The sequence below is a fragment of the Lithobates pipiens genome, unplaced genomic scaffold, assembly GCF_037356315.1.
Source record: "Lithobates pipiens isolate NorthernLeopardFrog02 unplaced genomic scaffold, aLitPip1_a1.2 Scaffold_8, whole genome shotgun sequence".
In the NCBI taxonomy this organism is placed as follows: domain Eukaryota; kingdom Metazoa; phylum Chordata; class Amphibia; order Anura; family Ranidae; genus Lithobates; species Lithobates pipiens.
In genome coordinates, this window is record NW_027507903.1 from 27,714,144 (window position 1) to 27,858,322 (window position 144,179).

Here is a 144,179-nt window from a genome sequence, read left to right on the forward strand (position 1 = left end):
TCTATTTAACTGAGGTTCCACATATATTAATATTTGTCATATTTATTTACTTTTTTAGTAAAAACATGCATCCCACCTCTGATGACTGGCAAGAAGCCAAGAAACGTGTTGGGTTCTCAAACTAAGGATGCCCAATTAAGCTTATTTTAATCCTTGATAATATAAATTTTTGTACTATAGAGTTTGTACTCATTAATGTGATTTTATGATTTTGATTGGTAATTTATGTATTTCTGATATGAACTGCATCCATGTATGTCCATTAATTTGTCTATACTCCAGATTTTCAGATTATTTATTATGAAAATATATTGACTGTATATCTATATTAATATTACTGTGATACCATTGTATGCATTCAGATCATGGACTACCCCTAGGGGTTATTGATTATAAATTAAATCTAAACCATTTCATCTACTCACATGTATTTATTATTTTTATTTTCAATTGACATGCTCCAGTTAAAGTCCCACTTGCCCCCCCCCCCCTTTTTTTTAGTACCGTATATACTCGAGTATAAGCCGAGATTTTCAGCCTCTTTTTTGAGGCTGAAAGTGCCCCCCTCGGCTTATACTCGAGTCACCGCCGTCTGCCTGCCCGATCAGCGTGTCGAGCAGACAGACGGCGGCCATTCTACTATTCAAAAGCCACGCCTCCCTGTCTGTGATAGGCGGAACACTCAATTTCCCAGCAGTCAGTGTTCCGCCTATCACGGACATCCGCTCATCCTCGTACTACGGACGAGGATGAGAGGATGTCCGTGATAGGCGGAACACTGACTGCTGGGAAATTGAGTGTTCCGCCTATCACAGACAGGGAGGCGCGGCTTTTGAACAGAGGAATGGCCGCCGTCTGTCTGACGAGGAGAGCATGGCACACAGAGCCTGCAGATTGGCACAGGTAGGCAGGGATGGACGGGACACAGCGACGGACGGGACACAGCGACGGACGGGACACAGCGACGGACGGGACACAGCGACGGACAGGACACAGCGACGGACGGGACACAGGGACGAACGGGACACAGGGACGGACGGGACACAGGGACGGACGGGACACAGGGATGAACGGGACACAGGGATGGACACAGGGATGGACAGGACACAGGAATGGACACAGGGATGGACACAGGGATGGACGGGACACAGGGATGTCTCACCCTCAGCTTATACGCGAGTCAATAAGTTTCCCAGTTTTTTTGTGGTAAATTGGGGGCCTCGGCTTATATTCGGATCGACCTATACTCGAGTATATACGGTAACTGCATAGTAGCTCAGCTGAGGTTAAGGAAGCACTCCACTTGTGCTGTGGGGCCAGGACGTGTGGCTGGTGAGAGCTCTCAGACTTACAGCAGGAACTCTCAGCGGAGCGCATAGAACTGCAGCAGCAGACAGCCAGACAGACACTGGTAAGCCAGGATCAGAGACAGAAGCATTAGACAGGGAAATCAACAGGCAGGCATTAGGATTAGCCAGGGTCATCAACAGGTGGGCAGAGAGGTACCAAATCAGGAACAGAGCCAAAGTCAGGAATGAGCCGGGTCAGGAACTGGAGACAAGACAGAAGCAGGATCCGAGATCAGGTCAGGGGTAAGCCTGGTCAGCAACCAAGGGAACACACTGGAGGTACACAGGACACAAGAAACAGCTGAAGACCAGTCAGTCTTAGAGCACAGGCAGAAGCATCCTTAAATAGTCCATCTGGCACCAACTACATCATGAGCATGCCCGTTCACATGTGCACATTCCTGATAGCCGTCCTGCAGAGATTCATGCACGCATGCACATTTCTATTAGCCAAACAGCTGGTTGGTATTCTCGGACAGCTGAGTATCTCCATCCACACCCTCCTATGTACAGTACTTGTATAAAGCTGACCATACACTATTCAATCTATTACTATTACTACTATTTTTATATAGGTAAGGGCGGGGCCACCTGGTGACATCACCTAGTGGCACTGCCTCCTTGTGGCGATGCCACCAGGTGACATTCCCAGGTGGCTTCGCCCCTTACCTAGATAAAATCTATCAAACAGCAGCATTTTATTTTTATTTTTTGGGTCTGGCGGTGGTGGCGGCGCCGTGATTGATGATAGACTTACATCGGGGGACACTGTTTTTTTATTTTTAATAAAGCAATTGTCAGTAACTGCCTCCTATTTCTACTAACTTTTTTGGTGAATAGGTAGGGGTACTATGTACCCCATACTCACTCAAATGGGGGGGGGGGGCACAATGGGGGGGGACCCCACGCTGTTTTTTTAATGTTTTTTTTTTTTTACGTTTTGGCATTAAAATCCATACCAGACCCCACATCGTTTTTTTTCCCGTTATTCACTGCACTCTGATTTTCCAGCCAAACTTTTGCTCAGCCCAAACTGTTCGCCCAACACTATTGAAGACTATTGGGGCCAAATGTGTGACTCGGGTACTTTTTCGAGTGGCAATCTTCAAGCGACACTACACTCAGGTGTAAATGGGCACCATTGACTTCAAACTGCTGATGTGTGAATGGAGCCTAAGTGGTCAAGTTGCAATGTCTGATTTTGCCAACAGGTACACTGGCATGCAAAATTTATCACCATGGCTCCTTGTCATGGTCAGCTCTATAATTAATGGTAGTAAGGCTCTTCTTGAGGTTTACAGCCTCTTTAATATACAAATATATTTAATATACATACAGTGTCTCTCCTCCCAAATTTTTGAGATGGGAACGAGGGACACCTATTAGCAAAAGTATGTTGACATAGGACACACCCCTGCCACGCCACCTTAAAGGGGAATTATACAAAACATTAAGGCTCCATGCACACTGGATGTTAAAATAATGTTATAAAAATGCCAGTAGCTTTTCAGTGAGTCTTTCAACGTTTTTTCAATAGCGTTTATTAGCATTTTTTTAATCGTTTTTCCGCGTTAACATTTTTTAGCATTTTTTTTTTTAATGGATTAAAAACTTTCAAAAACGCTGGTGAGCCACGTTTTTGAGCGTTTATCGATGTTTATGAGCGTTTGGCGTTTTTTGTGGTCAGAAAAACGACTCCTGAACGAGATTTTATGATGTTTAGAAACAGCCTATAAACTCCATTGCTGGTAAACATCCAAAAACGTCCATGTGTACATGGACACATAGGATAACATAGAAAGGGAATTTATGGACTGTTAAAAAAAACCTCCAAACTCCCAAAAACGGCCGTTTATGATCTTAATCAGTGTGCATGGAGCCTATTACTTAAAAGCACAAGTGCTTTTTTTTTACCACTACTATTCCTTTATATTGGCTTTTGAAATTTACAAATGCAACAAATTAGAAATTGGATGAAAGGTTTAGCGCTGGAAAAAAATGTTTTGACAGATTAAAATGTGCATTTGGTATACAACTATATAGATTAGACCAAATGAGCGACAAATGAGGAGGAAAGAGGGATAGAGGGACTTTGTTCTAGAAATCAGGGACAGTTGGGAGCTATTCAGTGTACATAATTACACTGAAAATGTGCAGCTAGAAGAAATTTTTTTTTTATTGTTTTAATTTCTTCATCCTTTTAAAATTTATGGATCTCAGAGGCGCTTTATAATAATATGCATATAAGCTGGCGGAAAGTCATATCTTTCTCTGTTGTAGCAAATCTTACTCTCATCCCAGCAATTCATAGAGCTTTTGGGTATTAGTTGTGCTTTGTACCTCCAAAAGCTCAGCAAGAGCTAATGTAATCTATCTTCAGGGGAGTGTGTCATGCAGAAAATTACGTTAGCACTACCTGTGTTCAGCTGTACATACCAACCACCTCTTAGCCCCTGTACACACGGTCGGAGATTTCCACAACCAAATCCGTCGGATTTTGCCCGTCAAATTTTGTCCGTCGGATCTTGTCCGAAACTGTTGCATACACACGGTCAGACAAAGTTGGCAAAAAATCCGATCTTTCAGAACGTGATGATGTAATTTCGTTACAATGGGACTACATTCAGGCTAGTAGCCAATAGCTTTGATGTAGGAATTTGATCTGAGCATGCGTGGCACTTGGTCCGATCAAAATGCTCTACACATGATCGGATTAGGTCCGACCGGCCCAGTTGGTCGGGAAATATTTCCAACATGTTGGAAAATTGGGTCCGACTGAGATTCGGATGGAATCAGTCCGATGCATACCACACACAGTCGGATTATCCGACGACACGGTCCGATAGGACACATTCCAACGGATTCTCCGACCGTGTGTACAAGGCTTTAAAGTGCTATTCAGCTGTCCACTGCTAAGAATTTTGTAGCACCATTACATTTAGCAAAGCATTCAAATCTATTCATAGGTGTGAGCAGCCTATTGCATTAGGATGTGCACCCCAAAGCTCAAACACGTGGGTGTGTATGTATGCATAATATATACACACACAACATGGACAGTGTTAGTAGGGCAGTTGATGTGTCAGTAGGGTAGAGGTTGGTGTCTGCGTTTTTTTTATTATTTTATTTTCATATTAGTTTTTACAGTTTTTTTTTGGAGCCCCATTGGGGGGCTTTGATGAAATATCAGCAGGGGGAATCTGCACTGCGTGGGGTGATTAGGGCGTGCCCAGGCACCTCCGCCACACCTCCTGCTCACGCATATGAATCTAATGTTGTCTAGCAGCTGAACTGTTAACATGAACATATAGTAGAAAACAAATAATAATAAGACAGCTCTCCAGGTGGATTGACTTGAAAAGTTGTTGCCTTTTATATTTCAGTTTTACACATTCAGCATATCCAAAAGGCTTTGGATACCTTCAAATGATTTTCTTATGTCACTGCAACCACCCCAGCATAAAACGTTTGGTTTGTGGCACTGAAAAAGATAACTATATATCTTTGTATACTGTATTTTCAACCTATGATGGTTTAAACTCACTAAGCGTAGGTGCAGACAGCTATTTGAAGGCCATCTGAGCCCCATCTGACTTGGGTTGTACTTTCCCGAGCCTAGTGTAAAGAATACTGGTGACACAAGTGGATGTTGGTTGGGCTCAAGCATTCCCCTTTATTATCTCCACTTGACCTTATAAGGGTACATGAATTGAGCTGTCCAACTCACTTCAGCTGGCCATATACCAGTAGAATTGAATTTGAGCGTTGGTATGAAAATTCTTGAAAATTATTTGATAGAGCATCTTATCTTGCCATCATTGAGTCAAGTTTATTCCAAAGACCTTAATATTTCATCCAGGCCTGCAACTTAAATGGAATCCCGAGCGTATTAAACAGGTTTCATGTGTGTCTAGCATATGCGCTGTCACGTACCTCTGCAGAGGGAGGCCTCTTGTGCAGCCCCGGCTTTGAGATCATTGATGTTGCAACAGTGGCCGTGAGAGCGTGGTGAGGTATGAGTGCCTGTAAGATGTCCATTAGCCACAGCAGTGGGTTGCAGGTGCGTCGCCATAGATGGGTCAGATCGCTGGAACAGCAGATGACAACAGAGTGTCAGGAACCATGAAAAAGACTGAGACAGAAGTACAATCAAATCACACTTGTTTAATAATAATAAAAATAAAAATGTAAATAGAAAAAGCGTAGACAAGCATAGCCAGAGTCCAGTAGCCAGATCGGGTAGTCAGCCATTCCAAAGTTCATAAACCAGATCTGGTAATCAGCCAGTCCAGAAGTCAGGGATCTAAGGAGAGCAACTGCAAGCCAGATAAGAAGCCAGAAGGGATGTCAGCAAGCCAGTCTTGAAACAACAGCAGGAAATGGTTCCTTGTGATGTGACCAAACGTGAAGGCAATGGAGAAATGAGCTGGAAGACTTTAAATAGGCAGGTCAGACGAGCATCACCGGGAACAGCTGGTAACTGTGGAGAGAGAAGAGAGCTGGCAATTAGCCAACAGCTGAGTGGCCAGCCCAGAGGAGGAAGGGCTAAGCCAGCCCTGACACAGAGACAGTAGACTCTGGGTTGGACAATCAGAAGGTGGCAGGAGCTTGACAGGTAACTGGCAGGTAGCATGTGCAGAAGAACTGGCAGCCCTCAGCAGGTGAAGGGCCAGCAGGGACCAGGTAGCATACAGAGAAGGATGGGTGGATAACAGATACAACATGGGTAATAGCTGTACTGTAGACCAGACAGCACTGGCTAATAGAACTTCTGTAGTTTAAACAGTCCCATTGGCACCAACATTAGGGGCGGACGCGCGCAGGAGCATATGCATCTGCACATGGTTATGCACAGAAAAATGGGCAACCGCACATCTGCTCCTGCGCACCTGTGTAGGTCTTGAGGCTTCATCTGTACTATGGCTAGTGCCTTTCTGACATGCACATTAAATTGTGCACAATCACGAAAATCACATTCACAGAATTTTGTTTGTTCTAAAAAATATTTCCCATTCAGCTCTTTTGAATTTTTTCAATACTGCAGTTTAAAACGAACCACAATTTGACCGCACTAACTCTGGATACCTTAAAAATGTTCTCTTGCATTGTGTGTGTGTTTGGGGAGGACTAGTCCTACAGTGCCTTCTACCCTATGTTCTAGGATTCTAAGGTATTGACATCAAGACCAATGCAGGGATGTGATGATGTCAAGAGACAATATTCCATCACAGTGTGGGGGAGCGCCTTCTCCAGGGGGAGTGGAAAATCAGGTAAGTTAAGGCGCTCCCCCTCTTCACTCGCCCAGCCTTTTACAACCAGGGTGCACAGGCACCATGGAGTGCCTTAAGGTTTCTTCAGGCGTGCCTTGACAAAAATAAATAAAAAAAGTATACAAGCCAGCAGGTTGATCAAGCCCGCCTTTTAGTAACACAAACCCACGGGTTTTTATTGTGCACTATTTCAACCTTCCACCCTTCCTAACACATAGCTCCCAACAGTCAGAGGGTCCCTCTTTCCTCCTCATTTGTCCCTCATTTCGGTCTGATCTATATAGTTGTATAAAAAGTGCACTATTTATCTATGAAAAAGTGTTTTACAGCGCTAAACCTTTCATCAAATTTCTAAATTGCTGCATTTATAAATTCCAAAAGCCAATATAATGGAAATTAGTAGAGGTAAAAAAAAGCCCTTGAGGGTTTAAACAATCAATTTCTTTTGTACAGTTCTCCTCTAGGGGGCGTGACAGGGGGTGTGCACTATACCTACGTACTTTTGCTAATAGGTGTCCCTCATTCCCATCTCAGAAAGTTGGGACATATGTAACAACTAGTGATGTCATCAGTGTTGATAAGAAGTGTGTTGATCACCTGCACGGCATCCTTGTTTGCCCCTCCCCTGCCCTTCTCCGTCAACACTGGGGTAACATTAGCTGAGTGATGGAAAGAAACTGGGGGTGAGGGGAAACACTGGAATACTACGTGGTACTAGTGTGCAAAAATGTATTTGCTTTAGAAGAATGAATCACCTCTAATATTGGGTGTCTTACTTGCGTCAATGCTGCTACATTTTAGAATGGGGAGCTTTGGGACTGTCCATAATTTTAAACGGTGCCTTGACTGACACACTGCTCTAGACTAATCCCAGCAGTTAAACCTTAGAGCCCCCCACTGCAAGTGATAACTTTTATATTTCCCAGAGTTGGGTTTTAAGTCACTTAATTCCGACACAGAACCCTACTGAGAGCTGGAAAACATTTGGCAACATTTATTTACAAGCTCACCTGTTCTTCTGCCAACCCCAACAACAGCCAACCCTCACTACAGGACACTACAGGACACCATAACATGGTGGCATGGGTGGTGGGACAAGTGAGTATTAGCCCCTGTACACACGGTCGGAGATTCCGACGGAATGTTTCCTATCGGACCGTTTTGTCGGATATTCCGACTGTGTGTGGTCTGCATCGGACTGTTTCAGTCGGAATATCCGACGGACCAAGTTTTCCAACTTGCCGGTAAAATTTTCAGACAAAATGCTCAGATTGGACATACTCCGATTATGTGTAGCCTACACCGACGGACAAAGTGCCACGCATGCTCAGATCAAATTCCTAGACCAAAGCTATTGGCTACTAGCCTGAACATAGTCCCGTCGTAACGAAATAACGTCATCACGTTATGTACAATCGGATTTTCCAACAACTTAGTCCGACCGTGTGTATGCAACATCACTTCCGGAATTAATCCGTCGGAATTACTCCGATGGATTTGGTTGTCGAAATCTCCGACCGTGTGTACAAGGGCTTAGTTGCTCTCTTTTCAGGGTTTTTTAAAGTATTTTAAGAGCTTCTCCAGAGTCTGTACTGCATGCTAGAAAGTTTCTAAATTGGCAAACAGATCACTCATAAGCACAGTGAGGATACTCTGTTATGCCCCGTACACACGATTGGACTTTCCACCAACAAAACCACGGATTTTTGTTCGAAAGGTTGTTGGCTCAAACTTGTCATATGACACACGGTCACACAAATGTTTGCCAACAATTACGAACATGACAACGTGGCGACTTACAAGACTTACGACGAGCCGAGAAAAATGAAGTTCAATAGCCAGTGCGGCTCTATCTGCTTTATTCCGAGCATGCGTGAACTATTGTGCAACGGACTTGTGTACAGACGATCGGACTTTCTGACAACAAAGTTTTGTTGGTGGAAAATTTGAGAACCCGCTAGCAAACATTTGTTGGCGGAAAGTCAGACACCAAATGTTTGATAGAGCATACACACAGTCGGACTTTCCGACAACAAGCTCACATCCAATATTTCCCATCGGAAAATCCGACCGTGTGTGAGCGGCATTAGAGTAAATGTCGCATTCAAGAATATTCAGTTTGGAGACCTAACAATATATTTATTTCTTTCAAAAAATTTTAATATATAAAACAATATAACTCTTCAGCACAACAACTTTTATTTAGTTTACCCATTTCCCGCCCCCGTATGCAGAATGACAGCCGCAGGGTGGTTGTATGAACCTTGACTGGGCATCATATGACATCCAGCTGGATACGCGGTGTGGGCGTGACGCACCGCATCTCCGATCTTGGTAAAGAGCCTATGATGTAGGCTCTTTACCATGTGATCAGCTGTGTCCAATCACAGCTGGTCACATTGTAACCAGGGAGTGCTGTTTATGGGCTTTTCCTCTATTCGCACTGACAAGGCGCGGGTAGAGGAGAGACGATCAGTGGCTCTCCTGACAGGTGGGGTCTGCGCTGATAATCAGCGCATTGGTTATCAGTGCTGACCTATCAAGAATGCCCATTAGAGACCACCAGGAATGCCCACTAAAGCCCACCAGGGATGCCAACCCATGCCCACCAGGGATGACAATCAGTGCCCATTAAAGAGGAAGTAAACTCTGATGGGTTTACTTCCTTTTTCATTCCCTGCAAAGGCAAAGCATAATGGACTACTATGCATCGCATCGTAGTCCATGATGTGTCACTTACCTGACACAGGAGCCAGCGAAGTCACCGCTGTCCCCTGTAGTCCGGCGCATCCATCCTCTCGGTGGGGTCTCGCAGCTCCGCCGCTGTCATTCGGCGAAGCCGCAATGACGTGACTCCCGCACATGCGCACGGGAGCCGACACGCACAGCATCTCCGTCGTTTACGGTGCCGCGCTCAGTGCGCCTGCGCGCCGCTGTCTATGGTGCATGCGCCGTAGACAGCGGTGCCTGTCTTCGGGCAAATAGCTCCTAAACCGTATAGGTTTAGGAGATATTTCTTGGACCTACAGGTAAGCCTTAATCTAGGCTTACCTGTAGGTCAAAGTGTGTTGTAAGGGTTTACAACCACTTTAAGGATGCCAATCAGTGCTCATTAGAGAGTAATGCCAATCAGTAATACCTGTCAGTGCCTTCTAATAAGCTTTTGATTCCTGGAACATCATACGATACAGATCGTTGAACCAGTTGTAGGGCTGCTGCGGTACTGGGGGCTCTCTTTTTTTACTTGCCATAATGGGGCTAACTTAATCATCTGCAGGCTACAAAACAAGTGCAGCAGATAGAGTATACAGATTCTGAACACCAGTGGTCTATGATGTTGATGGAACCCAGCATTTGGAACCAGCAAAAGTGATCTGTAAAGGCCTGTGAAACCAGCTGAGTCTGGTAAGAGCAACATCCAAAGGGGGATCCCTTCTCTTTCACATATCCCCTAGTGCGGCTTTTGTGTATACTTATGCACGTGTGGAGGTGTATTCCTGGTAGAAGGGCTATATAATTGATGAATATTGAAGTGGAACCACAAGTTGGATACATGTGCCGCTTTTATGAAATGAGTGCACACTAAGGACTTACACAGGACTATTATATATAAATATATATGTAGGATTTGATACAGAGGATTGCACCTTACCATTATTGCAAACGTAGTGATACGCACTGTTTTCTATTGGTGGATTGATTTATCGTTCGATATATTTATTCAATCTATAGATTGTTTTTGCCTTCTAATAAGCGCTGCCTATCAGTGCCATCTATCAGTGCCCATCAGTACTGCCTATCAGTGTCCAGTGCCGCCTATCAGTGCCACCTATAAGTTTCCATCAGTGTACCTATCAGTGCCACCTATGAGTGCCCATCAGTGCTGCATATCAGTGCTGTCTAGCAGTGCCAATCAGTGATGCATATTAGTGGCACCTCATCAGTGCCTATCAGGCCAGTAAGTGCAGCCTCATCAGTGCTCATCAGTGAAGGAGAAAACTTACTTATTTACAAAATTTTATAACAGAAACGAAGAAAAACTTTTTTTTTTCAAAATTAGTTTGGCAAAAAATAGAAAAAAAAAACAACCAGTGGTGATCAAATACCACAAAAAGCAAGCTCTATTTGTGGGGAAAAAATGATAAAAATATTGTTTGGTACAGTGTTGCATGACTGCGCATTTAGCATTCCAAATGCGACAGCACTGAAACCTGAAAATTGGCCTGGGCAGGAAAGGGGTGAAAGTGCCCTGTATTGAAGTGGTTAATACTAAAGTTCGTGTTGTGTTAATAGATCCACATTCATATATTTTCTGAACTATGAATAAATGGAACAATTTGGAAGAACAGCCTATAGCAACTTCCTACTAGCCGTTCCAACCTATGAGTTTGTGAACTTTTCCTGAACACCTTCCTGTTGCCAATATCCTGGCTACACCAGTCCCTTAATATGGGATAGATTAAAGCTGGAGGTAAGATCACAATGGGCCATAATCCACATGTGTGACCTCGCTGAACTCTCATGTCATGCCGTCATGTTTTTTACTGAACTAATATTTCATCAAGGAAGTGTGAAAGTTATATTACAAACTATCACCCATCAAGACTCCTCTGCATAAGAAATGCAAGGAAATTAACTGGCTTCTCTTAATGCTCCAGAATGGACTGCTAAATAACTTTCATCACTTATGCTCTCTACATGGCACAGGCTCGTTCATCTGGTTTCTCTTAAGGAACTGTGTACTGGTGGAAAAGGGTTTTCATCATTGTTCCAAATCACTTATTTTATTTCAAGGACATATTTTACGTTTGTGGTATAATTGTTCAAGATATTAAATTCATAAGGCAACGTTGTTTATAAGGCAGTGTTTCTTTCGCAAGATGAAGATAGTTTGTGATATTTGTTTAGTAAATTTTTTCACAAGAGAGTGAAAATTTACTGATCAAACCAGGGGGAGGGGATACATTGCCAGATTTTAGGACTTATACCCCGTACACACGATTGGATTGTCCGAAAACAAATGTTGGATGTGAGCTTGTTGGCGGAAAGTCTAACCGTGTGCATGCTTCATCGAACAGTTGATATCGGACTTTCTGCCAACAAATGTTGGCTAGCAGGTTCTCAAATTTTCCGCCAACAAATTTTGTTGTCGGACTTTCCGATCATGTGTACACAAGTTCGTCGCACAAAAGTCCTCGCATACTCAGAACCAGTGCTCACCAAACACAACATTAGCAGAAGGATACCAAAGGATGGCGCTTGACTATTGAACTTCCTTTTTATCGGCTCGCCATACATCTTGTACGTCACTACGTTCGTAATTGTTGACATTTCTGTGACCGTGTATATGCAAGACAAGTTTGAGCCAACAATCTTCGAACAAAAATCCACAGTTTTGTTGTCGGAAAGTCCGATCGTGTGTACAGGGAATAACAGGAGAAAACTGGCCCTCATTAAAGCGGAGTTCCACCCAAAAGTGGACGTTCTGCTTTAAGGCCTCCTCCCCGGCTCCTGTTTGTAAAACTGAACTTCTGGGGAGGTGGGGGGGAGCAGGTACCCGAATTTGACAGGTACCGGCTCCCATTTCCTTTCCGGTCGGAAGCAGAAGCTCTCCCTCCCAAAGTCTTCTGGGACTTATGACAGGTCCTAGAAGACTTTGGGGCCAGTCACAGACAGTGGACACCCCGCTGTGAAGCCTCAAGCTGTCACAGTTGGGTGCCTATAGCAGAGATGCCGGCGTTGCCGAGGAAGAACACAGGGAGAACACAGCTGTGTGGAGTACACCGCTGGACCATGGGACAAGTGAGTGGCTGTTTATTAAAAGTCAGCTGCTACACTATATAAAGTATCCAGCACTGTGTTGTGGCAGTGGGATGGGAGCTTTCTGCTGCTCTTCAGGGAAAACTGTATTCTATGAATGAATACAAAGCCTCCTCTTATAGGCTGAGGCGGAAAAGCAAGTGGATGACATCACAATCTCTACCCCAGCCAATCTCTTTTATTTTAGGCTGGTGGCAGTTTCATACAGCAGGACATCTGAGGGGCTTCTTAGTTAATGGAATGTTATGCCCCATACACACAGTCGGATTTGGGAGCTTTTTGACGGAAAATCCGACCGTGTGTAGGCTCCATGGGACATTTTCCATCAGAATCTTCCATCACACAAAATTTGAGATCTGGATCTCATATTTTCTGACAACACAATGCTCGGAATCAAGCAGAAGCTATAGAACTTAATTTTTCTCGGCTCGTCGTATGTGTTGTACGTCACCGTGTTCTTGACGTTTGCTATTTCTGACCAACTTTGTGTGACCGTGTGTATGCAGGACAAGTTTGAGCTAACATTTGTCTGAAAAAATCCCATGGATTTTGTTGTTGGAATGTCCAAGCAATGTCCGATCAATGTCCAATTGTGTGTACAAGGCATTAGCTTCACATGTTCTGCACATGCTGGCTGGCATTTAGAGCTGATCTGAAGTTGCTGGGAGTTGTGGGATTTTTTGAACATCTTAGCCCTTGTACACACGGACGAAAATGTCCGATCGGACTGTGTTGTCGGATAATCTGACTGTGTTTGGATTCCATCGGACTGTTTCCGTCGGAATATCCGACGGACAAAGTTTTAGAGCTGGGCTATAAAACTTTCCGACAACATGATCCGATCAGTCTTTGTCCGATTGTGTGTAGAGAATTCCAATTGGACAAAGTGCCACGCATGCTCACATCAAATTCCTAGACCAAAGATATTGGCTACTAGCCTGAACGTAGTCCCGTTGTAACGAAATAACGTCATCACGTTACGTACGATCGGAAGTTTCGGACAAAATCCGACGGATTTTGTTGTCGGAATGTCCGACCATGTGTACAAGGGCTTAGATCATCAACTACATGACAGGCCTCTGATGAGATACAGATGGATGTACAATTGGAGGATATATTGGAACCCATTTGATTTTATTCCCCTAAGGGGTCTTCGGGCAGAAGTTGTCTTGCCAGTATTATCATGCAATATCTTGAGCAACTCCAACTGTTGGAGAAAATATCCTATGTAAGACTGGAGTGAACGTGGTTTAGTGCTGTATCAGGCCCTCTCATGTTACCGTTGCGTTGTGTCTTTCCGCCGCCATTTTCTTCCACTTGGTACTCATCATTATATTCAAGAATACAAGGTCCTGACAAAGCAAGTATTATGAAACACGTCAACCCTCTGATTTCTTGCTGTAACTACAGACACTTTAGGAATTGACTAGCCATTGTTTGCCTTGATTTGTCGGTTTTAAAGGCCAGAATGTGGCACATTTCATTTTGAATATTTTTTTAAGTGTGCAATAAACATTTTGGTATGTTTATATTACCTATTTGTTATTCCTTTCTGTACCAGTCAAGTCCAAATTCCATTTTCTTTAGCTTTGTGAAGCGAGTTTTACTCAGCCAAGTCCTCCATCCAAGTCCCATACTGCCGTTATTTCCAGTAGGGAGAATCGCTCTTCCAGGCTGTGATGACCCCTAAGACCACCGGCCCCCTGTCTTTCCTCTGATGGCATTGTCCTCTTCTGGATCCTTCATCACAGCCTATCCAAAATGTCCACATCCAGGAGTAGGGTTTAAATCCATTCACGACAGGATGTGGGTGTCGCGTATACACCATATTGCCAAAAGTATTAGGACACCTGCCTTTACATGAACTTTAATGGCACCCCAGTCTTAGTCCGTAGGGTTCAATATTGAGTTGGCCCACCCTTTGCAGCTATAACAGCTTCAACACTTCTGGGAAGGCTGTCCACAAGGTTTAGGAGTGTGTCTATGGGAATGTTTGACCATTCTTCCAGAAGCACATTTGTGAGGTCAGGCAACGATGTTGAACGAGAGAAGGCCCGGCTCGCAGTCTCCACTCTAATTCATCACAAAGGTGTTCTTTGGAGTTGAGGTCAGGACTATGTGCAGATCAGTCAAGTTCCTCCACCCCAAATTTGTTCATCCATTCATGTCTTTAAGGCCCTTTCTTTGTGCCTTCGCCCTCACAATTTTCTGATTTCGAGCAATAAAAAAGCTGAGTGCTAGCAATGGCATACTGCATTTGGAACTGCCTTATTGAAGACGGCTGTATTTACAGGGTCTACCGTGCCAAAACAAGCCCGATGTCTTCTATTGCCTTTGCCACATAGCCTCTTTTCTTTTCTTTTTATTTTGTGCTGATGGTGGAGGGGGCGCAGCGGACTCAACACAGAAAAATTAGTAAGAAACTCATCAAAACCTTGTTGTGAGTGGAATTTCGGGAAACACTATATGAATCATGTCTTATAATAAAAACGCTCACTCATCCATGGCTACCCCTATTTAACCTGGCAGACTGCCACGCTTGTGATTTGTTCCAAATTTCCTGTATTACAGCCAACCTGGCTCTTGTGTGCCTCTCGGAAAGGGACTAGTGCAGCTCATATTAAGTCACTTGAAATATCACGGAGGAACCTGATTCAGCTCGGTATTAGCAGCATTAAAAAGACCCTTTCAGAAGGAAAAGAGCTTCAGTGTCCTTTTTTTTTTTTTCCCTAAATATTTAGAAGCAGGTCTCCGTGTTTTCACACACGTCTTAAAGAGAGACTGTGGTGTATTTTCTGTGACTACACATGTTGGGTTATTATTACATTTTTTATGTGAATGTAATATTTTATATGACCTTCTAGCAAGGCTGTATTTTTATATTGTACTTATACACAGCTGTACATTCTCCCTGCGATGTGTATTGGCCAGGTAGCTTCTTTGCTAAAGCAAGAATAAAGCCGTTCTAATATCAAAAGTAACAAATTTCTTTTTAGGATTTAGTTTTTTTCTTTATTTTCACCTGGTGATCTAGCCAGTAAGTCTGTTATTTTTAAACTTACTTTAACCACTTCAGCTCCCGGAAGGATTTACCCCCTTCCTGACCAGAGAACTTTTTTGCGATTCGGCACTGCGTCGATTTAACTGACAATTGCGCGGTCGTGCGACGTGGCTCCCAAGCAAAATTTACGTCCTTTTTTTCCCCACAAATAGAGTTTTCTTTTGGTGGTATTTGATCACCTCTGCGGTTTTTATTTTTTGCGCTATAAACAAAAAAATAGCCACAATTGTGAAAAAAAAACGCATTATTTTTTAATTTTTGCTCTAATAAATATCCCCAAAAATATATAAAAAAACATTTTTTTCCTCAGTTTAGGCCGATACGTATTCTTCTACATATTTTTGGTAAAAAAAAAATTGCAATAAGCGTAAATTGATTGGTTTGCACAAAAATTATAGCTTCTACAAAATATTATTATACACGATTATACATGATTACAGTTTACGCAGCGCTTTACAATGTATGGGGGGGAACACAATTACAGTACAAAAGTTAGAAAGATGTTATGACGTCACGCCCGGCCTCTGCATTCAAATTAACGGCTCCGTTTTGGCTGGGAAGCCAGGATCGTTTTCTTTTTTGTTTTTGTTTTTGATTTTAGGCTTCCCAATCTAGAGGTGAGATGTGGGGTCTTATTGACCCCATATCTCACTGTAAATATGTCCGATCATGCCATATTCCTATTACAAGGGATGTTTACATTCCTTGTAATAGAAATAAAAGTAATTTTTTTTTAAAGTGTCAAACTAAAAACTAAAAAATAAAATTAACAATAAAAAAAAAAATGTAAGCGCCTCTGTCCCCGTGAGCTCGTACGCAGAAGCGAATGCATACTTAATCCCGCCCACATATGAAAACGGTGTTCAAACCACACATGTGAGGAATCGCCGCGAACGTTAGAGCGAGAGCAATAATTCTAGCCCTAGACCTCCTCTGTAACCCAAAACTTGTAACCAGTAAAAAAAATTAAAAGTGTCGCCTATGGGGATTTTTAAATACCAACGTTTGGCGCCATTCCACGAGCGTGTGCAATTTTGAAGCGTGACAAGTTGGGTATCTATTTACTCTGCGTATCTTCCTCTTTCATATGCAAAAAAATTGGGCTAATTTTACAGTTTTTTTTTTTTTTTTTTTAAAGCATGAAACTGTTTTTTTTTCTGAAAAAAAAGCGTTCGAAAAATTTCTGCGCAAATACCATGCGAGATAAAAAGTTGCAACAACCGCCATTGTATTTTCTAGGGTCTTTGCTAAAAAAACATATATAATGTTTGGGGGTTCTATGTAATTTTCTAGCAAAAAAATTATGAATTTTACATGCAGGAGAGAAATGTCAGAATTGGCCTGGATGTGAAGTGGTTAATGAAATTTCGTATTTCGTATGAAATTCGTAAGCATAGAAATTCCCATAGGGTTCTCACCATCCCTGTGCTGACTTCAAGTGGTTTTAACTTTTAGGTTCGTTAACTTTTCGTAACAATTACAAATTTTTGTTATGAATTTGGATCCAAAATTCGTAAACGAAATTTTGTATTTTGTACGAAATTCGTATGCATAAAAATAAAATAATAATAAATTAAATAAATAAAATAATAAAATAAAATAATTTAAATAATAAAAATTCATATTTCAGATTTAGTTTCGTACGATACTAATCGCACATGTATAATCCAATCTGCAATCAAACTGTCTGATAGGGAAGGGTGTGGGGAAAGGAATGAAGGGGGGGGGGGGGAACTCAACAATAATAGTCTAATAACTTTTTAGTTATTTATCACTAAGCTGAATAGGGGTGTCAGAAATATTTTTGTTAATCATTTATAGCTCTCTTTGTCTCTGCGTTACATATATATGGGGCCCAATTCTCATACAGAAATTCTGTTGAGAAGGAGGTCCGTCGACGAAAGGTGAAGCCATAGGTACCATAATTGCCCCTGGTAGGATGGATAATGATGAATCCGGATATAGGAGATTTGTGTGTGAGTATGAAAGAGGCGTTCCATTGTTCAGGGGATATCTCCATGCCCAGGTCTCTAGACCATTTTTGCATGAAATTCAGTAGTGAGTCATATACATAGGACTGTATGTCTCTGTAAATCAGGGACAGTGGATATTTGGGGGTCTGAGAGAGACTTGGCATAGATTTAAAAGAAAAACATTGTAAATCACATTTCCTCTGTTCTCAGCTGCAAAAGAGCTGGGGGAGTAAAAGCAGCGGTGCACTGATCTTCCCAGGGAATGGCTGTGCAGCAGGGGCGTGTCAGGACAGGTCTAACCATTGGAGGAGAGCATACTGATTTCCTTGCATAGCTAGGGAACTGACCACGGTGTGCTCTCCTGCTTTGTGTGGTCAGTTTTTAATAGGAAAGCAGAGGGGCTGGAAGGAAGACCAGGGATTTCACACGAAGCAATACAAAGAGAACAGGATACTTTCTCATCAGTAGTGTATTTAGGTTTTGTGCTGCCCTAGGCCTAACTAAACTCATGCACCCCCTAATTTAAATATGACGCACCCCTTCCTGTGAAGGACCCACCCCTTGCTGTTTAAGACCCGCCATTACATTTTCATGTGGGGACACTAGTTCTGAGGGCCTGGGGGGGGGGGGGGGGCAATGGATTCCCTTAATTTGCATAGATTTCCTCTCACTTCCTATTTCGCTATGGGGTAGGAAGTGTTGCCTCTAGTATAGTATACTTTAAGCAGAAATTTTTGCTAATTTTATTGAGAGGACTAAGAAGTGATAACCATGCCAATGGTGCAGCAGAAAATGTAGCACAGTGAGGAAGGTTTGTGGTCCAGGATGAGAGAACAGTCAAAATTAGAAGCACTCCCCCCCCTCAGCCCAGTGCGCCCCATAAGACTGGCGCTACACTCTCACTAGGCCTAGCAGCTGGTAGGGTGTTAAGCAAAGTCTCTGCCACAGACTTGAGTGTAGAATATTTGAGAACGTCTCTAACACAGACTTAAGTGTTACTTAGCTTAGACTTAAGGGACATAGACAAATTAAAAGAGCTATCATATGGTACCAGTATCTCTCAGCCGATCCGGCGATACCGTATGAGTGTAGATCCATGTAGTGTCCTTCAACTAAGCCTCCAGGCTCCATCAGAGAAGCCAGCCTTGTGCACGGCCTTCTCCTGAAGAGTCCTCCCCTGGGGTTTCTCCAGTTGCTGGGCCTCTCCCTTAGATGAGACAGCACCAGACCACCTTTGGATCAATAGGCCCAGAAATCCATTCAGGCCTGTCCCTGCAGTTGCGCTGCCTCGGGTAGCCGGCCCCGAGACTCAGGATGCATGGCTCCGCACCCCAGGCCATGAGGGCTATGGGGCTGGTCAGGAGGACCAGAACCAAGCAGACAGAAAATAACCTCTCGAACCCCCGAGACACGTAATGTCAGTATCTTAAATATCACCTCCCAGAATGCACAGGAGGAGAACACTCCCATTGGGCTGGTTTCCAAAAGGACAGTGACATTCAATACACCCAGCTAGACTGCATTCTCACTCTTGCCGACAGTGACAGCGGCACCTGCGGTCAAGGAGAACCCAGTGCAACCCAGCTAGACTGGTACTGAAACCAGAAATCTAGAAAATTAGCCCCAAAACCCAACTCCGGTTTCGGGAAAATTAACTTTGAAAAAACCATAGCGCCTGCTCGTCAGGAGCCAGCACTACACCTCCATTCACTAGACCAGGGTTTCTCAACCATGGTTCCATGGAACCCTGGGGTTCCTCCAGAGAATGCTAGGGGTTCCTTGAGCAATTTCTGCCTCTCAGATAAGTTCATACTGACACCTTTGATCTTTTAAACTATCGGTAAGGGGTAATTCTTCCCAATGACCACAAGTGTAAGGAACATTCTTCCCAATGACCATCACACTTATGTATCAGGAGTTGTAGATATTGTAATTTTTAGCGGGGTTCCCCCAGACTGGAACGTTATTTTGAGGGTTCCTTTGTGATTAAAGGGTTGAGAAACCCTTCAGTAGATGATGGTGTGTCACTATACAGACAGAGCAGAGTTTGCAGAGGGAAATTGTTCCTTCAGAGACTCTGTAATAATCACAGAGGTTTCAGCTGTCTGATTGGACGATGCAACTTCTGATGACCTCTGAAGGCCATCTTTGAGTGGGAATCTATGAAATAGGGTGCCTGCGCTATTTGGGCACAAATGGAGTGTGTGGGAAAGGTGAGGGACAGAGACCTTGTTTGCCAGGGAGAGTAAACAGTGCAGGGAGAGATTCCTGATTGAGAAGGGTCACTGTAGGGGCGGTACATAGTAGATCACATTGGAATACTGGCGGCTTAAAAGCACAGTGCTATTATTCCCTGTAAGCCCTTGTACACACGGTCGGACATTCTGACAACCAAATCCATTGGATTTTGTCCGTCGGATTTTGTCCGAAACTGTTGCATACACACGGTCGGACAAAGTTGTCGGAAAATCCGATTGTACATAACGTGATGACGTTATTTCGTTACAACGGGACTATGTTCAGACTAGTAGCCAATAGCTTTGGTCTAGGAATTTGATCTGAGCATGCGTGGCACTTTGTCCGTCGGAGTAGGCTATACATGATCGGAGTATGTCCGATTGGAGCATTTTGTCGGAAAATTTTACGGACAAGTTGGAAAACTTGGTCTGTCAGATACTCCGACAGAAACAGTCTGATGGAGACCACACACAGCCGGATTATCCGACAAAACGGTCCGATAGGACACATTCTGTCGGAATCTCCGACCGTGTGTACAAGGGCTAAGTCAGCATGGCGGACACATACATAAAAACTTTTCAAATAGATAGTGAGAATTTAAATTGCTTTTGGACCGGTGTTCTTCTTTAATGAAATGCACATTTTACAGTCTGCGGATGAAGAAAGGTATGGAAATGATTTACATATATGACATGGATAAACTTTAAGCAAAGGTCATTCTTACTGTTTCAAAAAACACTGTTATGAGTCATACTAATATATTTTATTTTATATGGTTCTTTTGGCTGTTTTTACCTGAGCGGTATATGCTGCAGCTGAAACTAATTGTATTTTCATATTACATACTGAAACCCATAGAAGTTCAGCCAGCTGGATTTTTCTTTATACATTAGCTGTAGTTTCTATACATTGTCAATGCTATTAAATCGAATGTTATCCTTAAAGCCCTACTCTAGGAAAAAAATTCAAATAGCCCTCCCCTCCACCCTCCACCCGCCTTATAGTGTAATGCCGCATACACACGACCGGACTTCTCGACGGACTTTGTCCGGCAGACTTTGCAGCTGAAGTCCGCCGGACTTTCAAATGAACGGACTTGGCCACACGCGATCACTGCAAAAGTCTGACGGATTCGAACGTGATGACCTACGACTGGACTAGAATAAGGAAGTTCATAGCCAGTAGCCAATAGCTGCCCTAGCATGGGTTTTAGTCTGTCGGACTAGCACACGGACGACTGGATTTTTTGACCGGACACGACTCCGTCGGAAAGATTTGAAGCAAGTTTTATTTTTAGGTCCACCGGACTTTTGGGAAGAAAAAGCCTGCTGGAGCCCACACACGATCGAATTGTCCAACGGATTGAAGTCCACCGAAAAGTCCAGTCGTGTGTACGCAGCATTAGGCTTACTCCCTGCCTTACCATTATGAAGCGAGTTTTACTCAGCCAAGTCCTCCATCCAAGTCCCATACTGCCGTTATTTCCAGTAGGGAGAATTGCTGATCCAGGCTGTGATGCCCCCTAAGACCACTGGCCCCTTGCCTTTCCTCTGATGGCATTGTCCTCTTCTGTATCCTAAGAAGACTTCACCACAGCCTATCCAAAAGGAAGTGTCCACATCCAGAGTAGGGTTTAAATCCATTCATGACAAGAAGTGGGTGCCATGTATACACTATATTGCCAAAAGTATTGAGACACCTGCCTTTACAAGTACATGAACTTTAATGGCGTCCCAGTCTTAGTCCGTAGGGTTCAATATTGAGTTGGCCCATCCTTTGCATCTATAACAGCTTCAACTCTTCTGGGAAAGCTGTCCACAAGGTTTAGGAGTGTGTCTATAGACCCATACACACTATCAGTTTTTCTGCTGAGTTTTTCCTTCAGATTTACAAAACCACATAATATGAGGTCAAACCTTAGGAGTTTCAATTTGTATGCAATCAGGCAGGCCCTTGCACTACACGGTTTTGGTAAACCTGAAGGAAAAACTCAGCAGAAAAACTGATAGTGTGTATGGGGCATGTGGGAACGTTTGACCATTCTTCCAGAAGTGCATTTGTGAGGTCAGACACGGAAGTGGATGAGAAGATCTGGCTCATAGTTTACGCTCTAATTCATCCCAAGGGTGTTCTATCGGGTTGAGGTGCAGGCCAGTCAAGTTCCTCCACCCCAAACTCATCATCAATGTCTTTTTGGACCTTTCTTTGTGCACTGGTCCAAATCATTTGGTGGAGGGTGGATTATGGTGTGGGTTTGTTTTTAAGGGTTTGGGCTTGGCCCCTTAGTTCCAGTGAAGGGAACTCTTAAGGTGTCAGCATACCAAGACATTTTGGACGATTTCAACTTTGTGGGAACAGTTTGGGGATGGCCCCTTACTGATCCATCATGACTGCACACCAGTGCACAAAGCAAGGTCCATAAAGACATGGATGAGCGAGTTTGGAGTGGAGGAACTTGACTGGCCTGCACAGAGTCCTGACCTTTGGGATGAACACCTTTGGGATAAATTAGAGCGGAGAATGCGATCCAGGCCTGAATTTATTCAGGCCTGGATCGCACTGAATTTAGGAACTGAATTTAGAGGAGATTAAGGGAGGATATGATCACCATGTACAAATATGTAAGGGGTCCATATAGTGAACTTGGTGTTGAGTTATTCACTTTAAGGTCATCACAGAAGACAAGGGGGCACTATTTTTGTCTAGAGCAAAAGAGATTTCATCTCCAAATACGGAAAGGTTTCTTAACAGTAAGAGCTGTGAAAAGGTGGTTCTGGCCTGCTTTAAAAAAGGCCTGGATTCATTCCTAAATGTACATAATATAACCGAGTACTGACATTTATAGGTAAAGTTGATCCAGGGAAATTCTGATTGACTCTCGGGGGATCAGGAAGGATTTGTTCCCCTGCTGTAGCAAATTGGAGAATACTTTGCTGGGGTTTTTGCCTTTGCCTCTGGATCAACTGTGAGTAAAGGATTGTGTATATGGGGTTATTATTATTATTATTTTTTTTTATTTTTTTTGGTTGAACTAGATGGGTGTGTGTCTTTTTTCAACCTGACCAACTATGCAACTATGTAAGTGGTTAAATGAAATTGATTAAAAAAATAAAAATAAAAATAAATTGTGTCTAATGGGATACTTGAAACTGTACAGAATTGTACTAAAATAAAAAAATAAAAAGTTAACCTAAGGTGTCATTTAATATGTTTGTATATGCTTTTCTGTTATGCCGTGCCTCTATGGCTGCATTGTGCTACTTCAGATGTATATTCTAATATTCTAATTTTAATATTTTGTATCAATAAAATTATATTTTTATTTATATATATATATACACAACAAAACCTAATGTTTGACTATCATTAAGATATATATATATAGTCCTATTTCTAGAGGGTAATTGTTTGATATATTTCAGGGATGATGGCACCCTACAACTTCTAGTCAGATATACAGTATCTCACAAAAGGTAAGTGCACCCCTCACATTTTTGTAAATATTTTATTATATATTTTCATGTGACAACACTGAAGAAATGACACTTGTCTACAATGTAAAATAGTGAGTGTACAGCTTGTATAACAGTGTAAATTTGCTGTCCCTCTAAATAATGCAACACACAGGGGGTCCACGAGGGGTCCTCTAATTTTCACAACCCTATGTCCGCTTGGATGGTGGGGCTACCACCTACACTCACGGCGCAGGCGCCGTTCAGCTTCGGAGATTTTCCGAAGCTTCTTCTGCCCCATACTGCGCATGCGGACACTATATGATGGCAGGACACTATCTGCCAGAACACCGGTAGCACTCATGCAGCCCCAAACAATGACACTCCCACCACCATGCTTGACTGTAGGCAGGACACACTTATCTATGTACTCCTCACCTGGTTGCCGCCACACACGCTTAACACCATCTGAACCAAAAGTATATCTTGGTCTCATCAGAGCACAGGACATGGTTCCAGTAATCCATGTCCTTAGTCTGCTTGTCTCCAGCAAACTGTTGGCGGGCTTTCTTGTGCATCATCTTTAGAAGAGGCTTCCTTCTGGGATGAAAGCCATGCAGATTAATTTGATGCAGTGTGCGGCGTATGGTCTGAGCATTGACAGGCTGATCCCCCACCCTTTCAACCTTTGCAGCAATGCTGGCAGCACTCATACATCTATTTCCCAAAGACAACCTCTGGATATGACGCTGAGCACGTGCACTCAACTTCTTTGGTTGACCATGACGAGGCCTGTTCTCACTGGAACCTGTCCTGTTAAACCACTGTATGGTCTTGGCCACCATGCTGCAGCTCAGTTTCAGGGTCTTGGCAACCTTATTATAGCCTAGGCCATCTTTATGTAGAGCAACAATTCATTTTTTTTAGATCTTCAGAGAGTTCTTTGCCATGAGGTGACATGTTGAACTTCCAGTGACCAGTATGAGAGAGTGAGAGCGATAAAACCAAATTTAACACACCTGTGCCCCATTCACACCTGAGACCTTGTAACATTAACGAGTCACATGACACTGGGGAGGGAAAACAGCTAATTGGTCCCAATTTGGACATTTTCACTTAGGGGTGTACTCACTTTTGTTGCCAGCAGTTTACACATTAATGGCTCTGTACATTGTAGCAAAGTGTAATTTCTTTAGTGCTGTCACATGAAAAGATAGAATAAAATATTTACAAAAATGTTTGGGGTATACTCACTTTTGTGAGATACTGTACATTTATTGGTAGAGTTAGGCAGAGATAAACATATGATCCTAAGGATTTTTTTCAAATCTTGTATGGAGATATATGATGTCATTCAGCAGTCATTTATTATCAGAATCAATGGGGAGATTGAAGTAAAAAAATGTCCTGCTTATCTCCAAGGCATCCTAATATTCTGTCTTTGTCCACGTCAACATGCATGACTTTTCCTCCACCATGTGCCTGTATATAATTTCCATGTGTGAAAAAGGCTTTTCTCTTTTCATGCTCCTCGAGTGTGAATATGAACAAATTCCTGTGTCAAAACACATCTCACATTCATCATCTATAAGCCATTTTTTTTCCTGATGCAATCTTTATGATAAGGGCTTTCTGTTAACCCCTTATTATCTCTTGATATAACAATATTAATCAGTGAATTAAGTGCCGGAGTATGATGCCCTTGATTTAAAGAGGAACTGCAGTCTGCGCACATCATTTGTAATAAAAACATCTTTGACATTCTGAAGCTTCCCTCCAACCACTTTGCATATTATTTTATATATTCTGTGATTCTGTACTTGCCAAATATGTTACAGAAATCTCCCTTTACTAAGTCTGGCTTCATCCATTTTAACAATGGGCAACGGAAGCTTCCTGGATTTACACAGACACACAGCTCCATCTCTGCAGCTCTCATTGGCCCTCTTATGACTCACCCCCTCCTTCCTTCCTTCCTTCCTGGCAAACTCTCACAAGAGTGAGAGGGAGAGCTGTGCATGATGTCATAAGCCTAGGCTTTTTACCAGACAAGAAACAGGAAGTGGGCTGTATAAGGTATTTACTGGCAGAAAAAAAAATGTTTACTATCCAAAGTTAAAACAACAAGGGCAGAAGATTTAATAAATGGAAAGATGAAAAAATGACTGACGTTAGACTTAAAAAACAAAAAAAAAAAAAAACACTGGTTATAAATAAATATATAAAACAATAAATAAATAAACTGAGTTCAAATGGCTATAATTTTCAGGGAACAGTAGTGATCTGCTGTAATCTCTAGAAACCAATCAGTGAGCGGTAATAATATGCAGTAACCTCAAGCAACCAATCAGTGGGCAGTAAGGAGAGGCTGTAACCTCTGGCAACCAGGTTCAAGCGCTGCATGATCTGCTCAAGTAAACAGATTTTGAGTCTAATGTCCCATACACATGAGCCGAAATTCCGTCTGAAAAATCTTGGATGGTTTTTCCGACGGAGTTCCGCTCAAGCTTGGCTTGCATACACACGAAGTTCTCTGAACTTCCGACCGTCAAGAACGCGGTGACGTACAACACTACAATGAGCCGAGAAAATTAAGTTCAATGCTTCCGAGCATGCGTCAAATTGTTTCTGAACATGCATTGGAATTTTGCACGTCCAAATTGGTACAGACGATCGGAATTTCTGAACTTTTTCCGACCGAAAAATAGAGAACCTGCACTCAATCTTTTGCTGGTGGGAATTCCGCCAGCAAAAGTCCGATGGAGCATACACACGGTCGGAATTTCCGACCAAAAGCTCACATGGATTTTTGCTGGCAGAATTTCCACTCGTGTGTACCTGATATTTTTTTGTATGTCTCAGAATGGGGGAGGGCAAGAAAATGTTTGCCCAGGGCCCAATCAATATTAAAGACGGCTCTGAATGCAGGGTCCTGGGTTTAGTAACACTTTAACCATTTGCCGACCAGCCAGGATCATTATACGGAGGTACGTTCCCGCAAACCACCGTAGGTGTATGTCGGCTATATCAAGGATCCATAGCAGGTACGGTGGGGGACCCATTGCGTGTGGCCGAGGACCACGATGACTGCCGGCCACCCACGATCGTGGGAATTAGAGTCCAGAATGAGGATCTGTAAACAGACAGATCCCCGTTCTGACAGGGGAGTTAGAGACAGATCTGCTGTTCCTAGTGAAATATGTAGAAGAATACTGATGAAGACATTTTTTTTTTGTTGAAGACACAGATGAAGTTAAAAATATAGTTTTTTTTTTGTTTATAGCGCAAAAAATGAAAAAAACCCCAATAAGGACAACAATTTTGTTTTAGTACAATGTGCGCAAATTGTCAGTTATGCCCCATACACACGGTTGGACATTCCGACCGCAAAGGATTTTGGCCAAAACTTGTGTTGCATACACACAGTCTCACAAAGTTGTCGGAAAATCGTTCTGAACGAGGTGACGTCAAACACTTATGTCGGAACCATAAACGGGCCAGTAGCCAATAGCTTTTGTCTCTAATGCCGCGTACACACGATCAGACTATCCAGCGGACTTAGTCTGGCGGACAAACCGCCATAAAGTCGCGCACCCCCCCCACTCCAAAGTACCTTGTCACCCATGTCGATGAGGACAAGGGCCTCTTCCCGACAACCCACACAACGCACAAGGGTTACAAATAATTTATTGCACAGCTCCGGCGGTCTTCTTCCATCCTGGGGGTCTTCTCGCCGGAGTGGAGGAGCCCGGCCTTCTTCTTCGCCACCGCCCGGGGGTCTTCTTCCGACTTCGGGGGTCTTGTCCCCCTCTTTGGTTCTTCTTGTCGGGCCTCCGCTCCTTCTTCCAGCTCTTTTACTGGCGGTGGCCCGGTCTTCTGTCGCCGCTTTCTGGCCTTCTGTTCTTCTCTTCTTGAGATGTTGACTTGTCGCTGTCTCTGGCCGTAATGACAGGGACGTGTTGCGCGACGACTTATATAGGGACAATGGGCGGGGTCACCGGGTGATGTCCCCTTCCATTATGATGTCACAGTCCCAGCACCCTCTGGGACTGTGACATCATAATGGGCAGGGACATCACCCGGCGATGTCCCTATATATGTCGCCGCACGCCGCGTCCCTGTCATTGTGGCCAGAGACAGCGACGAGTCAACATCTCAAGAAGAGAAGAACAGAAGAACAGATGGCCAGAAAGCAGCGTCAGAAGACTGGGCCACCGCCAGTAAAAGAGCTGGAAGAAGGAGCGCTGGAGCCCACACATGGGCGGATTGTCCGGTGGACTCGAGTCCGCCGGACTTTTCTGCCAGATAGTTTGATTGTGTGTACGCGGCATTAGTTTATTCTGAGCATGAGTGGCACTTTGTCCGTCAGAATTGTCTACACACGATCGGAATTTATGCAATCGGATTTTGTTGTTGGAAAATTTTAGATCCCACTCTCAAACTTTATGCGTCGGAAAATCCGATGGAAAAATTGCGATGGAGCCCACACACGGTCAGATTTTCCGACAACATGACCTGATCGCACGTTTTCCATCGGAAAATCCAACCGTGTGTACAGGGCATAGATGTGACGCAGTGCCGTATCGCAAGAAATGGCCTGGTCATTAAGGGGGGAAATCTTCCAGGGCTGAAGTGTTTAATGAAAATGTATTTTTATTTCTTTTGATTGAAGGAAGCAGACCTTTCCTGCCATGCCTTAGGATATAGTTGTCCTTATCTATAAACTTACACTCAATGTAAGACGGCGGATAGATGGATGGATACTGTTATGGCTGAAATTTTTATTAATATTAAATGTAAACATAAAATGAAGGCTCCCGGGAGAAAACATGATCCCCTAATTATCCTGGTTGATTGTTCATTTTGTTTTCTCCTGGCAATGTTAATCCTTCCAGAAGTTTATCAGCAAAGAAGCACATGGATAACGCATTCACAGGCAGACGCTCATTAATGCGCTGATTGTTTTCCCTGCGCTAATGCAAAATGAATGCATTTTTTTTTCTGTCTGGCAATGTCTCTAACATATTCCTTGTCACATACCTTCCATTTTACTGCCATTCCTATTTAGAAAAAAAAAAAAAAAACAATAGCGCAGACACCGCTGTATTTTCAGGAGTTAAGGGACAGGAGGTTGTAACATAAGAAACCAACAGGTTTTATACTTACAGAGACACAGATCTCTTCTGGCTGAGGTTTCATCTTGTAATTCCATTTCATTGCATAATGATCACATGAGCACCGAAATAAACTGTCCATTCATTCGTCTTTATACTGCATTTTCCCCATTACTAGCCAGATGTAGTAAGTAGCAGTCGTGATTACATCCCCAAATGTTATATCGCTTTCTTTCGGAATAATCATGTAAAAATGGGTTTCCTTTACATCTTCAGAGAGTATTATTGGTTATATTTTGCATTTTGTTGTTGCATTTTGTTTGAATTATATTAACTACTTAAAGACCAGACCTTTTTCTGACATTTGTTGTTTACAAGTAAAAAAAAAAATCTGTATTTTTTCCTAGAAATTTAGTTAGAACCCCCCAAACATTATACAGTAAAACCTTGGATTGCTAGCATAATTCATTCCGGAAACATGCTTGTAATCCAGAGCACTTGTATATCAAATTGATAGAAAATAAGAAATAATGGAAAATCAGATGATTTGTTCCACAACCATTTATTCATAAGTCCTTCAGTTTACAGTCCATATAAAAAGATTATAGCAATGTGATAGGTTGTGTAACCATAAAATGTCCATCCACAAATGGAAGCCTTTGATTTGGCTAATTATTTTGCTTTGTGATTGCTATCCACTCTTATGCATTTCTAGGGCTATATTGGTTACGTTTGGTTTCTTTTATCATATGGATTCAGTCAGTCTGGTGATGTTACACTGCTAATAAAAGACCATGAAGACCATGGGACTCTAGATTAATGAAAGACCAGGAAGACTATGGGACACTAGATTAATGAAAGACCATGAAGAATATGGGACACTAGATTAATGAAAGACCAGGAAGACTATGGGACACTAGATTAATGAAAGACCATGAAGAATATGGGACACTAGATTAATGAAAGACCAGGAAGACTATGGGACACTAGAATAAGGAAAGATCATGAATGGCCATAGAGCACTGGATTAATGAAAGACCATGAAGATCACAGGACACTGGATTCACGAATGACTATGAAGACCATGGGACACTAGATTAATGAAAGCCCATGAAGAATACGGAACACAGTGTTAATGAAAGACCATTAAGATCATGGGACATTGGATTAATGAAAGACCATGAAGGCCATGAGACACTGGATTAATGAAAGAGCATAAAGACCATGGGACACTGGAATAATGAAAGATTATAAAGACCATGGGACACTGGAATAATGAAAGATCATAAAGAGCATGGGACACTGGTTCAATGAAAAACCATGAAGACCCCCATGGATTAATGAAAGATCATGAAGTCCATGGGTCACTGGATTAATGAAAGACCATGAAGACCATGGGACACTGAATTAATGAAAGACAACAATTATTATGGGACACTAGATTAATGAAAGACCATGGAACACTAGATAAATAAAAGAACATGGAACACTGGACTAATGAAAGTCCATGAAGATCATATGACACTGAATGGCCATGCAGATCATAGGACACTGGATTCATGGGCGACCAAGACCAAGGAACACTGGACTAATAAAGGACTATAAAGGCCATAGCACACTGATTTAATGAAAGACCATGAAGATCACAGGACATTGAATTATTGAATGACCATGAAAACCGTGGGACACTGGACCAAGGAAAGACTATGAAGGCCATAGGACACTGGATTAATGAAAGACCACGAAGACCACAGGACACTGGATTAATGAATGACTATGAAGACCATGGGACACTGGATAATAAAAGACTACGAAGACCATGGGACTCTATATTAATGAAAGACCATGAAAACAATGGGACACTAGACTAATGAAAGACCGTGAAGACTATGGGACACTGGAATAAGGAAAGATCGTGAAGATCATAGGACACTGGATTACTGAAAGCAAAACACATTTTTTTTTTCATCCACTAGAGAAAAGGAACATTGGATCATTTATCCACCAAAAAACCTACTTGTACAGTAAGCCTGTTTGTCAGTTTATTCCATTGCTTCTTTCATCCATGTTCGATTTACCCTATATCACATAGATGTATGCAAAGTCATTTACAGGCAGATGGTATCTTTTTTTTGTTAGAGTAGTTTCCATATTGTGTAGACCTTAGCTAATAACAATTACATGGGCCTCACTGACTAATAAATGGTTTTCATTTTTATTCAGCAAAGTACATTTCTGGCCAGCTGGTTCTTTAAAGCACAGAGATGATCTTCATACACTTTTCCTCTGTTCCCAATTACATACCTCCTTGGTGCGTACCAGAAGTGATTTACAAAGTTGTTTTCCATAATATCCTCTCCTTGAATATAGGACATGGAGCTTGTGACACTGCAAACTAAATCAATATTATGTAAGCCTTGTGACTTTATATATTTCCTTTTAATGAATTAACAAACATAAAGGAATACGCTTCAGTGTATAGCCTGAGTGGCTGTAAAAGCACTGACCCCCCAAATGGAGTCTATGTTGTATCACTCCGTACTGGGAGAATTTATAGTCTCCAAGATTGAACAGTAGGTTGTAGTCTAATACACATCCATACGGGACCATAAAAATCCTTTTATACTGTATGTAAGTGCCGTAACTGAATTCATTTTCCGTTCATTTGCATAGAGTTTATATGGGAAGATTGAAAATAGTAAAGGCTACCTATTTATTACACTATGAAATGTAGCAAGTGCTACAGTAATCTTCACCTGTCCTTGAATCCTTTGAGATATACATAAAGCTTATTTTCCTGAAGAAGGATAGTAAATCATTTGAGTACAATTCTAAGCGGTCTCTGTTCCTTATATTTTAAAGGCACTTCAAATATTGGGGGAAAATGGAACAATGCCTATACTATTAGAGGAACAAAATTTATTCACTCTTGATAAGAGGAGATTAAGGGGGGATGTGATCAACATGTACAAATATATAAGGGGTCCATATAGTGAACTTGGTGTCGAGTTATTCACTTTACAGTCAACAAAGAGGACAAGGGGGCACTCTTTACGTCTAGAGGAAAAGAGATTTCATCTCCAAATACGGAAAGGTTTCTTCACAGTAAGAGCTGTGAAAATGTGGAATAGACTCCCTGCAGAGGTGGTTCTGGCCTGCTCAGTGGATTGCTTTAAGAAAGGCCTGGATTCTTTCCTAAGTGTACATAATATAACTGGGTAGTGACATTTATAGGGAAAGTTGATCCGGGGAAAATCCGATTGCCTCTCAGGGGGGGTCAGGAAGGAATTTTTTCCCCTGCTTTAGCAAATTGGATCATGCTCTGCTGGGGTTTTTTGCCTTCCTCTGGATCAACTGTGGGTATAGAATTGGATATATGGGCTGGTATGATATATATATATATATATATATATATATATATATATATATATATATATATATATATAAATTTATTTTATTTTTTTTGTGGTTGAACTGGATGGACTTGTGTCTTTTTTCAACCTGACTAACTATGTAACTATTAGGGAGATAGTAAATATATTCCAGGACTTTTTTTAAGGGGTGAGGCTAATGCAACTATGCAAAAGGATTGTATTTGAGTTAATTGCTGTGATTTATTATGATAATGGTATCAGGAATACACTCTCATTGGTTCTGTCTGAACAACCAATGACTTCATTGCAGTTATATACTGTATACATCATAAAAAGTGACATTATATTCGTTTTCTTTTTATTTGTGCAAGGAGAAAAATCTACACCATACATGCATTTCAGTTAAAAATATCTGGAAAAGATGTTTAGCATATTGTTGTTTTATGAAACATATTGCAGTTGACTGATGAGTTATCCAGACTTCTCAGGACAGATAAATGAAACTTAAGAGCAAGATCTATGGAAACCAGTCAAACTTCCTTAAAGTAGTATTAAAATTGTTCTAAAGGTTGAAGTTTTTTTTATCTTCATGTGTTCTATGCAGTAAGGTAAAAAACCCATGTGCAGCTCCCCTCCCCCCCCCCCCCCAAATACTTACCTGAGCCAGATCTCAATCCAGCTATGTGTACAAGAGCTGCTCTCCTGGCTCTTTCCCTGCTCATTGGCTCAGACACAGCAACAGAAGCCATTGGCTCCTGCTGCTGTCAATCACAGCAAGTGTGGGGGTAGCAGGGGGGTGGGGCTTGGCCAAGTTCCGTGTGTCAATGGACACAAAAAGTGGGGCTCAGGAACAAGCACACACAAGTGACCTCATAGCAAGGGGCTTGCTATGAGAGCAATGAGCAGGGGGGAGGGGATCAGAGTGCCAGCGGGGGACCTGAGAAGAGGAGGATCGGCGCTGCTCTGTGCAAAATCATTACAGAGCAGGTAAGTATGACATGTTTGTTATTTTAAAAAAAATCCTTTAGTATCACTTCAAACCCCCTAGGTTTACTCATTGAACATAATAAAATAAACATTCCACAGTAAACTATTTGAAAAAAAAAAAACATATTCAAGCGCTTGCAGTTTACAACTTCTGCTCTCTCAGTGCCGCTTTTCTGACCTTCCGGTCTTCCCAAGAAAAAAAAAAAAAACAGTGGACAGAGCCACCTTGAATTAGTGTTTTACTTTGGAGATGGGAGGAGGAGGGAGGAGCAGAGCAGTTTGTTCCCATTTGTGTGTTTGTATTGATGCACACTGTGTAGGCAGACACAGATTTAGTCCCTGAATTCAAGGGTGGCTCCATAACATGCTGCAAAAGAATGGAGCCACCCTGAAACAGGAATCTTGGGGAAGAAGTAATGACACCAGCTTAGTTGGGGGCATAGGCAATGATTAAAAGATAAACAAGCTGCAAGTAACGTATATATGCCCCAATAGAATTGTAAAGGGTGTCTACAACACCCTTTATACAGTACATTGAATTACCCCACGTATCTTTTAAGAAAACAGTCTAGAGGTTGAAAATGGACCATATGTTTTCCACATTTCTTGTTTCCACTATTATTTCCACTGGCCATGGAATGGAAGATGGGTCTTCAATTCTGATTACATCATTGAAAGTAACCAGACCTCAAGTCAGTCGCTGTGTACCTTATAAAGACAACAATATACTTCTCATGGTGAGGAACTAATGCAATGTTTTCCAATAATACTGTATAATCCTGAATAACAATTGTTATGTAGTACTACCCCTTTAGGAGCTGCTGAATACATGGGCCCTTCTGCTGTCTCCCAATAGTGACCCACGCTTACTGAACCCAACTTTAATGACACCCCTGTAGCATAAAGCATATAACACAACTACAAAGACAAGGACTCTATATATGTAACCTAACAATAATGCACATTGCCCCCAGGTCTTCTGTTGGAGAGCTTGCTATATAGAGTGTTTATAATCCCAAATTGGGGAAAGGATACTCCAAAAAAGGTCCTGGGCCATCTCTGGGTGATAGCAAGGTATTTAAAAGGCAACTAGGTCCAACAGGCAGCAAAGTAAAAGCAAATACTAATGGCCATAAGACCTCTCACCACACACACACACACACACACACACAAACTTGTCTCTGTTGGTCCCCTAAAGGCCAGACGAGATGTTGTGACATGCACATAGGACTCCCCTCCATTGCCAGCGTTAGCTAGATTTGATGCTTTCTCCCCCCTCCTTAGAGTTCTCAGTCCTCTCCATGGTTCAGGCTCTGATTTATCTTGTTTTACCATGGTAGATCCCTGCAGCCAGACTCTTTATTTCCTCTGGGGTCAGCAGTCTTGCCCCCTACCTGCAGTTGTGGACACACAGCACTCTACTCAGCTTACCGCAGCACAATCCTCCCTGAAGCACCTGTACAGCAGCACAGTAGTCTTAGACCCCTTTCACACCAGGGCGTTTTGCAGGCGCTATAGCGTTAGAAATAGCGCCTGCAATCCGCCCTAAAGAAGCTGCACCATTGTATGTAGTGTGAAAGCCCAAGGGCTTTCACACTACAGCGGTGTGCTGGCAGGACGTCATAAAAAAGTCCTGCCAGCAGCTTCTTTGTAACGGTGAAGGAGCAGTGTGTTTACCGCTCCTCCACCGCTGCTCCCCATTGAAATCAATGGGGCAGCGCTGTAATACCTCCGGCAAAACACTGCTATTGCGGCGTATTTCCGGCAGTTTTAACCCTTTTGCGGCCGCTAGCGGGGGGTAAAAGCGCCCCGCTAGCACCCGAAATGCGCCGCAAAAATAGCGGCGTTTTACCACCAACGCAATGCGCGGTGTGGTGTGAAAGGGGTCTTAAGGGAGCAAAAGCCTCGTGGCTACAGTTCTCCCTCTTCTCTGCACAGCGGCACTGGTCCCCTCTTAGCTCTCTTTAGCTCTCTATCACCTTGTTCTTCCCTCAACATGGGCTCTCCTCCCCACCCAGGTCTTATGAAAAAAGGGATAAATTGCTAGCGCTTAAGAAACTAGTTTAACACATGTAGCGCCCTGATCCTAATGAGCAGACGCTATTGTTTTTGTAAATTTAAGTTTGTCTGAAGCTGCAGTTTGGCTCAGACCAATTATGTTAAAGTTCTGGTTTCTGTACCAGGTCAGCTGGGTTGTGTAAGTTTCCACTTGGCCATGGGTGTCGCTGTCACCCCCGGTAAGTGTTGGAAATGCAACAGGCTGAATGCATTGGGTACCCCTTTTACTCAGAAATAGCCAAGTGGGAGTGGTTCACTCGCTGTGCATTCTGCGTAAGGGTACTTAAGGTACAGGCACCATATTTTTGGGGTTCGTTATCCCGACCTTGTAACCCTCCTGGCCTGAGGTGTGTGCTGCCTGTCTCTATGTCTCGGAGCCAGCTGACCCGAGGCTTTGTAGCTGGAGGGGTGGGTCCAAAAATCTTAGGGCCTACCGATCCAGGGGTGGTCCTGTGCTGTCTTGCCTGCGGGGAGAAGCCAAGCAACTGGAGAATCCAGTGGAGGACTTTTTCAGGAGAGAACCGAGCAACAAGGCTGGTATCTCTGGAAGAGCCTGGAGACACCATCCCGGGCCACCTACCACACTGTACCGCCGGACTGGTTGAAAGAAACTGGTACTGTGTGATAGTTATTTAAATTTTCAATAAGCTGATGGTTGTACCTTCCTGTCTCAGAGGATTGCACAATGATTCTGATGTACTGACAAGTCTGTGGCAGAGACTTTGTTTGAGCATCTCACCGGCTGCTAGGTCAGTGAGAGAGGCCTATCCGGTGGTTGCTGGATCCACCCTATGGAAACCATTTGTCCTCTGGATCAAGAAAATACCTCTAACTCGCAATTGCAAGGTACCTGAACTCCCCTTAACCCTCTATCCCTCTATTGCAAAACTTCATGTGCTTTCAAATAAACCTTTGGAAAAAGGACTAAATGTCAGAGCTACCATTCTTTAATCCACTTTACAACAGGACACCTAAGACGGACACAGTGAGCATGTGAGGTAAGCCAATAAAAACCAGCAGCTCCTTTGGGGGTCAATTCTACACACATAACTAAAAAGGAAGTAATCTATTGAGTCCATAAAGTCCATAGAGAGGAGGAGACAACTGCCAAACAGCAAGCATGGGGTTAAAAGCAGTCACTGACGGTTCATTTGGCAGACTTCCTTTGTGTCCAATAAATGTTGCACTTAGAGGCACTCTTCTGTCTCCTTATCTTCACTCAGATCTTATAGGTGGGTTAAAGTCTTAGGCTACAGTCAATCAGAGCCCTGGTTTCGTAAGGTCTTCACCAAGATGGCCACTTCTCCTCCTTTGCTAAGGACACTTTCTCTTCAGTGGGTGGGACTAAAATCTACCAACCAATAAGAGTTCTTCTCTCTTTCTGTTGCTCACACGGTCCTATCCAGCAGCAGGAGGCCTGGGGCAAACTGAGGTACAGCTTCAAGTGCCCAAGCCATATGGTTTCCACCCTTCTAAGGACCACAGTTATATATCTTTGTTATAATAAATAGATGATTTCAGTGGAGTGTTTTTTTCTTTCGGGAAGAGTCATTTGCATTTCATTCTCTCAAAAGTTCTAAAAATTCAAAAATCTTTTAACTGAAAATGGCCCATCAATGGCATCTTAACTAGTTTGAAAAGGATGGGTTAAACCTTTAATACATGCAAATTGAGAAGACCGTGCCAAAATCCATACAAGACTGTCATTTGTAATGGACAGATGGCTTCTTATTTACATAAGAGAAAAAATACAGAAATATTAAATTGATCACAGCCATCACATACAGCAACAAATGGAAAATGCATAATGAGTACATTGAAGGCAATTTCTGCTAGAATCCCCAGATTAAGCAATGTTTATTAATCTCACGGGAGATCCTCGTCTGCCTGGAATCTTCATTATCGGCCATGCTCGTGTCTGCTGGTGACATACTGGATTTCATTTATACTGAGATGGCCGGAAACATGAGATACCATGTGATACACGGCCCAAGTTTTGTTACCCTGGTAGATCCATTCACTGCATCTATCAGCCAGTGACAGTTATAAGGCCTTATATTCGATTCCTCAGTTTCCATTTCTCACGGCACTGTAAAGTCGAGGCACAATCCAGAATACTTTAGAGCAACCCATTGGACTCATTTCAGTGATTTAAAGAGTAAAATCTTATTTTGTAAAAGCACCAGGAATATACTTTTCCATTGGATCTAATGTGATCTGAAAACTTGCAATGATCTGGTTGTTATTGCTTGATATATACAATGTATAAAAAGGACTATTCTACTAAACAGGCTCGAAAATTAATTGACTGAAATTGAATCACACAGAACTGCATGCGAATCCCACAAAAAAACACAGCATGGTCCTGTGCGATTCCCGGTGTGAACTGACACTTATGGAAGAATAACCCTATGTTCACACCTATGCGTTTTTTTTGGTGTGTTTGGCAGAAACGCACTACTGTCCATTTAACATTTAACATGGTTTCCTATGGATGAAGTTAACATCTGTGTGTTTTGCTGCACTGCTTCTTTTGAAAAAGGTCAGGGACTGTTTTCTTTGCAGCAGACCGCATTTTGTGTGTAATAGACTTCAATGGAGTTGCACCAAAAAGTGTTTTTCTTGTGTTTTTGATGCACTTTGCATTTTTCACATCCTTAACAACTGATGAGTCATTAGCTGTCAGCAGGGTTCCCTGAATATAAAAATGGTGAAAAAAAACAGCATGGGGTCCCCCCTGCCAACTCCATAGAAGACTCTGAGCATGTAGTCCGGCAGGTCAGGAAGGAGAGGAGAGGAGACGAGCAAGCACCCCACCATAACCATTCCAGGCCACATGCTCCTCCCCGCCCCGAAGCACCTTGTCCCCATGTTGATGGGCCTCTTCCCCACAACCCTGGATGGTGGTTGTGGGGGTCTGCGGGTGGGGGCTTATCGTAATCTGGAAGACCTCTTTAACAAGGGGCCCCCAGATCCCACCCTTCCCATTTGAATGGGTATGGGGTACATTGTACCTGTATCCATTCACCAAAAAAGGGTCAAAATGAAAAAAAAAAAAACACACACATACAGTTTTTGACAAATCCTTTATTAAAAATAAAAAAACAATGTCCCTCGATGTAGATCCATCATCAATCACGCCGCCCAATGTACTGCCGGACCATAAAAAAACGTTTTGCACTAGTCGAAGGCTAACCGTCCACTGGTCGCTCCTCCGTTTGACAGTTCTTAAATAGGTAATGGGCGGGCCACTTGGCAACATCAACTGGTGGCCCAGACCCTTGTGGCATTAACGAACCAGCATGCACAGTTCAGTGACGTCACAAGGGGCAGAGCCACCAGGGGACCTCACCGGATGGCCCCACCCCTATGTAAGAACTGTCAGTCGAAGGTGAAGGTGTGGGCAGTCGGCAGTTAACCTTCGACGGGTGCGAAGATTTTTTTTCGGGTCCGGCGGTGCAGTGGGAGGTGTGATTGATGATGGATCTACATCGGGGGACATTGTTATTTTATTTTTAATAAAGGATTTGTCAAAAAATGTGTGTGTGTGTTTTTTTCTTTTTCATTTTGACACTTTTTTTGGCTGCTGTCAATCAAATCCAATGACGCTAGCGCCAGGGGCGGGGCTGAGTCCGGCATTCTGCATCTATGAACACAAATGCTGCACTCGGGAGCGTGCCCACAAGGTAACCCCCGGGGAGAGCGCTTCTCCTATCGGGTTATACGATGCAAGAGGAGCTACCAGCGCCGCTGGGGGACCCCAGAAATCGAGGATCGGGGCCACTCTGTGCAAAATGAACTGCACAGTGGAGGTAAGTATGACATGTTTGTTATTAAAAAAAAAAAAACTAGCCTGTACAATCACTTTAAGCACATTTTAACATACTTTTGCTTGGTGAATCTAGCTATGATGGATGAGTAGCAAAGTATTTTATTTTATTCTTACAATACTTGTTGATAGTCTAAAGAAAACTACACATTTTTTTTTTTTTTTACCTAAAGCCCTAACTAAATATACTGTTGAAAATAAAACTTCTGCTTAAAGCTGTTCTTCTGGTGAGGGTATTGATAGGCTCAGCAATGCTCAGGAATACAAAGTAGATGTAATCAGTTCCCCGGCAAGTTCGTTTTCTAAAGACTGAAGCCAGTAAGTGATAAGAACTTCTTATGGATTCTGCACACGCCACCAGTGAGTAAATTAATTCCAAAGTTTTAGTTCTTGTCATTGTTTTTGGTCAGAATTTACAAAAGGCAGTATATTTTTTTTGTAATCGCTTAACTGACTGATAAAAACAGGAAACAGAAAACTTTACAATATATTCCCCTTTGGCTCCTATACTAACTAAAAACAATTATGTAAAACAGTGACTTTCACGCTTTGAAGTAGACTTTTCTTGGAGAGACCTGCCATCCAAATCCACATCACCGTATGAATATAAATGGCTCAGTTGTACAAAGACAAGGAGAAAAAGAGGGATAAATAGCCACAAGAGATCCTTCTAAAGTTGGTTATAGATGGTTTGAAATTAGGTTGGTTTAGCAGGGACCGGACAGATTTTGATCCGTGAGTGGCCGTTCCTGTTAAACAAGAGTTGATCACTAGATTGACTTCTGTCAAGCAGACAAGTTGAAAAACTTTTGTCAATAAGCCAATGATCAGCGTATCCTAACTGAGTCAGGTCCCATTGTCAGAATGTAATGCACCAAAGGCAGGGTGTCACGTACCTTACAGCGGAGTCCGAAATGACGAGGATGGCCTCGGTCCCGGTCCTAGCACCCCTGGAGGTGGAGACAGGAACCGCTAGGGCAGCGGAAGGGTGCAGGTGCCTGAAGGCAATCAGATAGCAGGTCAAAGGTCAAGCAGGAGTCGGCAACAGGCTGACTGAGAGGTACACAGATGGCAGGCAGGCTCGTGGTCAGCAACAGGACAGGCAGCAGAGTACAGAATCAGGAGACAGAGCCTAAGTCAGAGGTTCAAGCCGAGGTCGGTGCAGGTAAACAAGGTAAACAAGGTTGCAAGGGTATTCCAAGAGGGGGGTTCAGGAAGAGCCGGGTGTTCAAGATCCAGGGAAGTCAGACAACGTAGTAGCAGGTATCCAGAAACAAGCTGAGACAATCCAGCACTGATGCTAATTGGCTCCTCATTTAAATAGGGCACGAATACCGGAGCCAAGAATGTGCAATTTAATAAGCTATAATGCTAGGTTCCATACTCACACATCGATTGATATATAGCCACTACTGTTCAAATCACCTTAAACAGGTACTTTTCCAATCTATAGAAGAAACCATGATCCTCCGAGGGTCTTTAGCCATGTGATGACACACACAGGGCCGTTTTTAAGGCAGGGCAAAAGGGGCAGCTGCCCTGAGCCCTGTCATTGTTGTGGGGCGCAAAGCAACTGCCTCATACTTGCCAACTATCCCAGTTTAAATTCCCTCATCCCTTGAGGTTTAAGTCCTGTGCTGTGTCCCAATATCTCAGTGTGAAGTGCTGCTACTAATGCTGCCTAGCTCTGCCCTATTGTTGTGTACAGATGACTCACCTGCAGACCCTGTGTTTACATGTAAATTACCTGTATTCACATGTAAATAGCAGTGGCATTCATATGTAAATAGCGGCGGCCGGTGGCATTCATATGTATATCATGCCCCTCTGAGGTCATATCCACAGTAATCTCTAGCAACCAATCAACAAGCAGAAATCATATGCTGTAACCTCTAGCAACTAATCAGTGAGCCATAATGTGTGCTGTAACCTCTAGCAACCAGTCAGTGAGCGGTAATGATACTCTGTAATCTCTGGCAACCAATGGCAATAGGTGCCTGATCTGTTTCAGTAAACTGATTTTGAGTCTAGCTGCTATTTATTGTATATCTCAGAGCAGGAGGAGAGCGAAAAACTGCATGGGGGGAGCCCAAGAAAAGTTTTGCCCAGGGTCCAATCAATATTGGGCGGCACAGTGGTGTAGTGGTTAGAACTCTCACCTAGCAGTAAGAAGGGTCGCTGGTTCAAATCCCAACCACGACGCATGGAGTTTGCATGTTCTTCCTGTGCCTGCGTGGGTTTCCTCCAGGTACTCTGGTTTCCTCCCACAATCCAAAGACATGCAGGTAGGTTAATTGGCTTCTATTGGCTTAGTATTGTGGGCTCTTTGAGGGTAGGGACTTATGTGAGTGTGCAATGTACAGGGACAATTGTAGACACTCACTCAGGTTGAACTAGATGGACTGGTGTCTTCATTCAACCTTACTAACTATGAAACTATGAATATTAAAGAGGCCCTGGACACACTTTAACAAGTAACTTGGGCTGAGAAAGAAAGATGGTAGCTGACAAACCCAAAAATACCTTAGTTCCCTGATCCGGGATAGAGGGATTCAGTTGTGGTAATGTGTGCGCATATACAGAAAGTATGCTAACACCAGCAAACTTTTCCATCCACTTCCTAAAGGATAGAGGAGACAGGGATGCCGTGAGGACAGGGAGGATATATACACACACTGGTGCCAAAGTAACAACTTAACTGATACCAGAGTGTGGTACATGGTGATGTACCTGGAATTGCGGTGGTTCTGGGTCCCGTGTATGGGGCTGCCTATTTTCTGTTCCACAAGGTATGGTGGGCACCTCCTTCCCTCAGAGCGCCTGGGGAATGATGTCCTATCCTCGCTATTTGTACACCCCGACCAAGCTCGGTCACACTGGTTAGATTGGTTAGATCAAAGCATATTCATGTGCTATAATGGCCCAGTCAAAGTCCAGACCTAAATCCAATTGAGAATCTGTGGCAAGACCTGAAAATTGCTGTTCACAGACACAGAGCTGGTAGAGACATACCTAAAAAGACTTGCAGCTGTAATTGCAGTGAAAAGTGGTTTTACAAAGTATTGGCTCAGGGGGGCTGAATACAAATGCACACCACACCTTTCACATATTTATTTGTAAAAAAATGTGAAGACCATTTATCATTTTCCTTCCACTTCACAATTATATGCCACTTTGTGTTGGTCTATCACATAAGACCCCAATAAAATACGTTTACGTTTTTGGTTGTACCATGACAAAATGTGGAAAAGGAGTATGAATTCATTTTCAAAGCACTGTAATTTTATAATTTGTTTGCATTGAGGGCTCATTTAAAATAAACAGGTTGCCTTAATGCAATGCACTTCAATGCATGCAAAGGTGTCTTGTGGCTGATAAAACTGCACATCTTAAGGCAGATGGATGTTGCATTCTCAAAAGTTATTTTAACGAAAATCCATATAATTCTAGTAGAAAATAACACACTGAGCATGCAATCTTCTGCATGGCTGAGAAATAAGAAAGCACATCCAGGGAGTTTATGGAAATGCTCTTTTCTATGTAAAAAACAAACCCGAATACTGTATCCTTCTCTGCCTGCTTCCATCCCTCCAGAAATGTGCGATTTGTTTCGTTACATATCTGAATTCATCCAAATTTTCATTATTCTTAGATTCGGATAAATCCGAATCTCCAGATCACAATAGTAGCAAATTTCACTGAATCCAAAATAAATTATAACAAAAAACAACAAATTAATGTAGTCGTTTGTTTTATTTGGATGACAGGATACAAATATAACAAATTGATATTTATGTTTCATTATTATAAAAATGGACTACATATGAAATGGGAACATATTGCAATAAATAGAGTAATGTATAAAAGTGAAATAAGATAATTCCTACTTATTGTGTTTGGGTTGGATGGAGGTGGATCCAACAGAATCTCTGAATCATAACATAAATGAATCCGCATTTCAGGGTTTAAAATCAACCAGTGAAAAACAGAAGGCCTACCCATTAACATTTCACCAACATTGCTTGACACCCTCCAACGCACCTTTAGCTATCGTTGGTGCCCTTCTTCCTTGAAGTACTTAGGAGTTCATCTTACTTCCTCGTACGACTCCCTCTATCAAGCTAATTTTCCTCCCATGTTTGCAGAAATAACCCGTCTCTTAAATCTGTGTTCCCCTCTTCCTATTTCTCTCCTCGGTAGAATTAATGTCCTTAAGATGTCGATACTTCCTAAATTACTGTATTTATTTGAAACACTTCCAATCCCAGTCCCAATGTCGCAATTGAAACTTCTCCAAAGAAAATGCCTCAAGTTCATATGGAATAATGCATCCCATAGGATTGCACGCTCCGTAGTCTACTCTTTAAAGTCTAGAGGTGGACTGGCGGCACCAGATATCATTAAATACTATTACGCCTCTCACCTCCGGGTATTGACTTCCTGGATCTCTAGAAAGGCTCCGAGCAGGTGGGCTGAGATTGAGATGGGGGTCACTGTTCCAGTACATCCGTGCTATATGTTATGGCCTTCCTCTGCTAAATTTATGCCTCAATTGAGATCCTTATGCCTAGCACCAATGCTTTTCACCCTTTCCATTTGGAAGAGATGTGTGGAGCAGTTTTCCCTATCCTCTAAATGTCCCCCATTTCTAAATGTACTCTTTAACCGGGATATACCCGATGGTCTGTCTTATACAAGGATGCTTCCCTGGACTCAGGCGGGAATCTTTCAGTTGCGACATCTCGTACATCCGGCTACACGTAAACTTATGCCTTTCTCAGACCTGCAAACAAAATATGACCTGCCTACCTCCCTTCTATACTCATACATACAGTTTAAACATTTCTTCCACTCTAACTCCCCCTCTCTTTCTTTGGAGAAACCAACTGATTTTGAGGCCCTGTGTGCCAACGGCCCCTATGAAACCAAACAGATTTCCTCTATATACAAAATCCTACAGGAAACCCCACCTCTAACGGAACTCACTCATAATTACATGAAAAAATGGTCCCGCATACTGCAACAACCAATCTCTCTATTAGACTGGGGTAAAATATGGGAATCTACATCCAAAACTTCCCGTTGTGTAGTGCAGAGGGAAACCGCTATTAAGATCTTGATGTTTTGGTACAGGACCCCAGACTTGCTGCATGCTCGCAACCCAGCCATCTCCAATATTTGCTGGAGATGCAGCGAGTCTATAGGTTCTCATTTCCATATATTTTGGGATTGCCCCTTTATTAGCCCTTATTGGACTAAAATTCAGGATCTTTTTACAAAAGGTACTAATGACACCTATCCCTCTGAATCCCATGCACTTCCTTCTAGGCCTTCCTTTTCCGAGACTGTCTAAACCCTCGCGCAACCTGATGTCCTTTATCCTTCTGGCCGCTAAGAGAGCAATTCCTAGACATTGGCTATCCACCACTCCCCCCACATTCCATCTTTTTCTTTCCATAATGGCAGATATATACGTAGGATGGAACACTTGACTGCTAAAACGGAAGATACACTACCCTCCTTTTATAAAATATGGAAGAAATGGGACGACTCTGAGTTCCCCCTTGAGTCTGCTAACCCTTAAACCTCCTGATTCCCATGATGCAAACGTCTGATTAAGTTGTACCTTGCTATCTTTTTCTTTCTTTTTTTGTTCTGTATTGTTGTTATTCGTAACTATATATCCTCTTCCGCTTTCATTTATCACATGATATGGTATGCTAATTGTACTTGAATGATCCATGGTTGGAAGATGCTTACTTTATGAACATACCTGTATGTACGCTCAATTTCGTACGTTTCTATATACATGGCTTTGTATTATCGAAAGTTAAAATGCTTTTTCTTTATACTGTATTGTACCTTTTTCTTTTTTTGGAAAAAACGTTATAAATAAACAATAAAAAAAAAAAAAAAGAAATTAATCCGCATTTCATTCCATTCATTACTTTCGGATGCAACCAACTCCAGTGCATATCGTCTAAGGAATGCATTAACCCCCCCTGACGGTATTCCCAAGTCTGGCTCGGGGTGAAAATTCAGTGGCATTAGCGGTAACCCTGAGCCAGACTCTGGATCGCATCGCTGGATCCAGAATGAGTTTACTTACCTTATCCCCTGGATCCAGCGATGTCTCCCCACACTGTGAGCGGCTCGTCCTCCGATCGGTGTATCACATTGCCGGGCTCCGTTCCCTGCGAGCATTGCGATGCACGGGGACGGAGAACGGCGCTAAATTCAAAAAGTAAAACATACGCATTACATACAGTATAATGTAATCTTACAGATTAAATTGCTGTATGTAATCATTTCACATCCCTTTTGTCCCTAGTGGTTTCTCCAGTGTCCTGCATATAGTTTTATATTATAAAAACTGTTCTTTCTACCTGGAAACTGGAGATTGTCCATAGCAACCAAAACTGTCCCTTTACATCAAAATAGGTTTTAGACCAGCTAGAAAACAGCGATAATAAATTAGAATCACTCGCAGAATTGAGCGATAGCGATTTGTGGGGAGATCCGTCATCAAATATTGAAAAGTAATGACAGTGACAATTCTGCAACTGAACAAACTTCAGTGTTTTTGATTTGATTACATTATTGAATCATTTTTATTATTGTTATATTATTATTTGGTATAATTATTTATAGTTATTTATTATATTATAATTTATGATTTAATTTTTCAAGCGTTATCATACCCGGGATGTCTACTAGACTCTGGTTCGGACAGATTACAGGACTACAATATAAAACGGCAAATTTTCATGCAAAATAATTGTACCCCTTTCAGCACCTAAAATCTGAAATAATCATACCACCAGGGAGGATAAAGTGGTTGTAAACCCCCCAAAAAATAAAAACCTGCAAGATAAAGGCATAATGAGACAGTATGCATAGCATACTAGCTTATTATGACTTACTTACCTGAGATCGAAGCCCCCGCAGTGGTCCTCGTTCACTGGTCCAGCCAGTGACATCGCTCCCGGAGTTACTTCCGGGTATCGCGAACTCCGGCGCTGTGATTGGCTGGAGCCATGATGACATCACTCATGTGTGTGGGAGCCGCCAGTAATGGCGCAGTCTAACTGAAGCAACAGCACTATGTGCCATTGCTTCAGTTTGCTTCAGTGCGCATGTGCCAATGTCTTCGGCACATGCAAATACAGGGGATATCTCCTAAACCATTCAGGTTTAGGAGATATCCAGGGTATCTACAGATAAGCCTTATTATAGGCTTAACTATAGCAAAAAGTGCGTTGTAAGGGTTTACAACCACTTTAAGCCTCGTATACATGGTACGAATGTTGGCCAAACGAGCGTCTGATTTTTGTCAAAAGGGCGTGTGCCAGGATCTTGTCTTGCATACTAATGGTACACAAATTGTCGTGCCACAAGCACGAATGTAGTCAGGGGCGGACTGACAACTCATGGGGCCCCCGGGCAATAGGAGATCATGGGGCCCCCCTGTGTCCCAGCCACACTGCCCACATTACATACATTGGTCTCTACCCCCTTTAGCTGCAGAGACAGCAGCTGAGGATGTACACATGCTGCAGAAGGAATTATACCCCTGTGGCTTTTGGTGGGTGATTGTGACCCAATCAAGTGAATAGGGCCACTCTGCAAACACCCAGCAAAAATGTGTAATGCACGCAGTAGCATCATGCTAGTGTGGGATCCAAGGGGTTAAAGCAGGTTATGTTATACAACGCCTCCTTATAGCCTGCTTTAGCCACTTGGTCGCTGTACTGGATAAGGTTGCACAACCTTTGCAGAGCAAGCCCCATGCCAAGCGTGACAGGGTGTATACAGTGGTGTGAAAAAGTGTTTGCCCCCTTCCTCATTTCCTGTTCCTTTGCATGTTTGTCACACTTAAGTGTTTCGGAACATCAAACCAATTTAAACAATAGTCAAGGACAACACAAGTAAACACAAAATGCAATTTGTAAATGAAGGTGTTTATTATTAAAGGTGAAAAAAAATCCAAACCATCATGGCCCTGTGTGAAAAAGTGATTGCCCCCTAAACCTAATAACTGGTTGGGCCACCCTTAGCAGCAACAACTGCAACCAAGCGTTTGCGATAACGTGCAATGAGGCTTTTACAGCGTCCTGGAGGAATTTTGGCCCACTCATCTTTGCAGAATTGTCCTAATTCAGTTACATTAGAGGGTTTTCGAGCAGGAACGGCCTTTTTAAGGTCATACCACAACATCTCAATAGGATTCAGGTCAGGACTTTGGCTAGGCCACTCCAAAGTCTTCATTTTGTTTTTCTTCAGCCATTCGGTGGTGGACTTGCTGGTGTGTTTAGGATCATTGTCCTGCTGCAGAACCCAAGTTCGTTTCAGCTTGAGTACACGAACAGATGGTCGGACATTCTCCTTCAGGATCTCTTGGTAGACAGCAGAATTCATAGTTCCTTTTATCACGGCAAGTCTTCCAGGTCCTGAAGCAGCAAAACAGCCCCAGACCATCACACTACCACCACCATATTTTAATGTTGGTATAATGTTCTTTTTATGAAATGCAGTGTTCCTTCTACGCCAGATATACTTGGACACACACCTTCCAAAGAGTTCCGCTTTTGTCTCATCGGTCCACAGAATGTTGTCCCAAAAGTCTTGGGGATCATCAAGATGTGTTGTGGAGAAATTGAGACGAGCTTTGATGTTCTTTTTGCTCAGCAGTGGTTTTCTCCTTGGAACTCTGCCATGCAGGCCATTTTTGCCCAGTCTTTTCCTGATGGTGGAGGCATGAACGCTGACCTTAACTGAGGCAAGTGAGGCCTGCAGTTCCTTGGACGTTGTTGTGGGGTCTTTTGTGACCTCTTGGATGAGTCGTCGCTGCGCTCTTGGGGTAATTTTGGGCGGCCGGCCACTCCTGGGAAGGTTCACCACTGTTCCATGTCTTCGCCATTTGTGGATAATGGCTCTCACTGTGGTTCGCTGGATTCCCAAAGCTTTGGAAATGGCTTTATAACCCTTTCCAGACTGATAGATCTCAATTACTTTCTTTCTCAATTGTTCCTGAATTTCTTTGGGTCTCGGCATGATGTGTAGCTTTTAAGGATCTTCTGGTGGACCTTACTGTGTCAAGCAGCTCCTATTTAAGTGATGCCTTGATTGTGAACAGGTGTGGCAATAATCAGGCCTGGGTGTGGCTAGAGAAATTGAACTCAGGTGTGGACAACCACAGTTATAGTATGTTTTAACAAGGGGGCAATCACTTTTTCACACAGGGCCATGATGGTTTGGATTTTTTTTCACCTTTAATAATAAACACCTTCATTTACAAATTGCATTTTGTGTTTACTTGTGTTGTCCTTGACTATTGTTTAAATTGGTTTGATGTTCCGAAACACTTAAGTGTGACAAACATGCAAAGGAACAGGAAATGAGGAAGGGGACAAACACTTTTTCACACCACTGTAATTTCTGCTGAGGCTACAACATGTGTAAACCCCTGGACTCCTAGGATGTGGGCAGAGAGGGATCCCTGGGATGGGGGCAGAGAGGGGCCCCTGGGATGGGGACAGAGGGGGATCCCTGGGATGGGGACAGAGGGGGGTCCCTGGGATGGGGCCAGAGAGCTGCAGACATGATAAAAGACAAGAGATGGTCAGATGCTGCGGACATGATACAGGAGGTGGACAAAGGCTTCAGACTTGATACCGGAGGTGGACAGAGGCTGCAGACATGATACAGGAGGTGGACAGAGGCTGCAGACATACTGCAGGAGGTGGACAGAGGTTGCGGACATATTGCAGGAGGATGACAGAGGCTGCGGACATACTGCAGGAGGAGGACAGAGGCTGCGGACATACTGCAGGAGGAGGACAGAGGCTGCGGACATACTGCAGGAGGAGGACAGAGGCTGCGGACATACTGCAGGAGGAGGACAGAGGCTGCGGACATACTACAGGAGGTGGACAGAGGTTGCGGACATAATACAGGAGGTGGGCAGAGGTTGCGGACATACTACAGGAGGTGGACAGAGGTTGCAGACATACTACAGGAGGGGGACAGAGGTTGCGGACAGAGGTGGACAGGGGGACAGAGGTTGCGGACATACTACAGGAGGGGGACAGAGGTTGCGGACATACTACAGGAGGGGGACAGAGGTTGCGGACATACTACAGGAGGGGGACAGAGGTTGCGGACATACTGCAGGAGGGGGACAGAGATTGCGGACATACTGCAGGAGGTGGACAGAGGTTGCGGACATACTGCAGGAGGGGGACAGAGGTCGCGGACATACTGCAGGAGGGGGACAGAGGTTGCGGACATACTGCAGGAGGTGGGCAGAGGCTGTGGACATACTGCAGAAGGATGACAGAGGCTGCGGACATACTGCAGGAGGAGGACAGAGGTTGCAGACATACTACAGGAGGTGGACAGAGGTTGCGGACATACTACAGGAGGGGGACAGAGGTTGCGGACATACTTTTGGAGGTGGACAGAGGTTGCGGACATACTACAGGAGGGGGACAGAGGTTGCGGACATACTGCAGGAGGGGGACAGAGGTTGCGGACCTACTGCAGGAGGGGGACAGAGGTTGCGGACATACTGCAGGAGGGGGACAGAGGTTGCAGACATACTGCAGGAGGGGGACATGATAGTGTCCTCCTCCCAGTAGCCTCCTCCTCTGTCCACCATCATTACTTCTCCAAATGATCAGTGTGCTGTCTCCTCCTCCTGTGCCCCTTTCACCTCTCCACAGGTCAGGGCAGCACAGTGCTTCCCTCACCTGTGGAGAGGTGAAAGGGGCACTGGAGGAGGACACAGCACTAATGATGTGGAGAAGTAATATGATAGTTGACAGAACACATCAGTCTCTGTCCCTCCCCTGCATGCCACAGCTTCATCCTCCTCTGCCTCCGGGCTCCCAGCGATGTCCTCCGCTCTCACTGAGAGTTTACCCACAGTTTTACTCTCCTCTTCCCTCCTCAGTACTCACCCCTGCTCGGTTCCTCTGCCAGTGTCCCGATCGTCTATTCGAAAATGGCGCCATTACGTTACTGCGCATGCGCCGCCCGGCCGAGCGCGTATGAACTTTCCCGGGCCCAGCCGGCTTTGGAAAAGCGCATGTGCCGTTCCATGGTTGGCTCGCGGCCATCTTTTTTACGGGCACCGATGCCCATAATGGATTTTAATGGGCAGCTCCAAAAAGGGGTTAACTCTACGGGCGGTTGCAAACACCGTGGGGCCCCCTTCTGGACACCGGGCCCTCGGTCTGCGCCCGACTGCCCTAATGGTCAGTCCGCCCCTGAATGTAGTGACGTACTACGAGGAATTTCAGCTCTTGAGCGCCACCCTTTGGACCCCTTCTGCTAATTTCATGTTTGGTGGGCAATGATCCCGAGCATGCGTGTTTCGACTTTTGTGTGACGGATTTGTGTACTGACCATACGAAAATCTGACGTTAACCTGTTGTCCGTTGAAAATTTACTAGCCTGTCATCCAACATTTGTTGGCGTAAAATTGGAGCATACTAACGGTAAGATTTTAGGACAACAGTCTGTCAACAGAGAATCCCCTGCCAACAATCGTACCGTGTGTACGAGGCTTTAGAGTGCATATGTAATCTCTCGAAATAACAAATTTCACAAGTTAAAATTCATTTTGCCAGTCTTCAGAAATAGCTTCCATAAATATTAATTGTTTCAAGATAATGAACATACAAAGCATATCTGAATATAGAATAGAATTTGAAAACGAATCATTCATTATAACATAACGAATATGACTAAAATGAAATGATTACCTTAACTAATGAATCCTGAAAAGAAACAAAATACATTTTTCCAGCATGCACATCTCTACCTCTCTCGCTCCTTTCATTATTTTAGGGCTACTAGATACTGGGAATGGCTAGAGTGATACTAAACGTAAAATGTTTAATTGCCATCATCCCTTCTATTTACTGTATGTATAAAGATCATGCCACTCTATTTAATTTAAAATAAAAAAATCATCTAAGCACCTAATTTAAATATTGCTGTTCAGAGGTCACATGGCATTTCCCAAGTCTTTCCTGTCCCCAGGAAAAGTTCTGAGGGAGGAGATATAATACTTTGATGTATGAATCTGTGTCTGCAAACCACTGATTGGTGCTGTGTCGGTCACATGACATAATAATCATTATCGTCAAAGTTTTTTAAAGCTTGTTACACATCTATATTTCAAAGCGGATAGTTATTTATTTATTTAATGCAAAAACATAGTGTAGGCAGAGATTAAGTTGACTGAGTGAACAAAGTAAAATCTGTTTTCATAAAGATATCTAGAGGAGGTTCTGGCAATTACAAGCTGTGTTGTGTCATGCCCCTCCAGCCTGGTTCTATGGGGTTTACTGTATGTGCTTGGACTAAGAGGGAGATGAAGCCTCCATCAATCACCATCCTTTATCCTGCCCCCATAGTGTTTAGCAATACAGGGAGGAGGAGAGAGGTGGAGACCATATACCCACATGTGTAACTCTATAGTCATGTTGGGTGCACAGATAAGAAAAAGGAGGAAAGGAACAACTTAGAAGGGAACTGACACTGGAGCATGCTCAGTAGATATAGCAACAGCTAGCCTACAAAACCTAAGGCTACAGTGGGGACACAGACATAGAGGGAGCGGCCGTGAACAGCAGGATGTCAGGGCTGGCTTAGCCCTTCCTCCTCTGGGCTGGCCGCTCAGCTGTCAGCTAATTGCCAGCTCTCTTCTCTCTCCACGGTTACCAGCTGTTTACGATGAGCCTGCTTATTTGAAGTCTTCCAACTCATTTCTCCATTGCCTTCACGTTTGGTCACATCACTAGGAACCATCTCCTGCTGTTGTTTCAAGACTGGCTTGCTAACATCCCTCCTGGCTTCCATCCTGCTTGCAGTTGCTCTCCTTGGATCCCTGACGTCTGGACTGGCTGATTACCCGATCTGGTTTATGAACTTTGGACTGGCTGACTACCCGATCTGGCTACTGGACTCTGGCTTGCTTGACTACGCTTTTTCCTATTTACCTTTTTATTTTTATTAATAAACAAGTGTGATTTGATTGTACTTCTGTCTCTGTCTGTTTCATTGTTCCTGACACAGGATCAACCTAGTTTTTTGTAGTCTACAGAAAACGACTATTGACTATTAACGAGTATTGACTGTTTGCAATGATTTGGGTTTAGTGACACTTTGAAGCAGTATTAAATCAAAGAACTATTATTTTGCAGCTTTCCAATCCCTAAATAGGGAGGCTGCATTCATTTTCTTTTAATTTATTTTGGGCTTTTTTCCTTTATTGTCACCTGGTGATCCGACCAGTAACATATAGTACTTCCTGTCTTAGGATGTCTCTAGTCTGAATGGAGGAGCAATGGAAACACCTTTGGGAAGCAGCATTGGAAATCAATAAACTTTACATAAGTGATTAACAAATTAAAGCTGAACTCTAGCTAACACTTTTTAAGCAGTTATGCCGCGTACACACGATCAGAATTTTGGTCGGAAAAAGCTCTAATGGTTTTCCCGACGGAATTCCGAAGGGATTTCGCTCAAGCTGTCTTGCCTACACACGGTCACACCAAACTCTGACCGTCAAGAACTCTGTGACATACAACATGTACGATGGGACTAGAAAAGGAAAATTCAATACCCAGTAACCAATAGCTCCCATCTTGTAGTTGAATATGAGCATGCGTGTGTTTTTGCATGTCGGAATTGCATACACAGAAACGCATTTTCGGATAGGAACTTTTTTCCAACTGAAAAATTGAGAACATGCTCTCAATCTTTTGCTGACCAAAATTCCGCAAGCAAAAGTCCGATGGAGCATACACACGATCACATTTTCCGACCAAAAGCTCTCATCGGTCTTTGGCTGGCCAAAATTCCGATCATGTGTACGGGGCATTAGAGTAAAGCCCCGTACACACGAGAGGACTTATGTCCGACAGACTTCCGAAGGAGTTCTGCCGGAGTTCCGACAGAATTCTGACGGACTTTTCGGCTGAGCGGACTTGGCCACACACAATCACACTAAACTCCGACGGATTCGAACGTGATGACGTACGACTGGATTCGAATAAGGAAGTTCATAGCCAGTAGCCAATAGCTGCCCTAGCGTCGGTTTTAGTCCGTCGGAATAGCATACACACGAGCAAATTTTTCGAAGGGACCGGGTCCGGCGGAGTTCCTTCGGAAAAATTTGAAGCATGTTCCATATTCTAAAGTCCTTCAGACTTTGGTGAATAAAAAGTCCGTTGCAGCCCACACACGATCGAATAGTCTGACGGAATCAGTCCATCGGACTTTGGATGTTGAAAAGTCCGCTCGTGTGTACGGGGCATAACAGTTTTTTTCTCCTTTTGGGATAAAGGCCTTTTTTCGCTGGACAACTTGGTCTGTTAAAGGAAGTTGAAAAATAACTGAGTTACTGGCCGGATCACCAGGTAAAAATAAAGGAAAAGAGCCTAAAACTAATGTAGCCACAACATCTACGAATTTGTAAGCTACACTATATATATTTTTGTTTTTTTGTTTTAATACGGCTTTAAATTCACTGTATGAAACAGGTAATATATCAATTTTTTGTAAATATCTTTGTTTATGATAATACAGTTTTCACTGTTAAAAACACATTACCATAAGGTAATAAAAAGGTAATAAAAAGACTTCTTTCCTGATGTCCCACATTTGTTATTTGTCAAAGAAATACATTCATCTTTACAGACACATTTTTTGACCTTCACGATTGATTGTAAAATAATAAAGTGCATTCACATTTATTAATTTACTTTCATGGCTGTGTGTGTTATCTAGCAATATAAAGACACATTTAACAAATGTCAGAACGGCTGGAACACAAGACATGAACAAAAATATATAATGTCATAAACACCCACGATATACAGCTAACCTTGACAGTTATCTTCCCAGAAACAGTAAAATATACTTCATGAATACAAATGACACATACATATTGGTGGATAAAATTACTACCACCGTTTTATAAAACATGAAAAGTTTTTTGTATCAGTGGAACAGAAAGTCACAAACAAAACTTTGTTAGCTCTGCAGAACAATCAAGATGTTAACTGTGTTGGTGAGTAGATTCATTCACAGTGACAAATAACAAAAAATCACTTGGCTTTGGATATTGCAAACTTGGAGTTATGTTATGTCTGTTTTGTCTGACGCTTTTTCCTCCTGACTCTTCCCAGAGTCATGACCAAGACAGATCAGAGGTCACCCACACTTCACCTCCCATCTGAGCATCATCCCAACTCTGCCTTCCTAAAGACAACCCAAGAAAAACATACTTCTCTTAAGTAGAATTAACATGGTCATAGCCACCTTTTATTATATATAACATACAACATTTAAATAACAAAACATAACATGGCAACAAAAATCCGGTTGCAGGTCTTTAAAGGTACCATATAACCATACCAAAAACCTTTTATCTGTGGCAACAGTTGGCTAAGCTATGTCGCCGGATGCAACAGTGCTTCGTGGATCTCAGCTGACCTCAGACACATACTAATCTACATCCACCCAATAACTATACGTTGGCTGGACCAACTAGAGGACACCATACTGAAGATGGGACTCCATCGTTCCCCCATAAAAAAAAAAAAACAGAATGAACCCACCTTTAAGAACCCTAAAGCCCCGTACACACGAGCGGACTTAAGTCCGAAGGAGTTTCCGCCGGAGTTCCGCCGGAGTTCCGACAGAGTTCCGACAGAGTTCCGTGGAAACGGACTTGCCTACACACGATCCCACTAAAGTCCGCCCGTCTGGTACGCGGTGACGTACACCAGGTCCGACGAGACTATAAAACGGAAGTTCAATACCAAGTGCGCCACCCTTTGGGCTCCTTCTGCTAATTTCGTGTTTATCTCGTGTTAGTAGAAGTTTGGTGAGAGACGATTCGCGTTTTTCAGACTCGTATTTTTCAGAACGTTTTTCACTGCTTTTCAGTTTGTGCTTGTGAGGTTTGTATCTGTTTTTTAGTGCGTGTAGTCAGTTCGTCTCTGTATTTTGCAGTGCGATCTAACTGCGCTCGCTGACTTTCAGCTCGCTCTTCACAGGCCTTGCTGTTCTTCAGTGACGTCTGTTAAGTTCGTTCTGACAATCCGACCGTTTTGAAGCCATGTTGCGTGTACGTACTCGTCGTCGAGTTCGTGCTTTGCTTGCGCTTGGTGTTGTAGTTCATTCTTCAACCCAAGAACAGTCCGTGGACGGGGTGTTGAGGAGTTCATGGACGAAGAATTGGTTGCTCCAGCGTGACCAGTTCTCGCACATGCCTTTGCTTCGTGAGATCCGGGAGAATAATCCTGATGATTTCAGGAATTATCTCCGGATGACGGACCCCGTTTTTCACCGTCTGCTGGCTTTGCTGACCCCTTATATCAGCAGGCAGGATACCTGCATGCGGCAAGCCATCACTCCGGAGCAGAGGCTCGTCGCCACGTTGCGCTACTTGGCGACAGGGAGAAGCCTTCAGGACCTCAAGTTCTCGACAGGCATCTCCCCCCAGGCTCTGGGGATCATTATCCCAGAGACCTGTTCTGCAATCATACAGGTCCTGCAGGAGGACTATATTAAGGTAAGATTTATCATTTAACATCACATTTTATTGTCTTTAATGTTTGCTAATGCCTTGTATTTCTTTCCTCAATCTCTAATTACCATGATTGCAATATGCTGTGAATGTCCCCTTTGTCCTCATGCATGCTGTAATCTTTTAATGCTCCTTTTTTGTCTTTCCTGCATATTTGCCTTCATTAAACCTCACCAACATGCTATGGTAGGCCCATATCCACCTAGTCTAGTCACTTAAAATGTCTTTTGTCAGCTCCATTCTATTGCTTTATCCTAAAACCAAACATTTTAAAGATTATTCCAAATGGTCTGTGTCCCCTTAACTGAATCCCCCCCCCCCTTAATAGTATCCCAAATGGTCTGTGTGTCCTTTAACTGGATCCCCCCCCCCACACTTAATATAATTCCAATGAGTCTGTGTGTCCTTAAATTAATGTTGAGTTATATATTGTATTTTTAACCCACTTCAATCCTGGAATGATTTTCCCCCTTCCTGACCTTCATCACTTTTTTGGGTGATTTGGCAGTGCGTTGTTTGAATTGACAATTGTGCGTCCTTGTAACATGGCTCCTCCTAGTAAATTATCTTCATTTTATTAGCACAAATAGATTTTGTATTTGGTTGTCTTTGATCACCTCTGCTTTTTTATTTTTGGTGATTAACCACCAACAAACCCAAAATGCATTTTTCAAAATATGCATTTTTTTTCACTTTTCGCTCTAAGAAATATAGGCACAAAAATATATCACCCTGATTTTTTTGTACATCATTTGATGCCGATACGTATTCTTTTAGTAAACAAATGTGTTAAAATGAATCACAATAAGCGTTTATTGATTGTTTTGTGCAAAAGTTCTATCGTTTCGTAAATATGGTCTATTTTGCTGGCATTTGTAAAATCTTGCCATTTTTTAAAATAGTAATGGCGGTGCTAACCGTTTTTTTTTTTTTTTTCTGGTGACTGCCACATTATGGCGGACACATTGGCCAATTTCCATACATTTTTGTGACCATTGTCATTAATACAGTGATCAATGCTGTAAAAAATTGTATTGATTACTGTAAAAATGTCACATGCAGTGAAGGTGTTATTAAGCACAAGGGAGCCGAGGAATGGTTTAAAGTGTGTTCTGGGTGAGTGTTTATTAACTGTCTGGGGGATGGGCTAGCAGTGACATGACCCTGATCACTGCTCCCAATGACAGGGAGCAGACGATCGGTGTCCTGTGACTAGGCAGAAGCGGGAAAGAAAGTTTGTGTTGTAATGTACAATGTTTAATGTGCAAAAGTACTTATTTTTGTTTTTTCTGCTTTGCCTCCCCAGTTTCCTTCATCGCCACAGGAATGGCAGACTGTGGCATCCCATTTTGCCACCCGTTGGGACTTTCCTAACTGCGGTGGTGCGATAGATGGGAAGCACGTCCACATTGTGCCACCACCCCATTCGGGGTCATACTATTATAACTACAAGGGGTTTCACAGTATTGTGTTAATGGCGGTGGTGTCGGCACAGTATGAATTTCTGTATGTGGACGTGGGGAAGAATGGCCGGATGTCGGATGGAGGAGTCTTCGCCCAGACGGAGTTCTACCGCCGTCTACAGACAGGTGGACTGGGATTGCCACCTGATTCCGAGAATGTGGAAGAACTCCCCTTCGTGTTCATCGCTGATGAGGCTTTTGCTCTGGACGACCACATCATGAGGCCATTCCCCCAAAGAACCCTCACCCCGGAGAGGAGGGTTTTCAACTACCGGCTGGCCAGAGCGAGAAGAGTTGTGGAAAATGCGTTTGGAATAATGGCCAGCCGGTTCCGTGTTTTTCTGACTGCTATTAACCTAGCCGAATACAAACTGAACCATGTAGTACTTACGTGCTGCATTTTGCACAATTTTTTACATAAAAACTCCACAAATTATTTATCTACAATAATGCCTGAGGCTGGACTTGGTCCGGAATCGCTGACAGGCCTGGATACTGGCCGTACTGGCTTGGCCCCCCAAAGTGCCCGTGAAGTTCGGCAAAGATATGTCACTTATTTTAACGGTAGGGGGGCCATTGCAATGCCACAGAATATTTAATTTTTAAAACCAGTAAAATAATAAAAGAACCTCAAATCTGAAATGTGTTTTCTTGCTTGCTTTTGGTTTGTGCTGTCTCCTATGTTATCCTAGTGCACTTGTAGTGCCAAGTGTATTTTCATTAATTCAATAAGGCCCATTGTCACTGGATACACAAAATCACTTTTCCCAAACTGGTATTGAGCATTGAAAGAATACGCCACACATTCTTGATTCTTCAAAATTTTAATTTGGCCACATTCACATGTGACATTGAATATTTATTGATATAATTTTTTTTAGGTTAATTTAACTTTCTTTGCCAAACAATTTTTAGTTTCCTTTTTTTTTTTAATTTTAAAAAACAATTTTTTTTTTGTGGTTTTTCTTTTTCTTAAAAAAATATGAAAAATGTAACAACAATCAGCCACAATATTTAAAATTTTGGAAGTAACATTCTTTGAACTAAAACAAGGGAAATGAAGAACATGATCGATATTATGGAGAAACGGATTATATTCTCCCCAAAATATCGATCATGTTCTTCATTTCCAGCTGCATATTGTCAATCTGATTCTTCATGAGATCCAGGCTAGTTCGCATGGCATCTAGTTCCCCATTCCAGCCCATTATCTGGCCAATCAGCCTATGTGCGCTGTCACTGGAAAACGGGGCCCTTTCCACAACCAGAACATCACCTACAATAGATGGTAAAAATTGGGTCAAAAAATATGCAGTCATACATGGATTTCAACAAGCTGGGGTGTCAGACACTCACCTGGTGGGGTGCCCATCTCCCCTACTTCCTCCACCTCTCCTTCCTCAACCTCTCCTTCCTCGACATCCTCGGGGGGGGCACTGGTGCTTGGAAATGTGTCGCTTTTCACAACCAGAACACCACCTAAAATAGATGTAAAAACATGTGTTTGGAAATATGCAGGTATACATCGATTACCTGAAGCTGTGGTGTCAGACACTCACCTGGTGGGGTGCCCATCTCCTCTCCTTCCTCCACCTCTCCTTCCTCCACATGCACATCCACGGGGGGGGATGGGGCTAACCTCACATTCATGCTGGCAAGGGTGGCGGTCCCTGGGATCCTGCTTTGTGAGTCTTTTCTCCCCTATGAGAAATTAACAAACAAAAAGGTATACTTTAGCACACAGATATTTAAGGCCAGAACTAGGAAGATGAAACCTTGATTAGAAGTGTTGTACAATTGTCGGTTTATGAAGAGATGCAAAATGTGAAGACATGATAAATCAATTCACCTTGCCAAAAAATAAACTAATTGGCTTGTTTGCCCAAGTTTCACACCTGCCCAACCCCCCCCCCCCCAAGTATACGAAGGAACCCCGTGTGGTTTACCCTAATAAATGTTCTCTGGTGTCCCACACTTTTGCTCATGAGTGCAGATGTGTTTTTAGCCAGCTGCCAAGTGTCCTCTCCTTCAATTACACTGAATGTTCTTTTCTAGTCATTGTATTTTGAAACACATCTAAACCACAATGTCCTAATCTTTTTTTGGGTCCTAAAAATTACACAGCCAAAAAATGCTGTTTAAACCCTGTATCATAAACGAGGTTTGCCACGAACAATTTACGAGGGTTTGTTAAGAACGATACGATTATTACTGTATCCAACATGAAAGCAGCAATTTTTTACATTGTACAAAGGTAAAGCATATGGATCTGTATGCAATAATCATAAAATAGGAACACACGACAAGTACTTACTTTTTTTAAGAACTTTCTTGATCCTTCTGTATTGATCCGGCTCCCTCAATTTAAGGTCGGACCACCGTTTCCTCAATTGGTCTTTTGACCGTCGTACCCCAAAACGATTGTGCAGGGTCTTAACTACTTTGGCCATGATTCTGGCCTTGCGCAAGTTCGGATGGGTGTATGGTCCATGCTTGCCATCATAATCCTTACTTCGCAAGATTGCCACCATCTCCACCATCTCTTCAAATGCCATATTTGAGGCCTTAAATCTCTTTCCGGATCGGGACGTTTGTGGCTCCGGGGATTCGTGACTACTGGAGTCGTTAATATCAAGCACCTGTTGTGTTTCCGCCATGTTTCTCCTACTGCGCACCGTAGAGAAAAGGGGGCGGGAAATATTCTTGAAAAAGAACGTCATGGGCGGGCAACGCAGCCGTAGTTCTACGCGTACGCACTGGATCTTACGCCAAAATGCACATGTCGTACGTACGTTATGTGCGCAGAAAAGGGCGGGAAAACAAGAACTTGACTAAAAGAACGTCATGGGCGGGCAACGCAGGCGTAGTTCTACGCGTACGCACTGTATACAACGACAAAATGCACATGTCATACGTACGTTATGTGCGCAGAAAAGGGCGGGAAAACAAGAACTTGACTAAAAGAACGTCAGGGGCGGGCAACGCAGGCGTAGTTCTACGCGTACGCACTGGATCTTACGCCAAAATGCACATGTCGTACGTACGTTATGTGCGCAGAAAAGGGCGGGAAAACAAGAACTTGACTAAAAGAACGTCATGGGCGGGCAACGCAGGCGTAGTTCTACGCGTACGCACTGTATACAACGACAAAATGCACATGTCATACGTACGTTATGTGCGCAGAAAAGGGCGGGAAAACAAGAACTTGACTAAAAGAACGTCAGGGGCGGGCAACGCAGGCGTGGTTCTACGCGTACGCCCTGTATATAACGACAAAAATCACATGTCGTATGTTCGTTTGCGAAAATAGGAACGGAAGTTGGGAGAAAGCAAAACGAGGGTAAGTTTAAACAAATTCCCCCAATAAGTGGCAGATCCTGGGGTCTATATTGGGCTAAGATTAGGAGAGTCTGAGCTAACATTATTGTTTTTGGCTTGTGTATTGTCTTTCAGAAAAATGAATCAGAAATTTAAGGATCCGGAATTTTTAAGTCTATTTATAGACAAATATAAAGAGATGACAAATCTGTGGCATTCCAAGCACATTGATTATTATAATAAACCAGTGAGGAGGGCAACACTGGCGAAATTTGCGACATTTGTGCAGACTTGGATCCCAGAGGCAGACGCGGACTTTGTGGAAAAGAAAATTCAATTATTGCGAAATATGTACCGAAAGGAAAATAAGAAAATCGAGAAATCCAAAGCATCAGGAGCAGCACCAGGTGCTGTGTATGTACCCAGGCTGTGGTACTTTAACAAGCTACGGTTTATTGGCGACCAGTGTAAAGCCAGGGAGTCGCTTTCAACTCTTCCCTCCACCCTTCCCTCCACCCTTCCCTGCAGCATTCCCTCCACCTCAGCAGAGGCTGATGAGCAAGCGGAGCCTTCCATCCTGGAAGAAGCGGATGCACCCAGCTGGAGCCAGGTATTTTGTTACAAAAAATAGTGATATTCATAATATTAATGATGTTAACTAGATGTTCGAATTTTAACGCTATTATTGATGTTAAAAAAAACTAAAAATTTGGACATATCAATTTACAGTAGTGGCCACAAATGTTTGTCACCAGCAGAAACAAGAAATAGTGGTGTCATAATGATACTCTTTTATATGTATTAACAGAATTTTGAAGTCAGGAGCTGAAAAATGTTTATGATTGATGAACAAAAAACTAAAACAATGTCCCTTTTTTATACACAGGATGAGCTCAGCCAGGAGGAAGGTGGGGAAAGTGGCAGGCAGGAGGAGGCTGGGTCCACTGTCAGCCAGGAGGTGGCCGGGCCTAGTAGAAGACTGACAAAATCACAGGTGCCTCCCCTCCGTCTTCCAGCAAAAAGGGCAAATAAAATTACAGTATCACAGGAGGAATCCCTGCGCCTAATTCGAGAGGCTACTAATGTGTTAAAGAGCCCCCCTGAAGCTGAAGAGGCCTATGGCTGCTACATCGCCAGCCGTCTGCAGCAATTGGAGATGGGCCAACGTCTCCGGTGTGAAAGACTAATTTTCTTGGCGTTGCAGAAGGGGCTGAGTGGCGAATTAACTGCCACCAGCGATATTGTGGAGCAAGTTCCTCCTGTTCCTCCTCCTCCTCCTCCTCCTCCTCCTCCTCCTCCTGCCACAAGTACACCACCGGAGACACAGCCTCCCAGGAAGGCTACAGGGAAGTCTGCAGGGAAGGGTGCAGTGAAGGGTGGAGCGAAGAGAAGAAGGTGATGACCTGGCTTCACTCTGGTCCGACCAAAAAGACGCAGCCTGTTGTACCACAGCCTGGGGACATATATACCATCTGATGCTGCTCTTGATGTCTGGGATTCTGGGACCATATTGTATTTCGGAATATTTGAATTTTCTTTTCCACAGAGTTTAATGTTTGCCCTGGGGCCAAAAGGCTACACAAATGTCACAAGTTTCGCCAGTGTTGCCTTCATTTTTTTTGTTTGTTGAACCAGAATAAATGGATATTTTTGTTTGAAAATATAATTGCCTATGTGTTTTTTGGTCAAATACATTTCTAAAAGACAATGTGAAATTAACAAGGGACACTAACCTCCTTGAGGTTACAAACAAAATAAAAATGTTATTGTGGTAACTTGTCACCAGAATAAAAATAAAAAGGTTATTGTGGTAATGAAAAACACACAAAAAAAAAAAAAAAAAAAGGTTTTTGGTGTTAACTTGACAGAATAATTAAATATGGAGATCCCAAGAAAAAAAATGGTAAAGAATTCTACAAAAAATATGGAGGAAAAAATTACTCAACACCATTTTTTATTTATTTTATTTTTTTTGAGTAATTTTTTCCTCCATATTTTTTGTAGAATTCTTTACCATTTTTTTTCTTGTGATCTCCATATTTAATTATTCTGTCAAGTTAACACCATTTTTTTTTTTTTTTAACTTGACAGAATAATTAAATATGGAGATCACAAGAAAAAAAATGGTAAAGAATTCTACAAAAAATATGGAGGAAAAAATTACTCAACACCATTTTTTATTTATTTTTTTTTTTGAGTAATTTTTTCCTCCATATTTTTTGTAGAATTCTTTACCATTTTTTTTCTTGTGATCTCCATATTTAATTATTCTGTCAAGTTAACACCATTATTTTTTTTTTTAACTTGATAGAATAATTAAATATGGAGATCACAAGAAAAAAAATGGTAAAGTATTCTACAAAAAATATGGAGGAAAAAATTACTCAACACCATTTTTTATTTATTTTTATTTTTTTTGAGTAATTTTTTCCTCCATATTTTTTGTAGAATTCTTTACCATTTTTTTTCTTGTGATCTCCATATTTAATTATTCTGTCAAGTTAACACCATTTTTTTTTTTTTTTAACTTGAAAGAATAATTAAATATGGAGATCACAAGAAAAAAAATGGTAAAGAATTCTACAAAAAATATGGAGGAAAAAATTACTCAACACCATTTTTTTTTTTTTTTTTTTTTTTTTTTAGTAATTTTTTCCTCCATATTTTTTGTAGAATTCTTTACCATTTTTTTTCTTGTGATCTCCATATTTAATTATTCTGTCAAGTTAACACCATTTTTTTTTTTTTTTTTTTTAACTTGACAGAATAATTAAATATGGAGATCACAAGAAAAAAAATGGTAAAGAATTCTACAAAAAATATGGAGGAAAAAATTACCAAAAAAAAAAAAATGGTGTTAACTTTACAGAATAATTAAATATGGAGATCACAAGAAAAAAATTGTAAAGAATTCTACGAAAAATATGGAGGAAAAAATTACTCAAAAAATAAATAAATAAATAAAAATAAAAAAATATTAATGAGATGGGGCTTTAAAATAAAAACAAGATCATTCATCAGATGAGGAGAAATAAGACAGAAATGTGTTTTGTGAGAACTCTGTGAGTGAATATGAGCAGCAAAGCAACTTCGTTCTTCTAGCATTATAAATAAAGACTTCGTTCTTCGACCATTATAAATAAAGACTTCGTTCTTCTAGCATTATAAAGAAGATGCGCTACATTTAAACGAGCACAGAATTTGCAGCATGACGAATGTGCTACTTCCAATACGAACTGGAGTTTTACAAGACCGAGCACTTCCGTCTCGTACTTGCTTCAGAGCATGCGTTGTTTTAGGTCTGTCGGAACAGCATACAGACGAGCGGACTTCTACATCAGAACTGGGTCCGGCGGAGTTCCGTCGGAAAAATTTGAAGCATGTTCCATATTCTAAAGTCCTTCGGACTTTGGCGAGTCAAAAGTCCGTTGCAGCCCACACACGATCGGATAGTCTGACGGACTCGGTCCTTCGGACTTTGGACGTTGAAAAGCCCGCTCGTGTGTACGCGGCATAAGACTCCTTTCACACCACACCGCCGATAGTGTGGGCGGTAAAACGCTGCTATTTTTGGCTGCGTTTTACCGCCAAATTAGCTGTGGATTTGCGCCGCATTTCGGCCGCTAGCGGGGCGCTTGTACCCCCCGCTAGCGGCCGCGAAAGGGTTTAAAACCGCCGGCAATACGCCGCAATAGCGGCGTTTTGCCAGCGGTATTACAGCGCTGCCCCATTGATTTCAATGGGGAGCAGCGGTGGAGGAGCGGTAAACACACCGCTCCTTCACCGCTCTAAAGAAGCTGCTGGCAGGACTTTTTTCTGACGTCCTGCCAGCGCACTGCTGTAGTGTGAAAGCCCTCGGGGCTTTCACACTACACACAATGGTACAGCTTCTTTAGGGCGGATTGCAGGCGCTATTTCTAATGCTACAGCGCCTGAAAAACGCCCTGGTGTGAAAGGGGTGTAACTGCTAGCTTCTGCTGTGACCTACTGTAAATCCAGACCATCCAGAGCCAATAAATAGAGCTGAGAAGCTACAACTACAACTTCTGGTCTCCGAAAGGATCTTCCCTACTCCTCCCCGCAGGCTATCCTACCACTACTTTATTTTTTGAAAATATATACAGTATCTCACAAAAGTGAATATACCTCTCACAATTTTTGTAAATATTTTAATATATCTTTTCATGTAACAACACTGAAGAAATGACACTTTGCTACAATGTAAAGTAGTGAGTGTACAGTTTGTTTAACAGTGTAAATTAGCTGTCCCCTCAAAATAACTCAACACACAGCCATTAATGTCTAAACCGCTGGCAACAAAAGTGAGTACACCCCTAAGTGAAAATGTCCAAATTGGGACCAATTAACCATTTTCCCTCCCCATGTCATCATGTGACTCAGTGTTACAAGGTCTCAGGTGTGAATGGGGAGCAGGTGTGTTAAATTTGATGTAAGACGATTTCCACCCTGAAATTCAGCTGCAGCATGGTAGCAAAGACCATACAGCAATTTAACAGGACAGGTTCCACCTAGAACATGCCTCGCTATATTCGACCAAAGAAGTTGAGTGCACGTGCTCAGCGTCATATACAGAGGTTGTCTTTGGGAAATAGACGTATGAGTGCTGCCAGCATTACTGCAGAAGTTGAAGGGGTGGGGGGTCAGCCTATCAGTGCTTAGACCATACGCCACACACTGCATCGAATTGGTCTGCATGGCTGTTGTCCCCGAAGGAAGCCTGTTCTATAGATGATGCACATAAAAGTCCGCAAACAATTTGCTGAAAACAAGCAGACTAAGGACTTGGATTACTGGAACCATGTCCTGTGATTTGATGTGACCAAGATAAACGTATTTGGTTCAGATGGTGTCAAGCATGTATGGCGGCAACCAGGTGAGGAATACAAAGACAAGCGTGTCTTGCCTACAGTCAAGCTCGATGGTGGGAGTGTCATGGTCTGGGGCTGCATGAGTGCTGCCGGAACTGGGTAGCTACAGTTCATTGAGGGAACCATGAATGCCAACATGTATTGTGACATACTGAAGCAGAGCATGATCCCCTCCCTTCGGAGACTGGGCCGCAGGGCAGTATTCCAACATGATAATAACCCCAAACACACCTCCAATTCGACCACTGCCTTGCTAAAGAAGCTGAGGGTAAAGGTGATGGACTGGCCAAGCATATCTCCGGACCTAAACCCTATTGAGCATCTGTGGGGCATCCTCAAATGGAAGGTGGAGGAGCGCAAGGTCCCTAACATCCACCAGCTACGTGATGTCATCATGGAGGAGTGGAAGAGGACTCCAGTGGCCACCTGTGAAGCTCTGGTGTTCATGCCCAAGAGGGTTAAGGCAGTGCTGGAAAATAGTGGCCATACAAAATATTGACACTTTGGGCCCAAATTGGACATTTTCACTTAGGGGTGTACTCACTTTTGTTGCCAGCGGTTTAGACATTAATGTCTGTGTGTTGAGTTATTTTGAGTAGACAACAAATTTACACTGTTATACAAGCTGTACACTCACTACTTTACATTGTAGCAAATTTTTATTTTTTCAGTGTCACATAAAAAGATATAATAAAATATTTACAAAAATGTGAGGGGTGTACTCCCTTTTGTGAGATACTGTATATATATATATATATATATATATATATATATATATATATATATATATATATATTTTTATCAATTATCCACACACTGTCTGGTTCTCCTTACACCCAGTCATGTAGGCTCTGTACTTTGACTTTCTTCATAGCTCTAGGACTGTAATTTTCAGTCTGTGCCTCCTCAATTTTCTGCCCATGCTCTCTTGTTTTCGATTTGTATTAGCCCTCTGCAATTTTATGAAAGCCTAGATCACTGTCACTTGCTGCCTCACTGACTGTGAATTGTCTTTGCACTCCTTTGACCTTGTGTCTGCAATAATATCTAGATTTAGACCCATTCAGATTTAATCCTAAATGTGTATGTTTGGAGCTGCTTTCTTCTAGAGTGTGCATTTGTAAATATGGGTTATGTGGTAATTATCACAAAGTTAATTGGGTATAGATGTGTTATTCCTGTCACTGCTAGATAGCCAGTTAATTGGGTATAGATGTGTTATTCCTGCCCCTGCTAGATAGCCAAGGGGGTTTCCATGTAGTAAAGACAGGATTTAACCACGTCACCTTCCACACAGGAGCTGCTGCTGCTGTATTTCATCCAGACTAGGAGCAGAGACTATTAGGCAGGTGGTCCAATAGTTTACTTGTTGCAGCTTTAGTGTGTAGCTGCACAGTCCCAGATCACACCTGTGCTACTAAATGTGTGTAGTGGTCACCTTGCAGTATATTACTGGGTGAACTTCTTTAAGAGGGATACATGTACATGTACACGATCATTAAAAGATAGATTAGTTACTAGTGAGTAGACTTGTGCACAATGGAAAATTTTGTTTAGTTTTGGTTTGTTGTCATTCGTAAAATACATAATTTTGTTCTGTTATATTAGTTATGTTACGTTAATTAGTTTTCGATAATTCGTTATTTCTGTAGAGTGACGATATTTGTTATACTGAATCTTGAATCATGTCAAATTCATTTGTTATATCTTCTATAATTTCTTTTGTATTCGTTGAAATTTGATATTTATGTATGTATATTGATTCGTGATAATGATTCATAGTTTGGAAAGTTGTTTATTTATTGAATCTATTAACACACACAATGACAATATCTCTTCTCTGCTCAAATACAATACAACACCCTTCTCACTCAGTTTTCAGGAATGTACTTTGCCAGTAATCCAACCTCCAGCACAAAATTAATCAGCTGATTGGACTGTAAGATTTACTTTGAGTTCAGTAGATCTTTAACGAATTACTGAATCATGTCGAATTCATTTGTTATATTTGCTATAATTTCTTTCGTATTAGTTGAAATTCGTTACTTTTTTATTTGGACATTCGGATCCATTCGAATGTCCGAAAGATGCAAAATTTGGCCGAATCTCGATTCGTTACAAAACGGATCGCGCCTGTCTACTAGCGAGTATACTGGAGAATTTAGAGGTGATCCATGTAAGAGGTAGGGTACTTTCAAATGCGCGGGGTGCCCCTATTGTCAATTTATCAACACTAATATGGACTATTTACTACCAAATGGACTAAAGTATAAGCCCTCCCACTATGTCAACTGTCGCACACCTGGGGTGGTCTACCTTTTAACTTGCCCTTGTGGCTGCTTTTATATTGGGAAAACCAAATTAGAGCTACATAAAAGAATGTACAGACATGTACATAGTATGAGTACATGCAACCCAGGACTTCCACTAGGTGGACACACCGGGATGTGCATCAGGGCAAATTTCCCAATATCAAATTATTAGTACTGGATCGCGATCATCCCAACAACAGAGGGGGTGACTGGGATAAAACCCTATTACAGAGAGAAACGAGGTGGATAGTGGCACTACGGACCACTCTACCACCAGGCCTTAATGATTGCATAAGCTATTGCCTATTTCTAGAAGCTTTTACATCTGGTGTTTGGGAGGGAGTGGGTTAGACACCCTTGAAGGTGTCTGTGTAACTCACCCTTTGATTATTCTGGATATTTGTTCCTCTTTTGGAACCTTATGGATTCCTCCTATCCTTAGTAGGATGCTCTATAGTAAATGGGTCATGAGCGGTTATTCTCTCATATCCTTTTCTGCCAATTGTTGTCCTCTTTTTCTGACTAAATAAAATACTGAATACTCCTGCACATATAGGGCTACGCTGCTAGTTTAGATGTCTGATTATAAACTGTCTACTACTGCTATTTTTTAGTTTGATTTCATCTGGTGTTTAACCACTTTCAGACCGGACCATTTTGCTGGTCAATGACCAGAGGTCTTTTTACAATTTGGCACTGCGCTGCTTTAACTGGTAATTGCGCGTCATGCAATGTTGTACCCAAAACAAAATGTGCGTCCTTTTCTTCCCACAAATAGAGCTTTCTTTTGATGGTATTTGATTGCCTCTGCGATTTTTATTTTTTGTGATATAAACGTAAAAAGACCGCAAATTTTGAAAAAAAATGATATTTTCTACTTTTTGTTATTAGAAAAATCCAATAAACTCAATTTTAGTCATACATTTAGGCCAAAATGTATTCAGCCACATGTCTTTGGTAAAAAAAAAGTCAATAACTGTATATTTATTGGTTTGCGCAAAAGTTGTCACATCTACAGACTAAGGTACGTTTTCTGGAATTTACGCAGCTTTTAGTTTACGACTGCCTATCTCATTTCTTGAGGTGCTAAAATGGCAGGGCAGTACAAAACCCCCCCAAATGACCCCATTTTGGAAAGTAGACCCCCTAAGGAAATTGATAAGAGGCATGTTGAGCCCATTGAATATTTTATTTTTTTGCCTCAAGCGATTGAATAATGACAAAAACATTTTTTTTTTTTTTTTTACACAAAGTTGTCACTAAATGATATATTGCTCACACATGCTATGGGCATATGTGAAATGACACCCCAAAATAAATTCTGCTGCTTCTCCTGAGTACGGGGATACCACATATGTGGTACTTTTTGGGAGCCTAGCCGCGTACGGGGCCCCGAAAACCAAGCACCGCCTTCAGGCTTTCTAAGGGCGTAAATTTTTGATTTCACTTCTCACTACCTATTACAGTTTTGAAGGCCATAAAATGCCAAGATGGCACAAAACCCCCACAAATGACCCCATTTTAGAAAGTAGACACCCCAAGCTATTTGCTGAGAGGCATGTTGAGTCCATGGAATATTTTATATTTTGCCACAAGTTGCGGGAATATTACAAACTTTTTTTTTTTTTTTTTACACAAAGTTGTCACTAAATGATATATTGCTCACAAATGCTATGGGCATATGTGAAATGACACCCCAAAATAAATTCTGCTGCTTCTCCTGAATATGGAGATACCACATATGTGGGACTTTTTGGGAGCCTAGCCGCGTACGGGACCCCGAAAACCAAGCACCGCCATCAGGCTTTCTAAGGGCGTAAATTTTTGATTTCACTTCTCACTACCTATTACAGTTTTGAAGGCCATAAAATGCCAAGATGGCACAAAACCCCCACAAATGACCCCATTTTAGAAAGTAGACACCCCAAGCTATTTGCTGAGAGGCATGTTGAGTCCATGGAATATTTTATATTTTTCCACAAGTTGCGGGAAAATTACAAACTTTTTTATTTTATTTTATTTTTTCACAAAGTTGTCACTAAATGATATATTGCTCATGCATGCCATGGGCATATGTGAAATGACACCCCAAAATAAATTCTGCTGCTTCTCCTGAGTACGGGGATACCACATATGTGGGACTTTTTGGGAGCCTAGCCGCGTACGGGGCCCCGAAAACCAAGCACCGCCTTCAGGCTTTCTAAGGGCGTTACAGTTTTGAAGGCCATAAAATGCCAAGATGGCACAAACCCCCCCCAAATGACCCCATTTTGGAAAGTAGACACCCCTAAATTTAGGGGTACACTAGTGAGACTAGGTAATAAATGGCGGGTGCCCTGAAACTATAAAAAAATAACTAACCAACCAGCGTCACCTGTAACAGTTATATGGTGATCACTGGTGAAAGGGTTAACTAGGGGGCAATCAGGGGGCTTTATGCGGTAGTATATGGGGGTCCCTGGCGCTATAAAAAGCTGCGGCGAACCTAAATACCTACCTGCCTAACTAGCGTCACCTGTGACACTAATACAGCGATCAAAAAAACGATCGCTTATTAGGCTGGGTTCACACTGGAGCGATGCGGGAACGCCACAAATCCGCGGCGGGTTCCCGCATCGCATGCCTCCCGGCGGCAGTTCACACTGCCCTATGCGAACTGCTGGGAGTGTCAGTGAAATGTTAATGACACCCCCAGATCAGTTCGCATATCGCAGTGCGATCTGCAAACTCGGATCGCATGGTGTGAACACCCATGCGATCCGATTCTGCTGCGGACCAAAAAAAGGGTCCCGTGCGAATTTGCGGCGGGTGCGGCGGGTGCGACGCAAATTCAGCCATACTATCTGTATGGCTGAACTCGAATCGCACAGAGATCGGATGTGATTTGCACTGCAGTGCGGTGCGAATCACATCCGTTCTCATAAACCGCTGCAATGTGAACCCAGCCTTAGTGACACTGGCGATGGGGGGTGATCACGGGGTTAAACCTTTATTGGGGGGGTTAGGGGGGTACCTTAGAACTAAAGGGGGCTAACCCTAACTGCCCTAACAGTTATTAGTCACAAATGACACCCGCCGGGTGATCAGGGGGTTAAACCTTTATTAGGTAATAAATGGCGGGTGCCCTGAAACTATAAAAAAATAACTAACCAACCAGCGTCACCTGTAACAGTTATATGGTGATCACTGGTGAAAGGGTTAACTAGGGGGCAATCAGGGGGCTTTATGCGGTAGTATATGGGGGTCCCTGGCGCTATAAAAAGCTGCGGCGAACCTAAATACCTACCTGCCTAACTAGCGTCACCTGTGACACTAATACAGCGATCAGAAAAATTATCGCTTATTAGGCTGGGTTCACACTGGAGCGATGCAGGAACGCCACGAATCCGCGGCGGGTTCCCGCATCGCATGCCTCCCGGCGGCAGTTCACACTGCCCTATGTGAACTGCTGGGAGTGTCAGTGAAATGTTAATGACACCCCCAGATCAGTTTGCATATCGCAGTGCGATCTGCAAACTCGGATCGCATGGTGTGAACACCCATGCGATCCGATTCTGCTGCGGACCAAAAAAAGGGTCCCGTGCGAATTTGCGGCGGGTGCGGCGAATGGCTGAACTCGAATCGCACAGAGATCGGATGTGATTTGCACTGCAGTGCGGTGCGAATCACATCCGTTCTCATAAACCGCTGCAATGTGAACCCAGCCTTAGTGACACTGGCGACGGGGGGTGATCACGGGGTTAAACCTTTATCGGGGGGGTTAGGTGGGTACATTAGAACTAAAGGGGGCTAACCCTAACTGCCCTAACAGTTATTACAGTCACAAATGACACCAATGCAAAAAAAAAATGCAATTGGTGTCACTGTGACTGGGGGGGCAGGGGTAATTGGGGGGTGATCGGGGGGTAAAGGGGGGGGGTGTGAGTGTGCCTAGCATGTTCTACTGTGAAGTGTCGTGTTGGTGCAACTCACCGATCCTCTCTCCTCGGTGCCGGAACGAAAAATACCGTCACGGAGGAGAGATTACATCACTTCCTCTCCTGTGTTTACATTACAGGAGAGGAAGTGATGCAATGCTTCACTCCCATTCGCCAGGAGGGATCGCGAGGGGGTGGCCATGAATGAATGGCCGCCCCCTCATCCCGGATCGCTCCTGCACGGATACTGACCGCCGCTGGTACCGGGGGGGGCCCGATCGGGCCCCCCACCCGCGGGAAGGCAGGGACGTACAGGTACGCCCATATGCCTGCCCGTGCCATTCTGTCGACGTACATCGTCGTGCGGCGGTCGGCAAGTGGTTAAACATTGTCTGGGTTATATATGTGTGTACCTGCAACAAATCCTTATTATGGTTGTCCTTTTTGACTACTGTATATTTCTTTTCCATCAGGTGGTGGACTGTGGGGATGTGTGGGCATTCCAGCAGCGGTTTTAATTTTGATCTGTACTAAATCATATTAGTTTCCTAGGGAGCCAATTTGCTCCAGCGGTTCTGCCTGTTCTTTTGATTTTTTTCGATTTTATTTTTATTTTTTTATTATTATTTATTATTTTATTTTTGTTTTTTATTTCCCTTCCACTGTTTCCTAATGTGGCCTGCTGCCTTTTGGGGCGTTCCCGCTGTGGGAAGCATGGTGCCACCTCTCTGGGAGACTGTTGGACACAATGTGCGTTCCATCTGTCCCTGGAACGTCTGTGTCTTTCTACATCTACAAGGTAAGCCCCATCCTTTTTCATGGCATATTTAGACAGATAAAAGGCTGCCTTGTGATGGCCGCTTAGATGTTGTTTTTTTCCCACTTGTCCTCTGACATCAGCCTTGTCCTTTATAGGGGAGACATACCCATAGGACACGCTTGGAGTTATATACCGTCTTGGGGCTTTATTCAAAGCTCTCACTAGCCTCCCACCTCTTATAAATCCATGGACCTTGTTAAATATATTCTTTTTTCTTGCCCTTTTGTATTTTTTCTATGTAATAATATAGGTGACACACTAATATTTAAGATAGGGGTCTCACACACCCCATGCTTAGGAATAGTTATTATGGCCCGTAATGAAATCTCATAGGTATACCTTTTAAACAGTTTTTTGATTTTTCTATTTTTTATTTTTCAGTTCTGTCAAATTGCCATAATTGACCCTTTGCTGATCATCAGGCAAATGCTAATATAGGGAATATTTGGCTTCCATGCTCTTACCGCTTTTTGGTTGGAGCCTACCTACACCCCCACTGGCACAAAATTATGACCATACATACTCCTACCTTATACCCCTGACGAAGGTGCTTTAACCAGAAACGTGGGGATTACTATATACCAGAGAGTACTAATTTTGCTAGAATACTTAGCATGTAACTTGTCATTTTTGTTTTTGTTGTCTTTTACGACTGCACATTTTTTTAATATTCTTTTCTTCTTAATGTCTTTTTTAATATCGATCACTTTATGATCGGTATATTTTTATGTATATTCAATAAATATAACTTTTTGCTTACATACATGTGTGTGTTGCCTACAAAGTCCCAATGAAGGGGGATTTCTCTTTTTCTCAATTGTATATCAGGGACTAGTTTGCCATCAGGTCTCCTTCCGTGAGATTCATCATTGCCAAAAAATGGGCATTGCTATATTTGGGTAGTGATATTAGCCAGTATTCCCGGCCCCTTCATTTACATTCAGTTTTCACCAGGAGAATCTCGTGGCCAGCAGCTGAATGGGGCTGGGGATGAGTCATTGGTTGCTAGGAAGTTTGCGGTCACTGGCATTCTAGCAACCATGATCCCTGTGCGGGAAGATGCCACATTCATGACAGCTTCCCAGAACAAAATGCCTCACTCCAAACTGGCATTTCTCTGTACACCAGTTCAGAACTGGTCTTAACCCCTTGGCGTCAGCGCCTCCTAACACTGTAAGGGGTTTAAGATGCCGGAAGGCAGGGCGGGGTTTATGATAATGTGACCGCCGTGATTGGCTGTCACATGATCAGAAAGCTCCTGATTGCAAGCAAGGATCAGGAGCTTTTCGTTAGCTGCCAGTAACTGTTTTTTCAATATTTCACGCAAATATACGGCCGCTCAGCGATAAGGCCCACCCACCAAGGGGGCTCATATTTGCATGTTGTTGGCTCCAAGAGGTGAATTGCCACCAGTTTCCTAATTTGTGAACTGGCAATAATTATTTTAGAATCTGTTGCAGCCTTGGCAATGAGTTCTAATAGTGGTGGTAGCAAGAACTACCCGAATCTGGCCCAGGTACCGGTACTGGTACTGCAGCTGGCACAAAGGCTTGCCTTAAATTAGGCTTACGTAGGTTTAAAGGGACCTATCCCTGTCTAAGCTGCTTCCACCATCCTTCCTGTCTTATCAAAATTTGATTTTTTTCTCCTGGGTCTAGGGTTTTCCATTTGTCCTGTCTGTCACTTATAGTAATGAAAAAGACGGTGGAGGGGAATAATGCAATGCTCAAATTAAAAAAAACTAAAAACTTTTGAGAGGTAGGCAAACATTTCAAAGCTTAAAGCATTGCAGTATTTCCCTGATTGAGGAAAATATTGCATTATAGCCACCAGATGGAGCTGAGGATCATAGGAAATAAACACATTAGACACATTATGGGAATTTTGCACAAAAGCTGTGCAAATGCAAAGACATTCACACAGCAATTTTTTTTAATAAATAGACCCCCAGGTTTTACCTGAAGCACTGAGCATGACAATCAATGCAGTATTTCTAAAAACCCTGCATTTACTTTCTATACATAAACTGATTTAAACCCATATTATTGCAAAGAACTTTGATACTCTAGAAACATGTGGTCTACAACTGGAAACATGTGTTATGTAAGTTTGTACTATAGTGTTCCAAAAAAGTGATGGATTTAACTCACACTGGGTGTTAGATCAAGGGCTAAGATTTATAAGACCAATTGGCCATCTGATGTAAATTTACACACAAGTTGGAGATCTGGTACATTTTATTATTTGATTTTGCATCATCCAAACCATACGAAAGTTTTATGCTTATTTGTATATATTTTATCATGAAAAGTTTACTAAGAACATTTGTGAAACTTCACCGCGGATCTTTCTCCAAGGGGGGGACCGTCTGTCAAGACTTGACCAGCTAGATCTGGACCTGTTTGGATTAGCAGAGCAGAGACTATGAACATTTTATTCACCTGACTCTTTATCCTATGTGACTATTGAAACAAGCCTTACATCATCATAGTCCATTTTTCCTTGCCTTATGAGAGAACTATTCTAATGCCCCATACACGGTCGGACATTCCGACCACAAAATCCGTCAGATTTTTTCCGACGGATTTTGGCCGAAACTTGTCTTGCATACATACCGTCGCACAAAGTTGTCGGAAAATCCAATCGTTCGGAACGAGGTGACGTACAAAACGTATTACGGGACTACGTAGAGGCCAGTAGCCAATAGCTTTTGTCTCCAATTTTTTTCTGAGCATGCGTGGCACTTTGTGCGTCGGAATTCTCTACACACGATCGGAAAAGGTCTAATCGGGTTTTGTTGTTGTAAAATCTTAGATCCAGCTCTCAAACTTTTTAATTCGGAAATTCCGACAGAAAAAGTCCGCTAGAGCCCACAACCGATCGGATTTTCCAACAACATAATCCGATCAGACTTTTTCCGTCAGAATTTCTGACCGTGTGTATGGGGTATAAGACTTCCCCCCCCCCCCCTTGGAGTTTTAGTGTTTTCGAATACACTTTACAGTGTAATATATCAGACATATCATCCGCATCAATCCCCCATGTCCGCCGCAGGTGGATTTTTTGGTGACTGATGCCGCGTACACACGACCGGACTTTTCGAGGGACTAGGTCCGACGGTCTTTCCGACGGACTTTCGGCGGAGTTCCGACTGACTTTCCGAATGAACGGACTTGGCCACACACAATCACACCAAAGTCTGATGGATTCGAACGTGATGACGTACGACCGGACTAGAATAAGGAAGTTCATAGCCAGTGGCCAATAGCTGCCCTAGCGTCGTTTTTTTGTCCGTCGGACTAGCATACACACGAACGGATTGCTCAGTCCGGTGGAGTTCTGGTGGGAAAATTTAAAACATGTTCTATTTCTAAAGTCTGCCGGATTTTTGGCAAGCAAAGGTCCGATGGAGCCCACACACGATCAAATTGTTCCGTCGGACCTTTGCTGTCAAAAAGTCCGGTCGTGTGTACATGGCATAAAGCTTGATTCTGGCTTCGGACTCATGGATTTATCCTCCTGAGGAAGCGGTTCTTTGATCGCGAAACTGGTAGAGGATTATATAATCTGTGAGAAAGTTCCATAAGCAGAGATTCACCTGGAAGTTTACAAGTATATGTATACTGTATCAACTTTCTTTTCTTGTTTTTATCTTTTTATCTTTTGTAAAACATGTGTGTTTTATATGTAAGAAATGATAATTGTTATCCAAAGTTTATCGTTGTTTATTAGTACTGAGGTCCATTTCCTCCGCCCTTTTTTGTTGAAGGAAGATATCTTCAGCAACTGTCCCTACTTCTTCTTTTGCAATTAATTATTGGATGATGGTACTTTTATCTTGCCTATGCACAAAGGTTTAACTCTGAGGCAAAACTCAAATTTTTTAATTTGTGAAACTGTATCAAACGTATTTAATTAAATACATACCAGCACAGATTATGAGATATTTTACACTTGAGTGGTTTACCAAATTAAACCTGTCAATAGTCCTTAACCACTGTCAGCAAATATACGTCGGTACGGCTGGGCAAAGTAACGTACCTGTACGTTACTTTGAATTTCCCGCCGTGCACGCGCGCGCCTGCCGCGAGCTCCTTGACTGTGCCTGCGGGATTTGCGGACTCAATTGCCGCGGGGATATCCGCGATCATGTCACGGAGCTGAAGAACAGGGAGATGCCGATGTAAACAGCATCTCCCCGTTCTGCTTAATGACAGGACACCGATCATCTGCTCCCTGTCATCGGGAGCAGCGATCGGTGTCACGTCAAACACAGCCCATCCCCCAGAAACACTGCCCTAGAACACACTTAACCCCTCCCTGCCCCCTAGTGGTTAACCCCTTCACTGCCAGTGACATTTTTGCAGTAATCAATGAAATTTTATAGCACTGATCGCTGTAAAAATGCCAATGGTCCCAAAAATGTGTCAAAATTGTCCGCCATTACTAGTAAAAAAAAAAAAAAGAATAAAAATGCCCCTATTTTGTAGACGCTATAACTTTTGCGCAAACCAATCAATAAACGCTTATTGCGATTTTTTTTTACCAAAAATATGTAGAAGAATACGTATTGGCCTAAATGTTTTTGGGGGATATTTATTATAGCTAAAAGTAAAAAATTTGTTTTTTTTTTCAAAATTGTTGCTCTTTTTTTGTTTATAGTGCAAAAAACAAAAACCGCAGAGATGATCACATACCACCAAAAGAAAGCTCTATTTGTGGGGAAAAAAGGACGTCAATTTTGCTTGGGAGCTACATGCAATTTCCAGTTAAAGCGACGCAGTGCCGAATTGCAAAAAGTGCTCTGGTCAGGAAGGGGATAAATCCTTCCGGGGCTGAAGTGGTTAAATTGGCAGGACAGTCCTGCAGTTTGAGGGAAATCCCAGAGTCCTGTGTACATCAGGTTATTCCAACTATGTTAAGCATGGGAGGCAGAGGCTCACTGCCCTGTTTCAGCCATTAACAGCAGGACTCCAAGCTTCCAAGCTCCCCTCACCACTTAATATGTACTATGTGATGAAGCCAAATACTCCTGCTGTTCTCCAGTTATGATTCTGAAACCTGGTTTATGTGACGTTGCTATGTAGGGGGAGTCCTGACACAGATTTTAGGGATTGGCTGTGTCAGATTAGAGATGGGTAGTGGTAAATTAGAGAGGGTAGCGGTCTGAGAACAATGCATACAGGACGTAACAGCAGTGTGAAGGAGTGGTAGACCTCAACTGTGCTGTACAGTCTAGCAGACTCTAGTTTCAAAAAGTTCACCCTACCAAATACCAGGGTTTCCTTTTACCCCACACCGAACAAAAACTATTGTTTCCTTCATCCGCCCCACACTGAATGCCAGTGTCCCCACTCCCCACCCAAAATTAAACACCAGTGATTTCCCTACCCCCATCCACTAACACAGAGTATTACTTTTTTACCCCATTGGCAATGGTCTTTTTTCCTCCCACTGACCATTGACACTGGGGCACTTTTTTTCTCACTGACCATAGTCATGGGTAATTCCCCCCCGGAACTCCCTCATCAGGACATTTTTCCCTCTTATGGATCACTGATTTCAGGGCATTTTTTTTCCTCCTACTGACTCCGACACCAGGACATGTTATCCTCCCACTGACTACAGATACTGGGGATTTTTTTTCCCATTGACCACTGACACTGGGGCATTTTTATTCTCCCACTGACCACTAACAATGGGGCATTTTCTCCTCCCTCTGACAACTGATGCCAGGTGTTCTTTGCACCTACTGACCACTGATTTTAGGACATTTTGCTAGTACCAGGACATGTTTTCTTTACACTGACACTGGAGCATGTTTTCCTTCCACTGACAACTAATTCCAGAACGTTTTCACCCACTGACAACTGAATTCAGGGTTTTTTATCGCCTTGTGATCACTGACACTGGGGGCATTCCTTCCTCACCCTAACAACTGATGCTGGGGCCATTTTTCACTGACCATTGATTTTGGAGCATTTTTTCTTACCGCTGAACACTTACACCAGTGCATTTTTTTCTTTCCATTGACCACTGTAATGGGAGTGTATTCTCCCACTACTCAATCAAGGGAATTTTTTTCTTCCCACTGATACTGGGACATTTAATCTGTCCACTGAAACTGGGACTTTTTTTTCTCATTCACCACTGGCACAAGAGCATTTCTTTATTCCCATTAACTAGCAATGTGATGGGTATTTTGACTCCTAAAAGCCGAACTCTAAACATTATGTTGTCTGTTACATGGTCCTGTTTGTTGGACCGTTGAACATATTGTCCAATAAATTGGAGTTGATTTACTAAAACTGGTGCACTCATAATCTGGTACAGCTCTGCATGGTAGCCAATCAGCGTCTAACTTCAGCTTGTTCAATTAAGCTTTAACAATAAAACCTGGAAGCTGATTGGTTTCTATGCAGAGCTGCACCAGATTTTACATACCAGTTTTGGTAAATAACCCCCACAGTGCTAACCACTGTATTCTGTAAACAGTTCTGTACATTATATACTCCTGTGTATTTGTTGTCTCAGCAGTTGCTGGTTGCCATATCATATCCAGCTGTTAAATGCAGTTGTGTTTTCAGGTAGACTCAGAAAAAAATATATATATTAGCTCTATTTTCTTTTGGTTTTAAAAATTATTTTTCACGTGCATCTCTGAGACTCACTCATAGCACTGTAAGAGGTGTGTAGCACTGACCCCCGAAGGAGTGGCTAATTTAATTGTGCTTACCGTTACCTTCTTGACCTTGTGTATGGGGTTTCCCAAGGTAAATGGCCCAAGAACTGCAGAGACTGACACCAGATCTGCTTAAGGGATTTTTTTTTTTTCAAAAAGAGTAAACGAACACAGTCTCTCCAAGTAGGGTTAGAAGGTTTAGGTAGGAAAGTCCAGGTATTCTTGGAACTAAGTCAAGTAGAAAAAAAGAGTCTCTCACATCAGGAAATCCAGAGAATAGCCATTCACAGCTGGATCCTCACCCATATCGGATAGTCCTTCTCTCACCAGGCCCAGCAACCAACAGGGTGCTTAAATCAAACAAAGTCTCCGCCACAGACTTGTTGCAGAACACTTGAATAAACGGAAAGATGTAGACAACTCAGATAACCCTCGTACGATATCAGTATCTTGCAGCCGGTCCAGCAATACCATACGAGACTAGATTCGCTTGGGGTCTTCAACTTAGCCTCCAGGCTCCTGCTGAGAAGCCAACTTTTGCATGGCCTTCTCCCGAAGAGTCCTCCCCTGGATGCTTCTGCAGTTGCTGGGCCTCTCCACAAACCGAGACGGCACCGGACCACCTTCGAATCCTTCTTTCAGTTACTTTGTCCCGGGCCAGCCAAACTTGGAATCGGGTGGATCCGCACCCCAGGCCATGAGAGCCCTAGGGGCTGGTCAGGAGGACCAGGACCAAACAGTCAGAAAGCACTTACGGACCAGAACCCCGAAACATGCGATGTCAGCACCTTAAGTACCCCCTCCCAGAATGCACAGCAAGAGTGACACTCCCACTGGGCTGGTTCCGAGAGAGAACTGGCACTCAATACACCCAAATGGACTACATTCTAGCACCTGCCAGAGATGACAGCGCCACCTATGGTCAAGCAGAACATCATGCAATCCAGCCAGACTAGTACTGAGACCAAAATTTTGAGTAATTAAACCCAAAACCAAACTGCAGTTACAGGAATATTAAATGGCAAAAACACATAGCACGTGCCCTTCAGGAGCTGGCGCTACAGGTGTTTTGTGGGTGAGTTCAAAAACTGCAGAAAATGGGTGCAAAGTATACAGTACCTATGACCCTCTAAACTACTTCCAATATTCACCACATTGGAACCAGGTACACTTTCACTACCCTCTATAGCAGGGGTATTGAATTAAAATTCACAGAGGTCCGACCAGTAAAATTCCAGCAGAGGTCCAAATCAATTTTTTTCTTCAGCCTTCTTATCCTATATCACAATCCCTTACATCAGTGTCCCCAGTTCCCCCCACACATTACAGTCAGACCCCCACTTCACATCAGTTTCCCTTTGACAGTAGTGTTCTCAGACCCCCTGCACATCAACCCAACTCCTCCTTTACAATAGTGTACTTAATCCCCTTCTCCCCCCCCCCCCCCACAGTACTGTCCTCTGCTGACTTCACATCCCCCCCCCCCAGCAGAACTGTGCCCCCTTCACACCCCCCACAACACTGCCACACCCTTTACATCCCCCCGTAGCCCTGCTACCCATTTACATCCCCCTCCACAGCACCGCCCCCTTTATATCTCCCACCACAGCACTGCCCCTCCTCTCACATCACTACCCCCCCCCCCCCAACAGTAGTGTGCTCTGCCCCCTGCACATCAAATACCGAATGTAATAAGCACTGCTCTCTGCTATGCAGTTATAATAACAGCATCAGAGGCTGGGGGAAAGAAGCGGCATTTAAATGGCGTGAGTGCGGGTCCGGTTGGAAGAGTGTCTCAGTCCGGATCCAGACCGCGGTCCACTATTTAGTAATGCCTGCTCTATGGTGTTGCTCTTTCTCAAGTTCTAATGTTGGGAGATATGACTTTGCTGTACAGCCTATTGCTCTATGTTATCTTCACTTTTATGTTAATGTAGAATTATGAGTGTCAGCTTTATTGAATCAACGTGGAGCAACTTGTGTTTTAATGTGTCCTTCGGTTATCTATGGAGGTAGCTATACCACTGTGTGGGAGAATATTGCAGCCCTGAATTAGGGTGGCCACACACCAATCCTTTGAATAGTCATCCAGTGTGAAGATTAGGTTATGTGCCAGCTATAGCCTAAACCAGTGACAGAACTACTAGGGGCGCAAAGGTTGCACCGGGCCCTGGCAGTCTGCCACTGTGGGGGAGGGGCCCAAGACAGCAGGAATGAGTCCATTGCAGAACATATAAAAGGGTCCTGGTGGGGGACTGTACGGCTCAGTTTACACTTCTGTAACCTCAAAGCCGTGTTGCTTGCTTGTGATTTCCTTATGACTGCCCTGAAATTTTTGTGATTTAACATTGCAGTCTATGGTACTCAAATCGCACCAAAGTCGCAGAAAAGTAGTAGACGGCAACAATTGAAATGAATGTGTTTTGACTTATCATGTGATCTTGAGTCGCAAGTCATATGATAAGTCGCATCAGTGTAAACTGTGACTTGTAAAGGGCCCTGGGATTGGAGAGAAGGGCCACGGGGACCAGAGGAAATGGCCCCAGGGCCAATGGAAAGGGCCTTAACGGTTTGTCTGGCCCTGAATAGTTTCTTGCCCTGGGACCAGAGGAAAGGGCACCCTGCGGTCAAGGGGGCCCTTCATGGTTTCTTGCATCGGGCCCTAAAGGTTCTAATTATACCTTAGGCCTAAACTCCCTATCCCTAATGCTGGAGCAATGCTTTGCCTTCCTAGGGCCTACCTTTGGGCTCAGGACATTGTATCAAGACCTGGGATTTGGGTGGCAAATACAGAGGTCATCATAAATAGAAAACCATAAGGCTGCGTACACACGCGGGGACTTGTCCGCTCGTATGTGGGCTTTCAGCGGACAGTTTCAGCGAACAGTCTGCTGAACAAAGTTTTTCGGAATTTCCGAAAAACTGTCCGCTGAAACTTTGTTTCAGCGAACAGTCCCCTCGTGTGTAGGCTTGTTCGTCAAACTAAGTTCCGCGCATGCTCAGAAAGGATTTACACGCCAAAGGTTGCATTGCAGTGTATAGGACGTCGTTTTCTAGTCCCGTCGTACGTGCCGTTCACGTCATCGCGCACGGTTTCAGCGGACTGTTCGTTCATCGTGTGTGGGCAAGTCCGTCCATGCTAAGTTTGAGCGGACTGTCCGCTGAAACTGTTTGACAAACAAAGTTGAGCGAACAGTCCCCGCGTGTGTACGCGGCCTAACATGTGATGTTAAGGGTTGGAAGAGTTCATTACTTTGTGCAGATATTTTTCAACATATTGGAAGGTCTCTATGCACCTACGGTTTAATTTTATATTTAGAAAATTTTAATAAACGTCCATCTTATGACAATTTCAATGAGTACCAGTTAAACTGGAGAGAATAATATAATCCGTCCTAACAATGCAATAATGAAATAAGGATAGCGAGATCTCTCATTGCCAATCACATTCTCTTGCCAGCTCTGGCCATCCATATATCCCGCTATAGCAACGACATATTAAATATATTTAGCCCAATAGAAAATCACGAACCTTTTACTTATTTATCTCTGAATGTTACTAAAACATACGTGAACTGACATGTCATTTTTGTTTAGTGGACCTTTATATTTATTTAAATCACTGTTACTTGCGCAATGGGAAATACATTATTCCTGTATGTTGGAACAGCTGCTTCCCACCCCTGCTACCAGCTGCTTTCCTAATTATCGAGCTATTAGATTCATTATTTCGTATGACTTCACTACACAGACAGCTGGATACGGCACCCCCTAAGCCTACGCTGTATCTCCCCCAAAATAATCCATCTTGTCCAATAATATTTTTTTTTTGGGTTGGAGATTAAAAAAAAAAAAAAATGATTTGGCTGCAATTTGACGAAAGGTCAAAATCATTTCCAGGACTTAGTAAGACACAGAGAGAATTAAAGGAGGGAATTTGGTCATGCTATTTTGTGTTCTGTATCTTAAGCCCCTTGCTGCTTAGAGGGCATTGAATAGATCTTCACTCGGAGCAAGTTAATAGCTCTTAGCCTTTTGCATCACACCTTAAAAATGATGTGTTATTTCATTTCAACAGCACCTGAGAAGAAAAGGCTGATGGAGCTTTTTTTTGGACAAAAGAATTGAATTATGCCCCATGCTGAGGAGCAACGGTGACATTGTTTGACTTGCATTGACAGGAAATAATATACTCCGCATGGAATAATATTCATGTGTATTTTTTTCATTTTATTGTAAAGAGGTTTTGAACATAATAGATTAGATAATAATAAAAAAAAAAACCTCTATTCACGGATTTCTACTTTCCTTTGCCCATGGTATCCATGTCTACTATTATTTAGCATTTTCTGACAGTATTTGCCCCATAGGGCTCAATTAATCCTTCATGTAGTCTCCGGTAAGCTCTTTTCATTGAGCGATGCACACAAAAAACAAATATACACCATAAAAGAGAGAAGAAAAGTTTTACGCATAAATCCAAAAGAAGATTTATAGGAAAATACAATGTTACCCTACTATCGATCAGGAAAAGGGTGGGTCAATTTGGGTATGTTAAAAAAATAAAATAAAACAATAAAAATAATATACTGCAATATGAAAAAAAAACACAACAAAATAGCAGCCAGCACAGCTGTAGACAAAAAGCAATAATGTGGATATGAAAAAGTGCAGCGCTAATAGTGAAGAACAAATAAAAGTGTATTACTATCAGGGACGGACTGACAACTCATGGGGCCCCCGGGCAATAGGAGATTATGGGGCCCCCAGGCAATCAGAGATTATGGGGCCACACAGTATACACACACACACAGTATACAATCACACAGTATACACAGACATGTTTCTATTGGCTGAGAAGGTACTGGAGAGGTGGGGCAGCTATAATCCTGGGATTTTTAGACCAAAAGGATGTCGGTAAGGGATATTTCAGAGACAGATGTAAAAAAAACACAGATTTTTACATACTGTCCCTGGTTTTACTGAGGTTGGCAGCCCTAGTGGCCCGGGGCCCTCGGGCAGTGCCCGAGTGGCCGAATGGTCAGTCCGCCTCTGATTACTATACATAAACAGCTCTAAATCAAGATAACTCAAACTATAAGTGTAAGCCCTTGTACACACGGTCGGACATTCCGACGAAAAATGTCCGATCGGACCGTGTTGTCGGATAATCAGACCGTGTGTGGGCTCCATCGGACTGTTTCCATCCGACAAAGTTTTAGAGCTGGGCTATAAAAAATTTCCGACAACATGGTCCGATGGGACTTTGTCCTATCGTTTGTAGAGAATTCCAATCGGACAAAGTGCCACGCATGCTCAGATAAAATTCCTAGACCAAAGCTATTGGCTACTAGCCTGAACATAGTCCCCTCGTAGCGAAATAACGTCAACACACTCTGAACGATCGGTTTTTCTGACAACTTTGTCCGACCATGTGTATGCAACACAATTTTCGGACAAAGTCTGTCAGACAAAATCCAACGGATTTTATTGTCGGAATGTCCGACCGTGTGTACAAGGGCTAAGACCACCATGTGAAAATAAAATGTAAAGTCACTTTTATAGTTATAAAACAGTTCAAAGACTCAGATACACAATGTAAAAAGTCCCAATATAAATGTGATCCATCAAATGTATGTGATAATCCACTGGTGTGACCCTGAAGATGAGAAGATAGCCGGAAACACCACCACTGTAGATATGAGGAGGCTTACCAGAACTTGATGACTTGGAGAGGCTTATACCACCCAAGTCCTAAAGGCTTGTTAGGTTAGTCAAACGCAATGGAGGCAGTTGGTCCTGGATACGTCTCAATTGATGGACATCAAACATCAATGGGATATGGAATGTGGACCATAAAAAAACGTTGTTGGAGAGCAGAGGCTTTGGTACCCCATAACATACGTCATGCAAATAAAAGAACTTGCATAGCATGATACCGTTTAAAAAAAGTAGTATTTAATAAATATTAAATTGAGCACTCACATTTAGAAGAATGTAAAAAGGCTTGTAAATAGATACAGGTACAAAGGGCGATGTGTGTAGGAAGATCTTCCTACACACATCGCTCTTTGTACCTGTATCCATTTCCAAACCTTTTTATGTATAGTAATACACTTTTATTTGTTCTGCATTATTATGCCGTGTACACACGATCAAACAATCCGGTGGAAAAGTCCGGCGGACTCAAGTCCGCCAGACAATCGCCCCCGTGTGTGGGCTCCGGTGGTCTTTTTTTACCCAAAAGTCCGGCGGACTAAGAAAGTAGTTTTGTACCAAAATATGCGAGTCCGGCGGACAATACGGCCGTGTGTGTGCTAGTCCGCTGTACTTTTGAAATGGACGGATATTCCCGCACACGGAGAAAAGTCCGTTCATTTTGAGCGTGGCTCCAGGTAGCCGGGACCAGCGAAGGCAGGGTCCCTGGCCCCGTCACCTGGTATGGAGCTAAAGGGGAAGCCTTACGCCAAAAAAACAGTGTGGGGGTCACCCCCTAGGTCAATATAAGACCCTTATCCGAGCATGCGACCCGGCCAGTCAGGAAAGGGGATGAGCGAGCGCTCCCCCTACCTCCTGAGCCATACCAGGCCGCGTGCCCTAAACATGGGGGGGTGCTTTGGGGAAGGGGGGCCGTGCTAAAATGGCAGGGCAGTACAACCCCCCCCCCCAAAATGAACCCATTTTGGAAAATAGAGACCCCAAGGAAGTTGTGGAGAGGCATGTTGAGCCCATTGAATATTTTATTTTTTTGTCCCAAGTGATTGAATAATGACACAAAAAAAAAATAATAAAGTTGTCACTAAATGATATATTGCTCACACATGCCATAGTTATATGTGGAATTACACCCCAAAATATATTCTGCTGCTTCTCCTGAGTACGGGGATACCACATATGTGGGACTTTTTGGGAGTCTAGCTGCGTACAGGACCCCGAAAACCAATCACTGCCTTCAGGGTTTCTAAGGGTGCAAATTTTTGATTTCACTCCTCACTACCTGTCACAGTTTCGAAGGCCATAAAATGCCAAAATAGCACAAAACCCCCCCAAATGACCCAATTTTGGAAAGTAGACACCCCAAGCTATTTACTGAGAGGCATGCTGAGTCCATGAAATATTTTAGATTTTGCCACAAGTTGCAGGAATTTTACAATTTTTTATTTTTTTTTGCACAAAGTTGTCACTAAATGATATATTGCTCACACATGCTATGGGCTTAAGTCAAATTACACCCCAAAATAAATTCTGCTGCTTCTCCCGAGTACGGGGATACCACATGTGGGGGACTTATTGGGAGCCTAGCCACGTACGGGACCCCGAAAACCAAGCACTGCCTTCTGGATTTAAATATAAAATGCTACCAAAAAAAACTGTTATGCCGCGTACACACGACAGGACTTAAGTCCGGCAGACTTTCGACGGAGTTCTGACGGAGTTCTGACAGAGTTCTGACGGACTTTCCGAATGAACGGACTTGGCCACACACAATCACACCAAAGTCCGACGGATTCGAACGTGATGACGTATGACTGGACTAGAATAAGGAAGTTCATAGCCGGGGGGCGATCGGGGGGGGGGGGGGGGGGTTGTGTGCCTGTGTGTGCCTACATGTCAGTGTAGTGTTGGTGCACACTTACTTTCTGTCTTCTCCTCGTAGTCCGGTCAAAAAGACCGCCCCGAGGAGAATGACATCACTTCCTCCCTGCCTGTGTATACAATGCACAGTGGGAGGATTCGCCAGGAGCGATCGAGAGGGGATGGCCATCCCCTCATCCCGGATCGCTCCTGAAGCGAAACGGACCGCCGATCGGACCCCCCACCCGCTGGAAGGCAAGCACGTACATGTACGTGCTTGTGCCTGCCGGTGCCATTGTAATGACGTACATTGGCAATACGGCGGTCCTTAAGTGGTTAAGTGGTTAAAGCTTAACTTCAGTCATTCTTTCAACTTTCCATGTATTTAATCTTCTGCTCTTGTTGTTTTAACTTTGGATAGTAAAACATTTTTTTCTGCCAGTAAATACCTTATACAGTCCACTTCCTGTTTCTTGTCTGGAAAAAAGCCTAGACTTATGACATCATGCACAGCTCTCTCTCTCACTTTCATGAGAGTTTGCCAGGAAGGGAGGGGGGGTGAGTCATAAGAGGGCCAATGGGAGTTTCAGAGCAGGGGGTGTGTCTCTGTGTGTCTGTGTAAATCCAGGAAGTGAGCAGCTTCAGCTGCCCACAGTTAAAATGGATGCTGCCGGGCTCAGTGGAGGGAGATTTGATTTCTGCAGCATATTTGGCAAGTACAGAATCACAGTATATATAAAATAATATGCAAAGTGTTTGGAGGGAAGCTTCAGAATGGCAAAGATGTTTTTACTACAAATTATGTGAGCAGACTGCAGTTCCTTTTTAATCTCCGTGTATCATCTGAGACTAGTCACTTCACTCGTTAGTTTACAAACACTTTAACCTCCCTGGCGGTACGATTATTTCAGATTTTAGGTGCTGAAAGTGGTACAATTATTTTGCATGGAAATTTGGCGTTTTATATTGTAGGCCTGCAATTCTTAGGAATAACTCTCTTAAATCTGTTCAAACCAGAGTCTAGCAGACATCCCGGGTATGATAAAATTTATAATATAATAAATAATGATAATAAATAATAATAAAAATTATTCAATAATGTAATCAAATCCAAAAACACTGAAATTTGCTCATTTGCAGAATTGTCGCTGTCATTAGATTCAGTGTTTGATGACAAATTTCCCCACAAATCTCTATCGCTCAATTCTGCAAGTGATTATAATTTATTATCGCTGTTTTCTAGTTGGTCTAAAATCACTTTTGACATAAAGGGACAGTTTTTGGTTGCTATGGACAATCTCCAAATTTCAGGCAGAAAAAACAGTATTTATAATATAGAAGTGCATGCAGGGCACTGGACAGACCACTAGGGGCAAAGGGGGTGTGTAATTTTTTTTTTTATATACAGTACTGTAATCTGTAAGTTTACAGTACTGTGTGTGTTTTGTGTGTTTCTACTTTTTTGAATTTGGCGCCGATCTCCGCTCCCGTGCGCTGTAACGTCATAGGGAACGGAGCTCGGCGGCACTCAGGCACTGTGTGAATCGAGCGGAGGACAGCGGGGAGGACATCACTGGATCCAGGGGACAAGGTAAGTAACTTCTCCCTGTATCCAGCGATGCGATCCCGAGTCTGGCTCGGGGGTTACCGCTTGTGGTACTGAAATCCCAGCCCGAGCCAGACTCGGGATCACCACCATGGAGGTTAAGATCCTCCACCCCAAACTCGCTCACCCATGTCTTTATGAACCTTTTTTTTTTTATTCTTTTTATTATAAGAATATAAATTGAAATACAAAACAAAGGCTATTGGGCATACCCAGGCTTAGGTAAAAACAAACACATTAAAAGAAAAACAACAAAAGGTAAGGTGGTTGGTAACCAAGGCTTAGGGAATTGGAATCGCGGTATCTGGGGTGTGCAAAGTTAGAAGGTTGGGTGGTACATTCTCTGTATACAGTCCACATCTAAGTAGTAAACAGAAACACAACAGAGTATCCTAAGTAGGGGTTGCCTGGGATCCGACAGTATGAATGAATGAATGAATGAAATACTTATATAGCGCACAATGCGAACTGAATCGCCTCTAGGCGCTGTGGCGAGCTTTGATCATCTGCTAAAAGAGGAAGGTCTTGAGTTTTTTCCTAAAAGCCAGGTGATTTTCTTCCAGGCGGATGTTGATTGGTAGAGCATTCCATAGCCGAGGCCCTTGGACAGCGAATCTCCGATCACCCTTGGATTTATACCGGGCTTTGGGCACGAGGAGGAGGTTTTTGTTGGCTGATCGAAGACTGCGGTTTGGTGTGTAATGATTTATTTTCTCCATTAGGTATTGCGGAGCTTCTCTATGCACGCATTTGTGGGTGAGGCAAAGGGTCTTGAACGTGATCCGATTTTTTACGGTTAGCCAATGTAAGCTCCTCAGCGAAGGAGAAATGGATTGCCAGGGTTTTTTTCCTGTTATCAGCCTTGCCGCCGTGTTTTGGATCAGTTGTAATCGCGCAAGTTGATATTGTGGTAATCCTATGTAAAGCGAGTTTGCGTAGTCCAGTCGTGAATTAATGATTGTTCCAACTACCACTGCTTTGTCATTCTTTGGGATAAAAGGGATGAGTCTGCGAAGCATGCGCAGCAGATGGTGAGATCGACTGACTACAGATCCTATTTGCGCATCCATTGACATTTGTGCGTCTAAAATAACCCCGAGACTCTTCGCTTTGGTCTTTGGGGAGATAGTCTGCCCAAAGACGGTTGGTGGAGACCAGGAGGTTTTGGTTGCGGGCTTATGATTTGGGTGTAAGATAAGAAGCTCTGTCTTTGATTGGTTCAGCTGGAGGGAGTTGGTGGTCATCCAGTCCTCTATTGATTTGAGGCAGTTTTCAAGTTGTTGTTGGTGATCTTTTTTTCCATTGATCCGGAAATAAAGTTGCGTGTCGTCAGCGTAAGAGTGGAAGCAGAGATCTGAGCATCTGATGATTTGAAGGAGTGGGTGAATGTAAATGTTGAAGAGAACGGGTGACAACGGAGAGCCTTGAGGGACTCCGCAGGTGACTGCCCGAGTTTCGGAGAGGAATTTTCCTAGTTTCACTGTCTGTGACCGATTTCCTAGGAAGGACGCAAACCAATGGAGATCTATGTCTTGGACTCCGGCTACTTCTGTGAGGCGGACGAGTAGAGTATTGTGATCTACTGTATCAAACGCTGCACTTAGGTCTAGCAGTACGAGGAGACACGGCTCTCCGTCATCTGCTGCTTCGAGGGCGTCATCCCAAATCTTGAGGAGAGCTGTTTCTGTTCCATGACCCGGGCGGAAGCCTGATTGCAGCGGGTCCAGGAGTTTGTGAGTATCCAGGTGAAGTTGTAGCTGATGTACTACAGCTTTCTCCATGATCTTAGAAATGGTGTTGAGGCTTGTAATCGGCCTACGGTTGTTTGGATCCTGAGGGTCCAGGTTTGGTTTCTTGAGTAGAGGTTTGACAATGCCTTGTTAGAGGATGCTGGGAACAATCCCTTCGTGGAATGATCGGTTTATGAGGTGGGTTATGGTTGGAGCCACGATGTCGGAGCATTCTTTCAGTAGTTTTGTGGGGATGATGTCAATAGGTGAGGTACTGTCACGTAGTTTATTAATGATGTTTTTTGCGGTGTCTACGGTAATTGGGGATAGTGAAAATTTTGGCGGTTGCGGTATGTTGGTGCGGACATCCTCTTTATGTATTTGCTGGCTGAGGTTGGATGTTTTCTTCTGACAAATTGTTTCCCTGATGGTTTTGACTTTATCGATGAAAAAATCCGACAGTTTGTCACAGTAATCCTGGGATTCGCTTTCTGGGGGTTCTAGGCACACCGGATTCATTGATTGATTAACCAGTTTAAACAGTTCCCGTGGTTGGTTTGCGGCCGTTGAGATTGTATATGAGAAGTGGTCCTTTTTGGCTTTGAAGATTGCTTTCCGATAATTCTCTGTCAGACCTTTGTAGTTAAATAGGTTTTCCTCGGTGGGATTTCTTCTCCATGTTCTTTCCGCTCTTCTGCGTTCTTGCTTTAGTACGGAGAGGGAGCTATTAAACCATCCAGCATTTTTCTTCCTGATGAGAGCCCTGCGTTTTGGTGCTACCGAGTCTGCTGATTGCAGTAATGCCTTGTTCAGGGAGTTGAGTGTTTCCTCCGTAGAGTGGTTTAAAGTTATTGTAGATATTTTTTTGGACAGAGTGGTTTTGAAGGCTTCGGAGTACAGTTTTTTATGCGATCTGGTCCAGTGCGTTGTTACAGGTTTCCGTTTTGTGTTGGTGATGTTGGTAGCGATTTTGAATTTGATGGCGTGGTGATCCGTCCATGGCAGAGTTATGTTGTCGAGTATGTTGACGTCAATGTTCTGTTTGAAAATGAGGTCCAGGGTGTGTCCTGACCCATGCGTGGGAGTCTTTATCAGTTGCTGTAGACCCAGTTCTTCTAGTTGATTGATGCAGGCAGTCGCGATGGGGTCTTTAGGCTCGTTTGCCCAAAGGTTGAAATCTCCGAGTGCCAGGAAATTTTTGAATTTTAGGGTGTGCATTGCAAAGGATTCCGTGAGGGGTGAAAGAAGATTGGACTTTGGTCCCGGTGGTCTGTAGCACAGTAGAATATGAGTGGTGTCATGGGGTGTTGGTTGAAAATGTAGCGTCAGGGTTTCCATAAAAGACACTGGGTTCTGAGATGATGGTTTAATGAGATCAAGGTGACCTTTAAAGATCACTGCTAGGCCTCCTCCTTTTTTCCCTATTCGGTGTTCGGTTAGGATCCTGTAGTTTTCCGGCACCAATTCGGTGAGGATGGTGTTGCAGTCAGAGGTTAACCAGCTTTCGGTGATGAAGAGGCAGTCTACATTGTTCTCGATGATGAAGTCGTGTACTTCCAGTCTATGTTTGACTGCAGACCTGGCGTTAATCAAGGCGCAATCTAATTGTAATGGTCGAGTAGATGTCTTCCTGTGGTTGGGAGCTGGTTGTCGTCCGGTTTTTAATAGTTGTTCTCTTTGAAGTATTTTTTGTATGGAAGATGGCAATGTGGTGTTGATGTTCCTTAGTCTGTGCAGTAGACATGTGCAGAGTAAAATATTTCGTTTCAGAATTTCGTTTTCGTCTGAAAACTTAATTTATTTAGTTACTCCCGAAATTCGTTTTTATTTATTTCGTTTTTCGTTCAAAAATTGCATTCGTCCGAAAATCCACATGAATTACGGTCGAGTCTGTCTTTGAAGGCTTATGGTGTCTGTCGAATGTATAAAGAAGATTCGACGAAGCTAGTATATAGCATACTTTAGAACCCTATTAAAGTCTATGGGACTCCAACGTTCAAAATCTAAAGTGCTAATTTTAAAGGCTAATTTGCAAGTTACTGTCCTAAAAAGTGTTTGGGGACCCGGGTCCTGCCCCAGGGGACATGTATCAATGCAAAAAAAAAGTTTTAAAACGGCCGTTTTTTCGGGAGCAGTGATTTTAACAATGATTAAAGTGAAACCATAAAAGTGTAATATTCCTTTAAATTTCGTAGGGGGGGGGGTTGTCTATAGTATGCCTGTGAAGGGGCGCATGTTTCCCGTGCTTAGAATTGTCCCTGCACAAAGTGTCATTTATGCAGGAAAAAAAGTCCTTTAAAATCACTCGCAGCTATTATGAATTGTCGGCTCCCGTAATACAGAGAACACTCATTGAAAGTCATTGATAAAAAAAAATAAAAAAAAATAAATAAAAAGCGTGGGGGTCCCCCAAATTCAATTACCAGGCCCTTCAGGTCTGGTATGGATATTAAGGGGAACCCTGCCTCAAATTTAAGAAAAAATTTGACGTGGGGTTCCCCCTAAATATCCATAACCAGACCCTTCAGGTCTGGTATGGATATTAAGGGGAACCCCGCGTCAAATTTTTAAAAAAATTGACGTGGGGTTCCCCCTAAAAATCCATACCAGACCCTTTATCCGAGCACGCAACCTGGCAGGCCGCAGGAAAAGAGGGGGGGCGATAGAGCGGCCCCCCTCCCTCCTGAACCGTACCAGGCCACATGCCCTCAACATTGGGAGGATGCTTTGGGGGTCTGTGACCCCTCAAAGCACCTTGTCCCCATGTTGATGAGGACAAGGGCCTCATCCCCACAACCCTGGCCGGTGGTTGTGGAGGTCTGCGGGCGGGGGGCTTATCAGAATCTGGAAGCCCCCTTTAACAAGGGGACCCCCAGATCCCGGCCCCCCCCCTGTTTGAAATGGTAAGGGGGTACAAAAGTACCCCTACCATTTCACAAAGAAAGTGTAAAAAATGGTTAAATAAAACAAACACACTTTTGAAAAATTCCTTTATTAAAAATAAAAAAATAAAAAAAAGATTCCAGCGGCGGTAATCCACTCTTGCTATCCAGCGACGGACGGTCATCTCTCCAGCGATGTCTCATCTCATCCAGCGCAGCGAATCCTCCATCCTTCTTCTGTCTCCGTGGAGGAGACACTGCAAGGATTCCGGCGGCTGACGTTTCTTATATACGGAGGGCGGGGCCACCCGTCACCTGACCCCGCCCCCCTCTGACGCAAGGGGAAACCCGGGGTTCCCCGTGACGTATGGGTGACCCCGCCCCCCTCTAAAGTAACGGAAACCTGCCTGTGTTACATCAGAGGGGTGTAAGAAACGTCAGCCGCCGGAATGCCTGCAGTGTCTCCTACACGGAGACAGAAGAAGGATGGAGGATTCGCTGCGCTGGATGAGATGAGCCATCGCTGGAGAGATGACCGTCCGTCGTTGGATAGCAAGAGTGGATTACCGCCGCTGGAATCTTTTTTTTATTTTTTTATTTTTAATAAAGGAATTTTTCAAAAGTGTGTTTGTTTTATTTAACCATTTTTTACACTTTCTTTGTGAAATGGTAGGGGTACTTTTGTACCCCCTTACCATTTCAAACAGGGGGGGGGCGGGATCTGGGGGCCCCCTTGTTAAAGGGGGCTTCCAGATTCTGATAAGCCCCCCGCCCGCAGACCTCCACAACCACCGGCCAGGGTTGTGGGGATGAGGCCCTTGTCCTCATCAACATGGGGACAAGGTGCTTTGAGGGGTCACAGACCCCCAAAGCATCCTCCCAATGTTGAGGGCATGTGGCCTGGTACGGTTCAGGAGGGAGGGGGGGCCGCTCTCTCGTCCCCCCCTCTTTTCCTGCGGCCTGCCAGGTTGCGTGCTCGGATAAAGGGTCTGGTATGGATTTTTAGGGGGAACCCCACGTCAATTTTTTTTTTTAATTTGACGCGGGGTTCCCCTTAATATCCATACCAGACCTGAAGGGTCTGGTTATGGATATTTAGGGGGAACCCCACGTCAAATTTTTTCTTAAATTTGAGGCAGGGTTCCCCTTAATATCCATACCAGACCTGAAGGGCCTGGTAATTGAATTTGGGGGACCCCCACTCTTTTTTATTTATTTATTTATTTATTTTTTTATCAATGACTTTCAATGAGTGTTCTCTGTATTACGGGAGCCGACAATTCATAATAGCTGCGAGTGATTTTAAAGGACTTTTTTTCCTGCATAAATGACACTTTGTGCAGGGACAGTTCTAAGCACGGGAAACATGCGCCCCTTCACAGGCATACTATAGACAACCCCCCCCCCCCCCCTACGAAATTTAAAGGAATATTACACTTTTATTGTTTCACTTTAATCATTATTAAAATCACTGCTCCTGAAAAAACGGCCGTTTTTAAAACTTTTTTTGCATTGATACATGTCCCCTGGGGCAGGACCCGGGTCCCCAAACACTTTTTAGGACAGTAACTTGCAGAATCTTTTCTCTCTGTCAAATCTTTTTTCTCTGTCGAATATTTTCTCTATATAATCTTGGACTAATAGAGGTAAGGTTAGGCACATTCGACCACAGGTTCTATAGACAGATTGTTATCGTCAGAGTCATGTCGAATCTCCTATTCTATATCGAACTGTTGTTGTTCGAACAATGAAAACGAAAAAAAAACATTTATTTATGTCGGATCTTTCGTTTTTCAGATTTTGTGCTTTCGTTATCGTTTGTCAAAACGAAAACGAAAATAGCTGAAATTCGGACGAAAATGCATTCGGACGAAAACGAAAGCACATGTCTACTGTGCAGAACTTCAGCTGAGTATTTGAAGTAGCACATGGTTTGTGGATGCTGTTGATGGTACTATGGGCCTAAGATGATGATCCTGATCAGGGTATTGATCCTGAGGTGGGGCTAGGTATCAGACTTGCCGTCGTGCTTGAGGCTATTAGCGCGCAAGTTGATCAGGGGATGCGGAAGGAGTTGTTGTATTCGGTTGCTGGCTGTTCCAGCTGCCTTTACTTAGGGTGGAGGTCTCCGCTTAGAAAAGAAGTCTGGCTGTGATCTGGAATAGTCATCCTAGGATAGCGTAAAAAATGGAAAGGAGGCCGGAGGTAGGGGTATGCTAACCTATGGTTGTTCCAGAGGAAGGCGAAATATCCCATACTTTGGAGAATTTTTTTGAACATCCCCTAGATTCATATGTATATTTATACAGTGGGACCGCTTTATTGACTATATTCTTCCAATAATCTAAGGTGGGGGGGCTGGGTGGATTTCCATGAAATGAGTATAGTCTTACGTGCGTAAAACAATAGGAGGCCTATCAAAGTTCTCATAGATCAAGAGGTAGCTAGTAAGTGAACAAGATCTAAAATACAAACATCAATTGATAGTGGTATTACAATTATGGTGACTGTGCCGATACATTGGGAAACCACTGTCCAGAATAATTTTATGCCCGGACATTCCCAAAACACATGCAGGAACGTGGCTGGGTCAGCCGTACATCGCCAACATTGTGAAGAGTGTGAGGGATAAATCTTCTGTAACCATTGAGGTGTAAATTATACTTTATGGACAATCTTAAATTGGATTAATCTGTCTCTGGCTGATACTAAGTTTTGCATAGGGTAGTCCCAAACATCCTCCCAGTCTTCGGAATCTAAGTCTTTATGGACCTTGCTTTGTGCACTGGTTCAAATCATTTGGTGGAGGGGGGGATTATGGTGTGGGGTTGTTTTTCAGGGGTTGGGCTTGGCCCCTTATTTCCAGTGAAGGGAACGCTTAAGGTGTCGGCATATCAAGACATTTTAGACAATTTCATGCTCCCAACTTTGTGGGAACAGTTTGGGGATGGCCCCTTCATGTTCCAACAAGACCGAGCACCAGTGCACAAAGCAAGGTCCATAAAGACAATATGGGGAGGAGGAACTTGACTGGTCTGCACAAAGTCCTGACCTCAATCCAATAACACCTTTGGGATGAACTAGAGCGGAAACTGCGAGCCAGTGTAAAGGCAGGCGTCCCAATACTTTGACAATATAGTGTCTTCTCTATTTGCACTGGTTACTGCATTCTTACTGAAACAGAAGGAAATAGGTAATTCAACATTTTAGAGATTTTCTCCAAACAATGAGGTGAGAGAAAATCTTCAAATGGAGATACTTGTTCAGTTGAATTGTGTAATATTAAACCGCGTTTAGTGTTGAAAATGTAAAAAAACATTAACTAGTATAAAGCAGTCAGTACTGCAAGGGACAACTTGTGCAAAAGGAATGGGTATAAACAGTGCAGCGCTAATCATATAGGTATAAATAATGAGAGAATCATTATGTGAAATACAAAAAGGATTAATACAATAATAAGAGAACTCATAGACAGTTCATATATGAAATTAGTGAGTACACAAAATTCTTGATCCAAAAAGTGATGATCAATCACTCAAAAAGAAGGATTCACCGCTGTGAAAAATTCTGCCACCAAATGTGATATAAGGAGGCTTACCGGAACATATGGACACTATTTCGCTTATACCAAATGGGCGAAACAGGCAGTGGTGTCTCAATACCCAAATGTGGATGCTCCACTGGAAGCTTCTCAGATAGACCTTCAGAGTCAAAACTGGAATCTTCTCATCAGTTCTGTTAGGTCCAAGGAGAAAGGATAGAAGACTCAACATCTAATTATAGATATAAAATGTATTTTAAAAGGTAGAACACCCACATTTCAGTAAACGTCAAAAACATGGATTGAACAAAGCATGGAAAAACGTGTTTTGGTGGCAAAGACAGGACAGTAGACCTAATAGCATAGACAGTTCTACTATCCTGTCTATAATCACTACTTTATATGTACAGTATTTTTATATATTTTTTTCTTTATCTCCCCCCTTTTCCTTTTTTACCCCCCCCCCCCTTTTTCTAGGACCATTTTTAATTTGGTTCCTTATATTCCATAGATGGAAATTTCTTGCTGCTAAGCACATTTAAAGCTATATGTGAAGGTCCCAGCCACATACTACAGATAAAATATCCCTAATCTACAAATATTTAACGTTCTTATGAATTTATGAAGGTAGGCATGTTTATGATCCTGTACACCACAACACATGAAAATAACCGGATCTGGGTGTCGTTTTCCAGCTATCTTTATACATTTATATATATATATACACACACACACATCATTTTCCTTCTTTTCTCCTTTATGTACACAGTTTAGGTGTTGCAACCTTTTTTGGTGCATATATATATATATATATATATATATATATATATATATATATATATTCATATTCCTTTATTTTTATCTTTTTCTATCTGGCACGCCCCCACATATCGCTCATTGCGCACCTTGCATGCTGTGTGTCCTTCGTTTGTTCCTGGGCGCAGTCTTGGTGCCTTCTGCATACTATGCTAAATTTGAGACTATTTATTTACTCATATCATATATATTTTTATTGGGATATATTTATTGATTGTCTTTTTATCTCCTTAGGATGTACACAAGCTCCTGAAGAAATGTTTTTTGTGAAACATGTAGAGCTTATTTTATTGTTACATTATAGATCAGTCATACATGTCTATCATGACATGTTTTTGACATATATGACCAATATTGGAGAGGTCTAGCTGCCACTGTAGTAATACTGCAGTATTTTAATGTGTTTTATTTTTATTTTTATGGATTTCTATTAATTGTTAATAAAAATGTATTGTTTAATTCTTATGATTGGTGCCTAGAAAGTCAATTTTTTCACTTACAATACTTGACCTATATACTGTATGTACAATATCTCACAAAAGTGAGTACATCCCTCACATTTGTGTAAATATTTTGTTATATCTTTTCATGTGACAACACTGAAGAAATGACACTTTGCTACAATGTAAAGTAGTGAGTTTACAGCTCGTATAACAGTGTAAATTTGCCGTCCCCTCAAAATAACTCAACACACAGCCATTAATGTCTAAACCACTGACAACAAACGTGAGTACACCCCTAAGTGAAAATGTCCAAATTGGGCCCAATTAGCCATTTTCCCTCCCCGGTGTCATGTGACTTATTAGTGTTACAAGGTCTTAGGTGGTCTCATGTGTGAATGGGGAGCTGGTGCGTTAAATTTTTTGTTATCGCTCTCACTCGCTCATACTGGTCACTGGAACTTCAATATGACACCTCATGGCAAAGAACACAATGAGGATGTGAAAAAAATAATTTTTGCTCTACATAAAGAGGACCTAGGCTATAAGAAGATTCCCAAGACCCTGAAACTGAGCTGTAGCACAGTGGCCAAGACTATACAACGGTTTAACGGGGCAAGTTCCACTCAAAACAGGCCTCGCCATTGTTGACCAAAGAAGTTTAGTGCACGTGCTCAGTGTCATATCCAGAGGTTGTCTTTGGGAAATAGATGCATGAGTGCTGTCATATTGTTGCAGAAGTGGAAGGGGGGTCAACCTGTCAGTGCTCAGAACATACGCCGCACACTGCATCAAATTGGTCTACATGGCTGTCGTCCCAGAAGGAAGCCTCTTCTAAAGATGATGCACAAGAAAGTCTGCAAACAGTTTGCTGAAGACAAGCAGACTAAGGACATGGATTACTGGAACCATGTCCTGTGGTCTGATGAGACCAAGATAAACTTATTTGGTTCAGATGGTGTCAAACATGTGTGGCAGCAACCAGGTGAGGAGTACAAAGAGAAGTGTGTCTTACCTACAGTCAAGCATGGTGGTTGTAGTGTCTTGGTCTTGGGCTGCATGAGTGCTGCCAGCACTGGGGAGCTACAGTTCATTGAGGGAACCATGAATGCCAACATGTACTGTGACATACTGAAGCAGAGCATGATCCCCTCCCTTCAGAGACTGGGCCGCAGGGCAGTATTCCAACATAATGACCCCAAACACACCTCCAAGATGACCACTGCCTTGCTAAAGAAGCTGAGGATAAAGGTAATGGACTGGCCAAGCATGTCTCCAGAACTAAATCTTATTGAGCATCTGTGGGGCATCTTCAAACAGAAGGTGGAGGAGCACAAGGTCTCTAACATCCACCAGCTCCGGGATGTCATCATGGAGGAGGGGAAGAGGACTCCAGTGGCAATCTGTGAAGCTCTGGTGAACTCCATGCCCAAGAGGGTTAAGGCAGTGCTGGAAAATAATGGCGGCCACACAAAATATTGACACTTTAGGCCCAATTTGGACATAATCACTTAGGGGTGTACTCATTTCTGTTGTCAGCGGTTTAGACATTAATGGCTGTGTGTTGAGTTATTTTGAGGGGACAACAAATTTACACTGTTATACAAGCTGTACACTCACTACTTTACATTGTAGCAAAGTGTCATTTCTTCAGTGTTGTCACATGAAAAGATATAATAAAATATTTACAAAAATGTGAGGGGTGTACTCATTTTTGTGAGATACTGTATCCGAATGATGCACTTATTTGTATGAGTTTGGCTTTAACAAACAGAAATTGGTGTTGATTTACTAAAATCTGGAGAGTGTAAAACCTGGTGCAGCTGTGCATGGTAGCCCATCAGTTTTAAACGATATCTCATAATATAACCTGGCAATAAATACTGGAAGCTGATTGGTTTCTATGTAGAGCTGCACCAGATTTTGCACTCTCCAGTTTTGGTACTCCAACCCAATTGCTTCTAGTAGAAACGTTCTAGCAGAGATTTCATCGTTTTTTATTTTTTTGGCTGGAAGTATGTGTCTTTTTCAGATGTTCTTGCATTCAGTGATCAGGTGGAAATTGCTTACTGGACCACAGCATCTCCACATCGGTTGGCAATGCTATGTTGGTGGTAACCAACAGTAGCAGAGGAGTTGCTTCGCACCCCACCCACACCCATTCCACCCATAGAACCTAAGCCACCAGTCCCATTCCTAGGATCTAAGCCACAGAATTTATGAAACGTTAATGTCTGCTGGCTTAGAAACTGACACATATGCTTGCAGCGCTGGAAAACATACTGACATTTTCAAGAAATATTTATATCGCTGTAATTTGCTGCATACAAGCTCTGCATTTGCAAAGTAAGCCATTACTCATTTTAATTGCTTATAACATTTCTCCCATCACATCAGAGAGAGAGAGAAAATGTAGAAAATGCCCTGCAGAAAAGTTGAAACAGCCGACTGGAGAGTAGTTTGGCTTTACTTTTTCTCAGGGGCCAATCAAAGGACCCCAAGGACGCTCATTTAATTCTCTCCACATATAAGCCAGTGCACAAGAGTCTCATCATCCCCGCTCATCTATCTTTCGCTGAAATGCTCATGGTTTATGGCTGCCTGCTGTAGCTAAAGAGTCAGCAGTTATTTGAGGAGTAATTTCGCTGATTGGTTGCCCTTTCTATAGTCTATGTAGAATTGTTCCTTTTTTTACATTGAATTAAACATTCTGCTGGACAGATTCCTGTTCAGGCATCAAAAAGCATGCACTCAAAATATTTGCCATTCAACATGTGTAGCACCCCACTAGTTTGCACTAGGTTGCTAATCGGATTGGGTAAATTTCATTTTTGACTCTTCAGTAGCCAGTGGAGCAGGTTTTGATTGCTTTTGGGTTCTGCTGATTGCAGACTCAACTACACCCCCTCCCCCCCATATTCTGGTGAGTTCTGAAACATAGTGGGTTGGACGAGGCAGACCATGGGCTGAATATTCATGCAGTCAAAGCCAATCCCTAGTCAGGAGAGTGGCCAGCAGGGGACTGGGCTGTGCATAAATAGTCTGGGGCCCAGTGGGGTCCTTGTCCTGATTGAGTGATATTCATTCTGGAGGGGCTGTCTGTCCTCCTTGATTGCTTAGTTGGACACTACAGGAGGTTCACCAAGGTCTCAGCTTAGGGAGAGCTGTAAAGGCAGGTGTTCGCTCCCCGGTGGCCCCTCCTCTCTTCTTGTCTATCCCCATTGGCTTGTGACATCATCTGAGATAGACGAGAAGAGAGGAGGGGCCGCCGGGGAGCAAACAACGCTGCGTAATATTAGAGAAAACTTACTACAGACAGACGCTTCCTGCGCTACTCTGCATACTGGCAAGTAAGATCCCCTCATGTGCCCTCTAATGGGCCCTGTGCCCTGATGTGCCCCATGCTCCATGCCCTATGCCCTAACGTGCCCCATGCCCTGATGTGCCCCATGCACTGCACGAATGTGCTATGTGCCCTGTGCCCTGATGTGCTATGTGCCCCATAATGTGCCCTGATGTGCTATGTGCCACAATGTGCCCTGATGTGCCCCATAATGTGCCCTGATGTGCCCCATGCCCTGATGTGCTATGTGCCCCGAGCCCTGATGTGCCCCTTGCCCTGATGTGTTATGTACCCCATAATGTTCCCTGATGTGCCCCATAATGTGCCCCGATGTGCCATGTGCCCCGTGCCCTGATGTGCCATGTGCCCTAATGTGCCCCCTGCCCTGATGTGCTATGTGCCCCATGCCCTGATGTGCTATGTGCCCCATAATATGCCCTGATGTGCTATGTGCCCCATAATGTGCCCTGATGTGCCCCGAGCCCTGATGTGCCCCCATTTGCCCTTATGTGCTATGTGCCCTGTGCCCTGATGTGCCATGTGGCCTGATGCGCATCATGCCCTTATGTGCTATGTGCACTTATGTACCCCATAATGTGCCCTGATGTGCCCCATAATGTGCCCCGATGTGCCATGTGCCACATGCCCTGATGTGCCATGTGGCCTGATGGGCCCCTTGCCCTGATGTGCCCCGTGCCCTGATGTGCCCCATGCTCCATGCCCTGTGCCCTAATGTGCCCCATGCCCTGATGTGCCACATGCACGAATGTGCTATGTGCCCTGTGCCCCGATGTGCTATGTGCCCCATAATGTGCCCTGATGTTCTATGTGCCACAATGTGCCCTGATGTGCCCCATAATGTGCCCTGATGTGTTATGTACCCCATAATGTGCCCTGATGTGCCCCATAATGTGCCCCATAATGTGCCCCATAATATGCCCCGATGTGCCATGTGCCCTAATGTGCCCCCTGCCCTGATGTGCTATGTGCCCCATGCCCTGATTTGCTATTTGCCCCCTAATATGCCCTGATGTGCTATGTACCCCATAATGTGCCCTGATGTGCCCCGAGCCCTGATGTGCCCCCATGTGCCCTGATGTGCCATGTGCCCTGATGTGCTATGTGCCCTGTGCCCTGATGTGCCATGTGGCCTGATGTGCATCATGCCCTTATGTGCTATGTGCACTTATGTACCCCATAATGTGCCCCGATGTGCCATGGGCCACATGCCCTGATGTGCCATGTGGCCTGATGTGCCCCATGCCCTTATGTGCCCCGTGCTCTTATGTGCTATGTGCCCTGATGTGCTATGTGCCCCATAATGTGCCCTGATGTGTCATATTGTGCCCCGATGTGCCATGTGCCCCCTTGCCCTGATCTGACATGTGCCCTAATGTGCCCCATGCCCTGATGTGCTATGTGCCCCATAATGTGCCACAATGTTCCCTGATGTGCTCCGAGCCCTGATGTGCCCCATGCCCTGATGTGCTATGTGGCATGTGCCCTGATGTGCTATGTACCCCATAATGTGCCCTGATGTGCCCCGAGCCCTGATGTGCCCCCATGTGCCCTGATGTACCATGTGCCCTGATGTGCTATGTGCCCTGTGCCCTGATGTGCCATGTGGCCTGATGTGCATCATGTCCTTATGTGCTATGTGCACTTATGTACCCCATAATGTGCCCTGATGTGCCCCATAATGTGCCCCGATGTGCCATGTGCCACATGCCCTGATGTGCCATGTGGCCTGATGTGCCCCATGCCCTTATGTGCCCCATGCTCTTATGTGCTATGTGCCCTGATGTGCTATGTGCCCCATAATGTGCCCTGATGTGCCATATTGTGCCCCGATGTGCCATGTGCCCCGATCTGCCATGTGCCCTAATGTGCCCCATGCCCTGATGTGCTATGTGCCCCATAATGTGCCACAATGTTCCCTGATGTGCTCCGAGCCCTGATGTGCCCCATGCCCTGATGTGCTATGTGGCATGTGCCCTGATGTGCTATGTGCCCTGTGCCCTGATGTGCCATATGGTCTGATGTGCCCCATGCCCTTATGTGCCCCATGCCCTTATGTGCCCCATGCCCTTATGTGCCATGTGCTTTGATGTGCTATGTGCCCCATAATGTGCCCTGATGTGACATAATGTGCTCCGATGTGCCATGTGCCCCGTGCCCTGATGTGCCCCATGCCCTGAGGTGCCCCGATGTCCTAATTTTTATTTTTTTTGGTGGGGGAGTGGATCTTGGGTGGGAGTTCCCACACTTTTTTCCCCAGGACTTGACCCTTGTATATAGGCACCATAAAAAAACATAATGATAATATGTTTACTTTTCCCCATTTTGTTAAAGGGTAACTCCACTTTTGTGGGGGGAAAAAAATAGAAAATATAGAAAAAATAATATAGCACATATGATTACAACACTAATCATTTTGTAATTGAATGTGTAGCGGGGTCTCTTTAAGGACTATAAAACTACTGTTCCCAGAACCCCGCTGGTTCCCAGGATGTTTTGAGTTATGCCCCAGAGACTTATGGGGGAGGGCATATAAGGAGGGGGAGAGGCCTAGTTCGCTCTCTTTGGACACCCCCCTCTCTCCTAGCAAGAGGAGGTCTGTGCTGAACTGCTGGAGGCACGAGGCCTAAAGCCTGGGCCTTGTGCTCTTTTCCAAAGAGCCCTCTGCCAGCTTAGCTGCACCTGAGAGACATTTTCTCATCTTTGCTGCAGTACACCAGAAGGATTGAAGACTCGGAGGTCGGTGGATTCCTGTTCCTAGACGAAAAGGCAGAGAAACCGGACTTGGACTTGTCCGGGTGGTGAGAGCTGTTTAAAGACAGATGCTTTATCTTTATTATTCGTTTGGATTACAAAGTTGTTCTTCAAGTGCACCACCGAAAGATTGCTAGCGAATATTGTTTCACTGGACTTCCATCTAGATCAGTCAGGCCTGACTGCATAGGTAGATAGTGTTGGGTGTTAGTTTACCCATGCGGGGAAGTAGCTGAAAAAGGGCAGCGTTAGAGTTGCATAGCAATACTTTATTATGCTGATTACTCTGTTTATCTTAATTACTGGTTACTGCAGGGACATGATTATGTGTTGCAATCCAAATGTTTGATTCATGTTATTCCTTTTATAAAAACAATAAGTAAAGTCAGTTATATACTTTCAAGGATTGTCTATGAGCTTGAGTTATCCACCCACGCACACACACATATTTAGAGTATAAGCGATTCAATGTGTATTGCTAGATACTAACTGTGCCAAAGTGGGTAGTGCAAATTGCCGGGGGGTTGGCGGAGCTGTGCTCAGGACCCAAACCAAACTTGCGGCCCTCTTAAGTGAGGGTATCGCTATAAATGTTATTAAAATTACCTTTCCTTTTCAATCTGCAGCCACTGTAATTTTTTGAGAATACATTGCCGTATGGCTACTACCTGGAGTTCTTCTGTACACAGAGTGTGTAATGACCACTCCCCAGAAACATAATTTCCTGCTTGTCTGACTGGCTCATCAATTTTCCCAGAAATCTGCCTAAAGCCCCATACACACTATCAGATTTCCTGCTGATTTTCTGCTGATTTACCAAAACCATATAATATGAGGTCAAACCTTAGGAGTTTCAATTTGTTTGCAATCAGGCAGGCCCTTCCACCACATGGTTTTGGGAAATCTGAAGAGAAAAATCAGCAGCAAATCTGATAGTGTGTATGGGGCTTAAGATACAAGTCAGATTTCAGGCATCCCTTGCAACAAAAATTTATTTTTTTGAGAGAGCGTTCAGTAGGGATCCATCTAAAGGGATGCAGACCCTGCAGATTTCCTCATTAGAGCCCCGCAGCTCCACACCTGACAGTTAATTATGAAACCACTACCATTAGACCTACTGAGTACAGAGGCACAGAGAAACACACAGGGATTTCTTCAGAATAACAAAAGGTAACAATGTTATAAGGTATAATCCTTGCAATGTACATAGATCATCCAGAGGGGAATGTTTTTTTCGAGTTACGCTTTTTTGAGTTATGCTTTAAAACCCAGCTCCAGGAAACTTAAACAATTATCCCTTGCAGTGGGGCCATGCCAGCACTGCATGGCAAACTGCTTGTTTAGGTCTAGGGGGCATAGAAAAGAAGATCGAACTACCTGATCTTCTATTCTGCTAGACTCGTATCGCCTACTCCCAAGACCACCACCGGAGCCCTATATTGGAAGTGAGGACGCCGAGGTACAATCCACCGCCACAGCATGAGGGAGCCCCATCCACTGGGATGCAGAGGATTGGGTAAGTTAAAGTGTAAAAAAACTCTCCCCTAGACTAAACAAGCAGATGTCCCCTGCACTGCAGGTGCAGCCCAATGCAGGGGATATTTTTTTCGATTTCCCAGAGTTGGGCTTTAAACTATTTCACCTTTTTTTGTGGTCCTGACCATATGAAATAGCCCTGGGGCCAAAAGAATTTGAGGTCATGAGTCACAATTCTAAGATACTTAAAGGTTATTTTTTTTTAATGGCCCCTAAATCTTCTATAATGGGAAGATGGTGTTAAATCCATCACCTTTGACTCTATTGTATTTACTTTATTTATATACCAATGCATTCACACTGTGTGTATTCATGTACTCATGTACATTAACACATGGTGCAACAATATAACATATGCACTTTGTGGTGCTTTGCCATGCATTTTCATTACAACATAACTGGCATACTTGAACAAAATAAGCGTACTTGACCCTCATGAAAAAAAAAAAAACACATACCTTGCCTTGAGGAGTGCTGAAAAAATAAAATAAATAGGGAAGGTACATTGTTTTGTCTGTGAGTGCATGTTGAATGCCTATTGAAAATGAATGAGCACCCTCCATGGCATTGTGCATAAGCCGTTGCACCTAACTTGCATACTTGGATAACGCAAAAATACATGACCCTCAGTATACAAAGAAACACATACCTTGCTGAAAAAAAAAGTGCTGAAAAAAAGTGCTGAAAAAAAAAAAAAGAAGGAAAGTATACTATTCGGTCTGTGAATGCATATTGAAAATGAATGGGCACGCTTCATGGCAATGTGCATTAGTAATGGCACCTAACATGCATACTTGGACAAAACAAATATACCTTATCCTCGGTACAATAGGAATCTCATACATTGCCTTAGGAAGTTCTGAACAAAATAGTGAAGGTACATTGTTTGGTCTGTGACTGCATGCTAAGGGCCCACTGACAATAAATGGGGACCATCCATGGTAATGTGATTGCCATGGATGGTCCCCATTTATTGTCAGTCTTTATGGACCTTGCTTTGTGCACTAGTCCAAATCATTTCATGGAGGTAGGATTATGGTGTGGGTTTGTTTTTCAGGGGTTGGGCTTGGCCCCTTAGTTCCAGTGAAGGGAACTCTTAAGGCACAGCATATCAAGACATTTTGGACAATTTCATGCTCCCAACTTTGTGGGAACAGTTTGGGGATGCTCCCTTCCAGTTCCAACATGACTGCACACCAGTGCACAAAGCAGGGTCCATAAAGACATGGATGAGTGAGTTTAGGGTGAAGGAATTTGACTGGCCTACACAGAGCCCTGACCTTAATCCAATAGAACACATTTGGGAGGAATTAGACACACTCCTAAACCTTGTGGACAGCCTGCCCAGAAGATTTGAAGCTCTTAGAGCTGCAAAGGGTGGGCCAACCCAATATTGAACCGTACGGACTAAGACTGGGATGTCATTAAAGCGGGAGTCCGCCGGGACTCCGCGTTTTTTTTTTTTTTTTAAAGCCAGCAGCTACAAATACTGCAGCTGCTGACTTTTAAAATAGTGACACTTACCTGTCCAGCGCGCTCGCGATGTCGGCACCCGAAGCTGATCTCTAGATCGTCTCTCAGGTCCTGCCGCCGCCATCTTGGGTATGGGAATCAGGAAATGGAGCCTTTCGGCTTCATTTCCCGGTTCCCTACTGCGCATGCGCGAGTTGCGCTGCGCAATAAGGACGGTCCCCGCTGCCTCTGGGATCTGTGTGTTTCCCAGCAGGCAGCGGGGCACTTCCAAAACTGTCCCTGATATCGAGGCACTGTCCCTCTTTTTTTCTGACAAAGTTCCTCTGTCCCTCATCCTTCTCATTTGTCCCTCATTTTTGTCTGATCTATATAGTTGTATATAAAATACACTACTTATCTATCAAGAAGTGTTTTACGATGCTAAACTTTTCATCAAATTTCAAAATTTCTGCATTTAACCGGTTCCCGACCAGCGCACGCCGATGTACATCAGCAGAATGGCACGGGCAGGCATATTGGCGTACAGGTACGTCCAATCTTTAATGCCGCCGCTGGTCGGGAGCCCCGTGAGTCCGGTCACGGGTCCCGCGGACTCGATTGCCATGGGCATACCTGTGATCACCTCACGGGGCGGCTGAATGGAGAGATGCTGTTGTAAACAGCATTTCCCCGTTCTGCCTAGCAACTAGTGACGCTGAACTCTGCTCCATGTGATTGGAGCAGAGATCAGTCTATTTGTGGGAAAAAAGGGACGTCAATTTTGTTTGGGAGCCACGTCGCACGACCGTGCAATTGTCAGTTAAAACGACGCAGTGCCGAATCGCAAAAAGTGGTCTGGTCTTTGACCAGCAAAATGGTCCAGGGCTGAAGTGGTTAAAATTCCAAAAGCCAATATAAAAGAATAGTAGTGGTAAAAAAGCACTTGTGGGTTTAACCAATCATTTTTTTGTACAATTCTCCTTTAAGGGGCGTGGCGGGGTGTGTGTCCTATGCCTACATACTTTTGCTAATAGATGTCCCTCATTCCCATCTCAGAAGGTTGGGAGGTATGATAGTATTGCAGGGATATGCAATTAGCGGCCCTCCAGCTGTTGCAGAACTACAAGTCCCATGCGGCATAGCGAGACTAACTACCACAAGCATGACACCCAGAGGCATGATGGGACTTGCAGTTTTGCAACAGCTGGAGGTCCGCTAATTGCATATCCCTGATGTATTGTATATATTACTATTTTCCATAATGGTGTAGAGTAAGTGTGGATGTTATTGGAAATATGTAGTAAATAAATGAATAATCTAATAACATTCCCTGGACTTCTGGCATTTATTGCAATTTCTCTTGCATTTCAACTTCTCGCCGTTGAGACCTTCGAGTTTGAAGAACCTGCAGACAAGTTTATCAGTTGGCTCACTGCCATCTAGTGGCTGCAGGTTTATTTCCTAGTAAAAAGCAAATATGGCAAGTGCAATGCGAAGGACTTCGCATGAAAACCACAATTTAATACAACATGAACAGATGTTCATATGTGGTTTGGAAAATTCCACACTAATATGAATCTCAAGCACAGTTAGGGAACTCCAAACTGCATGGTTGCTGCTATGTTACGCTCATAAAGTATAAATTAATTTGGAAATGTAATGAGATCTTTTTTTTTTTTTTTTAAACATATGTGTGTTTTAGATTCAGTGTGCTTGCTGCATATTGCAAATGAGGTGATGTTTTATACTTGTTTTCCCAGATCACTTGATTTAGCATTTAACTTAAATTCTTCCCAGATGTAATAATACAGGCTCTATGGTTAACATCTTCTTTACTGCTGAACATCACTGTATAAAACATATTAATGACCCTTAATAAATGCAGTGAAAAGCAATATGTAAAGTACAGCAACCTATAGGAACCAATCTAAATATATCTGCACTGGTCTGACCACCCAGAAATGCTGACTGAATATGAGGCCTAATTAGATGATTACAAAACATGGCATCCTAGTGTAAGTCATTAGACATCACTGTATATCAGTGAACTGAAATCTGGTTACTATGGGTTCCATTAATTCAACTTCAACTGCTCTTTGGATAAATGTAAGTACATTTTGCTTACTGGTGTAGCACCCCCTGACCCCTAGAAACACGGTGGTACCCCCCAAAAAGAGGGGTGGGCTGACCAGTGGCGTACAGGCATACCCCACTTTTAAGTACACAATGGGGTTTATTTACTAAAGTTGGAAAGTGGAAAATCAGGACCATCAGAATCATCAACCAATAAACTTCCAGGTTTTATTACCAAAGCTTAATTGAACAAGCTGGGATTAGAAGCTCATTGGTTTCTATGCAGAAACTAGCCTAATTTTGCACTTTCCAGCTTTAGTAAATAAACCCCATTGTGTACTTAAAAGTGGGGTATGCCTGTATTTACCATGAGGCAAACAAGGCATTTGCCTGGGCTGTCATTTTTAGGTGGGGGCAGTGTCTGTACCGGGATGATGCCTACAGCTGCAGGCATCATCTCAGTATCCTTTTTTAGAACTGCCGGTCAGCTCTCTTGTAATAGCAATTGGAGTGGTTCTCCCATCCCACCTAAGGCCGCGTACACACGGGCGGATTGTCTGGCCAACTAAGTTCGTCAGACAATCCGACAGACAGTCCGTCCAAATTTTGAATGAACGGACTTGACCACACACGATGAGCAGACAGTCCGCTGAAAGCGTGCGCGATGACGTGAACGGCACGTACGACGGGACTAGAAAAACGACGTCCTATACACTGCAATGCAACCTTCGGCCGTGTAAATCCTTTCTGAGCATGCGCCATACTTAGTCCGTCCAACTTGCCTACACACGAGCGGACTGTCCGCTGAAACCAAGTTTGGACGGACAAAACCAAGTTTGAACGGACAAAATTACGGAAATTCCGTAAGACTTTGTTCGTCAGACAGTCCGTTGAAAAAGTCCACTGAAGCCCACACACGAGTGGATTGTCCGCTGAAACGCGGACCTGCCCTTTTTTCCGTTTTTGTCCAGCAACTGTTCATCTGGTAATTTTCTACTTCTTATCATAGATTATTGCACCCATCTTATTGCTCCTGAAGAGTGGGAGTCCCCACGAAACGCGTAGAGCCTTAGCCTTATGCTACACCTTCAACATCATGTGATCTTGAGACTCCGAATTAGTGATATTAATTTATCATTTATATTCTTATTTATTTATTCTATTTATTTATTTAATCTTATATTTTATTTATTTTTTTCTTTTTTTTCTTTTATTGATTACATGACTGTTGTTTATGAAGCAGTATAATTACATTACCGTGTACCAATGTCTCTATTACCCATAGATTGGTTTTATACTTTATTATTATCAACTGAATCATGTTATTCATGAATTATTATTACTTTATTACTGTGTATCAAGATTATTATTTTATTTTTTATTATTTAATTTTTTCTCTTACTTTGTTCATCAATTATGCCATTATCATGTAACAATAAATTGCTGAGATCTTATTGAATTATATTATCATGTTATCTTTCTGATTTAATGTTTATTTTTTGGAGCCCATGATCACGTGATTTCAAACCTTTTTGTTCTTAGCTATGCTTCATTTAAAGTCCCAATTTTCCTTTTGCCACTGTTGCAAACTCTTTACATATCACTGCCTATTGCTGTCACATTGCTGGATGTTTACATTCCTTGTGACCGCAATAAAAGTGATTAAGAATAAATAAATTAAATCAAGGTACTATACTTGAAAGATCAACTACCAGCACCCTGGATATAAGAAATCATACTCCAAAGAGGTCCAAGCTCCACACACAAGCTTTGCCCAGCCCCTTAAGATATCTGGAGGTCCACTATGGCTCCTTGATCCTCAGGCTCCACAGGCTAGACCCTCAATTCAGGCATCTGTCCAGCCACATGGTCACCTATATATATGTATATATGTGTGTGTGTGTGTATGTGTCAAGTGACAAGGAAACTCCTACTGGTTGGCCAGGAAGAGATGAATATGCATGACTTTGTTTAGTGTAGCTCTCATACTATTGCCAGGAGGAGTAGCAGGACCACCTACAGGCTACAGAAGGACACACACAGTAACCAGGGCCCAGGAGAAACTCAAAGAAGCTAAATCAGCAATTCAGCTAAGCTGACTGCAGCTTAGCCCCACAAAATGTAAACACACTCCTTCTTAGGGCAGGGTGGTTACCCTGGATAAATCAAAATTTACTGCATAACGTAGAACTAAAGGTAGAACTTTTTTGCATTTTACATAGAGTAATGGAGGGTTATAGTCCTTGTCAGTTTAATTTTTGCCATCTGTATCTTATTAGGGAGATTTCCCTTCACTTCCTGTCACATAGCCAGAACAGGAAGAGAAAGAAAATCCCTGCAAAATGAGGGAATCCCTGGTTGTGTACCCACTGGAAGATTCCCCCACTAATACTGTTCTGGTGGCAACACAACATTTGGAATTTTATTTCATTTTCACTTTTGGTGAAAAGGGTAAAGAGGACAAAAAGAGATGGTGATTTTCCCTAACAGGGATACGGACAGCAGTAAAAACCTGATAGGTGTTCTAATCCCTCTCCACTCTATCCAAAAATTAAGAAAAAGTTTTGTCCTTGTGTAACACAATCCCTGTAGGAGCCACTGATTAGGATCTTTTACAAAAATCTCAGACCCTATGACACACCTGATTGAGTGTACAAACACACAATATCACAGGAGATCACTGAAAGTAATACTTAGTACCCAGTAGTAGCACTATAGCAAAGAAAACAGGCACCAAACTGTGTAGTAAAGGCAAACGTAAAGTGGTTTTGCCCCCCAAAAAAGAAAAAATGATGAAAATTCCTAAAAAATAAATAAATAAATAAAAAAATTGGAAAAATAAATTAACTCACTTTGAATGCCCGTTGCTAGGGGGTCCCTCATAGTCTGCCTCCTTCTGTGCCCGGGCACCTGATGTCACTTCCCCTCGGCGCAGTCAGTCATCTAGGACACGTGACAAGTCCCAGATGACTGCGCGGCGTATCACGCCACAGCCGGGTGCCCACAGTAAGAATGCCGGCAGCGCAGAGCGGAGCGGGGAACGAGCAGGGCTTCGTTCCCCCACATCGCTGAACCCTGGGACAGGTAACTGTCCAATTATTAAAAGTCAGCAGCTGCAGTATTTATAGCTGCTGACTTTTAATTCATTTTTTTTTTAAGGGGCACCCCACTTTAATATATTGTCACCCAATATGGTTGGTAACTAGGCAAGCATAAATGGATTAACAATGGTAATAACATAATTTGGCATACAAAGTGATTAACAGTAAGGGCTAGGCATGGGTTGACATTTGGTTTCCAGATCAGCATAAACAATAGCACGGATACCTCAAGTGCAGCAGTGAGCAGTAGTAAAGTTTAATCTGAGTGCTGGAACTATTCTTCCAGAATGCATTTATGGCTGTCATGCTAGTCCTAGACGACTGGGTATGCACTGTCCAAAAGAAAAGGAGGATGGTAGAGGGGAACAAAACAGTCTTGAAGAATTATTATTAGAGGACCGGCAGTCCTTTAAGATGCTCTTCTGCCGGCTATCATTGGGGCCCTTTGGGAGCTTTGGTGCACTTAATGACAGTTCCAGTTAGCCTGCAAGCAATATAGGTACAGTATAGGCATGGGGCACACAGGTGCAATATAGATGGGGTTCAGATGTGGAAAGGTTTAGTATAATGCAGTATAGGGTTAATATTGATGCAGTCTAGGTTTGGAATAAGTGTGCTATAGGGTGCAGTATGGATTGGGTACACTTAAGGCCCATACACACGATCAGACTTTTTGACAACAAACATGCAAATTAGCTGTTTTGGAGCAACATCCGACCGTGTGTACGCTCCATCAGACAAACTTTTTTGGTTTTCTTCGGACTTTTGTTGGCTGTGCGAACGGACAAACTTTCTGGCAACAAAAGTCCGATGGAGCAAAGTCTGATCGTGTGTACAGAAAACCATAGGACTTTTGTACAAAGTACAAACACTCAATGCAAAAGATCAGACAACAATACAGAAGTTGACCAAAGGTGGCGGTAAAGAGCAGAAAAACCACATGATTTGGTGAAAGTTGGCTGAAAAAGTCCTGCTGTGTTTATGCAATACAAGTCCAGGGCCGACGCCCTTTGTACAAAAATCCAAGGGAAAGTTTGTACAAAGTCCTATCGTGTGTATGAGGCTTTAGTGTCCTGCTATCAGAGGCTCAGTCTCTCCTAGCAGTATCAACAATGGGCAAATAACCCTCTCACCAGTCCCTGGGACGCTGCGGTGACCTCTTGCTGTAGAAGGGGAGCCCTCTTGGTCTATCCAGGAAGGCCTCCTGTGACAGGATGTCTGGTGTTAGTTCACCTTTTGCTAGGGGGTCCCTCGTAGACTGCCTCCTTCTGTGCTTTCTTTTATGGATGGAGGAACCTGTTGGTTCTTTTGTCATTTAGCACACTGCCTGAATAAAAAATCTATGTTAAACTTGAGTCTAAAGGCCCATACACACAATCAGACTTTTTGACAACAAACATGCAAATTCGATTTTTTGGAGCAACATCCACCGTGTGTACGCTCCATTGGACAAACTTTTTTGGTTTTCATCTGACTTTTGTTGGCTGTGCAAACGGACAAACTTTCTGGCAACAAAAGTCAGATGGAGCAAAGTCTGATCGTGCGTACAGAAAACCATAGGACTTTTGTACAAAGTACAAACACGCATGCTCAGAACCAATGCAAAAGATCAGACAACAATACAGAAGTTGACCAAAGGTGGCGGTAAAGAGCAGAAAAAAACACATGATTTGGTGAAAGTTGGCTGAAAGAGTCCTGCCGTGTGTATGCAATAAAAGTTCATGGCGGACGCCCTTTGTACAAAAATCCACGGGAAAGTTTGTACAAAGTCTGATCGTGTGTATGAGGCTTTAGACTTGGTCAGCAGCACTGAGGGGGAGTTATTGTACCAAAGATGCAGCTGTACTTTAAGAAAAATAGACACCGTAACCTATGAATTAATTGAAACTGATGTTCTCACACAGAAAATCCACTCTAAATTATGTGCAGAAAAGAAGAAAAACAGGTATAAAAAGGTATCATAAAAAAGAAAATGAGTGACGGTACACACAAAAACATCAAATACATCAAAATGAACAACAAAACCAACCCTCTTAAAGAGGGCAGAAATGTGACCCCAAAAGTCATGTTCTACTCCAAAAGTAAATATTCATACATATCATAAACCACACCAGCATAACAAGTGATTCAACATACAAATGATCATAACACTGTCAAGATATTAAATATAAACAAAAAAGTAATGAAGTCATCACAAAGAAAATATCTGACTAGAGTAAATAGTGTAAATAGTAATATAAACAAAAAAGGCTGGCTGGAATAAAAAAAAAAAAAATAATAATAAAAAAAAAAAAAATATATATATATATATATATATATATATATATATATATATATATATATATATATGGTATATAATATTAATTAAAGTATCAGTGAGCCATAAAGAAAAGTTGGTTTGACTCTGGGCAAGTTGTTACCAATATATTAATATATTAGAGCAGTGGTCTCCAAACTGAGGCCCACATGTATAATGCCTTATTCTTTATTTTATAATTTCGCACATGTAGCCTTGTATGGTTCAGGGAGGGGTATCGCATAAGTTGCATGCTGGTTAAGGATTGGTATGCATTTTGAGGGGGCTTTCTGGCTATTTTTTTTTTGTATTTTTTTTTTGTATGGGGTCTCTATTAAAAATCTATACAAGAATCTAGATCTAGGATAAGCATAGATTTTGGAGAGGACTTTTTTTCTTCCTTCTGCAGTGGTATATAATATTAATTAAAGTATCAGTGAACCATAAAGAAAAGTTGGTTTGACTCTGGGCAAGTTGTTACCAACATATTAGAGCAGTGGTCTCCAAACTGTGGCCCACATGTATAGCGCTTTATTCTGTAATTGATAATTTCGCACATGTGGCCTTGTATAGTTCGGGAGGGGTAGTACACAAGTTGTATGCTGGGTAAGGATTGGTATGCATTTTGAGGGGGCTTCATTCATCAATAATAAAATTCAGATAACAGAAACAGAAAGGGTTACATGGTGTGAGCAACATACCTACTACCCCGGTAATGCACAGTATGGATGGCACAAAGGAATAGCACGGTATAGAAATATTGTCAGTGTGCTAAGCCGGGGAGGCATCTAAACAACTGTCTGAGAGACCCAGAATGTATAACCATATATATGAAACTATGCAATAAAATAAACTCTTATTTTATACACACAACCGTTTTTTCCCATCACAATAAACTCTGATGGTCTTTCCAACGGAGTTCCGCTGAAACTGACTTGTCTACACACGATCACACCAAAGTCCGTTTGTTTAGAACACTATGACGTATGACGAGATTAGAAAAAGGAAGTTCAATAGCCAGTAGCCCAGAGGTCTCAAACTGGCGGCCCTCCAGCTGTTGCAAAACTACAAGTCCCATCAAGCCTCTGCCTGTGGGGGCCATGCTTGTAAGGCCGCGTACACACGGGCGGATTGTCTGCCCAACTAAGTTCGTCAGACAATCCGACAGACAGTCCGTTCAAAATTTGCATGAACGGACTTGACCACACACGATGAGCAGACAGTCCGCTGAAAGCGTGCATGATGACGTGTACAGCACGTACGACGGGACTAGAAAAACGACGTCCTATACACTGTAATGCAACCTTCGGCCGTGTAAATCCTTTCTGAGCATGTGCCATACTTAGTCCGTCCAACTTGCCTACACACGAGCGGACTGTCCACTGAAACCAAGTTTGGACGGACAAAACCAAGTTTGAACGGACTGTCTTACGGAAATTCCGTAAGACTTTGTTCGTCAGATTGTCCGCTGAAAAAGTCCGCTGAAGCCCACATACGAGCGGATTGTCCGCTGAAACACGGTTCAGCGGACTAAGTTGGACAGACAATCCGCCCGTGTGTACGCGGCCTAACTGTCAGCCTTGCAATGCCTCATGGGACTTGTAGTTTAGCAACAGCTGGAGAGCCGCCAGTTTGAGACCCCTGCAGTAGCCAATAGCTGCCCTTGCGTTGTTTTTGGTCGGTCGGAATAGCATACATACGAACGGTTTTCCCATTTAAAAAAAAAAAAAAAGTCGGATGAAGCATACACACATGATTGGAATATCCGATGAAATGATTCCGTCTGACTTTTTCTGTCTATAGAAAACTTTAATGGGGAATAATACACACCCCAATTGAGTTGGACTCGGGCTATTAAGGGTCTCAAAGAGGGGAATGAGTATACTGGTAATTGGAAACTTACCTATCATATATGTGAATAATTGGTTATATTGAACTCCTATTGTTCAGATAAAAAAAAAGGTAGACAATGAAGCATCAAAGGGGGGAGGGAAAAAGGAGAGGAGGAAGGAAAGAGGGGAGATTGGAGGAGTGTTAGGAAAAGGAGAACGGGGGGGGGGGGGGGGGGGGTTGGAACAAAAAGCGATTAGGAAATGGAAAAAAAAACATCGGTGGATTACCTTGTATCCAAGAATGCAAGTGAGCCCAGAATGCACGTTTAACATCACATCATATCACAAACACGTGATAAGGAGTGGAAAATCACAACTCCCAGACAGTGCAGACAGGGTGCATTCAAGCTCCCGCAGTACTAGTAAGACCAAATCTACAAACACAATGATGCATACACAGGTATGAATGTCAAGGAGAGATTCCCAAAGTTGGAAATAAACTCAATCAAATACACAATTTGAGAACATATCCTCCATTGAAGAAATGACTAGCAAATAGCTTACCAGGCAGCCCACCAAGCGAGAAAAATAACGCCGTCCCTCCTGCTGGCAAAAGGAACTGTGATGAATCCATCAGCAGCCCTGTTTAAGAGGCCTCACCCCGATCGGAGTCTGACGTCACCGGCGGATCGCGGACACGAAAAGACTAATACCCCATACACGCGGTCTGAGGGAAAATGTGCGTTCGGGTCATGTTGTCGGAAAATCCGACCATGTGTGGGCTCCATCTGACTTTTTCCATTAGATTTTCCAACGCACAAAGTTTGAGAGCAGGATCTAAAATTTTCTGACAACAAAATTCTGATCTTGTGTAGACAATTCTGACGGACAAAGTGCCACGCACTTTTTCGTGGCTGGAATGTCCGACCGTGTGTATGGGGCATTATGGCGCATGTGTGAACATCACAGAGCCGTGACGCCAAACGCAGGCACGTCGAGTCTGCTGCCGCCGTCTTCGAAAATCTGGCACCATCTTGGAAAATCTGTCAAAAACACATATCCATAGAGAGAGGCTGATTCCCACAAACTGCTCTGGATGGAATCATTGGGTGTGATAAGTGCCAGTCGGCCCAAATCAGAAGAACCAAACAGGAATCAACAACCAAAGCTAGGGCAACAGGCTTAAAGAGGAAGTAAACCCTGATGAGTTTACTTCCTCTTTCATTCCCTGCAAAGGTAAAGCATAATGGACTACTATGCATCGCATAGTAGCCCATTATGTGTCACTTACCTGACACAGGAGCCAGCGAAGTCGCCGCTGTCCCCTGTAGTCCGCCGCATCCATCTTGCTGGTGGCGTCTCGCAGCTCCGCCGCTGTCATTCGGCGGAGCCGCGATGACGTCACTCCTGCGCATGCGCACGGGAGCGGACACGCGCGGCAGATCCATTGTTGGAAATGCCGCGCTCAGTGGTGCCTGCCTCAGTGGCGGTGCCTGTCTTCAGGCAAATATCTCCTAAACCGTATAGGTTTAGGAGATATTTCTTGGGCCTACAGGTAAGCCTTAATCTAGGCTTACCTGTAGGTCAAAGTGGTTTGTAAGGGTTTACAACCACTTTAAAAGAAGGGCAGAAGAGGTGCTGCTCTTCTTGAGACTGCTACCCACCCACATGCAGGAATAATGTAAACACTACAGGAGGATCAACTTCAGTAAGGATTTAGCACCAAAAGCTACAAACTACACAATCTAGAAACTTTGGGGTTGATTTACTTAAACTGGATAGTGCAACATGTGGCGCAGCTCTGCATAGAAACCGATCAGCTTCCAGTTTTTTTTTTTTTTTGTCAAAGCTTAATTGAACAAGCTGAAGTTAAAAGCTGATTGGCTACCATGCACAGCTGCACCAGATTTTGCACTCTCTAGTTAGGAAATAAACTCCACAATTGTTAACTATGAAGAGGTTCAAGAAGCCATTAGACATGTACTTGTATTCTACAGCAGGTAAAACTGAGAACTACTTGAATACTGAATGTTCATTTTCAACACTTGTAATATACAAAAATCAAATAACAGCATTACAAGGAACTTGCACGTGTCTGTATTATATATTAATATGTCTGTATATTATCAACTTTTTTGCTTCAAGTGGTTGTAAACAACAAATACTGAAGTGACCAGCCTCAGGTGATACACAGAGATGAAACAGAACCTCCTACATACATTGTACCTGTTTATCTGCAGCCCTCTCTCCTCCACAGCAATTCAAAACACAGCTGAATTTATACAGCAAACAGCATATCTGAGCTTCAGAAGGCAGGGAGCGGGGATCTGATGTTATACACTACACAGCATAGAGTTGAGTGTAAACTGAGACTTGAGTGGAGAGAATGGACAAAACCACATTTGCACAGTCCCAGGAAAAACATGCACCGCTGGGGGGGGGGGGGGGGGGGGTGTCCTGGGATTGTCTGAAACACAGAAACATAGAAAAGTGACGGCAGAAAAAAGATCTAGTGGTTCATAGAATCTGCCCATTTTTTTTTTAAATGTATACATGTTTTAGCTTTTATTTTATTTTATTTTTATATTTTTTTGGGAGGGGTGGGTTTTTTTTTGTGTTTTTTTTTTTTTTTGGAAACTTCTTTATCTGATTATTTTTTAATCTGATTATGCCGTCAGCAAAACATGTTAGTAGTGACTCATGCAGATAGCAAAAGGAATGAAAAGGAGGCAGAAATTACAATAGGTGTTTGGACACACTATAGAAGGATATGCTTTGTTCATTTTTTTTTTAGCTCAGAGGTTTTCAACCACTTTAAAATGAGGTGGCATACATTTTTCATCATGGATATTCCCATAAAACTGCATAACACAATAAAAATTAAGCTTCTCTGTTCACTTCAGGCATGATCAATTTAATGAGGTGGGTTTAATTATTGCTAATTCTATGTGACAGAGACACACTCGGGTGAGGAAAGGGGTCTCTGCATTTGGTAATTGAGCTGTAAATCTTAGGTAGTCTGCAGCATGAATACCTAGTGCCGCGTACACACGATCGGACTTTCCGGCAGACTTGGTCCGGTGGACTGTAATCCGTTGGACAATTCGATTGTGTGTGGGCTCCAGTGGACTTTTTTTCCCCAAAAGTCTGAGGGACCTAGAAACAAAGCATGTTTCAAATCTATCCGACGGACTAAAAATCGGGAAAACCATTCGTCTGTGTGCTGGTCTGATGGACCAAATACGACGCAAGGGCAGCTATTGGATACTGGCTATTGAACTTCCTTGTTTAGTCCCGTTTACGCCATCACATTCAAAATGAACGGACTTTCGAACGAACTTAGTCCAGTCGTGTGTGGCCAAGTCTGCTCATTCAGAAAGTCCTGTGGAGGTCCGACGAAAGTCCGTCAGGAAGACCGCCGGACCTAGTCCATCAAAAAGTCCAGTCGCGTGTACGTGGCATTAGCTACTATCTCTGCATATACTTTCTTTTAATATGAGATTTAGAGTTCTACTTAAATAGAATTACATCATAAACAGCAGTAATTATATTTAAAGGATTACATGCAGAAATAACATAGCAGAGCATTGCATATAACTCTGCGCATTTCAGAAATAACAGAATCTATAATGGCTCCTTTTTAAGATGTCTATTTTTATAATTCGAGCTAATAGTAATGAAAATGGATGATGATATTTGTGTAGGGAAAGTTTGGGGACTATAGGTCACATAGCATATGATGTCATATTTGAAGACCTATGGCAGTTATCCAACAGAAAATCCAAATTAAGAATAGGGTTGAGCTGGGGTGGCTTTTTCTGACATCATTGGCCTAATATGGCCACAATTGCAAAAAAAAAAAAGAGGACCCACACTAGCGACTGTGGAATAGGCTAGACGTGCTGGTGTATCTAAAAGCTCCTGGAGAATAAAAAAAAAATTGTGGGTTGCTTATTCTACTTAGGTTTTATTGTGCTTTGTTTAGTCTACCCTGTCAATATTTGAAGCACTAAAAAGACATATGCAAATTGTGCTGGGACTTAAACATTTTTTCATTGGGAGTAATAAAAGGAGTATACTCATTCAATAAGTTCACTGGCTCCAGCTCGGTTGTTCCCATCAGGCAAGGATCCCCTCCCTTGGTACTAAGGAAGTCACTCAGAGTATAAGGATAAAACAGAAGTGCCAAACCAAAAAGATGGAGTACAAAATGTTGTAACCTTTTTATTGCCACCAACGCTTCCACACACCCTTCTATGTGCCACACCCACCCTCTGCCCATTAATGTCCCTGCCATCTGTGGCAGGTGCTTCTGGGTAAAAAGAGCGTTTAGTGAATGCCATTGGCAAGTGCCACTGGGTAGAGGGGAGGGAGATCAGTGAATGTCCATTTGCTGATCTCCCTTTCTTGTTAATGACTCAGTAACAACATCTAACAGGTCATTTCCGAGTCCTGGTGTCACTTTCCCCAGTGAGTATGGCTAGGGAATAAGTTAATGGAGTGCACTCTGAACTACAGTAGGTTAATTGAGGGCAGGTGAAACGTCCCTCACTATATCTCATGAGTATTCTCTCTCTTTAATGCAACCTGATGTCTCATTAAAGAGGGCCTGTCACCAAAAAATGTATCACATAGTAAACTCCTTGTAATCTGCTCTATTCCCTGCCCATTTGCTTATGTGGCCATGTAAGTGAATGGGCTTGGTGATGTCAATGGTTCGTAAGATGCTATCTTAGCAACCATCGATATCTGCAAACTGTCACTTTCATCCATGATGAACACCCTAAATGTCCACTGTTAGAGCAAACCTCCAAACAGTGAATGTTCACTCCGAGCTTACTTTCAGACTGAACACTGAGCTTTTCTCTATTCCTAAGATGGGTGCTCAGTTACACTGGAGTTGGGGACAGGTGCGTAACTACAGAGGTCAGAATTGCAATCTTGCCCCATGCTCCATGGGGCCCATGGGGCTCCCCTGTACACCTGGATAGGAGAGGCAGTGGGGGCCACATATAGAGCAATCAATGCCTTCCATCTTCCTCCTACAGCTGCTTAAAGCCTGCTTATTCTTCTTCTCTCCCTTTCGCAGGCTTTCAGCGGCTGCAGGAGGAAGATGGAGGGCAATGGTTTCTCTATATGCTGTCCCCGCCGACCCACATATCCTGCTGCCCCCGGGCCCCTGTGTACTCCCCTGGTCCCCCTCTCCCACTGCAGCATTGCCAGCTTCCCACCTTCCATCTTCCACTGGCTACTGCGGGGGATGCTTTTAGGATAGAGAGGAGGGGTAGAAGAGGCCCATAAATATATAATTTATCAGCCCCTTCCTTTTCTAAATGGACACGGTGAGTAACCGGTACCGTTCACTCCAGTGTCCATTCGTAGCTGAAGTAGAGTAAACAGTGTTTACTATGCTTCAGTTTGTGAATGAGCGGGAAGCTCTGTAAAGAGCTATTCCTGTTCACTCATTCTGTGCAGCTAAGGCTGTGTCCTCAATCTCCTTCCTCTGTCTCAAAGGTGGAACATCAGAGGTCTGTTTAGACCCCTGGTACGTCACCAAAGTCCCTGAATGACAAAATTTTTTAAAAAATAATAAAATATAAAATTGTAAAAAAAATACAATTAAATGGTAAAAAATGAAAACATAAAATAACAAATATAAAAAATGACTGACGTGAGTGGCAGAACTACTTCGGTCGCATAGGCCAAACTTGCGACCAGGCCCTGGCATTCCACCACCGGGAGAGCCCAAAATGGCAAAAAGTGGGCCCGCTGCAGCACCTCTGCCGGATCATAATAAAGGACCCTACAGTGAGATTAAAGAGCCCTGGGATCAGTGGGAAGGGCCCCCGGGCTCAAAGGGAAGGACCCCTCTGGTTAGGGACAACTTTGCACAGAGGAGCCTATACAAAATAGTGTGGCTTCCACATATATTTACAAATGCATGCAACAAAGCCTCTGTTTTTACCAATAATTATTGGAAAATGTGTAGAATTGGAACCTCACCTCTATTTGCGATTATAGCTGTAAAAATTTATGGGCATGGCTGTCACTGTAAGTATGCGTCACTAGCTACACAACTGCTGATAGTATGCCGATTATGTCATTTGTTTAACTGGATGGCCTTAGAAGCCAATGTAATTCTGTTTTTTTGTTTTGTGCTTGTCTCCAATATTGTGGTCTGGAGAGCATGTTAGCAACTGTTCGGTGTCTCTATGGACTTTTCACTTGTTTAGTTTCCATGAATGGTTTTGCAATTTTAGTTTCCACTTCTTGCTGATGTTACAGTAAGTATCATTAACCAGTGGCGTCACAGTTTAGGTGGCTTAGAACCCCATTAATCCATGTGTCTTCTGGAACAGGTTAGCATTAACATCTTCTGTCTTGGCAAACCTGCAGAACATTTTGCCTAGAGTTATTTTCTTTTTCATTAAATTGGGCGTCTCCTATACTGTTATTGAAAAATGCCCAAAAGGTGATGGTTGAAACCAAGTGTTTAAACTTTCAAGAGGGTCAACAGTGATTTATGTAATTAATGTTTCAGCCCTTGTTAAATTTTTATACATTAATAACCGCCTTTTAACTACTTTCTGTGAGCTATAATGTAAGCAAATTAAAATACAGTAAAAAAAAAGTGTAACTACATGAACATTATTGCAACTTCATGATTTTTCTATTAGTTTAGAAAACTGTTCTACACATTAACTTGTAAGAAGCCTGGTTCTGTATCTCATGGGCTCCTACAAACCCTTATACTTACAAACAAGTCTACTATGATTTGGCACTTGATGGCTAATATAGGACAGTCTTGGTTTGAAGCCTAAGTACAAGTTGGAGTTGCCCAGTTTGGCACCAACATCCCTCATAGAAAGGAAAAGCACACAAAGAAAATTAGTTTTAGGGTGCCCTCATATACTGTAAATATTAGACATCCACTATTGTTATTTTTTTCTATTTTCTATTTATATTGACTTAAAAAGATTTATCCATAAAATGCATAACATTCTGGCCATAAATGGCCCATATAATATCAAAAAACAAAAGATAAAAAACGATTTCACTATTTGCCATCATCGCTCCCACTGTCCAGCATTTTACTAATTTTGTCTGTATTACAGGGGGCGATTTTTCAAAGATTTTCATGCTGATAAAATTGAGAGGACCCAACAACATATATGCACATATGTGTTTCTAGGATCAATGGTACCACTTCTCCAGGTTCTGTTATACAATTAGTGAAATTTCAAAAGCATCCCATGCGAATAAAAGAAGTGTATTGTCGTGTACACACGACCAGACTTTCCAGCAGCCTAGGTCTGACGGTCTTCCCAACGGACTTTTGGCGGAGTTCCGACGGACTTTCCAAACGAACGGACTTGGCCACACAGGAATGGACTAAATCCATTCGAAAGTCCGTTCATTTTGAATGTGATGTTGTACGACGGGACTAAACAAGGACGTTCAATAGCCAGTAGCCTATAGCTGCCCTTGCGTTGTATTTGGTCCGTCGGACTAGCACACAGACAAATGGTTTTCCCGATTTTTAGTCCATCGAATAGATTTGAAACGTGTTCTATTTCTAGGTCCGTCTGATTTTTTTCCTCGAAAAACGATCAGACTAGCCCACACACGATCGGATTGCCAGATGGACTGATCCCGCCAGACCTAGACCTAGTGCTGAAAAGTCTGGTCGTGTGTATGTGGCATATCAGTTGTCCTGCCTTGCCAGATCAACCTAGATAGAGGTTCTCAATGGATAAAGCCATACCCCCCCAACAAAAGAAACACCTGGGGTTCAATAAAGGGACCTAATAGTTAGGGCTTGACTGGTTCCCATTAGGAATGGTATGAAGCTTAGTGTGTTAGAAAGAGTGGCCTGTCAACATGCTCCAGTCTTGGTTTAACCTACGTTCACACCTATGCTCTTTTTTTGTGCATTTTCCCTTTTTCAGAAATGCACTACAGTCCATTTATCATGGTTTCCTATGATACACATTCACATCTATATGTTTTTCAGCAGAAGTGTTTTTGTAAAGGGTCGGGGACTTTTTTTCCTGCAGCAGATTGCATTTTGCGTGTAATAGACTGGAAACGCAAGTGTTGTGTTTTTGATGCATTTTGCAGAGGTTTTTTTCATTTTAATATACTGTGTATAGATGGTTGCTAAGGAACAGGCCGGCCCCTGCATCCTTAACAACCGATGACAGCTAAATGTAAAAAAAAGCATTGCCTTCAAAAATATAAAAAATTGTGAAAAAAACTTTGTGGGGTCCCCCAAATCCATGCATTTTTTTAATGGTTTGGAGTCCCCCCAAAAATCCATACCAGACCCTTATTCGAGCATGCAGCCTGGCAGGTCAGGAAAGGGAGGGGACGAACAAACGGGCATGTAGCCTGAACGAAACCAGGCTACATGACCTCAACATGGGGGGTTCTTTGGTGCAAGGGGGCCCGACCCCCTCCACACCAATGCACCTTGTCCCCATGTTGATAGGGACAAGGGCCTTTTTCCCGCAACCCTGGGCTGTGGTTGTGGGAGTCTGTGGGCAGAGGGCTTATCAGAATCTGGAAGCCCCCTCAGATCCTGCCCCCCTATGAGTTATGAGTATGGGGTACATAGTACCCCTACCTATTCACCAAAAAAAGTGTACAAGGTAAATAAAGACAGTACAAAAGTTTTTGACAATTCCTTTATTAAAAAATAAAAAACAATGTCCCCCAATGTAGATCCGACACCCGCTGCCACCGTCAGACCCATAAAAAATAAACAAATACTAATGCTCACGTTCTGCCTGGTCAGGTGCGTGACATTTCTTAAATAGCTATGGGGCGGGGCCACCTGGCAACGTTACCTGGTGGCATCGCCCACCTGTGACGCCATCGACCAGTGCATGCTGGGTCACCGATACTTCAACAATGCTCCTTGTTCAAAAATGCAAAATGCACCACAAAATTAGCCTGAATGCATCAAGTGCAGCCTGCAATCTAGACTTAGATAAAGAGAGATTATCATGCACATACAGTCCCATTTCTGCAAACCATCCAGATTGATCAAATAAACATAATAGTGCTTCACTATGAATGCATAAAGCTACACTACTAAACTTCATTTGAACATTTGTAGAAAAATGACTATGAAAATTCTCAGTGCATTCAATGACTTGATGAATGTTGTTTGAAAGTGCTTCAGAATTTCTTTTGCTTTTAACATTTGATTTTGGACAAATTGGAATGTACTGAATGAACTGGTAAAAATGTGTTTATTTAAGAATACATTTTCTATCCTGGTGGTGTTAATGTTAAATAAAATGTATCACTATTTGTTTATTTACTTGTTCATCACATATTCTTCACAGTATAACTTATTTTAAGTTTGATTTATATATGTGTATGATTGTTTTATCCTTTGATTTCACATATAAGTAATATAAGTAACATAGGAACTGTGCAACACCACCTTCATTTATCAATACATTTTCCATCCTGCTCCTTTGCATTTTCTCGTCACTGCGATAAAAACAGAACTTCACTTCGACCCCACTAACAATTAGAGAAGTCAAGGAATGTTCCTAAAACAAAAAAAAAAAATGATCAAAATTTCACTAGGGTATTATATACTGTGATCCCTTCCCTGTGATCATGTAAAGGAAATTGGTAAGTTCTGTATATAATTGTATTTCTATTTTGTATGTATTGCACACTGCCCTTATTGTGCACACGTCACTAATAATGTTTTCATTACATGTTTGCATTCTTTTGAGTCTTGATTAGAATGAGTCTGCCTATGTTACGGCCCTTGTTACCATAAAAGTACAATTGTAATATTAACCTCCCTGGTGGTACGATTATTTCAGATTTTAGGTGCTGAAAGTTGTAAAATTATTTTGCATGAAAATTTGGCGTTTTATATTGTAATCCTGTAATTCTTAGGAATAACTCACTTAAATCTGTCCAAACCAGAGTCTAGCAGACATGCCGGGTATGATGAAGTTTGAAAAATGAAATCATAAATTATAATATAATAAATAACTATAAATAATTATACCAAATAATAATATAACAATAATAAAAATGATTCAATAATGTAATCAAATCAAAAACACAGAAATTTGCTCAGTTGCAGAATTGTCACTGTCATTACTTTTCAATATTTCATGACGGATCTCCCCACAAATCGCTATCCCTCAATTCTACGAGTGATTCTAATTTATTATCGCCGATTTCTAGCTGTTCTAAAACCATTTTTGATGTAAAGGGACAGTTTTAATTGCTATGGACAATCTCCAGTTTCCAGGCATAAAGAACAGTTTTTATATTATAAAACTGCATGCAGGACACTGGACAGAACACAAGGGGATGTGGAATAATTACATACAGTAATGTAATCTGTAATATTACATTATACTGTATCTAATGTGTGTGTTTCACTTTTTGAATTTGGCGCCGTTCTCCGTCCCCGTGCGTCGCAACGCTCGCAGGGAACGGAGATCGGCTCCGTGATAGATCGAGTGGAGCACGGCTCGCTCGTACAGCAGGGGGACAGGGGATCCAGGGGAGAAGGTATGTAAACTCTCCCTGCATTCAGCGATGCGGTCCCGAGTCTGGCTCTGGGTTACTGCTTTTGGTATAAAATCTCCACCCCGAGCCAGACTCGGGAATACCGCCAGGAGGGTTAATGTGATACCTACTTATCATGTGAATAAAAACCTTCAATTGTGTCATAATAAAGCAGAACAGTTATTTGAAAAGATGCGGAGTGTATCTTTTGTGTCTGTTCCCTACTGCAGTAGTTATTATTCATTTGGAACCACTAATCAATAGACATGTGCATTCATTTTCAATCCAAATTTTTGGTATTTTCGTTATCGTTTTAATAAACAAAACGTGCAGAATCCGAAAACCAAAAGATCTGACATAAACAAATGCTTTATTTTCGTTTTCGTTGCAGTTCAATATAGATAGGTGATTCGCTGACAATAGCGATTTGTGTCCATCGAACCTGTGGTCGAATGTGCCTAACCTTAGCTCTATTAGTTCAGGATTATTCTACACAGAGAGAAAAGATTCGACATTATAGAGACAATAGCAAAAAAGGTCGAATGTGCCTAACCTAACTCTATTAATCCATGATCATTCGACATAGAGAGAAAAGATTCAACATGAAGATTCGACGAAGCAGTCGAATCTTCGAGCAGACATTTATGGCCAAATGCTCCGCCCATAGGCTATACAAGGATTCTAATGTTGGTTGACTAGTAATAATAATTAATAAATATAATTATTACTGGTGTCATAGAACATTAGAATTCTACTATAGCTTGTAGGCAGAACATTCGACCGGAAATGTACGATTGTGGCGTCGTACAGTTTCGCTGCTCCGTCGAATCTTCTTAGAACATTCGACAGACACCATAAGCCTTCAATGACAGATTCGACCTTAATCATTACGGATTTTTGGACAAATGCATTTTTTAACTAAACAAAATAAATAAAAACTAATTTTCGGGAGTAACTAAATAAATGTATTTTTCGGACGAAAACAAAATTCCGAAACAAAATATTTCAGTGTGCACATGTCTACAAATCAATATGCGGATAGGAGTTGCCTATCTATAAAATTCCAAGTCAATCACAAGCTATAGAAGTCATCCTACACACATCTAAGCAAATCACAACATGTCTGGTATTCTACCAAGAATCCCCCGACATCTCTAATAATGCCTTAATGTACACATGCACAAGCCCTAATGCAGGAAATTTTGCTTTAGCGAGTTATTGATGGTTTATAATGAATTGGTCCCTCTAGTCACGGTTTACAACAATTAATCACTATATAACTTGATTACCAATACTCAGGTGCCTTGGGTCTTGAGCAAAGTACAGGAGAGGGAAAAAAATTTAAAAGCAATAAATCTGGACAGGCAGATTCAAAGTCAACCTATTCCTAAAACCACAACTAATAAGTAAACACAAAATGAAAAGTTATTTGATTTATATAATATATACTTCCTAGTTTTTTTTTTTCGCTTTTTTTTATAGTGGTGGAGTCAGGTTGTGTGACACATACCCAGAAAAACTGTCCATACTCTAATGCAATGGCTGCTTGGCCATTCATCTCTATGCTACAAAGTTTTAAAGTAAGGCAAGCTATTAGATGTTTATATTAAAATTGTTAGAAATTGCGAATATTTAACGGTCCTCCTTCTAAAATACGAGCACCTGGTTTTTAGGTTCCTCTCATGGTGAACTATAAACATTTTGTGAGATGCAAAATAGTTAAATGGAACCGTAAAGGTTTTGGGTCTATTTAATGTTTTCTTATTTAGGTTTATACATTATTAGATTTACACATCATTATGCCCTGTACACACGGTCAGACATTCCGACCACAAAATCCATCTGATTTTTTCCAAGGGATTTTGGCTGAAACTTGTGTCGCATACACACGGTCGGACAAAGTTGTGGTGACGTAAATCACGTACGACGGGACTATAAAGAGGCCAGTAGCCAATAGCTTTCGTCTCGTAATTTATTCTGAGCATGCATGGCACTTTGTCCATCGGAATTCTCTACACACGATTGGAAAAAGTAAGATCACATTTTGTTGTCGGAAAATTTTAGATCAAGCTCTCAAACTTTTGCCGTCTGAAATTCCGAGTCAGATAGAGCCCACACATGATCGGATTTTCTGACAACATAATCAGATCACACTTTTCCCGTCTGAATTTACGACCATGTGTACAGGGCATTACATTTACACATTATTAACCACTTCAATACTGGGCACTTTCACCCCCTTTTTAGGGGGTTATAAAATCTTACCAATCAGTAATTATTCTTTTTTACTGATGAGGCTGCACTGTTGGGCACTGTTGAGGTGGCACTGATAGGCAGAAGTGATGGGCACTAATAGGCAGAACTGATGGGCACTGAAGGGTGTGACTGATGGGAACTGGTGAGTGGGACTGATGGGCACTGTTAGGCAAGCACTGATAGGTTGCACTGATCGGCACTGATGGAGCTGCACTGATGACCAGTGCCCTGATTATTAGTGGAATTTGCTGTTGCAACACACCTGGATGGGCTCCAGACACAATGCTCTGTGGCCTCTGCCTCTAATCAGGTGCTTCAAAACCACCCCCGCCATAGGAATTCATGTGCCCGGTTTCTTGAAAGGGGCCACCTGAGTTATAGGAGGAGTCCTTTTAGTTCTCACATAAAGAGGAGTGTAATTCTCCCGTGGTTGGGAAGTGGGATCTTTCATTCTATGAATAGTGTAGGACCCACTGATAATGGGGTACTTTGTCGCAGTAGTGGACTTAAGCACTGTCTGGCCATATGGTGCGACCAAATGTTCAGGTGCTTTAAATTGCCTTGTAGGATTTTAAATTACATTTTTATATGTGTGCGATATAATCTTTTGTTCAGAATACATACCTAGTACAGGATCTAAAACATCCAGGTCCGCCGGCCCGCTCCTGCTATGATCACACACACAGCAGGAGCTCAGCGGTGAGTACCGCGGACTCAATGTCCACTGCCACCCGATAATTGTTTAGTACACAGGCAGAACGGTGATCTGTCAGTAGGGAAGGAATTGATCCTGTGTTCCTGCAAAGCAGAGGAACAGATCTATGCCTTCTCTTACTAAAAGCACTTCCTCCACAGTACACAAACACTGGCTAGGAACACATTTAACCCTTTGATTGCCCCTGTTAACCCCTTCCCAGCCAGTGTCAATAGTACAGTGACAGTGCATATTTTTGGCACTGATCACTGTATTAGTGTCACTGGTCCCCAAAAAGTGTGGAAAGTTGTGTCTAATTTCTCCGCTGCAATATGACAGTCCCGCTATAAGTTGCTGATCGCCGCCATTACTAGTAAAGAAATAAAAGTTAAAAAAAAGAATATATATATATATATATATATATATATATATATATATATATATATATATATATATATATATATATATATATATATATATATCCCATAGTTTGCCGGTGCTATAACTTTTCTGCAAACCAACCAACATTGTTTTTTTTTTATTTACCAAAAACATGTAGCAGAATAAATATTGACCTAAATTGATCAAGAAACTTGATTTTTTTTTCCATTTTTTTTTTTTTTTTTTTATTTGATATGTTTTATAACAGAAAGTAAAAAATATTGTTTTTTTTTCAAAATTGTCAGTCTTTTTTCTTTATTTATAGTGCAAAAAAAAAAAAATGCAGAGGTGTTCAAATGCCACCAAAAGAAGTTTCTATTTGTGGAAAAAAAAAAAAAAAACATACATTTTATTTAGGTTAATAAGTCATAAGGGGTTAATAAATTGCTTTACAAAAAAGAAAAAAAAGTTTAAAGTAAATATATAAGGGACACCATAGCACTTTGAGTTTAGCAAACTCTTTGAATGTTTTTGAGTGGCAGGCTCTGGGGATAGAATCTTTCAGAGGATCACGTGCTATAAATACTTAAAACTTAAATTGATCGTGACAACTTAAGCTAAATCAAGCATGACTTCTCCCAAGCTCTCAGGATATCATAATTGAGCTCACTTCGATAATGCTTTGCCATCCATCAGCTTTCTTTGCCTTGGAGCCATTTGAAATGGAGCGCTTTAGCAGTAGCAGACACCCAGATGAAAATCATGGAAAGAACATTAATGTAGAAATGGCCTATGGTGCATATGTTACCCAATTAAAATAAACTATTGCAGGGCAATGGGGCACACACCTCCAGTCCATTGAAACTAAAGTTGTCAGATTGGTCAGGCAGCCCATACAATAAACTCCACACATTACCAAAAACATTCAAGTTGTGCATTTACCACTAGTGATGGCCGAACAGTTCGCCCGGCGGTCGTTTCGCGGCGAATTTCGGCTGTTCTCGATTCGCCTGATCGGCGGACTATTGCCGCCGTTCGCCTGGCGGACTTCCGTGTTTTTACTGTGTAAAAGAACTTTGACCTGATGACACATCCATCATGGGGTACAGGACAGCCAATTGGGACATTACAGCACATGGACACTTGGACATTCCCCCTAACTTATAAATACACCCGATCCGGCGGCCATTTTACATTCTTTCTTCTGTCACTATAGGGAGAGGTTGCTGTGTGGAGCAGGGAGAGATTACAGTGACCCAAATCGCTAGCTATTTGGTACACAAAAGTTATTTTCAGGACTGGTATAGGTGTTAGGTGTAGTTCAGGATAGGCAGTGCTGTGCTAGTGATTGTTGCAGCAGCCTGAGTGTCTTTTGTCAGTTTAGAGAAAGGGACAGGACGGTGTGTGCTGCAGGGAGAGTGAGTTTAATCATTAGCTGTTACTATCAGGTCCACAAAAGTGCTATTTCAGTAACCAGTTATTGTTCCAGCAGCCTCTGTTTTGCCAGTTTATATAGGGACAGGCAGGAAGCAGTGTGTCAGGCAGTGAGGGTCAGTTTAATCAGTAGCTGTTACTATTAGTTCCACAAAGGTTCTTTTCAGGACTGGTATCAGTGGTATGGTAATAGGCTTGTACACGTATAATATTCTTTCTTCCAAATATAGAAAGAATATTATACTTGACTGCTGCCCTTCTGCTGCAGTCTGCTAATCATTCACAACTCACTTGTTCCACAAAGGTCCTTATAAGGACTGGTAACTTGGTCTGTCTAGGGTGCTACAGTACATAGGGTTGAGTGAGGTACAGTCTGCTATTCTATAAGGACTGGTATCGGTCCACAATACATAGGGTTGAGGTGCACTACTGCTGACCGCTGCCCTATACTGCAGCAGTCCTTCATCGGTATAGGGACTGACGTACAGTCTGCTAATCACTCACACACAACCTACTTGGTCCACAAAAGTCATTATAAGGACTGGTAAGGTATATAGGGTGCTACAATACATAGGGTTGAGTGAGGTACAGTCTGCTGTTCTATAAGGACTGGTATCGGTCCACAATACATAGGGTTGAGGTGCACTACTGCTGACCGCTGCCCTATACTGCAGCAGTCCTTCATCGGTATAGGGACTGACGTACAGTCTGCTAATCACTCACACACAACCTACTTGGTCCACAAAAATCCTTATAAGGACTGGTAACTTGGTCTGTCTAGGTTGCTACAGTACATAGGGTTGAGTGAGGTACAGTCTGCTATTCTATAAGGACTGGTATCGGTCCACAATACATAGGGTTGAGGTGCACTACTGCTGACCGCTGCCCTATACTGCAGCAGTCCTTCATCGGTATAGGGATTGACGTACAGTCTGATAATCACTCACACACAACCTGCTTGGTCCACAAAAGTCCTTATAAGGACTGGTAAGGTATATAGGGTGCTACAGTACATAGGGTTGAGTGAGGTACAGTCTGCTATTCTATAAGGACTGGTATCGGTCCACAATACATAGGGTTGAGGTGCACTACTGCTGACCGCTGCCCTATACTGCAGCAGTCCTTCATCGGTATAGGGATTGACGTACAGTCTGATAATCACTCACACACAACCTGCTTGGTCCACAAAAGTCCTTATAAGGACTGGTAAGGTATATAGGGTGCTACAGTACATAGGGTTGAGTGAGGTACAGTCTGCTATTCTATAAGGACTGGTATCGGTCCACAATACATAGGGTTGAGGTGCACTACTGCTGACCGCTGCCCTATACTGCAGCAGTCCTTCATTGGTATAGGGACTGAGAGTTTTGTCACAGGGTCATTTAAAAAATTACAGGCAGAGGAAGAGGCAGGCTCTTCCGCAGGGGTGGCAGGGGTAGGGCAGGAGCAACAGGCTTGAGCCAAAGTGGGAAGTTGCAGAAGGTGCGTTCAATTACTTTAAAGGATGCACCAGACTTGGTTGAATGGCTTGCTCAGCCTTACTCTTCTGCACCCTCCTCATCCTCTCGATCTGCACCCTCTTCTTCACTCTCTGCTATGTGCACCCCCAAAGACACTACCACCAACAACACCAACAACACCACCACCACCACCACATACCTCCTGCTTGAGTCACAGGAATTATTTTCCGATCCATATCAAGAGGACATTTCTGATGCGCAGCCACTCTTGGTATTGGATCAGGAAGAGGAGGTAGCAACAACCACTACTCAGCAGTCTGACGACAGTACCCAGATCAGCCCAAGGAGGAGGTTGGTCCCCGGTGTTGCTGCCTACTCCGAGATCTCTACTTATAGCGGTGGGGAAGGTGACGTTGATGATGACGTGTCTAGTGATGTCACGTGGGTGCCCACAAGAGAGGAAGAGGAGGGGAGTTCAGAGGGAGATATGGACCAGCAGATAGGGAGGAGAAGCAGGAATAACTTACATTGCACAGGAGGGACAAAGCAGACTGCAAATGTATCAGGAGCGAGTCATCGACCATGTACGGTCACATCTCGCGCTCCCAGGACACCGGCACATGGCTCCGCAGTGTGGGCTTTTTTTAACGTGTCCGCTGCTGACAATAGCGTTGCCATCTGCAATCTTTGCAGTCAACGCATTAGTCGCGGTAAGCCCAACACTCACCTAGGGACGACCGCCTTAAGAAGGCACATGAGCAGCCATCACCGAGCCGAGTGGGAGCAACGGAACACACAAAGCCACACTGCAGGCTCTCACCGTCCAGCCTCGTCTTCTACTTCTCCTTCTCCTTTCTCCTCACAATTGTCCTCCACTCCACCTTCCATCACGCCAAGCTCACGTTTTTCTGCAAAAAGGCAGGCTTCCGTGGGCCTAATGTTCGAGTGTAAAAAAATGATGACGCCGGATAACCCTCTTGCCCAACGGTTGACGGCTGGCTTGTCAGAACTCATAGCCCGCCAACTACTGCCATATAAACTGGTGGACTCGGAGGCCTTTTGCAAATTTGTGGCCATTAAAACACCACAATGGAAGGTCACAGGAAGGAAGTATTTCTCAGAGAAGGGCATCCCAGAGCTATATGGCCATGTTCAGTGGCAAGTGAATGTATCTCTGGCACACAGTGTCGGTGCCAAGATACATCTGACCACAGACACGTGGTCTAGCAAACACAGGCAGGGAAGGTATATCACTATTACTGCCCACTGGGTGAACCTTCTGACGGCCGTCAAGCATGTAACCCGTGGCACCCGTGTAGATTTGGTTTTACCGCCACGGATTGCATGCAGGCCTTACTCTTCTTCTCCTCCTCCTCCTACTCCATCCTCCTCCCTCTCCTCCTCAGCTGACTCCTCCTTTTCCGCTGCTAGCGTCTCTTCCGCTGCACCGCCCAAGCTCCCCAGAACCTATTCCACATGCCAGGTGAGACGTTGCCATGCCGTGCTGCGTCTGTTGTGCCTGGAAGCCAAGAGCCACGCTGGCCCGGCACTCCTTTCAGCTTTGGCTGACACCGCTCAATTTGACAGTTGGTAAAGTGGTGTGTGACAACGGTGCCAATCTGCTTAGCGCATTGAAACAGGGCAAAATCACGCACGTGCCATGCATGGCACACGTCTTAAACTTGGTCGTGCAGTGATTCGTTGTCAAATACCCTGGGGTCCAGGACATCTTGCGGCAGGCAAGGAAAATCTCGGCCCATTTCAGAAGATCTTACACGGCCATGGCTCGCCTTGCTGACATTCAGCGGCGACACAATCTGCCGGTCAGACATCTTATTTGCGATTGCCCGACGCGATGGAACTCAACCTTCTATATGCTTGATAGGCTGCTCCAGCAGAAACGTGCAGTTAACGTCTACCTGTATGAACTCTGCGGCAGAACCGGTTCTGGGGAGCTAGGGTTTTTTTCACCGCGCCAGTGGCTGCTCATGCACGACGCATGCAGACTTCTGCGGCCATTTGAGGAGATCACCAAACTGGTCAGTCGCAGCCATGGCGCCATCAGTGACATGGTACCTTATGCCTTCTTTATGGAGCGTGCATTGCGTCGTGTCATTGATCAAGCTGTGGAGGAGCAGGAGCGGGAAGATGAGGAAGTCGCAATGCTGGATGAATTCTCAGGGCGGGCTACTCTATCTGAGACAAGTGAACAACAGGAGTCTGAAGAGGAGTCAGAGGAGGATGGTGCCGGGGAGGATGAGGAGGAGCAAGAAGAGCATGCTTTAAACCTTTCTGGGACCCCTGTTGTTGTGCGTGGATGGGGAGAGGAGAATGAAGAGGACGACATTATCCTGGATGATGAGCAGGAGCCAGGCCACCACACCGCTTCCACTTTAGTGCAAATGGGGGCCTTCATGCTCCAGTGTTTTAATAGGGACCCCCGTATAAAAAGCATAAGGGTCAAGGACCAGTACTGGGTGGCAACGTACTTAGACCCCCGGTACAAACACAAAATGGCGGAAATGTTACCGCCGTCGCAGAGGGCTGTCAGAATGCAGCACTTCCAGGCCTTGCTTCGAGAAATGCTGCATTCTGCTTTTGCGTGCGCTGGCAGAGGAGCAATTCCCACTCCCAGAGAAGGAGTTGCGGGTACCAATCCAACAGCGCCTGCAAGAAGAGGCTGGTTTGAAGATGTGTTGGTGACTTCGGATATGAGGTCATTCTTTCAGCCGACCCATCGACAGGTGTCATCCGGATCCAGCATCAGGGAACGCCTAGACCGTCAGGTGTCCGACTACATCGGGTTAACGGCCGATGTGGACGCTCTGAGGAGTGATGAACCCCTGGACTACTGGGTGGGCAGGCTTGACCTCTGGCCAGAGCTTGCCCAATTTGCAATGGAACTGTTGGCTTGCCCCTCATCCAGTGTCCCGTCCGAAAGGACGTTCAGCGCAGCAGGGGGGATCGTGACCGATAAGCGTACTCGCCTAGCTCACGACAGTGTTAACTACCTCACATTTCTAAAAATGAATGAGGCATGGATCTCGGAGGAATTCAACACATGTGACCAGTAGACCATGTATATGTCTATAAACAATTTTTTTAATCAAGCACACAGACCTTCTTTCTTCATTTGGCTCACTTCCTTGTCCAAAAAAAGCACACCGTACTATATGCCCGTACCCTCCTCTTTGAAGAGGTTGAGCTGTGTCATATTTCTACTCGGCCTGCTTATAATGAGGGGATCCCACCATCCCTGTGCTGTGCTGACTTCCTCCTGGGGCTGTACCTCTGCTGTGCATATTTTGAGGTGCTCCCACCATCCCTGTGCTATGCTCATTATGAGGGGCTCCCACCATCCCTGTGCTGTGCTGACTTCCTCCTGGGGCTGTACCTCTGCTGTGCATATTTTAAGGTGCTCCCACCATCCCTGTGCTATGCTCATTATGAGGGGCTCCCACCATCCCTGTGCTGTGCTGACTTACTCCTTATGCTGCTCATTATGAGGGGCTCCCACCATCCCTGTGCTATGCTGACATCCTCCTGGGGCTGCTTATTATGAGGGGCTCCCACCATCCCTGTGCTATGCTCATTACGAGGGGCTCCCACCATCCCTGTGCTATGCTGACTTTCTCCTGGGGCTGCTTACGGTGCAGGTGTCAGTGCTGTATATCACGGTGCTGATGTCAGTGCTCTCTATCACGGTGCTGCTGTCAGTGCTGTATATCACGGTGCTGGCGTCATTGCTGTATGTCACGCTGCTGATGTCAGTGCTCTCTATCATGGTGCTGCTGTCAGTGCTGTATATCACGGTGCTGGTGTGAGTGCTTTATGTCACGCTGCTGATGTCAGTGCTCTCTATCATGGTGCTGTTGTCAGATGACTCTATCACGGTGCAGGTGTCATTGCTGTATGTCACGGTGCTGATGTCAGTGCTCTGTATCACGGTGCTGTTGTCAGATGACTCTATCACGGTGCAGGTGTCATTGCTGTATGTCACGCTGCTGGTGATCATCTCCTGCACCCTCTTCTTTGCCTACCCTGGTCCCTGACCTTCCCTCTCCTCCATTGCCTTCATGCGCTCCACAGTCCTGAATTGTCACAACAATTTCCCATATAAAAAAAGAATGCTTGTAGTTGTCGATCCCAGATTCACCTCATACATGTGTTATGTCATTGGCCATGTGGTGGGACTATGTTTGCACAGCTAATAATTATTTTGTGGCTGCAAATTTGACCTATAGGTTTGCGAAGTTCGCCTCCCATTGAAGTCAATAGGGCCCGCCGCGAACGTTCCGGTTCGCGAACTATCGGCCGCGTTCGCGAAACGTCCCGTCGGAAGTTTGTCCATCACTATTTACCACAATCTCTCTTCTGACTTTAGTCCGCACCAACCCCATTTTACTGTGAGACTTCGCCCCACTGCTGGACTTGTCCCGTCCCTTGACCTACTTCAATCAACTTATTCACACTGAAAACCATATACTAATAATTTTACCTTCATAGCCAACATTGAAAAACCTATAAGTGGCTCTTACTCATCCAATACTACAACAAACTCATTACCATTATGGCCTGAAGGTCCACATAGACCTCCACTTTCTCATCAAGGTTTTGGACAAATTCTTTTGTATGGTGGGGTTGCCCCGGACAGTCCGGTTTTTGAATCATGCGTCCGTGTTTCGGTCTGCCTGAAACCCAGACACATTATTCAGACAGGAATGTGGCTCGGAATAGTCGCTGAAAGGAGGGTGATGGGGCACTATGCGTGCCTCATTAGTATTCTTTTTGGAGCTCCCAAAGATTTCCCAGGTCTGTTACAATCCTATAGTGATGGCGAACCTTGGCACCCCAGATGTTTTGGAACTACATTTCCCATGATGCTCATGCACTCTGCAATGTAGTTTAGCATCATGGGAAATGTAGTTCCAAAACATCTGGGGTGCCAAGGTTCGCCATCACTGCTATAGTGTATACAAAAAAAAGAAAATGTGCTGTATGCCACTAAAGTGTTCTGGTCTGGCTTGGAGAAAAAGTAGCAACCCTAAGCACAACTAGTCCTGCTGTACTGGGCCCATGCCCCATAAGCTAAACAGGGGGGGTCCAGGACAGCTTTATTGTTCATTTCTGCCCAAATGAATAAATTGATTTTTACTAGCCCCCACCCCCACGCCTACATGTTTACCAAAGCTCAAATCACATTGCATCAGGTCAACAGAAGGGCCCAGGGGGTGGGAACAGAAGAGGGACTTTTTTAATTTTGTGGGCAGAGGTGGATAAAGTCAGTGCCTCTGGGGAGAGGGATATGTGGGGTTGGGGACCCAAACCTGCTGTTAGAAATCATGGGGCCCGTATAGCCTTCCTGACGGGCCCCATGATTTCTAACAGCGACCCTGGGTCGGCATGCCACTTTATACTTGAGGTTCAATTCTCCTATCACATGAGATGAGACTACATCCACCTTCATTGGTTTATACATAGTCAACTTGATCTCATGTATTGTGTTACCTTGTTCTCTGATTTTCAATGTACGATTACTGTTCATGCCGCTTGTATGCTTTACTTTTCCCAAAATGAAATTCATTACGAAAAAAAAACAAACTGTAAAAACCTAACTGCTACTGCAGTGTTTTTTGGCACTCTAGGTAAATTTCTCGAATGAAATAAGACAACAAGATCTAACTAGAAATAATACCAAGTTGGATCTGTTATTTGGCTTTATAGCAGAATTATTCCAATTTTCTCACATCAGTATATATAAAACTAAACCTTTTTCTTTTGTTTTTGGATAGAGTGGTAAGGGGTTGAACCTCGTTGGGTTTTCATTGCTGTGTGTCCCCACTAAGTACTGTATATTTATTCATCATCTGTATTCATTGTAGTGACCGTTGTCAAAGGGTCTAAAAAATCTAAAATTTTGAGTTGTCTCCAAAATAGGAATTGAGGGGAGCCTAGAACACACAATCAGAAAATCGTATAAAAATAAAATACTGCTTTTGAAGCCAGGGCCGTCTTTAATATTAATTGGACCCTGGGCAAAACTTTTCTTGGGGGCCCCACTCTCCACCTGCTCTGGGACATACAATAAATAGCAGCTAGACTCAAAATCAGTTTACTGAATCAGATCAGGCAGCTATTGCAATTGGTTGCCAGAGGTTTCAGGGTATCATTACCGCTCACTGACTGGTTGCTAGAGGTTACAGAACACATATCAGCTCACTGGTTAGTTGCTAGAGGTTACAGCACATGATTTCTGCTTGTTGATTGGTTGCTAGAGATTACTGTGGATATGACCTCAGGGGGGCATGATATACATATCAATGCTGCCAGCCACCTCTATTTACACATGAATGTCAGTCATTTACATGTAAACACAGGGTCTCCAGGTGAGTCACCTGGGACACAGCACAGGACTAAAACCTCAAGGGGCGAGGGCATTTAAACCAGCATAGTTGGCAAGTATGAAGCAGCTGCTTTGGGCCCCACAACAATGACAGGGCCCAGGGCAGCTGCCCCTTTTGCCCTGCCTTAAAAACGGCCCTGTTTGAAGCGATCATATTATAATGTGATTAGCTTTTGAGATCCGATCGCGACAGGTCATCTGAAATTATACATTGGGGCAAACATGAACATTTTTCTCATACAGTACCAGATTGTGTGATTTTTGTTTAATCAATTTACAATTTTGTGTTTAAACAGTACAGTACAGTATTCATCCGAAAATACAATACAAATACAATACAATACATTACACCACTTCCGAAGTTGTGTTCTGTCATATGAGAATTTTCGAAAGTTGACAAATTGCTACATTTTTTTCATGTGGAGACTAGCGTGCAAAAAAAAGAACTGATGATCATTCATCAGATATTCTCATTGGGGGTCATTTGAACAGGGCATATCCACTTTGCACTGTGAGTACACTTGGAAGTAAAGTCGCTGTAGATCCGAGGGGGAAATGCAAGCAAAATAAAAAACAGAATTTTAGCTTGCACATGATTGGATGATAAAATCAGCAGAGCTTCCATTCATTTCAGATCTAACCCTTAGATTTAGAACAACTGCACTTCCAAGTGCACTTTCAAGTGCTCTTACGGTGCAAATTGGATTTGCCTTTCGTAAATAACCCCCATTGTGTGTACGAGGCTTAAGAAGGGATTTATATTACTTCGGGATTTTTTTTTTTTTTTTTTCATAGCGCCTCTGGAACAGGAAGTGGATGTACAGTATATCTCCCCAGTGGGCCATACATTTTTTTTAGGACAGAAAGTGAATGGAAATCTTCTCAATGGGACTATATTGTCAAAAGTATTGGGAAGCCTGCCTTTACACGCACATGGACATTAATGGCATCCCATTCTTAGTCCATAGGGTTCAATATTGAGTTGGCCCACCTTTTCAGCTTTAGTCTCCACTCTAAAGCCCCATACACACTATCAGATTATCTGCTGAGTTTTTCCTTCAGATTTACCAAAACAATATAATATGAGGACAAACCTTAGGAGTTTCAATGTGTATGCAATCAGGCAGGCCCTTCTACTACATGGTTTTGGTAAATCTGAAGGAAAAACTCAGCATATAATCTGATAGTGTGTATGGGGCTTAATTCATCCCAAAGGTGTTCTATTGGGTTGAGGTCAGGATTGTGCAGGCCAGTCAAGTTCCTCCACCCCAAACTCGCCCATGCATGTCTTTGCAATGATTAAGCACTTTGTGTGAAACACGTCTGTTGAACAGTGTGGATCCCTCATGTGTCATGTTTTTTAACCTTTGATTCTACAATAAACCAACAAATTTTTCTTCATCTCTGGATGTGCCGCGTTTTCTCTTTGTTGCATGGATTTCCCAGGTTGCGGACCTTGGCAGGCACCCAGTCTTGTTGCCACAGCAGTATCAAGAGATCTTTAATTTGCAGACAGCCTTGAAGTGGTGTACATTCTACTTCCCTTTCTCTTTGTCTATGGGAACGTTTGACCATTCTTATAGAAGTGTATTTGTGAGGCACAGCCCCAGCAATTCTCCTGTGTAGCATATTTAGATTTTACGAAAGTGTTTCTCACAAATAATGCTCTAATGGTTTTTGTAAATTCAGTTTACCAGTTGATACAAAACAGGCTTAAAGTGACTCATGAGAAATGTATTGGGGCTGCTATTGCTAACCCTACCTTTGAGATTTTTATATTCCTGTCTGTCATGCTGAAGCTTTGGATTTTTATGTTTTCTGTGTTTCTGAGCTTGAACAAATATAGCGATAAGGAATTCTGATACTTTTCTGAGATTCATTTACAGAATGCTTGTTTTGAGTCTGAGACACAGCAATGCAACTATCGTTTTCAAAAGAGGTCTAGCAATGGCGGCCCCATACTTTTTTCATGATAGGCTTTAAGTGATCCTATCTCCAGGGTTTCTGTAACTTTAAATAGTTCACTTCGGCCAAGCATTGTATTGTTATCAATGAATACAAGTTTTCCTCTGGCTGAGATGGAGAAGCGGGAGGATGACATCACAAACTCCACCTTGGCCAATCAGAGGAAGGATTTTATTAATTGATAAAAATGCAAGGCTTCCGCTGAATGGCTGAGAAGCACTTAGCTCAACACGATTTTGTTCAAACAGCAGACAAGAAGTCTCCTAAGGCCGCGTACACACGCGGGGACTGTTCGCCCAACTTTGTTCGTCAAACAGTTTGAGCGGACAGTCCGCTCAAAATTAGCATGGACGGACTTGGCCACACACGACGAACGAACAGTCCGCTGAAACTTGCGCGATGACGTGAACGGCACGTACGATGGGACTAGAAATACGACGTCCTATACACTGCAATGCAACCTTCGCCGTGTAAATCCTTTCTGAGCATGCGCGGAACTTAGTTTGACGAACAAGCCTACACACGGGCGGACTGTCCGCTCAAACCAAGTTTCAGCGGACAGTTTTACGGAATTTCCGAAAAACTTTGTTCATCAGACTGTCCGCTGAAACTGTCCGCTGAAGCCCACACACGAGCGGACTGTCCGCCGAAACACTGTTCAGCGGACAAAGTTGAGCGAACAGTCCCCGCGTGTGTATGCGGCCTAAGTCTCTTCTTGAACTGATGCTACCACAGTCTGATAGAGAACTCGCAGAAGCTGCATCACTTAGTAAAGTAAATTATTCAGTCCCAAACTACCAGGGTTGAAAAAGGTCAGGGGGGGGCCCGAGACGGCAGGAACATAGATGCCAACTGTTCAAATGCACATACACCAGGGACAGAGATCCCTCCCCATACCTCCTCCCCCAGCAGCTGATTAGACATGGTTGGAGACTAACTCACTCCTTCTGAGGACATCCCCAAGGCGGACCCTGCATTATACCGATTGTGGGAAATGATTCAGCTGCACACTATGCGGAACCAATATTCACCATCACGAGTTTCCAGGTGGGGAGGAGAAGCAGCACACAACACAGGCGTTCTCTGTTACCACACTGGAACACATTGCTGCTGCTCATGGCTTCTGCAGAATCATTGTCAGGTGCTGGGCCACATTGACAGTGGGAAGACTTTGCTGGCCAAAGTGCTGAGCACCACCTCCTCCACCGCCACTTTCAACAAGAACCAGCAGAGCTAGGACCAATGGAAAGGGCCTCCGGATGGGGGTCAGAGGGTCCCTTCATGGTTTCTTGCACCGGGGCTCTAAAGGTTCTAGTTATGCCTCTGAAACTATTTAAAGTGCTGGAAAATCTGGACTTAGGCTTTAAAAGGCCCCATTCAGATAATATTTCTCAAATATTCATTATTCCTGCCATGGCGGTCCTTAGGTATGAGATAGGCATCCTCAAATTGTACTAAGATGGGCCAATGCAATACAGTACAGCTTATACCTGGGGTTCAGCATTAATTGTTGAACTTAGAAAGCTTGTGGACATTTAAAGGCTAGAACAAGTTATGTAATAAAGCATATATATTGTGCTACTAGTGTTAGAGTAGGCAAAAACATAGTCTGGTTCAGGGCTAAGTCTGAGTCATGAAATTGGGTCAGGGTTTATTTGAGGTTAGGGCTAGATGACTCATGCAGGCAAGTCTCTGGTGCCTCCTCCTGAGTCTGGAAGTTTGGAGAAACTTTTACAGGCTAGTGGGTGGAGGCCAGGAGGATTGATCTGCAGACTTAGGGGACCTTGACCAATCCCCAGGGGGTGGGCCTGGCAGGGTGGTTGGGCCAGCCCATAACTATGCATGCTGGAAAGGGAAATCAGGTGGAAGATGGAGATAGAGTGTTGAGAGGAATGTCAGTGGCCCTTGGGGGGGGGGGGAGGGGTACCCTGCCTCAGGCTGGAGCTTGGATGCTGGTCTGGGAGGATCCCAACAATAGGAGCAGTTTTGAGGGAACCTTCCCTGAGAGGCAGTGGGAGTAAGGAGGACAGTGTGAGTGCTACAGCATGGACAGGGACTCAGAAGGGGAGAGACTGCCACAGGTATAAGTTCTCTTTGGAAGATAGCCATGTGCCTAAATCTTTCCTAACCATGCCCTGGGAAATCTCTAGAGCAGTTGGGTAGACTGGTGAATTAGCAACCAGGTGGGCTGGCATTTCCTTTGATGGGTAGAGCTGGGAAAGTGTCTACAAGGGAGTTGGAGGTACTATAGGTTGCAGCTTGCAACACTTTGTCCTACTTTCTAAAGGGACCTAGTACTTAAAGGAATTTTTACTTTGAGACTTCCATTTTCTGGAAGTGAAGAAACAAATCAGAGTTGTGCAGAGAGAAGAGGAGGAATCATTCGGAATTGGACATAGGGAGGAATTTGTCCCTGGTTTTGCTGCTATCGAGTTGGGCATCCAATACTTTCCATTCCCCATCCCAGTTATTACCCCTAATAAAACATAAAAATCAAGCTCAAAGACTGTTCCTTGTCTCTGGATGAAAGCTGGAAAATGCTATTTGCCTAGCTGTGTAGGAGTGGGGAACCCAGTCATCTGCAGCCCCTATGGGGGTAGTGCTACACATACCTCATTTATTATGGGAAAGAATTTAAAGCATACCCTACCACATTTAAAGTGCCTTAAGGGTGATCTTTGTCCAGGGCTTCAAAGAAGTGTACACAAGCTCAGCACTTGTCCAAGGAGCCGTCTAAATATGCACAGAACATGGAAGCTTTCTACAAGTCATAAAACTTTTACTGCTATTCCCTTAATTTTCCAAACAGGATACATGCTGTGAAATATAATAAGGTGTCTGTAGCTCTTAAGTGTCTATTAAGTACCTCGAAAGGCGTTAGTCTGGGCTTTTTAAAGTTGTTTCATAGGTTTGAACTTTGTGCTTGCCTAAAAATGTTACTTTCAGAGTTGCTAAATTCAACCTAAATATGTGCCACTCATTATATGATATCACTTGATCAATACACATAGTAGCTTCATCTGTCATAGGTGCTTTCTTAAAGTTACATAGATGGTACGGTTGAATAAAGACAACAGTCCATCCAGTTAAACCTGTGTAATGCCGCGTACACACGATTGAATTGTCCGGCGGACTCGGTCCGCCAGACCACAGTACGCCGGACAATTCGATCGTGTGTGGGCTCCAGCGGACTTTTTCATCGTAAAGTCCGGCGGACTTAGAAAGTAGTTTTGACTCAAAATTTGTCCGCCGGACTTGGCTTTCAGCGGACAATCCATTCGTCAGTGTGCTAGTCCGGCAGACTAAGAATGAAGCATGCTCTGAAGCAAGTACGAGATGGATGCTATTGGCTACTGACTCTTGTATTTCCTTTTTCTAGTCCCGTTGTACGTGCTGTGCATCATTGCGTTAGAAATCGCGGACTTTCGGAGCGTCCGTGGGTCGCCAAGTCCGTTCGTTATAAAGTCCGGCGGATTGTTTGCCGGACCAATTCCGTCGGACA